This window comes from Sinohyriopsis cumingii, chromosome 5 (genome assembly GCF_028554795.1).
Source record: "Sinohyriopsis cumingii isolate HCF-2022 chromosome 5, ASM2855479v2, whole genome shotgun sequence".
NCBI classification, from domain to species: Eukaryota; Metazoa; Mollusca; class Bivalvia; order Unionida; family Unionidae; genus Sinohyriopsis; species Sinohyriopsis cumingii.
The window spans coordinates 15,609,027-15,753,205 of NC_142965.1; the positions used below are offsets into that span (position 1 = coordinate 15,609,027).

Sequence of the window (144,179 nt, forward strand, 5' to 3'; positions counted from 1 at the left end):
ATTACTGATACAGTATCGCGTGGAATATTTTGCAATAGAGAAAATATTATTATTGATGGAACGAAACTAGGTACCGTGATTAGTTATCTCGATGGAGAGTCAGCGCAGTATACTCATCTAAGATCATCGATGCTCGCTTATGTGAGTATTAATTTATTGTCGATGATAAATAAATTTGCCGATATCGCGGTAAGAGTTGCAACGGACTCGTTTTATATCGATAAGAAATATCAGTGCAGATTAGAAAATTTAATCGCTAATGGGTCTTGGGGAACCTGGAGAATAAAAAATGAAGATATTCTAGATTATTGTGAAGACGCTGATGTAGAAGATTGCGATAAGTTTCACAAAGACCAATGCGATGAAGTATCAGCAGCATCATCTGCGTTTGATCCGATTTCACGAAACAAATTCGTTTATCTGAATGGTCCTGGCGGTAGTGGTAAAACCACACGAGCGATAAACTTATTTTCAAACTCTGATATGATAGTGTTAACTCCAACTCACAGGTTAGCAAGAGAAATAAAGCAGCGTGGCGTTAGTTCTTGCACGTATCACAGTTATTTCAAGTACAGTGGTAGATTATGGGATCCGGCTCGAATGGGAAACAAATATATCAACAAGATTATAGTATTTGATGAAATTTGCACAGTAAATTTAGTTATACTAAAATCATTCCTAAGTTGGTTAGAAGAAAAAAACACCGCAGTAATAATGTGCGGCGATCACGGCCAACCTGATCCTATTGATGGTGAATCTCCTCATAGATGGCTTAGAAATTTTGTGGATTATTATGAAGAGATTGATGCTGATTATAGATCTAATGATATTTTACTGACCGAGTTTAAAAAAATGATTCGGTTGCAACCTAATAAATTTCAATGTGATGTGATGAGAAAAATAATTGATGAGACTCCGATGGATAATTTTCTAACTTTGTGGCGTCCAGATCATTTGATTGTTGCTAGTAGGAAAATTATTCGCGATGCTATTCAGGAAATACTATTCAAACTTCACTGCGAGAAATTTCCAACGTTGCAGGTTCCGTTGTGCTATAGGCCTGCTGATACCAGAAAACAAAATATTAATGTTACTTTGCCATACGGAGAAGAAAAAATATTAGTTTTGAATGATATTATTTTCGTTGATATTAATCTTGTCAATGATGCGATAAATGCTGAAAGATCTCCATGGAAACTTGGATATGCAGCAACGATACACTCATCGCAGGGATTAACAGTAGATGGCCAAGTTTGGATTGTTGATGATAGAATTTCCTGGTCAAATTTAGTTTATCTAGCCGTGTCTCGAGTAAGAAAATTATCTCAGTTAGGTAGAATTAGATTTCACATTAACGAAGATGGCGGTAATTGAGTATCCTTTGGAATTACTTGTAGTTCCTCTTTGGTAAATCCTCGTTGTGGTGCTAGTGAATCTAGAAAATAAATTGCTGGCCTTCCTGATGATCTTGTTACGGCCGATATTTTATGCGTTGTAACACTCCAGTTTGGATCGGTTGCTCTTTTTCTGCCACCCTCGGCTTCTCCTTCTTTATACAAATATCTAACCGTGACACTACCTAACACCGGCGAAATTATTGAACTTCGCTTTAGTGGTATATTTGGTTTTGTAATTGCAATTGCGGGTTTCATTGATATTGTTCGTGTTACTTCGTTATTTAGTGCGTTAATCACGTGAGGTAATCTTGTTACCCAATCGTGAGATCGTTTATCTTGGATAAATTCGCGCGCGTACTGATATCCGAATAATCGTTCTGCAAGAGTTTTATTGAATCTCTCAACGATAGCTTGATTGTGATGAACACCTACAATACCGCGACGGATTTTAACATTATTCTTTTTCATCAATGAAGTAACCGCGCCAAGAAATTCTCGACCTGGATCAACCTGGAGAAGCTTCGGCCATGTTAATGGAGATCGTGAATAAATTTCGCTAAACGCCTTAGCAATATCTGTTGCTGTTTTATTCGATAACGGTTCCGCTTCTTTGTACCTACTTGCAATATCAACAACCGTCAGAACATATTTGTATATAACTCCGTCAACGGTATCGTAAGGAAGAAACATTAAGTCGGCCTGATGAACTTCGTTAGGTACACTGACAGAGAAACTCGCATATGGTATTTTCTTAGGCGGAGGAAGATAAATTTGCCAAACAGCTTGCTTTGATAACCATGATGCAGCGGTGGAGTGTTTTACTTTTGCGGCCTTGGCAAGTTTGGCAATTGCTGATTTTCCTTTCCAAAATCCTCGCGGAGAATAATATATCTGCTCCATTATAATTTACCAGCACCGAGAACTAATTTACCTTTCATTGCTCCTTTTATCAACCAAGTTGCCAATTTTTCTTTGAATTTTTTATTAGGTACTGCGTCTATTGCGTGAATTAGCTTCACATCAGCGAGATGTCGTTGTTCTAAATCTCCACTGCGATATGCGAGATCGTGATAGTAGCATGCGTTATCAATAGCATTTACTGGTTCTTCACCAGGATTTGGTTGATTATTATTATTAAGTCTTATATCTAGCCTTGTACCAGGTCCGCAATAGTTGTATCCTGGCAAATGTTTCTCTCCTGGATATTTCGCCCAAGGCAATCCTGGCAGATTTTTCATGGAGGCGGTAATGTCTCCTCCGGTTCTTCTATCTTTTTTTTTACGAATCTAAATTTGCTTGTTCCACAAACCGCACATTCGCCTTTGATTGCATTCCTGTTGTTGCGCGTAACGACTTCGATTGGATTTAGCGTAGCAGTTCGAGTGCGACACTTAACACAATATGAATCCATAATATTCTAATAACATGAATGTAATTGATTTTTCAGCCACGAAAAAACGCGAGCAAGTAAAACACACCGAGGCATTACCAAATTCGATAAGAATGATAATCATTGGACCGTCGGGATCTGGAAAAACGCAGTTATTGCTAAATTTGATAATGAGATGGCTAAAATGGGATAAATTGTATTTAGTTGCGCCATCCGTAGATGATCAGCGATGTTATCAAGTACTAAAGGAATTTAGCGATAATACTGAGGATGGCACAATAGAATTTATAACGGATATCAATGAAACTCCATCAGTGGAAAATTTAGACGGTGATGCTAATAATCTTGTTGTTTTTGATGATGTGATGCTGGATAAGCAAACTAATCCGGCTAGGATATTCTCGCGTGGCCGACACAAGAACACCGATGTGATTTACGTGACGCAGCGATATACGCAAATTCCGAAGGTAATTAGAGATAATTGTAATATTTTATCGGTTTTCAATGGCGTTGATACTCACACGCTGAGGAATATCCATCAAACTTGGTGCAATGGCGACATGGATATAAATAAGTTTAAAAGTTTCTTTAGTCACGCTCAGGCAACTCCGCACGGATTTGTCACGATTAATCTTCATGATCCTCGTAGTAGATATCGAGTCGGTCTTGATCAAATTTACTCATAAAATTGCAACCCAAATTCAATTACGGCAAATAAATTTTACAATACCCCCCCCCCAAAAAAGCTGCCATTTTTTTTATGACCGAAAATGCAAATTGGGGGGGAATTTTTCGGATTATTTCGCGTAGGAGGCTTTATTTTTGAATTCTGAGGCTTCTACGGAAATTATTTGTCTGAAAGGCTTAATTTCGTCTGTGCCAGGGGGTCTGTAGAACTTCCCTGCTGCTAGAGGTAGCCTTAAGGGACTCTTGTCTTTATATAGAAGTGCATATTTGGGGCATGTGTCTGCTATATACAGATGGCCTTTATGGGCTGGTGTATGTTTCTACAGGGATATCCTTTATGGAAATGTGGATATATATAGATGTGCCCCTTACGAACGTATGTCTGTGATTTATGTCGTTTGTATAGATCTTTCCTTTATGGACTCATGTCTTTATATATAGAAACGTCATTTATGGGGATGTAACAGTTTTATAGAGATGTCTTTAAGGACCGGTATCTGTTTTATAGATCTGGCCTTTAAAGACATTTTATATAGAAGTGTCTTTTATGAGCATATATCTATTATATAGATATGTCCTTTTAAAGAAATATGTCCTTTATATGGATATCTCTGTTAAGGATATGTGTATGATGTAGAGACATGTTCATTATGGGTATGTGTCTTTTATGTGGATATGTCCTTTATGAACATATGTCTTTTATATAACAATGACCTTTAACGACATGTCTCTGTTTTATGGAGATGTCTGTTATATAGGTGTGTACTTTATGGGCAAATGTCTGTTATATATGTATATGTCCTTTATGGACATGTGTCTGTCTTATGGAGATGTTCTTTAAAGACATATGTCTGTTATGGAGAGAAGTTCATTATGAGTATGTGTCTGTTATCTAGAGATGTCCATTATGGACATATGTCTTGTACAGAGATGGTCTTTATGGGCATGCATCTGTTTTATAGATAAGTCCATTATGGACAGGTGTCATTTTAATTGAGACGTCTTTTAAGGTCTGTTTAGAAGTTTACATCATCATTTCAAACCAGTGTTTATTTTTGAACATGCAGTTTTACTTTGCTGATATTTATGTTAACAGCCATCACTGTTCCTTTGTGCCTTTGTGCTTATGCATACAAAATTGTCATCTGATAAAAAGATAAAATGCAATTCAGTTCATCTGATCACATTTCAATGATGGAATGTTCCTGTGTTTAGATACAATACCAATAAGATTGATGGAGAACAAATGGCTACTTTAACTTTAATATTGAATAATTTGATATAATGAATAACTCTCCTCCACACTACCAGGAGAGCTGTTTGCAGCTCTCCCGCACTTTACGAAACACAAGTCCTGACTAATGCACATTGTCTTGTTATATATATATATATAAATATATATATATATATACTAATACACATTTTCTAGTTGTATATATCCACTAATACACATTGGCTAGTTGTAGATATAGAATAATTCGCATTGTCTAGTTGTACATATACACTAATACACATTTTACTAGCTGTACATATCCACTAATACATATTATCTTTTTGTATAGAGCCACTAATACACATTATCTAGTTGTACATGTACACTAAATTAAACACATTGTCTAGTTGTACATATACAATAATTCACATTGTCTAATTGTACATATACACTAATACACAGTCTAGTTGTACATATACACTAATAGACATTTTCTAGTTGTACATATCCACTAATACACATTATCTAGTTGTACATGTACAGTAAAATAAAGACATTGTCTAGTTGTACATATATAATAATTCACATTGTCTGATTGTACATATACACTAATACACATTGTCTAGTTGTACATATACACTAATAGACATTGTCTAGTTGTACATATCCACTAATACACATTATCTTGTTGTATAGATCCACTAATACACATTGTCTAGTTGACTTTACATATATACTAATAGTAATACATTATCTAGTTGTACATATCCACTAATACACATTGTCTAGTTGTACATATATAATAATTCACATTGTCTAATTGTACATATCCACTAACACACATTGTCTGGTTGTACATGTATGATAATTCACATTGTCTAATTGTACATATCCACTAATACACATGGTCTAGTTGTACATATACACTAATACACATTGTCTTGTTGTACATATACACTAATACACATTGTCTAGTTAAACATACACTAATACACAATGTCTAGTTGTACATATACACTAATACACATTGTCTATTTATACAATTACACTAATACACATTGTCTGGTTGTACTTATTATACACTAATACACATTATCTTGTTGTATAGATCCACTAATACAAATTGTCTAGTTGTACATATACACTAATACACATTGTCTATTTATACAAATACACTAATACACGTTGTCTAGTTGTACTTATTATACACTAATACACATTGTCTATTTATACAAATACACTAATACACATTGTCTATTTATACAAATACACTAATATACATTATCTTGTTGTATAGATCCACTAATACAAATTGTCTAGTTGTACATATACACTAATACACATTGTCTATTTATACAAATACACTAATACACATTATCTTGTTGTATAGATCCACTAATACAAATTGTCTAGTTGTACATATACACTAATACAAATTGTCTATTTATACAAATACACTAATACACATTGTCTAATTGTACATATCCACTAATACACATGGTCTAGTTGTACATATACACTAATACACATTGTCTTGTTGTACATATACACTAATACACATTGTCTAGTTAAACATACACTAATACACAATGTCTAGTTGTACATATACACTAATACACATTGTCTATTTATACAAATACACTAATACACATTGTCTAGTTCTACTTATTATACACTAATACACATTATCTTGTTGTATAGGTCCACTAATACACATTGTCTAGTTGACTTTACATATATACTAATAGTAATACATTATCTAGTTGTACATATCCACTAATACACATTGTCTAGTTGTACATATATAATAATTCACATTGTCTAATTGTACATATCCACTAACACACATTGTCTGGTTGTACATATATAATAATTCACATTGTCTAATTGTACATATCCACTAATACACATTATCTAGTTGTACATATACACTAATACACAGTCTTGTTGTACATATACACTAATACACATTGTCTAGTGGTACATATACACTAATACACATTGTCTATTTATACAAATACACTAATACACATTGTCTAGTTGTACTTATTATACACTAATACACATTATCTTGTTGTGTAGATCCACTAATACACATTGTCTAGTTGTATATATACACTAATACACATTGTCTATTTATACAAATACACTAATACACATTGTCTAGTTGTACTTATTATACACTAATACACATTATCTTGTTGTATAGATCCACTAATACACATTGTCTAGTTGTACATATACACTAGTACACATTGTCTAGTTGCACATGTATAATAATTCACATTTTCTAATTGTACATATCCACTAATACACATCGTCTAGTTATATAACAATTCACACTGTCTAGTTGTACACATACACTAATAAACATTGTTGTCTAGTTGTATACTTTTTCTTAGTTATTCTTTTACATATGGAAATAATTATACATAAAAATTTATTTTCTTAGTTACTTTAGATCTTCAGAATTTTAAAAGAAGACTTTTTTACTTCTGAAATCATAGAGGATACAAATAATATACAGTTTTGGTGAATTGAAAGTAGTACAAAGATAAGAGTATATGAAGAATTACTGACAATGCAGTATTTGTATGACTCAATTTGCCCTGCATGTATTTCAATTGTATAAAAAAAACCAGCCATTTTGGGGAGGTGGTTTTGTTTTGAAAGTAAATAATTGGATAATATAATTTGTAAAGTTTACAGAAACAACAACTTAAATATTCCCTCATTATATCACTGCATATGAGTCATACAGTATTCTACCTTACAATGAGACTTTGAATAAAGTGCAGATGATACATAACACTGTTTGCATTATAGTGTATAATTATGTGCTTTATGAAGTTCAAACATTGTCTCAAGTGCATAATAATAATGTACTTTGTGAAGTTCATGCATTGTCTCGAGTGCTCTATATGTGCTATGTGAAGTTCATACATTGGATTGCTGTATATGTGCTTTGTGAAGTTCATACTTTGGAGTGCTGTATATGTGCTATGTAAAGTTCATACATTGGAGTGCTGTATATGTGCTATGTGAAGTCCATACATTGGAGTGCTGTATATGTGCTATGTGAAGTTCATACATTGGAGTGCTCTATATGTGCTATGTGAAGTTCATACATTGTCTGGAGTGCTGTATATGTGCTATGTGAAGTTCATACATTGGAGTGCTGTATATGTGCTATGTGAAGTCCATACATTGGAGTGCTGTATATATGCTATGTGAAGTTCATACATTGGAGTGCTGTATATGTACTATGTGAAGTCCATACATTGGATTGCTGTATATGTGCTATGTAAAGTTCATACATTGGAGTGCTCTATATGTGCTATGTGAAGTTCATACATTGGAGTGCTGTATATATGCTATGTGAAGTTCATACATTGGAGTGCTGTATATGTGCTATGTGAAGTTCATACATTGGAGTGCTCTATATGTGCTATGTGAAGTTCATACATTGTCTGGAGTGCTGCATGTGTGCTATGTGAAGTCTATACAATGGATTGCTGTATATGTGCTATGTAAAGTTCATATATTGGAGTGCTGTATATGTGCTATGTGAAGTCCATACATTGGAGTGCTGTATATGTGCTATGTGAAGTCCATACATTGGAGTGCTGTATATGGGCTATGTAAAGTTCATACATTGGAGTGCTGTATATGTACTATGTGAAGTTCATACATTGGAGTGCTCTATATGTGCTATGTGAAGTTCATACATTGGAGTGCTCTATATGTGCTATGTGAAGTTCATACACTGGAGTGCTGTATATGTACTATGTGAAGTTCATACATTGGAGTGCTCTATATGTGCTATGTGAAGTTCATACATTGGAGTGCTGTATATGTGCTATGTGAAGTTCATACATTGTCTGGAGTGCTGCATGTGTGCTATGTGAAGTCTATACAATGGATTGCTGTATATGTGCTATGTAAAGTTCATATATTGGAGTGCTGTATATGTGCTATGTGAAGTCCATACATTGGAGTGCTGTATATGTGCTATGTGAAGTCCATACATTGGAGTGCTGTATATGGGCTATGTAAAGTTCATACATTGGAGTGCTGTATATGTACTATGTGAAGTCCATACATTGGAGTGCTGTATATGTGCTATATGAAGTCCATACATTTGAGTGCTGTATATGTGCTATGTGAAGTTCATGCATTGTCTGGAGTGCTGTATATGTGCTATGTAAAGTTCATACATTGGAGTGCTCTATATGTGCTATGTGAAGTTCATACATTGTCTGGAGTGCTGTATATGTGCTATGTAAAGTTCATACATTGGAGTGCTCTATATGTGCTATGTGAAGTTCATACATTGGAGTGCTGTATATATGCTATGTGAAGTTCATACATTGGAGTACTGTATATGTGCTATGTGAAGTTCATACATTGGAGTGCTGTATATGTGCTATGTAAAGTTCATACATTGGAGTGCTGTATATGTGCTATGTGAAGTTCATACATTGGAGTGCTGTATATGTGCTATGTGAAGTTCATACATTGGAGTGCTGTATATGTGCTATGTAAAGTTCATACATTGGAGTGCTGTATATGTGCTATGTGAAGTTCATACATTGGAGTGCTATATATATGCTATGTGAAGTTCATACATTGGAGTGCTGTATATGTGCTATGTGAAGTTCATACATTGGAGTGCTGTATATGTGCTATGTGAAGTTCATACATTGGAGTGCTGTATATGTGCTATGTGAAGTTCATACATTGGAGTGCTATATATATGCTATGTGAAGTTCATACATTGGAGTGCTGTATATGTGCTATGTGAAGTTCATACATTGTCTGGAGTGCTGTATATGTGCTATGTGAAGTTCATACATTGGAGTGCTGTATATGTGCTATGTGAAGTTCATACATTGGAGTGCTATATATATGCTATGTGAAGTTCATACATTGTCTGGAGTGCTGCATGTGTGCTATGTGAAGTCTATACAATGGATTGCTGTATATGTGCTATGTAAAGTTCATATATTGGAGTGCTGTATATGTGCTATGTGAAGTCCATACATTGGAGTGCTGTATATGTGCTATGTGAAGTCCATACATTGGAGTGCTGTATATGGGCTATGTAAAGTTCATACATTGGAGTGCTGTATATGTACTATGTGAAGTCCATACATTGGAGTGCTGTATATGTGCTATATGAAGTCCATACATTGGAGTGCTGTATATGTGCTATGTGAAGTTCATGCATTGTCTGGAGTGCTGTATATGTGCTATGTAAAGTTCATACATTGGAGTGCTCTATATGTGCTATGTGAAGTTCATACATTGTCTGGAGTGCTGTATATGTGCTATGTAAAGTTCATACATTGGAGTGCTCTATATGTGCTATGTGAAGTTCATACATTGGAGTGCTGTATATGTGCTATGTGAAGTTCATACATTGGAGTGCTCTCTATGTGCTATGTGAAGTTCATACATTGGAGTGCTGTATGTGTGCTATGTGAAGTTCATACATTGTCTGGAGTGCTGCATGTGTGCTATGTGAAGTCTATACAATGGATTGCTGTATATGTGCTATGTAAAGTTCATATATTGGAGTGCTGTATATGTGCTATGTGAAGTCCATACATTGGAGTGCTGTATATGTGCTATGTGAAGTCCATACATTGGAGTGCTGTATATGGGCTATGTGAAGTTCATACATTGGAGTGCTCTATATGTGCTATGTGAAGTTCATACATTGTCTGGAGTGCTGTATATGTGCTATGTGAAGTCCATACATTGGAGTGCTGTATATGTGCTATGTGAAGTCCATACATTGGAGTGCTGTATATGTGCTATGTGAAGTCCATACATTGGAGTGCTCTATATGTGCTATGTGAAGTTCATACATTGTCTGGAGTGCTGTATATGTGCTATGTAAAGTTCATACATTGGAGTGCTCTTTATGTGCTATGTGAAGTTCATACATTGGAGTGCTGTATGTGTGCTATGTGAAGTTCATACATTGGAGTGCTATATATATGCTATGTGAAGTTCATACATTGTCTGGAGTGCTGCATGTGTGCTATGTGAAGTCTATACAATGGATTGCTGTATATGTGCTATGTAAAGTTCATATATTGGAGTGCTGTATATGTGCTATGTGAAGTCCATACATTGGAGTGCTGTATATGTGCTATGTGAAGTCCATACATTGGAGTGCTGTATATGGGCTATGTGAAGTCCATACATTGGAGTGCTGTATATGTGCTATGTGAAGTCCATACATTGGAGTGCTGTATATGTGCTATGTGAAGTTCATGCATTGTCTGGAGTGCTGTATATGTGCTATGTAAAGTTCATACATTGGAGTGCTCTATATGTGCTATGTGAAGTTCATACATTGTCTGGAGTGCTGTATATGTGCTATGTAAAGTTCATACATTGGAGTGCTCTATATGTGCTATGTGAAGTTCATACATTGGAGTGCTGTATATGTGCTATGTGAAGTTCATACATTGGAGTGCTGTATGTGTGCTATGTGAAGTTCATACATTGGAGTGCTATATATATGCTATGTGAAGTTCATACATTGTCTGGAGTGCTGCATGTGTGCTATGTGAAGTCTATACAATGGATTGCTGTATATGTGCTATGTAAAGTTCATATATTGGAGTGCTGTGTATGTGCTATGTGAAGTCCATACATTGGAGTGCTGTATATGTGCTATGTGAAGTCCATACATTGGAGTGCTGTATATGGGCTATGTAAAGTTCATACATTGGAGTGCTGTATATGTGCTATGTGAAGTCCATACATTGGAGTGCTGTATATGTGCTATGTGAAGTCCATACATTGGAGTGCTGTATATGTGCTATGTGAAGTTCATGCATTGTCTGGAGTGCTGTATATGTGCTATGTGAAGTTCATACATTGTCTCGAGTGCTGTATATGTGCTATGTGAAGTTCATATATTGGAGTGCTGTATATGGGCTATGTAAAGTTCATACATTGGAGTGCTGTATATGTGCTATGTAAAGTTCATATATTGGAGTGCTGTATATGTGCTATGTGAAGTTCATACATTGGAGTGCTCTATATGTGCTATGTGAAGTTCATACATTGTCTGGAGTGCTGCATGTGTGCTATGTGAAGTCCATACAATGGATTGCTGTATATGTGCTATGTAAAGTTCATATATTGGAGTGCTGTATATGTGCTATGTGAAGTCCATACATTGGACTGCTGTATATGTGCTACGTAAAGTTCATACATTGGAGTGCTGTATATGTGCTATGTGAAGTTCATGCATTGTCTGGAGTGCTGTATATGTGATATGTGAAGTCCATACATTGGAGTGCTGTATATGTGCTATATGAAGTCCATACATTGGAGTGCTGTATATGTGCTATGTGAAGTTCATGCATTGTCTGGAGTGCTGTATATGTGCTATGTGAAGTCCATACATTGGACTGCTGTATATGTGCTACGTAAAGTTCATACATTGGAGTGCTGTATATGTGCTATGTGAAGTTCATATATTGGAGTGCTGTATATGGGCTATGTAAAGTTCATACATTGGAGTGCTGTATATGTGCTATGTAAAGTTCATATATTGGAGTGCTGTATATGTGCTATGTGGAGTTCATACATTGTCTGGAGTGCTGTATATGTGCTATGTGAAGTTCATACATTGTCTGGAGTGCTGTATATGTGCTATGTAAAGTTCATACATTGGAGTGCTCTATATGTGCTATGTGAAGTTCATACATTGTCTGGAGTGCTGTATGTGTGCTATGTGAAGTCCATACATTGGAGTGCTGTATATGTGCTATGTGAAATTCATACATTGTCTGGAGTGCTGTATGTGTGCTATGTGAAGTCCGTACATTGGAGTGCTGTATATGTGCTATGTAAAGTTCATACATTGGAGTGCTGTATGTGTGCTATGTAAAGTCCATACATTGGAGTGCTATATATGTGCTATGTAAAGTTTATATATTGGAGTGCTGTATGTGTGCTATGTGAAGTCCATACAATAGATTGCGGTATATGTGCTATTTGAAGTCCATACATTGGAGTGCTGTATATGTGCTATGTAAAGTCCATACATTGGAGTGCTGTATATGTGCTATGTGAAGTTCATACATTGTCTGGATTGCTGTATATGTGCTATGTAAAGTTCATACATTGGAGTGCTCTATATGTGCTATGTGAAGGTCATACATTGTCTGAAGTGCTGTATATGTGCTATGTAAAGTTCATACATTGGAGTGCTGTATATGTGCTATGTGAAGTTCATGCATTGTCTGGAGTGCTGTATATGTGCTATGTGAAGTTCATACATTGTCTGGAGTGCTGTAAGTGTGCTATGTAAAGTTCATACATTGGAGTGCTCTATATGTGCTATGTGAAGTTCATACATTGTCTGGAGTGCTGTATGTGTGCTATGTGAAGTCCATACATTGGAGTGCGGTATATGTGCTATGTGAAGTTCATACATTGTCTGGAGTGCTGTATATGTGCTATGTGAAGTTCATACATTGTCTGGAGTGCTGTATATATCATTAAATATACACCATCCTATACATGTATAAGTATAATTTGGCATGCTAGGACCCTTCACTAAATATACACCATCCTATACATGTATAAGTATAGTTTGGCATGCTAGGACCCTTCATTAAATATACACTTTCCTATACATGTATAAGTATAGTTTGGATTGCTTGGGCCGGACTCATGTCTAATACACACTATCCTGTAAGTATAGTTTGGATTGATTGTACCCTGTACTGTGTAAAATATAAATTTGTAGAAAATATAAATACTTGAACATTTCACAAGAGATCATTATTCAGTTTTAGCTAATCCATCATTCAGCTTTAGCTAATCCATCATTCAGCTTTAGCTAATCCATAATTGTAGCTTATTAGCTACATAAAAGTTTAGCAAATTACTAATTGTTGTAAACATTTTGGCAGTACATTGTAGTCTGTCGATAAAGGGCAGTGAAGGGACAAGGAAAATGTGTTGTTTACAGACAGGCTGTGACAAAATTCTTTGCACTTAATATATAAAGATTTAATGGTATAAATACATATTTAATAAAATCAGTTGGGTCTCAGAACTAATTGGATCAGTAATATGATTAGGTACACAATGAATGATCTATATTTTGTAGTTGATAGGTTTTATTTTAAATTATTTTCCCTTATATGCAGTGAAAATAAGAAAATTTATAAACCATGTGTTCTTTGTGCACATTAGACAAATGATTGTCTTATACAGGGCACCTATGTAAATATATTTGCAAGGGTTGCAGAAAGTTCCTTTTATGGTGTCTTTTGTGAATAGATTCCTTTCTGTGTCAGTTATAGACAGTGTATATCAAATTGCTTTTTAGTATCGTTTATGGTCAATTACATGGAAATGCCTTTTATGGACTTGTGTCTTATGTACAGACATTTTAATGGACATGTATTCATTATATAGAAATGTCCATTATGGACGTGTGTTTATTTTATAGATATGTCCATTATGAATATCTATCAGTTGTATAGAGCAGTTCTTTACGGACATGTCTGTTACATAGGAATGCCCTTAATGGACTGTTGTCATTGTTTAGAAGTAGCCTTAAGGGACTCTTGTCTTTATATAGAAGTGCATATTTGGGGCATGTGTCTGCTATATATAGATGGCCTTTATGGGCTGGTGTATGTTTCTACAGGGATATCCTTTATGGAAATGTGGATATATATAGATGTGCCCCTTACGAACGTATGTCTGTTATATAGCAATGTTCTTTATGGATTTATGTCATTTGTATAGATCTTTCCTTTATGGACTCATGTCTTTATATATAGAAACGTCATTTATGGGGATGTAACAGTTTTATAGAGATGTCTTTAAGGACCGGTATCTGTTTTATAGATCTGGCCTTTAAAGACATTTTATATAGAAGTGTCTTTTATGAACATATATCTATTACATAGATATGTCCTTTTAAAGAAATATGTCCTTTATATGGATATCTCTGTTAAGGATATGTGTATGATTTAGAGACATGTTCATTATGGGTATGTGTCTTTTATGTGGATATGTCCTTTATGAACATATGTCTTTTATATAACAATGACCTTTAACGACATGTCTCTGTTTTATGGAGATGTCTGTTATATAGGTGTGTACTTTATGGGCAAATGTCTGTTATATATGTATATGTCCTTTATGGACATGTGTCTGTCTTATGGAGATGTTCTTTAAAGACATATGTCTGTTATGGAGAGAAGTTCATTATGAGTATGTGTCTATTATCTAGAGATGTCCATTATGGACATATGTCTTGTACAGAGGTGGTCTTTATAGGCATGCATTTGTTTTATAGATAAGTCCATTATGGACAGGTGTCATTTTAATTGAGATGTCTTTTAAGGTCTGTTTAGAAGTTTACATCATCATATCAAACCAGTGTTTATTTTTGAACATGCAGTTTTACTTTGCTGATATTTATGTTAACAGCCATCACTGTTCCTTTGTGCCTTTGTGCTTATGCATACAAAATTGTCATCTGATAAAAAGATAAAATGCAATTCAGTTCATCTGATCACATTTCAATGATGGAATGTTCCTGTGTTTAGATACAATACCGATAAGATTGATGGAGAAGAAATGGCTACTTTAACTTTAATATTGAATAATTTGATATAATGAATAACTCTCCTCCACACTACCAGGAGAGCTGTTTGCAGCTCTCCTGCACTTTACGAAACACAAGTCCTGACTAATGCACATTGTCCTGTTATATATATATATATATATATATATATATATATATATATATATATATATATATATATATATATATACACATTTTCTAGTTGTATATATCCACTAATACACATTGTCTAGTTGTAGATATATAATAATTCCCATTGTCTAGTTGTACATATACACTAATACACATTTTACTAGCTGTACATATCCACTAATACATATTATCTTTTTGTATTGATCCACTAATACACATTATCTAGTTGTACATGTACACTAAATTAAACACATTGTCTAGTTGTACATATATAATAATTCACATTGTCTAATTGTACATATACACTAATACACAGTCTAGTTGTACATATACACTAATAGACATTTTCTAGTTGTACATATCCACTAATACACATTATCTTGTTGTATAGATCCACTAATACACATTGTCTAGTTGACTTTACATGTATACTAATAGTAATACATTATCTAGTTGTACATATCCACTAATACACATTGTCTAGTTGTACATATATAATAATTCACATTGTCTAATTGTACATATCCACTAACACACATTGTCTGGTTGTACATGTATAATAATTCACATTGTCTAATTGTACATATCCACTAATACACATGGTCTAGTTGTACATATACACTAATACACATTTTCTAGTGGTACATATACACTAATACACATTGTCTAGTTAAACATACACTAATACACAATGTCTAGTTGTACATATACACTAATACACATTGTCTATTTATACAAATACACTGATACACATTGTCTAGTTGTACTTATTATACACTAATACACATTATCTTGTTGTATAGATCCACTAATACACATTGTCTAGTTGACTTTACATATATAATAATAGTAATACATTTGTACATATACACTAATACACATTGTCTATTTATACAAATACACTAATACACATTGTCTAGTTGTACTTATTATACACTAATACACATTATCTAGTTGTACATATCCACTAACACACATTGTCTAGTTGTACATATATAATAATTCACATTGTCTAATTGTACATATCCACTAACACACGTTGTCTGGTTGTACATGTATAATAATTCACATTGTCTAATTGTACATATCCACTAATACACATGGTCTAGTTGTACATATTGTTGTTGTTTTTGTGGGATTTAACGCCATTTTTCAGCACAAGATAGGCTATGCATGGCGGCCAGTATTAATGGTGGAGGAAGAACCCGGAAAAACCCCGAGAAGAACCACCGACCCACGAGAAGCTACTGGCAAGCTTTCTCACATATCCACATCGGCTGAATCCTGGACTCGAACCGACGCAGACAGAGGTGAGATGGCAGTGATCCGTAACGGAGAGCGCTTTAGACCACTCAGCGACTCGGGGCCCTAGTTGTACATATACACTAATACACATTGTCTTGTTGTCTAGTTAAACATACACTAATACACAATGTCTAGTTGTACATATACACTAATACACATTGTCTGTTTATACAAATACACTAATACACATTTTCTAGTTGTACTTATTATACACTAATACACATTATCTTGTTGTGTAGATCCACTAATACACATTGTCTAGTTGTACATATACACTAATACACATTGTCTAGTTGTACATGTATAATAATTCACAGTCTAGTTGTACATGTATAATAATTCACATTGTCTAGTGGTACATATACACTAATACACATTGTTGTCTAGTTGTATACTTTTTCTTAGTTATTCTTTTACATATGGAAATAATTATACATAAAAAATTATTTTCTTAGTTACTTTAAATCTTCAGAATTTTAAAAGAAGACTTTTTTCCTTCTGAAATCATAGAGGATACAAATAATATACAGTTTTGGTGAATTGAAAGTAGTACAAAGATAGGAGTATATGAAGAATTATTGACAATGCAGTATTTGTATGACTCAATTTGCCCTGCATGTATTTCAATTGTAAAAAAAAGAACCAGCCATTTTGGGGAGGTGGTTTTGTTTTGAAAGTAAATAATTGGATAATATAATTTGTAAAGTTTACAGAAACAACAACTTAAATATTCCCTCATTATATCACTGCATATGAGTCATACAGTATTCTACCTTACAATGAGACTTTGAATAAAGTGCAGATGATACATAACACTGTTTGTATTATAGTGTATAATTATGTGCTTTGTGAAGTTCTAACATTGTCTCAAGTGCTGTATAATAATGTACTTTGTGAAGTTCATGCATTGTCTGGAGTGCTGTATATGTGCTATGTGAAGTTCATTTTTTGGAGTGCTGTATATGTGCTATGTGAAGTCCATACATTGGAGTGCTGTATATGTGCTATGTGAAGTTCATACATTGGAGTGCTCTATATGTGTTATGTGAAGTTCATACATTGTCTGGAGTGCTGTATATGTGCTATGTGAAGTCCATACATTGGAGTGCTGTATATGTGCTACGTGAAGTTCATATATTGGAGTGCTGTATATGTGCTATGTGAACTCCATACATTGGAGTGCTGTATATGTGCTATGTGAAGTCCATACATTGGAGTGCTGTACATGTGCTATGTGAAGTTCATTTTTTGGAGTGCTGTATGTGTGCTATGTGAAGTTCATACATTGGAGTGCTGTATGTGTGCTATGTGAAGTCCATACATTTGAGTGCTGTATATGTGCTATGTGAAGTCCATACATTTGAGTGCTGTACATGTGCTATGTGAAGTTCATTTTTTGGAGTGCTGTATGTGTGCTATGTGAAGTTCATACATTGGAGTGCTGTATGTGTGCTATGTGAAGTCCATACATTTGAGTGCTGTATATGTGCTATTTGAAGTCCATACATTGGAGTGCTGTATATGTGCTATGTGAAGTTCATACATTGGAGTGCTCTATATGTGTTATGTGAAGTTCATACCTTGTCTGGAGTGCTGTATATGTGCTATGTGAAGTCCATACATTTGAGTGCTGTATATGTGCTATTTGAAGTCCATACATTTGAGTGCTGTATATGTGCTATGTGAAGTTCATATATTGGAGTGCTGTATGTGTGCTATGTGAAGTTCATACATTGGAGTGCTCTATATGTGTTATGTGAAGTTCATACATTGTCTGGAGTGCTGTATATGTGCTATGTGAAGTCCATACATTTGAGTGCTGTATATGTGCTATTTGAAGTCCATACATTGGAGTGCTGTATATGTGCTAGTGCTGTATGTGTGCTATGTGAAGTTCATACATTGGAGTGCTGTATATGTGCTATGTGAAGTCCATACATTTGAGTGCTGTATATGGGCTATTTGAAGTCCATACATTGGAGTGCTGTATGTGTGCTATGTGAAGTTCATACATTGGAGTGCTCTATATGTGTTATGTGAAGTTCATACATTGTCTGGAGTGCTGTATATGTGCTATGTAAAGTTCATACATTGGAGTGCTGTATATATGCTATGTGAAGTTCATACATTGGAGTGCTGTACATGTGCTATGTGAAGTCCATATATTGGAGTGCTGTATGTGTGCTATGTGAAGTTCATACATTGGAGTGCTATATATATGCTATGTGAAGTCCATACATTGGAGTGCTGTATATGTGCTATGTGAAGTTCATACATTGGAGTGCTGTATATATGCTATGTGAAGTTCATACATTGGAGTGCTATATATATGCTATGTGAAGTCCATACATTGGAGTGCTGTATATGTGCTATGTGAAGTTCATACATTGGAGTGCTCTATATGTGTTATGTGAAGTTCATACATTGTCTGGAGTGCTGTATATGTGCTATGTAAAGTTCATTTTTTGGAGTGCTGTATATGTGCTATGTGAAGTTCATACATTGGAGTGCTGTATGTGTGCTATGTGAAGTTCATACATTGTTTGGAGTGCTGTACATGTGCTATGTGAAGTTCATTTTTTGGAGTGCTGTATATGTGCTATGTGAAGTCCATACATTGGAGTGCTGTATATGTGCTATGTGAAGTCCATACATTGGAGTGCTGTATATGTGCTATGTGAAGTTCATACAATGGATTGCTGTATATGTGCTATGTGAAGTTCATATATTGGAGTGCTGTATATGTGCTATGTGAAGTCCATACATTGGAGTGCTGTATATGTGCTATGTGAAGTCCATACATTGGAGTGCTGTATATGTGCTATGTGAAGTTCATACATTTGAGTGCTGTATATGTGCTATGTGAAGTTCATACATTTGAGTGCTGTACATGTGCTATGTGAAGTTCATTTTTTGGAGTGCTGTATATGTGCTATGTGAAGTTCATACATTTGAGTGCTGTATATGTGCTATGTGAAGTTCATACATTTGAGTGCTGTATATGTGCTATGTGAAGTTCATACATTTGAGTGCTGTACATGTGCTATGTGAAGTTCATTTTTTGGAGTGCTGTATATGTGCTATGTGAAGTTCATACATTGGAGTGCTGTACATGTGCTATGTGAAGTTCATTTTTTGGAGTGCTGTATATATGCTATGTGAAGTTCATACATTTGAGTGCTGTACATGTGCTATGTGAAGTTCATACATTGGAGTGCTGTATATATGCTATGTGAAGTCCATACATTGGAGTGCTGTATATGTGCTATGTGAAGTTCATACATTGGAGTGCTGTATATATGCTATGTGAAGTTCCTATATTGGAGTGCTGTATATGTGCTATGTGAAGTCCATACATTGGAGTGCTGTATATGTGCTATGTGAAGTTCATACATTGGAGTGCTGTATATGTGCTATGTGAAGTTCCTATATTGGAGTGCTGTATATGTGCTATGTGAAGTTCATACATTGTCTGGAGTGCTGTATATATGCTATGTGAAGTTCATACATTGGAGTGCTGTATATATGCTATGTGAAGTTCATACATTGGAGTGCTGTACATGTGCTATGTGAAGTCCATACATTGGAGTGCTGTATATGTGCTATGTGAAGTTCATACATTGGAGTGCTGTATATATGCTATGTGAAGTTCATACATTGGAGTGCTGTATATATGCTATGTGAAGTCCATACATTGGAGTGCTGTATATGTGCTATGTGAAGTTCATACATTGGAGTGCTGTATATGTGCTATGTGAAGTTCATACATTGGAGTGCTGTACATGTGCTATGTGAAGTCCATACATTGGAGTGCTGTATATGTGCTATGTGAAGTTCATACATTGGAGTGCTGTATATATGCTATGTGAAGTTCATACATTGGAGTGCTATATATCTGCTATGTGAAGTCCATACATTGGAGTGCTGTATATGTGCTATGTGAAGTTCATACATTGGAGTGCTCTATATGTGTTATGTGAAGTTCATACATTGTCTGGAGTGCTGTATATGTGCTATGTAAAGTTCATACATTGGAGTGCTGTATGTGTGCTATGTGAAGTCCATACATTGGAGTGCTGTATATATGCTATGTGAAGTTCATACATTTGAGTGCTGTACATGTGCTATGTGAAGTCCATACATTGGAGTGCTGTATATGTGCTATGTGAAGTTCATACATTGGAGTGCTCTATATGTGTTATGTGAAGTTCATACATTGTCTGGAGTGCTGTATATGTGCTATGTAAAGTTCATACATTGGAGCACTGTATGTGTGCTATTTGAAGTCCATACATTGGAGTGCTGTATATGTGCTATGTGAAGTCCATACATTGGAGTGCTGTATATGTGCTATGTAAAGTTCATACATTGGAGTGCTGTATATGTGCTATGTAAAGTTCATACAATGGATTGCTAAATATGTGCTATGTGAAGTTCATACATTGGATTGCTGTTACAATGCTGTATATGTGCTTTGTGAAGTACATGCATTATCTGGAGTGCTCTATATGTGCTGTTTAAAGTTTATACATTTGAGTGCTGTATAATTATGTGCTTTGTGAAGTTTGTTCATTGGAGTACTGTATAATTATGTGCTATGTGAAGTTCATGCATTGTCTGGAGTGCTGTATATGTGCTTTACATTAGAGTGATGTATATTTGCTTTTTGATGTTCATACATTGGCTGGAGTGCTTTGGAAAGAACTTGAACTAAGATACAAACAAAATCCTTCCTGTCCTTTGTTGCCTGAATTTTCTTTTGGGTTAAAAATTCTTTCCTAAGTAAGGGGAAATTCATTATCAGATATCAATGTGTGATTGATTTTGTTGAATTGAGTGGTAACAGAATTAATCATATATGGGTTTATGATGATGGGGTGCAAACATTGAACTTTACAAATTGTATAATCTCTGTATTTTAATATTTTGATTTAGTTTGCCACATGATTTATAAAAAATTTCTCCATCAGATTATACCAGATTATGAGGAGCAGGAATGGAGTGATAAAAGCAAGTATGCCGGGATATTTCACTTCAAATTTTGGCGCTGTGGAACTTGGATAGATGTTGTCATTGATGACTGTCTGCCTACCAGAAATGGCCGTCTGATTTACATGCATTCCAAAACCAGGAATGAATTCTGGTCAGCACTTCTGGAAAAGGCCTATGCTAAGTAAGACTTCCAGTAGAGATTTGTTCTAGTGGAAAACTAAGAGTCATCCTTTCAAAGTAGTTAATTGCTACATGATTTCTGGCAGATATTTATTATAGTAGTAAAGCGAAAGACAGCCTTTCATAGCAGTTGGTCACTGCAAGACTTACAGTCAATATTTGTTCTAGTAGAAGAGTGAGATGCAGCCTGTTGTTATTCATTGCGAACTCAGAAGTCATGCTTTTAATGTCATGCCATGGCACTTTTCTTTTATTCTTGAGCATTGTGGTGATGAAATAGGTACCATTTATGTGTGTGTGTGTGAGAGAGAGAGAGAGAGAGAGAGCTTGCTTGGAATGGACTAGTAAACACTTGCTTATACACGCCTGCCTTAGTGTCCTAGAACTTCAGTTGAGTCTAAATCACAGTAAAAATAATATGCTGACCAATCAAAAGGCAGTATTTGTTGACCAATCAAAAGGCAGTATTTGTTGACCAATCAAAAGGCAGTATTTGTTCTATTGAAGTAAGATTTTTTAAGTGTGCAGTATATGTATATAACTAATTACGTTTAGTAAACTTTCTATGAAGATTGTTTCATGCCTCATTAGATATTAGTATACAGTGATTCTCATGCCTCGTTAGATATTAGTATACAATGATTCTCATGCCTCATTAGATATTAGTATACAGTGATTCTCATGCCTCATTAGATATTAGCATACAGTGATTCTCATGCCTCATTAGATATTAGTATACAGTGATTCTCATGCCTCATTAGATATTAGTATACAGTGATTTTCATCCTCATTAGATATTAGTATACAGTGATTCTCATGTCTCATTAGATATTAGTATACAGTGATTCTCATGCCTCATTAGATATTAGCATACAGTGATTCTCATGCCTCATTAGATATTAGTATACAGTGATTCTCATGCCTCATTAGATATTAGTATACAGTGATTCTCATGCCTCATTAGATATTAGCATACAGTGATTCTCATGCCTCATTAGATATTAGTATACAGTGATTCTCATGCCTCATTAGATATTAGTATACAGTGATTCTCATCCTCATTAGATATTAGTATACAATGATTCTCATCCTCATTAGATATTAGCATACAGTGATTCTCATCCTCATTAGATATTAGTATACAATGATTCTCATCCTCATTAGATATTAGCATACAGTGATTCTCATCCTCATTAGATATTAGCATACAGTGATTCTCATCCTCATTAGATATTAGTATACAATGATTCTCATGCCTCATTAGATATTAGTATACAATGATTCTCATGCCTCATTAGATATTAGTATACAATGATTCTCATGCCTCATTAGATATAATATACAATGATTCTCATGCCTCATTAGATATTAGTATACAATGATTCTCATGCCTCATTAGATATTAGTATACAGTGATTCTCATGCCTCGTTAGATATTAGTATACAGTGATTCTCATATCTCATTAGATATTAGTATACAATGATTCTCTTATCTCATTAGATTATTAGTATACAATGATTCTCATGCCTCATTAGATATTAGTATACAGTGATTCTTGTGCCTCATTAGATATTAATATACAATGATTCTCATGCCTCATTGGATATTAGTATACAATGATTCTCATGCCTCATTAGATATTAGTATACAATGATTCTCATGCCTCATTAGATATTAGTATACAGAAGAAAGACTTTAACCTTAAACAATTCTCCCACCAGATATTTAATCCAGTGGAAAGGAAAGAATGAATGATGCACAGTTTTCTTAATTCCTTCTTCAAATTGATGAATTAATTCTCAGAAGATAAAGATATCCAAAGATAGAACCTTTATATGCTAATGTCTTAAACTAGACTGGTTGTTTTGAATAGAACTTTTAACACATAATTGGCCCTATGATGCCAAGGAAAGGGGACACTCAGTGCCTTTGCCAAGAAAGCACTGCATCAGCCAGACTGGGTTGGTGCAGTTGGGTATCGAGTGATATTGAGTCTGTTACCATTAGACTGTGTCTGAAGATATACTCCCAACTAAGTGTTACTCAGAATACCATAAAAAACAAGTTGATTTTCAGCTGCAGCTCAAGCATGCATATTTGCAAGTATTTAAAAGTGCAAATTTGTGTCTGCTTAATTGTGTAGATTGCCCTCACTTTTTCCACAGACAATAAATAGTATGCAAATGAAAGTAGGTTTTGTAGTAAATGCTATTAAGTAGTATTAACATTTTCAGTGGGTCTTTTACTTTTTCAGATTATTTGGAGATTATGAGTCCCTTACTGCAGGAAATGCCAAGGATGCCCTGGTGGACATGACAGGAGGGGTGGGGGAGAGAGTGTCAATGGATGAGTGGAAGACAGAAGAACAGCGTACAGACCTGTTCAGAATACTGAAACATTCTTCAGAAAATAGGTCACTCATCAGTGCTTCTATAGCAGTGAGTTGCACTTACATTTTTTAAGGTCTCTCATCATTGCCTCAATAGCAGTGAGTTGCACTTAAATTTTTTTAAGGTCTCTCATCATTGCCTCAAATAGCAGTGAGTTGCACTTAAATTTTTTAAGGTCTCTCATCATTGCCTCAAATAGCAGTGAGTTGCACTTACATTTTTTTAGAGGTCTCTCATCAGTGCCTCAATAGCAGTGAGTTGCACTTAAATTTTTAAAAGGTCTCTCATCAGTGCCTCAATAGCAGTGAGTTGCACTTACATGTTTTTGAAGGTCTCTCATCAGTGCCTCAATAGCAGTGAGTTAGTTGCACTTACATTTTTTTAAAGGACTCTCATCAGTGTCTCTATAGCAGTAAGTTGCACTTAAGGTCTCTCATCAGTGCCTCAATAACAGTGAGTTGCACTTACCTTTTTGTATAGGTCTCTCATCAGTGTTTCTATAGCAGTGAGTTGCACTTACATTATTTTTATAGGTCTCTCATCAGTGCCTCAATAGCAGTGAGTTGCACTTACCTTTTTGTATAGGCCTCTCATCAGTGCCTCAATAGCAGTGAGTTGCACTTACCTTTTTGTATAGGTCTCTCATCAGTGCCTTTATAGCAGTGAGTTGTACTTATATTTTTTAAGGTCTCTCATCAGTGCCTTTATAGCAGTGAGTTGCACTTACATTTTTTATAGGTCTCTCATCAGTGCCTCCATAGCAGTGAGTTACAGTTTTATAGATTTAAATTTTTATATTTTACTTTATTTTTAACTCGCCTGGCCATAAGAATAAGTACGTTTATGGTTTGGCCATGCACCTGGCATGTTTTATTTGTCATCCATCAATATTGCCAATTTAAACTTATTCTAAAATACTGCTGGAATAATTCCTGGTGGGAATGTTCCTTAGGACATACTCTACGAAAATTGTTACCTAGTTATGGTATAGCAGCTAAATGGAAAACATATTTTAAACTTCCTCCCCAATATGACTCAAAGAGTTTTATCCAACTTGGTAGGAATATTTGATGGTACATGTTCTTTGAAAATTGTGTCCAGGGTGACTCCTGAGCAGAGGTCTGATTCTTCAGCCACCAGAATGAGTAAATTTTTAACAGGTTTGATTAGGAGTGTTTGTTAGGAAATGCTCTATCAGTTGTTTGTTAAGGTTAGGTTCCCAAGCAATGATGTGTCAATTGTTTGTCCTCTATCAGTTGTTTGTTAAGGTTAGGTCCCCAAGCAATGATGTGTCAATTGTTTGTCTAGGGTAGGTCCCTAAGCAATGGTGTGTCAATGGTTTGTCCTGGGTAGGTCCCCAAGCAATGGTGTATCATTTATTTGTCTATTGTAGGTCCCCAAGCAATGGTGTGTCAATTGTTTGTATAGGGTAGGTCCCCAAGGAATGGTGTGTCAGTTGTTTGTCTAGGGTAGGTCTGCAAGCAATGGTGTGTCATTTGTTTGTCTAGGGTAGGTCCCCAAGCAATGGTGTGTTAGTTGTTTGTCTAGGGTAGGTCCCCAAGCAATGGTGTGTCAGTTGTTTGTCTAGGGTGGGTCCCCAAGCAAGGGTGTGTCGATTGTTTGTCTAGGGTAGGTCCCCAAGTAATTGTGTGTCAGTTGTTTGTCTAGGGTAGGTCCCCAAGCAATGGTGTGTCTTTCTTATCAGCTTGATGGAAAAGCTATTTTTTTTTTTTACTTCTTGTTTAGAATGGAGGAGTCAGTTTTGATCAAACTTGGTAGGAATGTTTGTTGGGACATGTTCTCCCAAAATGTTATCCAGATTATCTCCTTTAGCATGGTTTGGCATCCTTACCTGTAAAAGACATTGAAGCTGTGGAACAAGAAGTCCGACTGCTCATCATCATTGCTTTACATGCCAACCTCTTCTCAATACCTTCTTTTAGTATGTTAAGAGAAGCCTCTTGAACATAGCTGCCTTTTGTTATGTATATTTGATTTAATTTAATTTTGTTTACTTTTAATTTTTTTTTTTTTTTTTTTAAATTTCATTACATGTCAAAATAATGTAATTTTGTTTTCTAGGAATTTGATACTTTCCAGAAAATTCAGTTTGACCTGACTCTAATTGTAAAAACCAAACTTTGTATCTTATGCTGACCTACTTCCTGACCATAATTCAGAAATCACTGACACAAGTAAACAACGTTTTATTTTTTTCGTATTCTTAGAGTAAAATGATTCGTTTTTGTCAAGGTCATGCTGGGACTGCATGTTTATTGTCGTAAATACTTCTCGAAAATTCTGGAGAGTTGACCCTCATCCGGGAATCTGTTTTGTGTTTCAAGTTACTGTATAATCTTTGTTTATAGAGATATTTCTCAGTTGGGGCTTTTTCTTTACACTGGAAAGTGTGTGTTTGTGACCAGTTTGGGAATAACATTTAAATTTTTATTTGAATTATTTGGTATTCAAAACGATTAATTCTTTTTCCTGGAAATATTTGAGTGCTCATACAGAATTGTTGGACAAAGACATTTATTTAAATTTTATTCTGAAATTCAAACACCAGAATATTATTGACTGTGGAATAAAAAATAACTGTAGATGATACAACATCATACTGACTACAGTATACGTCATCGCCTTCCATTTTGGATTCTTCATCTGGACTCAAACTTGAATTCGTTAGAACATTTCATTATTAGGACTTCTAAAATTTTATTCATGGATTATTCTTGGATTATTTTTGGATGTGATTCTTAAAACCATAAGATCTTATTTTTCCATTTTTACAGTGTTTTTCCAGGGAAATAAATTATTTGTTAAAGTTTTCAGAGCTTGTTGTTTTCTCTTTTTCTTTTGTTACTGTTTCTTCGAGCCTAAATATGTTACATAAGACCTTCAACACATGCTGGAAGCTGGCCAAGATAACTCGGCATGAACTTTTTCACATCCACAGTGACATTGGTTTGGACTTGTCAAAGGTACTACTCAGTCATAGTAAAGACCACCTTAGTGCTGCTTTACTTGAAGCTGAGAGTCTGTTTGGAGGCTTCATTCCTACTCTGACATCACAAGACTTGTTGGATCATCAACATAGATCCTTCACATCCACTCCAGGCCCATCATAGTTGACCAAGAAGCATGTCAGTGTGAATCACCATCAAGGGCCCTCTGCCAAGTTCTTCAAATAGACTCAGTCTCAGTCCAATATGCAACCTCAAGATGGACCTCCTTCTCCATCTTGGTCAAGCATCACAGATGATGGCTTGGTCCTTTCAATAGGAAACAAGGGGTACCAACTCCAGTTTTGCAAAATACCTCCTCTTTCAAGGACCTCCATCTTTCTTCACCAGTCCAATCTGGTGAAACTGGGGGAGGAAAGGAGCAGTCGAGAGGTTCCTGAACAATCATTCACCTACCTTCTATTCCCATATCTTCCTGGTCACCAAGAAAAGTGGAAAGTTTCACATTATAATCAACCTCTCCCATTAAACTGGTTACTTCTGGAAGAACCTTTCAAGATGGAGACCAATTCCTCAATCCAGTTGGGCAGTCTCCATGAACCTTTAGGATGCCCAGCTACACATCCCCATTTTCCTTCCTCACCGCAAATATCTCTGGTTTTGTTTAGACCAGGAAGTTTTTCAGTTCTGGGTCCTACCTTTCGGAATTTCTTCTGCACCCAGAGTTTTCACCCAAGTTATGGGAATAGTAGCAGGATACCTCCGGTTATGGGGAATGCCAATTCTCTAGTATGTGAACGATTCCTCCTACTTGCAATGTGGAAACCTTACAAAGATTCTCTATCAACCCTAACCATTCTAGGACCAGCATTTCATCACCATTTGCAGTGGTGGATGAATTGAGACAGATTCATGATCAGAGTCTCCATACATGCACCTGATCTCTTCCTTTCACTGACAAATCAGATTCTGATTGGGATGCTCATTTAGAACCGAAGGGCATAATTCTACAGGGCCTTTGGACCCTGTCCGAATTTTCCTTCCATATTAATAACCTAGAAATGAAGGCTGTATACCTAGAATTGCAAGGGTGCATCAACAGAATAAGGGGTCAGTGTGTAATGGTTTCCTCTGACAATACATACCTTATCTGAGAGGTGAAAGAGGCACACATGCCCCTTCTCTTCGTGTGGAAGTCTGGAACCTCCTGCTCTGGGCTACCTCAGAGAACATAAAACTCAGAGTTTGGCATATTCCGGACCAGAAGAATGTTTTGGTGGAGAGTCTTTCCAGAACTGGAAGAGCCACACTTACATAATGGACTCTGTTACAGAGTCCCTTTTCTCATTGTGGGGAAGTCCCCTAGTGGATCTGTTTGTAATTAGGCTCCATTTTACGTTTCTCCTGTCCTGGATCAAGGGGCATGGGCAGTGGATGATTTCAGTCTCCAGTGGGATCAGCTGATTCCTTACACCTTCCCACCCTTCCAGCTGATTCCTCAGTTCTGCAAAAAGTCAGAACTTTCACTGCTCAGATCATTCTGATAGCCCCTCAGTGGTCTCAGCGCTCATGGTTCAATGATCTTCTAGACCTGTTGATTGCTCAACCTGAGTCTCTTCCTCATAGGATGGATCTTCTGTCGCAACACCAGGGAACCCTCCTCCACAACAGCCCACACATTCTCCACCTTGATGCTTGGCTCACCTCAAGTGATCACTCTGCCAGAGCAAATTTTTGGGCAGAGATGCCAGTTCCATACATGCCAAGAAAGCTAAACAATAGCTATGGGTAAGTATTACATAATTAAAACTAGTTTTAGCCCCCCCAAAAAGTACATTTCTGCCACTTGGTGGAAAACCTATTTTGACTTTTTCTGTAGAACATAAATTAGAATTTGAGTCTATCAGTTACATCAAACCAAGTCTTATCAGTGAAACCATATCATGGGTGAAATGGGATAAATCCAGGCAGAAACATGCAAATAATCAAAGTGTTTCCAGATAATGTTTTAACCATTATGAAGGATGGAAATGCTAGTAGAGGAGTTATCAATACAAATGGTGGAAATGCTAGAGGAGGCATTAAAGGAATGATGGAAATGCAAGGAGACTTGAATAGGAATGATGGAAATGTTAGAGGAGGTGATGTATTTACATAAAACTCCATGGCTGATAAAAAAACTTAGCATGTTACAGACTGCAAATTGCAGAATCTTGTGGCTGAAAAAATTAAGTATTTTCACTCCTGACTTTGCCACTCATGAACGTACTGAATTTTCACTCACTTGATGAAATATATCCATTATTCACTCACTTCAAGCAAATATTTTCTGTGTACTCAGGATTCTTTCACATGTCCAATATAAATAATAAGGACTTGTGCATAGGATTATTTTACATGTCCTATAGAAATAATAAGGACTTGTGCATAGGATTATTGTACATGTCCTATAGAAATAACAAGGACTTGTGCATAGGATTATTGTACATGTCCTATAGAAATAATAAGGACTTGTGCATAGGATTATTTTACATGTCCTATAGAAATAACAAGGACTTGTGCATAGGATTATTGTACATGTCCTATAGAAATAACAAGGACTTGTGCATAGGATTATTTTACATGTCCTATAGAAATAATAAGGACTTGTGCATAGGATTCCTTTACATGTCCTACAGAATAATGGATGACTTGAATAAACTTGACAGGTCATTACAAATGTCACTGAACTGTAACAGAAGTAAATATATCATTCTGGCAGTGAATTTTAACTGATCTGATATTGACTTCTTGCACTGTATTTTATCTGATGTTCCAGTGTATTTTACCTGATGTTGATTTCTAGCATTCTACTTTAACTACCCCCGATATAGACTGCAAAATCATAACAGTAATCCTAACAGTAGGACTGGACAGGGCAGTTCTGACAAGACCTAAGTAACCTCATAGTTTATCACAGGCCATCGCAAATGCACAATGAACCATCAATATACAGTAACATCATTGACCTAGTTTTGGTAAAAGATCCATCCATGGTAAAGGCATAAGTTAGTATTGCTGGTTCCAATGGCAATGCATTGGTTATGACAAAGTAGACAGTAAGGATCGTTATGTGTAAAAATGATATGAAAATGCTAGATCTATTCCAAAGCAGACTGGGACCAGATTGATTCATATTCAAAGCAGATAACCTACAAGAGATATTTTTTCATTCAAAACAGGTGTGAACCAGTGCATTCTCTTTGCAACATACCTAGAACATCAGTCAAGAAAATCACAGCTACAACATTCCCTTTAAATTTTTAAACTAAGAACTCTTTTGATTCAATTCCAAGGTAAGAGAAATGATGAGACATAAATAAGATTGATTTAATCGGACACATAAATCTCCTCAGTGGAATAAGTAAAGACATAGCTGGAACAAGTGCAAGTTTGAATTTAAGAGCACAGAGATAGATTAGAAATTAATAATTTGTTAACTTAAGAACCTTATATAAAAATCTCAGACACAATAAAATGACCTGGACTTGAGTAATTTCTAAGGTAAATTTCCATTCAACTCTTAAAGTAGGTCAGGTCTGTTTGCTTAAATTTAACCAACATACTGACAAAAATCAGGTACACCATAGAATTTCCAAGGGAAAAGCCAATGTCCTGAACTCAAATCCAAGGAGACATCGTATTTATAAATGATCATTATTTTTAAGTATAATCTACAGTCATGGACAAAAGTTAGTAGTGTAATATGTTGTGTACGAATTCTTGGACAAAATTTAAACACAATATAGATATAAATAATGCCTGTACATATAACTGTATTATTGCAATTGCATTTAGAGTTGAAAGTTTTGAAAGTTTTAAGGGTATCTCAGGACAGGATGACTTAATCTATACAACAATGCACTTTTATGACTTCCCTGTACAGTGTTATCATGGTGAGAGATTTTAAAGGTTCATTCCTTTTAGCTCAGTTGACCATAAGGCCGTGTAAGGCCAGGTAGGTAGATGGGATAACCCCATTTCCATCATGTGTTGTCTGTTTTGTGTCCTTTAAAAACTGCTGGTTCAAATTCTTAGAGATCAGTGAACCAGTTTCAGCCTAACTTTGCAGACAGCATCCTGGCATCAAGGATTTTCCCGTTTTTGCAGACAAAACCAGTGGACCCACAGATATTTCTACCATTACTAAAAATATAAACTTTAAATTACAAATTCTCGAAAACCACTCACCAGAATTTGATCAAATTTGACAGAAAGTGCCATAACACAGAGGGCTTAAAATGTATTCAGATGATGCTGATCTGCTATCAAGCATGGCCACTATTACTAAAAGTAGAAAAACTGATCTGCCATCAAGTATGGCCACCATTACTAAAAATAGAAAAACTGATCTGCCATCAAGCATGGCTGCCATTACTAAAATAGAAAAACTTTCAAGTGACTTAGTATTCTTCTCAAAAACTACACAATAGCATTTGAACAAATTTGACAGAAAACGCCATGGCATAGCAGTCTTTTGTATTGATACAAATGATGCTGAATCACAATCAAATATGACTACCATTACTAAAAATAGAACAACCTTTAAACTGTTTCTTCTTAAAAACCACTCTTCAGAATTTCACCAGCTTTAATATAAGTATCCAGGCATATAGACTTTATTTCTTTTTATAAATCATACTAAATTGAGAGTTAGCCACTATTACAAAAAATAGGAAAACCTTTTAATGATTTCTTTGAAAGAAACTAGTGGAAAATTACCAAATTTGACAAGATATTTTCAAGTTTGAAGGCCCCTAAAATTTATACAAATGAGGACAATTCACTATCAGATGCAGTGACCATAACTAACAGTAGAAAACTGTAACAACATCTTTTATCTATATAATTTTTTTTACAGAATTTGATCAACTTTTCAACAAAAATTCTGGCATTGAGTCCTTTCAGTTTTGGGCAAATAATGCCATCAGATATAGATAAAGATACCAAAATTAGAGAAACCTTTAAACAGTTGTTTTCATGACATATATAGTCAACAGTATTGGAAGAAAGTTCTGCAGAAAGCATCCAAATGACCCAAATTTCTTAGTGAACTTCATTGCGTTTGGCAGATGTCAGGCAGGTGGGCAATCTGAAGTCCACTTTGGCCTCTTGTGTGAAAGCTATCAAGTTCTACTTACTTTCTTGAGAAGCACATGTATATTAAAATTTAAATTTGTATGGATTATTTAATTTAATCCTCAACGGAAATTTACAGGTTGAACTGCTGATCATTGGTTACTATTTCCAGGCAACAGCTAATGACCTTGAGGATGTGTTACCTTGTGGCTTGGTCAAAGGTCATGCTTACAGTGTGACAGCTGTCAAGAAGATCAAGCTAGGGACGGGATTATTTTCGCTGTTCAACAGGGAATCACTTCGTATGATGCGCTGTAGAAACCCCTGGGGAGGAACAGAATGGAATGGTGCCTGGAGTGATGGGTAAAGGAGCTTTTCAACTTGCCACATTAAACATTAATTTCTATATTTCTTGGGGTGGGAGATGTGTTTTTTTTTTCTTCTTCTCCCATAGAATGTTACAGCATGTGAATATAGTTATAAGTGCCATTACAAGTGTTTTAATTTGTCTTAGGATTTGTTCCAGTGTCTTGATAGTTTTTTTGTTCTGCTTCCTTTTATAGCTCACCCCATTATAACACACTTTGCTATAATGCAGTTCTAGTTATAATGTGGTAATACTATAGAACCTATGGCCAAAATTATGAACATCTTTTTACAATAACTACAGTCGTCAGAAGTGTGTGTTTGTGTGTGTGAATTTGGATTTTTAACGTAGCTTTAACAATGATTCAGCTATATCACTACGATGTCTGCAGTGTGGCAGTTTATAGTGATGTCTAACACTGGGGCATCATGCCACAGACATGTAGCATCATGTCCCACCCAGTCACATTGTCCTGACACCAGGCTGACCAGTCCTTACACTAACCTTAATGCTGAGCAGGGCAGCTGCTAGTACCATTTTATAAATCTTTGGTATGACACGACCAGGGTTCAAACCTGCAACCTTCCACATCCAAGGTGGATACTCTAACCATTTAGGCCACTGGAGCAGTTTTACAGTCTCGAACTGAACTCTGATTAGCCACTACTGTATCAGACGTTGTCAGATATTGTATTCCTAACATGAAATGGCACAATAAAGTAATGATGTCTCTAATAAGAGGTTTGTAATGGGTCTGTGTGATCTATTGTTTTTGGTAACAGGACATATAAATTTTGTTTAGCACAAAATCCACTCCAGCTCATCAAGTACATAATCTCTGTAAACACGATTTGCTGACCAGTCTGTTGTATATTATTGTTTATTGATAATTGGTCAGCAGCAGGTCACTAAATGGATGAGCAGCGGTATGTCATGTACATGGTACTGCTTTCTTTGGTCTAGTGCTGTCCGAGTGTCAGTAAGCAATGACCTTCAGTAACCTGATCTTTGGTACCTGTCTGGCAAAACTAGTGATATGAGTGCTGCTGTGCAGTCCATAGTGCATTATTCCAAGAAAAGATAAACATATTCTTTGAAAGATAAGCTGGATGTTTCAAAGTGGAGAGGATAAAGAAAAAGACCTGCCATCACGCCATGTGTTGCTATGATGGAAAATAGCTCTGCACACCATGCTATCTCACGGAATTGCAGCCATGGATCATCAAGAATATGTGGTGGTGTTGATAAAGTAGGCATATTTGTACTTTGCAAAGTTGCTGAACAAAATCAAATTAATTTGTAAAAACATTTAAGGCCTTTTCAATTTCTACACATGAAGCTGATTCTCCATCAGATATGGATGCCACTTACTAAGTAAGGAAAAAGCTTAAAAACTTCTAAGAAAAACCAGTTGACCAGAATTTGACATATTGGACAGAAAGCAACAAAGCATCAAGACCTAAAAGATTGTACAGATAATTTTGGTCTGCCATGAAATATGGCTGCTATTTCCAAAATAGAAACACAATGAAACTCCTTATCCTCAAAAACTGCAGAACATAATTCAACTGAATATGACAGATCATCCCATGGTAATGAGTCTTTCAAGTTCATTTAATTGATGCTGAACTTCCATAAAATATGTCTGGTGTTACTAAAAACACAAAATACTTTGAATAACTTTCTGAACCAAAAGTTGAGAAAATGCTTAGGAAACACCAAAACCCAAAACACAAATCTTTAAAGAATTCATTTATCAAAAAACCTGTGAACAAAGGGGTAGGTACTGTAATGGGTAGGTAATGTAAGGGGTAGGTACTGTAATGGGTAGGTAATGTAAGGGGTAGGTACTGTAATGGGTAGGTAATGTAAGGGGTAGGTACTGTAATGGGTAGGTACTGTAAAGGGTAGGTACTGTAATGGGTAGGTACTGTAATGGGTAGGTAATGTAAGGGGTAGGTACTGTAATGGGTAGGTACTGTAATGGGTAGGTACTGTAAAGGGTAGGTACTGTAAAGGGTAGGTACTGTAATGGGTAGGTACTGTATGGGGTAGGTACTGTAATGGGTAGGTAATGTAAGGGGTAGGTACTGTAATGGGTAGGTACTGTATGGGGTAGGTACTGTAATGGGTAGGTAATGTAAGGGGTAGGTACTATAATGGGTAGGTACTGTAATGGGTAGGTAATGTAATGGGTAGGTAATGTAATGGGTAGGTACTGTAATGGGTAGGTACTGTAATGGGTAGGTAATGTAAGGGGTAGGTACTGTAATGGGTAGGTAATGTAATGGATAGGTAATGTAATGGGTAGGTAATGTAATGGGTAGGTACTGTAATGGGTAGGTAATGTAATGGGTAGGTACTGTAATGGGTAGGTAATGTAAGGGGTAGGTACTGTAATGGGTAGGTAATGTAAGGGGTAGGTACTGTAATGGGTAGGTAATGTAATGGGTAGGTAATGTAATGGGTAGGTAATGTAATGGGTAGGTACTGTAATGGGTAGGTAATGTAAGGGGTAGGTACTGTAATGGGTAGGTACTGTAATGGGTAGGTACTGTAATGGGTAGGTGCTGTAATGGGTAGGTAATGTAAGGGGTAGGTACTATAATGGGTAGGTACTGTAATGGGTAGGTACTGTAATGGGTAGGTAATGTAATGGGTAGGTAATGTAATGGGTAGGTACTGTAATGGGTAGGTAATGTAATGGGTAGGTAATGTAATGGGTAGGTAATGTAAGGGGTAGGTACTGTAATGGGTAGGTAATGTAAGGGGTAGGTACTGTAATGGGTAGGTGCTGTAATGGGTAGGTAATGTAAGGGGTAGGTACTATAATGGGTAGGTACTGTAATGGGTAGGTACTGTAATGGGTAGGTAATGTAATGGGTAGGTACTGTAATGGGTAGGTAATGTAATGGGTAGGTAATGTAAGGGGTAGGTACTGTAATGGGTAGGTACTGTAATGGGTAGGTACTGTAATGGGTAGGTAATGTAATGGGTAGGTACTGTAATGGGTAGGTAATGTAATGGGTAGGTAATGTAATGGGTAGGTAATGTAAGGGGTAGGTACTGTAATGGGTAGGTAATGTAATGGGTAGGTACTGTAATGGGTAGGTAATGTAATGGGTAGGTAATGTAATGGGTAGGTAATGTAAGGGGTAGGTACTGTAATGGGTAGGTAATGTAATGGGTAGGTAATGTAAGGGGTAGGTACTATAATGGGTAGGTAATGTAAGGGGTAGGTACTGTAATGGGTAGGTACTGTAATGGGTAGGTAATGTAAGGGGTAGGTACTGTAATGGGTAGGTAATGTAAGGGGTAGGTACTATAATGGGTAGGTAATGTAAGGGGTAGGTACTGTAATGGGTAGGTAATGTAAGGGGTAGGTACTGTAATGGGTAGGTACTGTATGGGGTAGGTACTGTAATGGGTAGGTACTGTAATGGGTAGGTAATGTAAGGGGTAGGTACTATAATAGGTAGGTACTGTAATGGGTAGGTACTGTAATGGGTAGGTAATGTAATGGGTAGGTAATGTAAGGGGTAGATACTGTAATGGGTAGGTAATGTAAGGGGTAGGTACTATAATGGGTAGGTACTGTAATATGTAGGAAATGTAATGGGTAGGTAATGTAATGGGTAGGTACTATAATGGGTAGGTAATGTAATGGGTAGGTACTGTAATGGGTAGGTACTGTAATGGGTAGGTGCTGTAATGGGTAGGTAATGTAAGGGGTAGGTACTGTAATGGGTAGGTACTGTAATGGGTAGGTAATGTAAGGGGTAGGTACTGTAATGGGTAGGTAATGTAATGGGTAGGTAATGTAATGGGTAGGTACTGTAAGGGGTAGGTACTGTAAGGGGTAGGTACTGTAAAGGGTAGGTAATGTAATGGGTAGGTACTGTAAGGGGTAGGTACTGTAATGGGTAGGTAATGTAATGGGTAGGTACTGTAATGGGTAGGTAATGTAATGGGTAGGTACTGTAATGGGTAGGTAGTGTAAGGGATAGGTACTGTAAGGGGTAGGTACTGTAATGGGTAGGTACTATAATGGGTAGGTACTGTAATGGGTAGGTAATGTAATGGGTAGGTAATGTAAGGGGTAGGTACTGTAAGGGGTAGGTAATGTAAGGGGTAGGTACTGTAATGGGTAGGTAATGTAAGGGGTAGGTACTGTAATGGGTAGGTAATGTAAGGGGTAGGTACTGTAATGGGTAGGTACTGTAAAGGGTAGGTACTGTAATGGGTAGGTAATGTAAGGGGTAGGTACTGTAATGGGTAGGTACTGTAATGGGTAGGTACTGTAATGGGTAGGTAATGTAATGGGTAGGTACTGTAATGGGTAGGTAATGTAATGGGTAGGTACTGTAATGGGTAGGTAGTGTAAGGGGTAGGTACTGTAATGGGTAGGTAATGTAATGGGTAGGTAATGTAATGGGTAGGTACTGTAATGGGTAGGTAATGTAATGGGTAGGTAATGTAATGGGTAGGTAATGTAAGGGGTAGGTACTGTAATGGGTAGGTACTGTAATGGGTAGGTATTGTAATGGGTAGGTAATGTAAGGGGTAGGTACTGTAATGGGTAGGTACTGTAATGGGTAGGTAATGTAAGGGGTAGGTACTGTAATGGGTAGGTAATGTAATGGGTAGGTACTGTAATGGGTAGGTAATGTAAGGGGTAGGTACTGTAATGGGTAGGTACTGTAATGGGTAGGTACTATAATGGGTAGGTAATGTAAGGGGTAGGTACTGTAATGGGTAGGTAATGTAAAGGGTAGGTACTGTAAGATTCAGTTTCTGCCCATAATCAGGTCAAGATGAAACTTAAAATGTGCCCCTCTCCCTTCCTTAATAATGTATTTAATTTTTATCTAGGGCTGCTAGAGATAAAAAGCTATTGTTATAATACTTTGTACTTTTGTGGCGCATAAAGTGAGGGACATAAAGGGTGAGTTAAGAATACAGTTTGTCATTAGTTTTCTTTTTGTTAAGGATGAGCACAAATGAGAATATGTTTGAAGTTTCCATATGTGTTAGATGGTTTTAAAAAAGTGTCTTGTGTAAAAAAATAAAACATGTTCTCAATTGTGCTGGTAGTTTTTGAGGTCTTTGAAGATGCAGCAATTTTTTTAAAATTTGTGGGTTTTGACAAACTTATGCCCATTTACTTAGGAACAAAATAAAATGTTTATTTCACAGTGTTTCTCTATATCATACTTTTCCATATTACAGTGGACATGTAGTCAAAAAATGTTATGCACTCATTGTTGCAGAAATTTCAGTTAGATATAGTTAATACTTGACAGTTATAGAGATGCTGATTGACTTAAATTTTCTAATTTTTCTAATTATTCATGCATACCTTTTTATTGAGTAAAAATATGAATTTGATTGTTGCATGTAGGCCACCTTACGTTTTTAAAAATATCTCGAATTTTAGCACAAAATGGCCATCTTATACCAATTGCAATGTTATGAGCACATTCCTATCACATAATACCAGACAATTTAAATAAATCAATTGCAGTTTTAAGGTTTTCAGTGTTGATTTCAGATCAACTACTTTTTTGAAAATTTTTAATTCTTGGGCCAAAAAAGCCATATATTACTTTCCCTTTCTATGAGAGCCTCTTTTTGTGAGGACCTTTGAAGTTACAAATAATGCTGTTCATTGATCAGATATGGTTGCTGTTACTAAAATTAATATTGGCATGCATGATAATAACCCAGATTTCTTTGCCAGCTGCCCTTGCATTTGGCATTGAGGGATATATCTTTCATGTAATTGATATCAGGCATATATGGGCTTGCATTTGGCATTGAGGTAGACATCGTTCATATATTAATTGATATCAGGCCTACATGGGCCCTTTCATTTGACATTGAGGTAGATGTCATTCAGGTAATTGATATCAGGCCTACATGAGCCCTTGCATTTGACATTGAGGTAGATGTCAGTCATGTAATTGATATTAGGCCTGCATGGGCCCTTGCATTTGACCTTGAGATAGATGTCATTCAGGTAATTGATATTAGGCCTACATGGGCCCTTGCATTTGACACTGAGGTAGATGTCAGTCATGTAATTGATATTAGGCCTACATGGGCCCTTGCATTTGACATTAAGGTAGATGTCATTCAGGTAATTGATATTAGGCTTGCATGGGCCCTTGCATTTGACATTGAGGTAGATGTCATTCAGGTAATTGATATCAGGCCTACATGAGCCCTTGCATTTGACATTGAGGTAGATGTCAGTCATGTAATTGATATTAGGCATGTATGGGCCCTTGCATTTGACATTGAGATAGATGTCATTCAGGTAATTGATATCAAGCCTACATGGGCCCTTGCATTTGACACTGAGGTAGATGTCAGTCATGTAATTGATATTAGGCCTGCATGGGCCCTTGCATTTGACATTGATGTAGATGTCATTCAGGTAATTGATATCAGGCCTGCATGGGCCCTTGCATTTGACATTGAGATAGATGTCATTCAGGTAATTGATATCAAGCCTACATGGGCCCTTGCATTTGACACTGAGGTAGATGTCAGTCATGTAATTGATATTAGGCCTGCATGGGCCCTTGCATTTGACATTGATGTAGATGTCATTCAGGTAATTGATATCAAGCCTGCATGGGCCCTTGCATTTGACATTGAGATAGATGTCAGCCATGTAATTGATATTAGGCTTGCATGGGCCCTTGCATTTAACACTGAGGTAGACGTCAGTCATGTAATTGATATCAGGCCTACATGGGCCATTGCATTTGACATTAAGGTAGATGTCAGTCATGTAATTAATATTAAGCTTACATGGGCCCTTGCATTTGACATTGAGGTAGATGTCAGTCATGTAATTGATATTAGGCCTGCATGGGCCCTTGCATTTGACATTGAAGTAGATGTCATTCAGGTAATTGATATCAGGCCTGCATGGGCCCTTGCATTTGACATTGAGGTAGATGTCATTCATGTAATTGATATTAGGCCTGCATGGGCCCTTGCATTTGACATTGAGGTAGATGTCATTCAGGTAATTGTTATCAGGCCTGCATGGATGCTTGTATTTGACTTTGAGGTAGATGTCATTCAGGTAATTGATATCAGGCCTGCATGGGCCCTTGCATTTGACATTGAGGTAGATGTCATTCAGGTAATGATATCAGGCCTGCATGGGCCTTTGAATTTGACATTGAGGTAGATGTCATTCAGGTAATTGATATCAGGCCTGCATGGGCCCTTGCATTTAGCATTGAGGTAGATGTCAATCATGTGATGATATCAGGCCTGCATGGGCCCTTGCATTTAGCATTGATGTAGATGTCATTCATATGATTGATTTCAGATCAACATGGACCTCATGTTTTAACTATTATTATATGCTAATTGTTTTCTCCATTAACTTTACATTGTCAGAATCATGCAGTATTACCTGATACTGAACTCATGCACAAATACACAAGTCATATTGCATTCATGTGCCTAAAGGAACTACTTTCTATTGTAAACAAACAATGGACACAGGTGCCAACACTTTTGATTTGTAAACAAATCATGTACACTCGCGTAGTTGCGTTTTACGTTGTGGTTGTTTAAATTTGTTTCTGAATGAAGTTAAGCAGATGTTTCATGGACTGACACATGCCACGTTAACTTTTTTGATAGAATGTTTTGGATTTAGGCTAGCTATACTACAGATGCAAGAAAGGGTCCTTACAAATAACATACTAGTGACAAGGCATATACTGTCTTCTTTAGCTGGTGATAAGAATGACAAAATAAATATATTTACAGTTGTACATCCTGAATTTCCTCAAAATGTACTTTCTTAGTTCTGCAAATTTGAATTACATGAGCCATGTCATAGGTTCTCAATCTTGATTACACATTTCAAAATTGTACTGTAATCTTGAATATAAGTGCAGTTACATCCACCTTGCTGCACTCAAAATGAAATAAGCATTAAATTCTATAGCGTCTTTTTGATAATTGCAATTGAAAGACTTCATATTATTCCCACATTATAATTTCAAACATTCAGTGACAGAAACATAAACACATTTGCAGATGTCAACGCGCTTCTCCCTCGCTTCTTCAATCCGATATATTTAATGTGGAATTGTCACATATAAATCCAGTCCATAATCACGAAAGTTCGTAGAATCGGAAAAAATATCAAAATCGTTTCATTCCAGATCAGATGGAAAAGTTGTTGCAATGCACATTCATTCATAATATGACTCCAAATTTCAATTTTAACTAGACACGCCATTTTCTTTCGAGAGTTATGTTGAGCGCGTGTTTAAGTTCAGATTTATCTGGGCGGAGTTACGTGTGCCGTAATAATGTTGATGCGTAATGATGAATCTGCGCTGGTATATTTAGTTTGGAATACAGAATACATTCAGTTACTTTGTTTCTCGTAGTGTATTTTGTTAATATAATTAAGCATTAGGTAAAGTAAAAAATGAGCATATAATAAAAAGGTTACTGCATTTGTATGGAAAAATATGACCTCGTTTTTTCGGACGGATATACTGCACTCCCAAGGTCATGCAGTGTTTCCATTTGAAAAACTCATTCATATTTTCCCATACAAATGCAGTAACCTATAATTCTGGTGCAGTGATATTGCACAATAATGTCAGAATTATCAGTTGTTGTATTGTTATGATAATTTTGTAATTTATTAACTGCATGGTTGTGTGAATGTGATGTAAATGGGTATAAATGTGGTTTTTGGTCTTTGTTTTTAATGAGGATTTTTTGCCACTGTTTCTGATTATATATCTATACATCTGATTATGAAAGAAGCAAAACTTAAAGTCAGGATATTTCAAAGAAACTCCACACACACGATACCAGGTATGTCTGTAGGGAAATTGTGAAATCCTGACAATACATCAGTAAAAAAAGGTAGGATGAAGTTATCAATGATGCTACAGTAACATACTTCAGCATACAGTCCTTATCACATTTATAAAATCAACAGTAGGCAAATAAATAAATAATTTCAGTCAGTTGTTATGCCTTTATATAATTGTGTTTGTATTTGTATTTCTAACTGTAGGTCTCCAGAATGGAAGAAAGTTAGTGAGAGTCAGAAGAAAGAGATGGGTCTTACCTTTGATGACAATGGAGAATTTTGGTAGGTATAGAGCTTCTGTTTGTGATTTAATTCATGCAGACCATACTATAAGACAGTATACTATTCATGTTATGATAACAATGATCCCTGTTATAATTATAATATTCATGTAACCATAACAATGATCCCTGTTATAAGTATGCTATTCATGTAACCATAACAATGATCCCTATTATAAATATACTATTCATGTAAACCATAACAGTGACCCTGGTTATAAGTATACTATTCATGTAAACCATAACAGTGATCCCTGTTATAAGTATACTATTCATGTAGCCATAACAATGACCCTGGTTATAAGTATGCTATTCATGTAAATCATAACAATGATCCCTGTTGAAAGTATACTATTCATGTAAACCATAACAATGATCCCTGTTGAAAGTATACTATTCATGTAAACCATGACAATGATCCCTGTTGAAAGTATACTATTCATGTAACCATAACAATGATCCCTGTTATAAGTATACTATTCATGTAGCCATAACAATGACCCTGGTTATAAGTATACTATTCATGTAAACCATGACAATGATCCCTGTTGAAAGTATACTATTCATGTAACCATAACAATGATCCCTGTTATAAGTATACTATTCATGTAGCCATAACAATGACCCTGGTTATAAGTATACTATTCATGTAAACCATGACAATGATCCCTGTTTTAAGTATACTATTCATGTAAACCATGACAATGATCCCTGTTATAAGTATACTATTCATGTAGCCATAACAATGATCCCTGTTATAAATATACTATTCATGTAAACCATGACAATGATCCCTGTTGAAAGTATACTATTCATGTAACCATAACAATGATCCCTGTTATAAGTATACTATTCATGTAGCCATAACAATGACCCTGGTTATAAGTATACTATTCATGTAAACCATAACAATGATCCCTGTTTTAAGTATACTACTAATGTAACCATAACAGTGATTCCTGTTATAAGTATACTATTCATGTAAACCATAACAATGATCCCTGTTATAAGTATACTATTCATGTTAACCATAACAGTGATTCCTGTTATAAGTATACTATTCATGTAACCATAACAATGAGCCCTACTGAAAGTATACTATTCATGTAAACCATAACAATGATCCCTGTTAGAAGTATACCATTCATGTAAACCATAACAATGATCCCTGTTATAAGTATACTATTCATGTAAACCATAACAGTGATCCCTGTTATAAGTATACTATTAATGTAAACCATAACAGTGATTCCTGTTATAAGTATACTATTCATGTAAACCATAACAATGATCCCTGTTATAAGTATACTATTCATGTTAACCATAACAGTGATTCCTGTTATAAGTATACTATTCATGTAACCATAACAATGAGCCCTACTGAAAGTATACTATTCATGTAAACCATAACAATGATCCCTGTTAGAAGTATACCATTCATGTAAACCATAACAATGATCCCTGTTATAAGTATACTATTCATGTAAACCATAACAGTGATCCCTGTTATAAGTATACTATTCATGTAAACCATAACAGTGATCCCTGTTATAAGTATACTATTCATGTAAACCATAACAATGATCCCTGTTATAAGTATACTATTCATGTTAACCATAACAGTGATTCCTGTTATAAGTATACTATTCATGTAACCATAGCAATGAGCCCTACTGAAAGTATACTATTCATGTAAACCATAACAATGATCCCTGTTAGAAGTATACCATTCATGTAAACCATAACAATGATCCCTGTTATAAGTATACTATTCATGTAAACCATAACAGTGATCCCTGTTATAAGTATACTATTAATGTAAACCATAACAGTGATCCCTGTTATAAGTATACTATTCATGTAAACCATAACAATGATCCCTGTTATAAGTATACTATTCATGTAACCATAACAATGAGCCCTACTGAAAGTATACTATTCATGTAAACCATGACAATGATCCCTGTTAGAAGTATACCATTCATGTAAACCATAACAATGATCCCTGTTATAAGTATACTATTCATGTAAACCATAACAGTGATCCCTGTTATAAGTATACTATTAATGTAAACCATAACAGTGATCCCTGTTATAAGTATACTATTCATGTAAACCATAACAATGATCCCTGTTATAAGTATACTATTCATGTAACCATAACAGTGAGCCCTACTGAAAGTATACTATTCATGTAAACCATGACAATGATCCCTGTTAGAAGTATACCATTCATGTAAACCATAACAATGATCCCTGTTATAAGTATACTATTCATGTAAACCATAACAGTGATCCCTGTTATAAGTATACTATTAATGTAAACCATAACAGTGATCCCTGTTATAAGTATACTATTCATGTAAACCATAACAATGATCCCTGTTATAAATATACTATTCATGTAACCATAACAATGAGCCCTACTGAAAGTATACTATTCATGTAAACCATGACAATGATCCCTGTTATAAGTATACTATTCATGTAAACCATAGCAATGATCCCTGTTATAAGTATGCTATTCATGTAAACCATAACAATGATCCCTGTTATAAGTATACTATTCATGTAAGTCATAACAATGATCCCTGTTAAAGGTAAATTATTCATGTAAGTCATAACAGTGATCCCTTTTACAAGTATTATTCATGTGAAGCATAACAGTGATCCCTGTTATAAGTATACTATTCATGTAAACCACAGCAATGACCCCATTTATAATTATAATATGCAATTCATCAGTCAAACAGTGACCTCTGTTATAAATGTATTATTCATGTAAATCCTAACAGTGACCTCATTTATAAGTGTATTATTCAGGTAAGTCCTAATAGTAACCTCTGTTATAAATGTATTACTCACATAAGACATAACAGTGACCTCTGTTATAAGTGTATTGTTCACGTAAGCCATAACAGTGACCTCTGTTATAAGTGTATTATTCACGTAAGCCATAACAGTGACCTCTGTTATAAGTGTATTATTCACGTAAGCCATAACAGTGACCTCTGTTGTAAGTGTATTGTTCACGTAAGCCATAACAGTGACCTCTGTTATAAGTGTATTGTTCACGTAAGCCATAACAGTGACCTCTGTTATAAGTGTATTATTCACGTAAGTCATAACAGTGACCTCTGTTATAAGTGTATTATTCACGTAAGCCATAACAGTGACCTCTGTTATAAGTGTATTATTCACGTAAGCCATAACAGTGACCTCTGTTATAAGTGTATTATTCACATAAGCCATAACAGTGACCTCTGTTATAAGTGTATTATTCACGTAAGCCATAACAGTGACCTCTGTTATAAGTGTATTGTTCACGTAAGCCATAACAGTGACCTCTGTTATAAGTGTATTATTAATGTAAGCCATAACAGTAACCTCTATTCTAAGTGTATTATTCACGTAAGTCATAACAGTGACCTCTGTTATAAGTGTATTGTTCACGTAAGCCATAACAGTGACCTCTGTTATAAGTGTATTATTCACATAAGCCATAACAGTGACCTCTGTATTATTCACGTAAGCCATAACAGTGACCTCTGTTATAAGTGTATTATTCACGTAAGTCATAACAGTGACCTCTGTTATAAGTGTATTATTCACATAAGCCATAACAGTGACCTCTGTTGTAAATGTATTATTCACATAAGCCATAACAGTGACCTCTGTTATAAGTGTATTATTCACGTAAGCCATAACAGTGACCTCTGTTATAAGTGTATTGTTCACGTAAGCCATAACAGTGACCTCTGTTATAAGTGTATTATTAATGTAAGCCATAACAGTGACCTCTATTCTAAGTGTATTATTCACGTAAGTCATAACAGTGACCTCTGTTATAAGTGTATTATTCACGTAAGCCATAACAGTGACCTCTGTTATAAGTGTATTGTTCACGTAAGCCATAACAGTGACCTCTGTTATAAGTGTATTATTAATGTAAGCCATAACAGTAACCTCTATTCTAAGTGTATTATTCACGTAAGTCATAACAGTGACCTCTGTTATAAGTGTATTATTCACGTAAGCCATAACAGTGACCTCTGTTATAAGTGTATTATTCACGTAAGCCATAACAGTGACCTCTGTTATAAGTGTATTATTCACGTAAGTCATAACAGTGACCTCTGTTATAAGTGTATTGTTCACGTAAGCCATAACAGTGACCTCTGTTATAAGTGTATTATTAATGTAAGCCATAACAGTGACCTCTGTTATAAGTGTATTGTTCATGTAAGCCATAACAGTGACCTCTGTTGTAAGTGTATTATTCACGTAAGCCATAACAGTGACCTCTGTTATAAGTGTATTATTCATGTAAGCCATAACAGTGACCTCTGTTATAAGTGTATTGTTCATGTAAGCCATAACAGTGGCCTCTGTTATAAGTGTATTATTAATGTAAGCCATAACAGTGACCTCTGTTATAAGTGTATTGTTCATGTAAGCCATAACAGTGACCTCTGTTATAAGTGTATTATTAATGTAAGCCATAACAGTAACCTCTATTCTAAGTGTATTTTTCACGTAAGCCATAACAGTGACCTCTGTTATAAGTGTACTATTCACGTAAGCCATAACAGTGACTTCTGTTATAAGTGTATTGTTCACGTAAGCCATAACAGTAACCTCTATTCTAAGTGTATTATTCACGTAAGCCATAACAGTGACCTCTGTTATAAGTGTATTATTAACGTAAGCCATAACAGTGACATCTGTTATAAATATACTAAGGTGTGTTCAAACAAGTCTGTTATAATGCATAACAAAACAACAGTACATTATTTATGCATGAAACAGTATTATAACAATAATACAACAGTAATGTTTTTATGATATGAAACCAAGTTGCAAATGCTTTTTGCTCAGCCAGAACTAAAATTGGGCCAAGCAAACAATGTATCCACAATAAAGTAAAATGTTGCCATTTTGATTTAATTGATGACCATACCTGCAGTGGTATACTGATGGGCTTTATAGTAAGGCAGACCTGCCGACCCTTATGATTTTGCCATAAATCTTACAGAAATGGCCCTTGAAATACTGACTTAAAGGAGACTAGAAATCAAAATTTTCCTTTTGCGTATGTAATTCTCTACAGATTTTAATTCAACTGCAATGTTTATAAATTAAATATTGTAAGCGGGTAGTGATTATATTGCGTGGAAGATACCACGATTCCGTAAATTGCCGAGTTTTTCCGAGTTTTGATGAGACAACAGATCACGTGGTACTGTGACGCTATACTAGCCAGTCCTTGAATACAATCATAAACATTGGCGAGCGAGGTAGACAGGAGACCACATTTAGGTTGCACATTCAAAAGTTAAATCTACAGTCTGATATAATAGTTTATGTACTGTACTGGTAAGTGCTAAAAGAAATTTGTAAGGCACAGGCCGTGGGCAGGTGGCTTAAATAAACTAAATTCTTGAATGAAATTCCACAAGCCCAGACAGTTCATACCTGTCAACTCTCAATCCGGGAGAAAAACCTCCCTATTTTGGGGGTATTTCCTCATCTATCTCCAGATCTCGTAATATCTCTCAATTTTGCGCAGCGAAGTCCCGATTATTACATTATGTCTGTCAATTTTCATTTGTCAGAAGATAAAAACCCAACCCCAAACCATTTTTAAATATAACGTATGCAATCCACAGTCTAAACTGCCACACTGCAGACATCGTAGCGATATGACTGAAAAATTGTTAAAGCTACGTTAAAAATTCAAATCACACACACGTCTAAACCCGGCACTGGACGAAATAATTAATATCATACAACAGTTTTTTTTTCTTTTTTTCTTCTTCAGTAAATAGAACGTGAAGATTAAACATTATTCAAGTAAATTTCAGATTTTTTAAACAACTACAACAGTACTATAGTATTAAAAAAAATTAAAAGAATAAAATTGTCACCAATTAACTTAAATGAATGATCACTTTGAAATTTTCTCTGCAAGCAAAATCGCATCTCCATTTCCGCCAAAGAAACTCGGCCAGTTAACACCTGACATTCCTCTACCGTATATGAAAAGTTTAATTACCATGATTAAATTACAAGGAGTAAAACAAAATATACCATGCAGTATATGTGACCCTAAAGAACTAATTCTGAATAAATATTTTATTCAGCAAACAGTGTTACATGCATTAAGACTTAAACATTAGGAAATAAGGTGGGGCATAAAACTTGAGAAAAACAGTTGCCACATGTACAGTAACTTGTGACTACAGATTTGAACTGTTAAAATGAAGTCCATGGCATCGTAAGTAACAACAAAATAGGCATGGTTTATTTGGTAATCAATTGCTGGTGCTTACACATACACACACTGTCGAACATGGTTTCTTTGGAAGTATGTCCGAAGGGCAGTCCTTTTCACAAGATCAATGCAAGGATAAGGATTATGTTCATTAGTCACACTGGCTTTATTGTTTGCGTACTTAAATCAAAACTTGAGCTATTTTGCAATTTAGCCAGAACTGACCAGAATATGCAAAAGGGGCTTGTCATGGGGTGATAATAAGGCGTATCACAGGGAGAAAAGGCACGTTAAATGGGCGGTCGCACATTGGGGCAAGGGGGGGGGGGTCAATAGTACCCCCCCCGTTCTATTGTCAGACAGTTAATGTGAAACTTTGACCTCTTATTTTTTAATCGCTGCTTTTTAAACTGCCCAAGGAATAGTTTTATATCAGTTCCAATTATTACAGATTACTGTTTATGCATACTACATGTATATAATGCATTTTTTTAAAATTTTTAATTGTTATAAGAGTACTGAAAATTGTGTTTTCTCGAAACACGACAGGTTTAGAATCTTATTTTTAGCAAAGCTTCCATTTGATTAAAATCAAATCTAAATTTCACCTAGGACAATGGTGATTTGATTTAGATTGTCCCGTGTTAAGGCATGTATGTCAACATCTTGAAAATACATTTACTCATTTCACCAGCGCGATCAAAGTTTCCTCAGGCAAACAATTTTTGTTTCGACAAGCCTGACGGGCACCTCACTTTGAATACAGGATGGGCCGGTACTAAAACCAGAAGGGGCCCAGGGTGTCGGGCTATCAGATTTGTTTTTAGCACTGCTGTTTTAGATAAAAGATATGTGGATTGATTGTTGCATTTTGTGGTCACTTACTCGTCCTTCTGCCTATTTTCGTATCTCACACATTTCCCAGGATTTAAAATGTACAAAGGTATGTCTGGAACAGCGCCAACTTTTAGTCTAGGCCTAGCATTTGCGTATCTTTGAGCTGCTATTTTTTCATGATCCCTCTTGTAACATTTCTTTGAGAAATGTAACGAGCACATAGTGCTGTATGGTGTTGCTTTGAAATCGACTTGTTTGTAATAATGCACCCATTCTTTCATTATGCCTTTGTCTTTCGGAAAAGAAAAAAAAAAATATGTCCACAGGCTTTTCTTAATGTTCTAATACACCCGTAAGCAACGCAAAATGGTCTTGTCTTTTACTCTGGCAACTTCCACTTGGGCTGCTGGAGTCGCTACTATGACGTCACATCCCGAAAGTAACCGAATAGGCGCGGAAATTTTGCATATGAGGTCACGGAAATTCAGCTCCTAGAAGATAAGCCAATATTTAAATATTGGCATTACGGTCGCAGATGATACTTCAGAATAAGGTTTTCTGCTATAGTACTTTTATTATTATTCTATATTTCCATTGGTTTCTGGTCTCCTTTAAGGAATAAAAGCACAAATTGTGGAAATACAATTGTTTGTAGTAAAATCCAGATCCTGGCTTGTCTGTGTGTGATTCAGATCAGGGTTTCTAATAAGATTCAGTAGAGTTGGTCAGGCAACCAAACTGTATGGGAGTACCTCAGATGCTTTAAACTACACATATTATGTGATACACAGTGCCTTCATGATCTTGCTGTTGCTTATTTTTTAATAATGGCGTCCAACAAGCGATACAGTTTTAGGATGAAAGGGATAATAATAATCCTAAAAAGTTGTAATAGTCTGTACAGAAGAATAGAAAGGAATATTCAGATTCTTGGGGAAAAAGCATGAAGGGCAATAATTGTGTTTAGTGGACATCATGTGTGTTTTTAAGCATGTCTTGTGGCAAAAAGGATGATCACTGTCATGATTTTTGTTTGTTTGTTTAAGAATTATGTCAAGATGAGAGATAGCAAGAAGTTGCTGAGCTCCGTTGGGACTGCAGTTTATGAAATAGTACTGGAAATAATTAGGATCCAAGTATACTTTACAAACAGTTTAGTTTTAGTTGCACACAATGTTTACTGGTGCTGTATCAGTCTTGAATCATGCTTTTGAACTTTGAGATGCATCTTTTCCAGCTTGACAAATGCAGTACATCACATTTTGTCCTATCTTACTGAAAACTAGTCTAACTTACCGAGAAAAAAAATTACTCTCTTCTTAAGAAGGCCTTGCCAGGGTTGACAGGTCTGGTAAGGGACAAATGTGTAGTTTACCATGGATTTTTTTTTACTCTTTGTTGGTCAGTTTACCATGGATTATCATGACTGTTGGGTCAGTTTGTATGTAGTGCTAGTTGGAAATCAACAATTCTCATTAGTGTTAGTATGGCTTTTGAAAGGAAGTACTGGTACTTTAATTCAGACTTTAGATTAGAGTTACCATGATACAGCAGGTACCTAGTACAATATCCAGTCACCTTGATACAGCAGGTACCTAGTACAATATCCACTCACCTTGATACAGCAGGTACCTAGTACAATATCCAGTCACCTTGATACAGCAGGTACCCAGTACAATATCCAGTCACCTTGACACAGCAGGTGCCTAGTGCAATATCCAGTCACCTTGTTACAGCAGGTACCTAGTACAATATCTAGTCACCTTGATACAGCAGGTGCCTAGTACAATATCCAGTCACCGTGATACAGCAGGTACCTAGTACAATATCCAGTCACCTTGACACAGCAGGTACCTTGTACAATATCCAGTCACCTTGACACAGCAGGTACCTAGTACAATATCCAGTCACCTTGACACAGCAGGTACCTAGTACAGTATCCAGTCACCTTGACACAGCAGGTGCCTAGTGCAATATCCAGTCACCTTGTTACAGCAGGTATCTAGTACAATATCTAGTCACCTTGATACAGCAGGTGCCTAGTACAATATCCAGTCACCATGATACAGCAGGTACCTAGTACAATATCCAGTCACCTTGACACAGCAGGTACCTTGTACAATATCCAGTCACCTTGACACAGCAGGTACCTAGTACAATATCCAGTCACCTTGACACAGCAGGTACCTAGTACAGTATCCAGTCACCTTCATACAGCAGGTACTTAGTACAATATCCATCCAGATTCTAGAGAATATTCTTTGTATGTGCCTGTCATATAGGATAGATGGCACATAGGTTATGGAGGAGCCATATTGATATCAGTTTCAAAAGGTCAAGTTTACTAGGACTGAAAGAAGAAAAATGAATTATGTACAAAAAGTTTCAGTTATTGACAGAGAAGATTATTAAACATGGATTGGACAATTAATGTGCTCTTTTTATTTTTGGGACTATTGTGTCACACATTATTTGTTATTTTACCTTGACTATGGCGCTGTTGTAGTGTCAATCCATGCTTAAAAAGTTGCAATACATTGTATCTTGTAAACACCTGCTCATAATTACCTTTGGACATTAAAAGATGACATGGTCTCAAAGCAACAATAAGTTTGGAGGCAGGCAGTTCAGGAACTGCCTGCCTCAGAGTCTCCAGCTTGCTGAACAACCTGTTCCAGCTTTTCAGAACAATCTGTCACAGTCACAAAAGATGATTATAGGTGGAATACGGGCAAGGGATCACTACTTGGTTAGATCTCTGTTCAATACCAGAAGACAACAGTCTCATCAGACAAAGAGGCCAAATTACCATGGAGGAATTCAAAGAAAACAAGTTTATTCGCATTCAAACCTCCTAGCGACAGATGTTGACATGTTAACTCCACTGCCCATAGCCAGCTTAACATTGGGCGACCATTTCCAACATTTTAACTCTCACTGGATCACCCTTTTCCCTGAAACCCCCTGTACCATCAGACCGGGTGAAATATACCTTTTTATGAAATGAGATATGGTCACTCATCTCCAAACAGTCAGTGAAGATATTTCTGTGGGTTTATTCAAGGCTTTTTCTCATGCACAAGGTGCACAAGTTGAGACCAATCATCCATCTGAGTTGCCTCAACCAGTACATTCTACTGCCAAAATTCAGGATGGAGACAGCAAGATCAATTAGTCTTGGTCTGATGGACCCATATTTTCATGTCCCTATCCACCCATCTCCACGAACATTCCTTCGGTTTGCTTACCATGGCATGGTTTATCGGTTGAAAGTTCTGTCAGCCATTGGGCCTTTACCACGATAATGAAATAGATTTTCTCACTATTTCATTTGGCATCTTCCACAACAATGGGAGCATACTTGGATGACATCCTCCAAAAACATATGGTAAGTTCAATTTTACTCCAAGGCAGGAATGATTTTTTCACTTTTACATTGCCTAGGATTTCTTGTGAACTGGGACAAATCCGTTCTTCATTAATCTTAGTGTTATGGCCATTTGAGTATGGCATTTCTCACCAGCCTCAGTCAGGTACAACTTTCCCACAATCGTGTAACCTGGATAGTAGAACTGGTTGAGTCTGTTTCCAACAAAAGTCGGATTTCGGTGAGAGAGTTGTTGTAACTTCTCAGATTATTCATTATGCATTTGATTCTGCTAGGCTGTCTTTTTATGTGCCTCTTACAGATGACATTGCAAGCTCGATGGTGCCCATTCTCCAGTCCCCTTGATCAACAAGTCAGAGTCATGCCCAATGTACAATTTGTTCCTATGTTACTAAAGAACCAGGATTGGTTTATGTCAGGGGCCCTTATGGAGAAGCCCCAAGCAGAAATGACAGCATGTACTGATGCAGTACATACAGTTATGGTACTCATCTGTTGCCAGGTCTCACTACAGTGATTGGCATGTGGGATCCAAGAGATATATTTGAAAGAGAAAGCAAATGTTGAAGTAAATTATGTTTCTTTGAGAATGTTTATCTGATGACATTACTTCAAAACCTCTGAACCACCCCACCCCACCCCACCATGCGAGCATCTGTGTGCACATATTGCTCAGCTTAAAAACTGGTGAAACCTGCTGGTGGCAAAGGGAGTTAATGGGCAGGATTTACTGTCTTTTGTCTGTACGAAATAGACACAAAAGATGATTTTTCATCTTTTTGGTAGCGAATCGAGTAGATTGTTCGATTATATCGTAATGTTAATGAGAGTAATTAAGTAAGTTGGGTAAGTATTCTCAGAGAAATAATTTACATAAAAACTTCGCTTTTATGTGTCCTATGCTTATATTTGCATATAAATACTGTTTAAACCATCTGTCTTAGGAAGGCATAAATATACACAAAATATCTGTCTTTAATATCCGTTAACATGCAAAATTTGAATTGACTGAGCATCTACTTTCCATGATTTAGTCATTAATTACTCCTAATTGCCAACATATGTTGGACTGCAGAACACTATTAACTTGCCGATGCAAACTTTGCCATCCTCATTAGTTCATTGGAGGTTTTGAAGGTGATAAAAGTCTTGTTAATATGAAGTTTTGCACTCATTAGAGATTTTGTTCAAACTCTATTGAATGACCAGAGAAAATGATGTTTATGTATCTGAACATGCATTGTGCATGCAATGACCATGATAATATTGTGGCTCATGGTAGATGACAGCTGCATTTCAACATTTTGCCAAATAACCATGCTTTTGGTTTTTCATGATTTTTTTCATGATTTCATGTGTGAATACATACCATTCCAAATAACCATGCTTTTGTTTCTTCATGATTTCATGTGTCAGTACTATACCATTCCAAATATCCATGCTTTTGGTTTTGTTATGATTTCATGTGTGAGTACATTAACATTCCAAATAAACACGCTTTTGGTTTTTCATGATTTCATGTGAGTGTATTACCATTTCATGATTTCATGTGTGAGTACATAATTTACTAACAATTCCAGATAACCATGCCTTTGTTTTTGCATGATTTCATGTGTGAGTACATTATCATTTCATGATCTCATGTGTGAGTACATTATCATTTCATGATCTCATGTGTGAGTACATTATCATCTCATGATCTCATGTGTGAGTACATTATCATCTCATGATCTCATGTGTGAGTACAAATCTAAGTTTAAAGACACTTTACAGCAGATTATAAAGTTAAAAACATCTTTAACAAAGACGATGTCACCAGTCTCATGCAAGGCAACCTAATGTAATAGCAATTGTTTTTTTTAAGATGCTTCTCTCGCTTGCCTTGCAATAAATTGGGTTATTCCTCATCATGCAACTTACCTATTCGGATTAAGCTAATGGCTTTCACCATAACAATCTTCAATTCCCTGGCAACTCAAATCATTGGGGACATTGATTATCATTTCAGTAACCTGTGGAGCGGTAAATGTTTATTTCCCACAATCTTTACCTTTTAGTCACCAATATAACAAATGCATATACTGAACAGGAAATTACACCTGTATTCTGTTTTCACAGGCTAGAGGTAATGTGAATATCTATCTGGCAGCGTTAAAAAAGGTCTACTGAACTGTTTGCCTATATCTTGGCCTCTTTTTTTAAAACACTAAATTTATTGGATATAAGTAGAGTCATGTTGGTGGGTTTGGGAATAGAAAATCATGATTTTCATAGGAAACAACATGGCAGGTATTCAGCTACTACCACTAGTACTACTACTACTTTATGTTATAGATACACCTGTTTTCTTTCTTTCATTCATTTTTTTCTTTCTATTTATCTTTCCTATGCATTCATATTGTAATGAAAAATGAAATTTAAACTTTCCAATCTGATTTAATTTCCAGGATGTCATTTGAGGATTTCTGTAAATACTTTACCAGTATGGATATTTGTCATATTATCAACCTGTCCTTCTTCTCCCTGAAAAAGACATGGCGGGAAGGAAAGGTCAAGGGCACTTGGAAACGACCAGACAGGTGTGGTGGCTGTGGAAACCATAACTCATTTTTCAATAATCCCCAGGTAAAGGAATAAACTGGTGTAATGGCATGGAAATATGTTCTAAGAATGTTTAATGGTTTTAATTTTGTAAAAGCCAGTACTCAGCTTTCACAAACAAATCTGATCATTTGAAAATACCTATATTATTTTTTATACAAGTTTTTAATACATTGATGATTTATGCATTGTTTGATTTCATGACAGACACTTTTTGGAAATTTGATAGTCTTTTCTTGGTTCAAAAACAGGAATCATGGCAGATCAGTGAGGTAAGTAAAGCACGTTTTTTTTTTTTTTCAGGACACAGGAAAAAGAAGTTTCTTCTTTTCTATGTAACCTTATTTCCATTTATAGCATTATGGACACAGTATTCAGTTTGACATCTTCGCACCATTGTTATTTGTAGCACTTTCACTGCTTTTCACAGTGTGAGGGATGCAGTCAGTTAATGTCAGCCAAGTCATTTATGCAGAATGCTAAAAGATGTGAACAGAGATTTACCAGAGTATTGCAAAATTCTGTGCCTTCTTTGGGTTAGGAATTTGAAGTTAATATTATTGGCTGTTTTATTATAATTTTGCCTTTGGTAGCCATAATTTTGATTACCCATTTATTTAACCCATTTATTTATTGCCTATTGGTATCATGTGGTTAGAAATAATTGGGAAATTTTCTGTAAGCTAAATTGGACATAACACTTTTAACAGTCAACAAAAATTGGTCTTTTGTTTTCTTTCTAAAGATAGAAATAAATGTGTGTGTGTGATTTAGATTTTTTTAAACATATCTTTAACAATTTTTCAATCATATTGCTATGATGTCTGCAGTGTGACAGTTTATAGTGATGTCTAGCACTGGGGCATCATGCTGCAGACATGTAGCATGATGTCCCACCCAGTCACATTATCCTGACACCAGGCCGACCAGTCCTAACACTAACCTCCTAATGCTGAGTGCCAAGCGAGGCAGCTGTTAGTACCATTTTTGTAAGTCTTTGTTATGACTCTGCCGGGGTTCGAACCCGTGACCTCCCACATCTGAGGCAGATTCTCTTACCACTAGACCACCAGAGCGGCAGAAGAAATAAATAACTCTGTCCTTTATAAAGACAGAAATAAATGAACCAGTCATTTATAATGACAGAAATAAATGACTCAGTCATTTATAAAAAGAGAAATAAATGACTAAGTCATTTATAAAGACAGAAATAAATGACTCAGTCATTTATAAAGACAGAAATAAATGACTGAGTCATTTATAAAGACAGAAATAAATGACTTGGTAATTTATAAAGACTTAAGTAAATGTCTCATTAATTTATGAAGACAGAAATAAATGACTCTCATCTATAAAGACAGAAATAAATGACTCTCATCTATAAAGACAGAAATAAATGACTTAGTCATTTATCAAGACAAATAAATATATCAATCATTTTTAAAGACAGAAATAAATGTCTCAGTCATTTGTAAAGATAAATAACTGTCCTATGCAGGCATATACTTTTAAATTCATTTCAAATTTGTTTACAGTCAATCTTGGTATATTTGCAAGATATACGGAAATCTGAAAAAACATTGAGCAGTTATATAAATGAAACCTTCCTGGAAAAACAGAGCAATATTTTTCCACAATGATTCTTTTAAAAGATAACAATTCCTATTTTTGTCGTTTGTTCTTTTCTGTTTCTTTGTCAGTAATATTTGATTATTTGCTTTTATCCATATCATAAAGATTTTCCTTTAAAAATCATAACTTTCACATTTTTCCAGTATATATTTGATATTGAGGATGATGAAGATGAGATTATGGTGTCCCTGGAGCAATCGGACAAGAGAGTGGACAGGGATAAAGGTGCAGAGAATTACATCATAGGTTTCACTATTCTCAAGGTAAATGATTCACAGAGAATTACGTCATAGGCTTCACCATTCTCAAGGTAAATGATTCACAGAGAATTACATCATTGGCTTCACTATTCTCAAGGTAAATGATTCACAGAGAATTACATCATTGGCTTCACTGTTCTCAAGATAAATGATTCACAGAAAATTACATCATAGGCTTCACCATTCTCGAGGTAAATGAGTCACAGAGAATTACGTCATAGGCTTCACCATTCTCAAGGTAAATGATTCACAGAGAATTACGTCATTGGCTTCACCATTCTCAAGGTAAATGATTCACAGAATTACATGATAGGCTTCACCATTCTGAAGGTAAATGAGTCACGTAGAATTATATCATTTGCTTCACCATTCTCAAGGTAAATGATTCACAGAGAGTTACATCATTGGCTTCACCATTCTCAAGGTAAATGATTCACAGAATTACATCACTGGCTTCACCATTCTGAAGGTAAATGAGTCACATAGAATTACATCATTTGCTTCACCATTCTCAAGGTAAATGATTCACAGAGAATTAACATCGTCGGCTTCACCATTCTCAAGGTAAATGATTCACAGAGAATTACATCATAGGTTTCACTATTCTCAAGGTAAATGATTCACAGAAAATTACATCATTGGCTTCACCATTCTCAAGGTAAATGATTCACAGAATTACATCATTGGCTTCACCATTCTGAAAGTAAATGAGTCACATAGAATTACATCATTTGCTTCACCATTCTCAAGGTAAATGATTCACAGAGAATTAACATCGTCGGCTTCACCATTCTCAAGGTAAATGTGTCACAGAGAATTACATTATAGGCTTCATTGTTCTCAAGGTAAATGAGTCACTGAGAATTACAACATTGGCTTCACCATTCTCGAGGTAAATGAGTCACAGAGAATTACATCATTGGCTTAACTGTTCTCAGGGTAAATGAGTCACAGAGAATTACATCATCGGCTTCACCATTCTCAAGGTAAATGTGTCACAGAGAATTACATTATATGCTTAACTGTTCTCGAGGTAAATGAGTCACAGAGAATTACATCATAGGCTTCACCATTCTCAAGGTAAATGAATCACAGAGAATTATATCATTGGCTTCACCGTTCTCAAGGTAAATTATTCACAGAGAATTACATCATTTGCTTCACTATTCTCAAGGTAAGTGATTCACAGAGAATTACATCATTTGCTTCACCATTCTCAAGGTAAATTAGTCACAGAGAATTACATCATTGGCTTAACTGTTCTCAAGGTAAATGAGTCACAGAGAATTACATCATTGGCTTCACCATTCTCAAGGTAAATGAATGACAGAGAATTACATCATTGGCTTCACCGTTCTCAAGGTAAATGATTCACAGAGAATTACATCATTTGCTTCTCTATTCTCAAGGTAAATGATTCACAGAGGCAGCTATTTGGTTGCAGCCATGTATAATTGTAGTGGATTTTAAGGAGATGCCACTCTTCTGTAGACATGACAACTTGAAAACATGCTTACATCAGTGACACGACAATGATATGACAACTTGAAGTTATGCTTACATCATTGACATCACAATGATATGACAAACTCAGACAGGCGATATACCTGTGATGTCACAAAGCAAATCACACCAGGCTTGGTGACATTCTCATACCTGTATAATAGCGTGCTCTAAATGTTATTAATCATTCTTCATTGAGACGTTTGTGAGTTTTATATTTCTTCAGAATATAAATCTTGAATGAATATTGTGCAGCTGTCTAGTGTAATATTCATTTAGAATCTCCCTCACCACCAGACTTGTTGTAAAACCATACTATCTGGCCCAATACATTTTATTAGACCCCATTATGGATCAGCATATAGTGTTATTTTGTCCTGTCTTATCACGTCTACTTATTTCTTGCTTGTCATTAATTTTGTCCTGTCTTGCACATCAAATCATTTCTTTTTGTCATGAATTTTGTCCTCTCTTGACATTTCAAATCATATCTTGCTTGTCTTGAATTTTGTCCTGTCTTGTCACATCAAATCATATCTTGCTTGTCATGAAGTTTGTCCTGTCTTGTCACATCAAATCATACCTTGCTCATCTTCAATTTTGTCCTGTTTTGTCACATCAGATCATTTCTTTCTGTCATGAATTTTGTCCTGTCTTGTCACATCAAATCATACCTTGCTCATCTTCAATTTTGTCCTGTTTTGTCACATCAAATCATTTCTTTCTGTCATGAACTTTGTCCTGTCTTGTCACATCAAATCATACCTTGCTCGTCTTCAATTTGGTTCTGTCTTGACACATCAAATCATATCTTGCTTGTCATGAATTTTGTCCTGTCTTGTCACATCAAATCATACCTTGCTCATCTTCAATTTTGTCCTGTTTTGTCACATCAAATCATTTCTTTCTGTCATGAATTTTGTCCTGTCTTGTCACATCAAATCATACCTTGCTCGTCTTCAATTTGGTTCTGTCTTGACACATCAAATCATATCTTGCTTGTCATGAATTTTGTCCTGTCTTGTCACATCAAATCATACCTTACTCATCTTCAGTTTTATCCTGTCTTGACACATCAAATCATATCTTGCTTGTCATGAATTTTGTCCTGTCTTTTCACATCAAATCATACCTTACTCATCTTCAGTTTTATCCTGTCTTGACACATCAAATCATATCTTGCTTGTCATGAATGTTGTCCTGTCTTGTCACATCAAATCATATCTTGCTTGTCATGAATTTTGTCCTGTCTTGTCACATCAAATCATACCTTACTCATCTTCAGTTTTATCCTGTCTTGTCACATCAAATCATATCTTGCTTGTCATGAATGTTGTCCTGTCTTGTCACATCAAATCATACCTTGCTCATCTTCAGTTTTGTCCTGTTTTGTCACGTCAAATCATATCTTACTTGTCATGAATTTTGTCCTGTCTTGTCACATCAAATCATATCTTACTTGTCATGAATTTTGTCCTGTCTTGTCACATCAAATCATATCTTGTCATGAATTTTGTCCTGTCTTGACACATCAAATCATACCTTGCTCATCTTCAATTTTGTCCTGTTTTGTCACATTAAATCATATCTTACTTGTCATGAATTTTGTCCTGTCTTGTCACATCAAATCATACCTTGCTCATCTTCAGTTTTGTCCTGTTTTGTCACATCAAATCATATCTTACTTGTCATGAGCTTTGTCCTCTCATTGTCACATCAAATCATACCTTGCTCATCTTCAGTTTTGTCCTGTTTTGTCACATCAAATCATATCTTACTTGTCATGAGCTTTGTCCTGTCTTGTCACATCAAATCATACCTTGCTCATCTTCAGTTTTGTCCTGTTTTGTCACATCAAATCATATCTTACTTGTCATGAGCTTTGTTCTGTCTTGTCACATCAAATTGTATCTTGTTTATTATGAATTTTGTTCTAGTTGATAATGCTAAGTACTGCATGGGTTCAATCCAAGTTTAGCATGATGCTTAGAAACTTTGGTCAAGTTCAGTTTGCAACTGTTACGAAATTGTACAAAGTTATGATCCTAGTTGACTTAGAACTTTGCCTCTCAGTTACTGGCTGAGGATTAATGTCATAGAGACATATTTCTAGTTTAACTTAGAATGAGAAAGACAAAAATTGTTGTAAAAAATCAATAAAACATGCCTCCTCATGAACCATGTCTTAAAACCACACAACTAATGTCTTTTCACCCAGACTGTTATGAATAACATTTGTTGTAATGGTCCTTTCTAACATCCACCCACCCCAAATTTTTGTTTAGGTTACAGGATACCTCATTCTGGCAGATCTTTTTATACTCACAAAATCACAAACAGATGCAAATGTATGGACAACAGTCACAGAACAACAGAAAATGGTCTATTAAACTTTAAACTGAAGTTACAGAAGCATGAAACTTAGGTTGTAGTTTACTAAAATTAGAACACAAGTAAAGTGGGGGAAAAAAGTATAAACAAATGGAAAGGCTGACATTCTGTCATTCATCCAAGTTCATGGGATGGCATACAAATAAGATCAATGGTTTCTGTAGCAGGTTTATTTCCCCTAAACAATGGAACCTTTTGAATGTGACTGTATAGAGATCAGACCTTATTGGCACTTTACGCCTCTCCCTTGATAACTTATGCACAACTGGGTCCACAAACATAGACCGCACTATAAGGGAGGGCACGGATACTGAGGGACCTCCAGAAATTGAAGAAAAAAATTCGTTTTGACATCAAGAAAACTGGGAAGGGGGGTGTGGCGTTAGGAAAATGGGCTTCTTTAATGACTGAATCCTCATTTTACAATCACATTGATAATAATTTTTAATAATGTGCTTTTTCTAAAGAAGTTGTTCATTATTCTGTTTAAATAAAATTTATTTTCAAAATGTCTAACATGTGAAAGATCATTCCAACTGATGTCAATAAACATCAAGCGCACACGAAAAATCTGTGTATTACATCATTGCTTTTTGTTTTCTTGATGAGTCTGGTTCCCATATTGATATTTAATAGTATCCTACCAAATTGGGAGCCCACAGAGCAGGGAACTAGACTAACTGTTGATACACCACCAAACAAGAATCTTTCTTTCAAAAACATGTAACATTTATTTCGTGAGACAATCGTCTACATCGAAACTCAATTTTTGTATTTTTCAATTAGTACAACATTGATATCATGATTTCACTGGAAGTAATAATGAAACTTCTTATCATCCTTGAGGATATCTCTAAGTACCAGTTCAAGAATTCTCTGAAACTTGCTTGCCCACAATGGAACATATCTGTGAAATCAAGCTCTTTATTTACTAAGAATTCATTTTACTTGGCTGCCTTGTTATCTTTGATCACAGTTATGAAAGTGTTGATTAATTTAAAGTAGTATATGTTACATACACAATAACATTTATAGCAATGTTCGATTGATCAAATGAAGTGAGCTCACCCTACATACGACTGGAGCTGCTAGAACTTAAGTTCGTAGGAGTTTTGTGCCTTTAACATTTCTTTTTTTTTCACCTCCTTTATTTGATTCAAAAGACTGATAATACAAAGAAGGCCAGCTTTTAATTCAGTGCAACAATAGAACTAATACTTCCACAAGTCAGTTATCAAAACATGGTCAGCACTTGTTTAGGTTTTCTGAGAAACACTCGTAGACACAGCTGTGACGCATTTTACGTTTAATTACAACAGGACACATTGCATTTATGACGATTACACTTAAAAAGAACTAAAAGATAGAACTAGAACACAAATTTCAATTGATAAAATATTATTTAATTTGTATTTATTTATTAAAGTACTGCCTCCACTCAGCATTAAGTGACATTTTCATTGATCGAAATCTCCTTACATATTGTTAATTGCAGTGTACTAGGAATGTTGTTTGGAAAGAAAATGTAAAATATTGTATGACCTATTTTTAAATTTGATATTTCGTAATGTTGATTAAAATTTCCAGGTCCTATCTACCTTTTTCGATGATAAAACAAGCGATATATCATAGTTTCTGTTGCCTGTTTTGATAGCGATTTTCTTCATGTTCAACAAATAGGGATCAAGTTTTGGGTATTTTCTGGTTTAAAAAATGGGATCCATGCCTGACCTCGCATTATAAACGGGTTTTCGAGTTATCAGTGCATGAGTTATCGAGGGAGTGGTGTATATGCCTCTGCGTAATCATAAAAAGAAAGTTGTCACTTTTCTGGTTCATCATGACTAAGTTAAAATTTTGTGTTAAGTTTTAAAAGACACGTATTGTATATATCACTTAATATATTCAAGTCAGACTCTTTGATCATATCACACTTGGTCTAAAAGATATGTTGTGATATGCTAAGAGTTTCTCTCTTTGATGATATCACACTAGGTCAAAATGATATGCTGTGATATGCTAGGAATTCCCCTTTTGCTTATCCCACCTGATTAAGCATCATGGTAAACAATGTTTTAGTTTTGCATTACTGCTTTTGAAAGTGACATACCTTGTACATCAGTGGTTGCATTCAGCTGAAACTGTAAGGCCATTATTACTATGGGAGAAAAGTTTATAATTTGATATACTTGGATTTTTTCTCTTTGATGATGTCACACTAGGTCTAAATTTATACACTGAAATGCTTGGAGTTTTTCTCTTTGATGCTGTCACACTAGGTCTAAATTTATACACTGAAATGCTTGGAGTTTTTCTGTTTGATCATATCACACTAGGTCTAAGTTTATACACTGAAATGCTTGGAGTTTTTCTCTTTGATGCTGTCACACTAGGTCTAAATTTATACACTGATATGCTTGGAGATTTTTTTTTTAATGATATCACACTAGGTCTAAGTTTATACACTGATATGGTTGGAGTTTTTCTCTTTGATGATATCACACTAGGTCTAAGTTTATACACTGATATGCTTGGAGATTTTTTCTTTGATGATATCACACTAAGTCTAAGTTTATACACTGATATGGTTGGAGTTTTTCTCTTTGATCATATCACACTAGGTCTAAGTTTATACACTGATATGCTTGAAGTTTCTGTCTTGTCTCATCTGCTTAAGCTTGGTTCATCATTGTCAACTAGTTGTGTTAAATTTTTTAAAGTGACATATCTTCTGCATTTATTGCTCATTCAGCTGACACCTTTGTTTAGTTGGTCTAAACAGTGTAAAATGATATGTGAAGACTTCTTTCTCTGTCTCATGGGCTAAACAGTGTAAAATGATATGTGAAGACTTCTTTCTCTGTCTCATGGGCTAAAGCAGAAAGCATATTTCATCACTGTAAACAATGTTAAACTTTGCATAAAAATGTTAGAAAGCTGCATATCATAAACATCAGTTGGTGTATTCAACTGAAAATATCGAAGAAAGTTACAATAGGTCTAAAGTTTATATGCTGATATGTGAAGTGTTCCATTCACGCCTGACAACTGTTCAAGAAAAGTTTATGAATCCATGGGTTATACTAACAGACAGATGCAGGTGGGTTTCATGGAACAGGTATTTACTGTACATAGCTATTTCATTTGTCATCAGGCGGACATGAACAGGAAGTACAGAATGCATGACAGACTTGAGCGAATAGCATCTGGACCATTTGTCAACTCCCGCAGCATCTTCAATCGTGTCAAACTAAAGAAGGGGAGATATCTTATTATACCCTCAACCTTTGACCCTGGGAATGCTGGAGATTTCATACTCAGGATGTATGCAAGCAGTAATCCCAACCTTTTGTAAGTACAGCATATCAAAGGTCTCTGTCAACAAAACAGATTATCATATTCCTGCTTTTAGTATGTACATCCAGAATCATTTTTATTGCACAGAAAGACCAAAAAAACCAAACATATGGACTTTGAACCTCTTTGAACCTTGAAATTGTAAGATTTTATCATGGTCATGATTGGGTGACATGATTAAATTTGCACATTATTATATACATTTTTCAGACTTTTGCAGTTTTTTTTAACTCTGAATATTTTGGAAAACAGTCTTGTACAATTAATTAAAAGCACTTGAGGTAAAGAAATGATATTTGATAGACATGTGTATTCGTGTGTGGATGATTTAGTTTGATTTTCAGGTCATTGCAGAAAGCAGCAATTTTTCAGCTTGTTGAAACATTTTAATACTTTTGGGTCTCGGTGTTCTTTACAAAAAAAACTTTCTTTGCAGTTACAAAATGACCTTGTGAGATAAATGAAATTTGATGGGTATATGTGTATTCATTTTTAGATGACCTGCAATGATTATCAGGACATTACAACAGATTTTATATTTTTTCACATTTTTTAACCTTTTTGTTAGCATGAACTTTTTTATCATAGTTATTGAAAAATCATGTGAGATAGACATCTGAATTTGCATTTTTATGGGAAAATATGAGTATTTTCTGAGTAATACTGCACAATCTTGGGAGTGCAGTTATAATCCGAGAAAACAAGCTTATATTTTCCCATACAAATGCAGTAACCTTTTCATTATATACTCATGTCATTTTCCTTCCTCTTATTTTTTTTACAATTTACCTCTGAAGATCAGGAAATGAAAATGACCAAGTGGAGCTAGCACTTTTTTGAAAGGTGCACATCTGGAGTAAGGCCAAGCTGTATACTCTATAACCCATATTACACCCATCAGCCATTCACCAAAATAAAGGGAATTAAAGGTTCTTTGAACAATACCTAAGATATACAAGGTCTTTTTTAAATAGCCAGTATAACCAGTGAGGAAACCTGGGGAAATTCTTTTTCTTAAAAGTTCTAACCCTATGCAAAATATGAAACAGTTACTGTAGAGCACCACCTAAGGAAAAATATATGGTACAGTTGGAGTAATCAATCAGATATTGTCGAGGATGTAGATCACAGGTGAATTTGTGTGTCAAAGTATATAATAGGAATAGAAACACATACGTTTAAAATGTATTATGTCATGATACTTCTCAGGTGTATGGACATTAGGTTAAAATAATCCACATGATCTAGTTTGTTTGAAATTTGCTTGATACTCAGATTTATTATAACATGTTAATACACGGTCTTAAATTATTATAACATGTTAATACACAATCTTAAATTATTATAACATGTTAATACATGGTCTTATATTATTATAACATGCTAATACATGGTCTTATATTATTATAACATGTTAATACATGGTCTTAAATTATATGTTGACACACTAGCACTCAAACCAGAAAAGGTGAATGCATATAACAACTGTCTTCTGCTGCAACTTGAATCATCCAGCCCTTCCTTATCACAACCCCAGAGGTTTTTGTCGTTTTCGCCTGAAATTCGAGTAGGAAACACATTTTGAAAGCTATTTTGAATGCATCCAAAAACACAAAATCCCAGGTGATCTTTTAATAACATACTGCCTAGTTGTGTTAGAAACATCATTTTTCATTGGCTTTTTGTATCATGGCCGGTTTGCCTTAGATCTGAGACCAAAAAGTCTAAAATCCAGACACAAAATCAGATTCGAACCCAATGGCCAATTTTGGGTAGAAAAAATCAGGTCCAAAAATTGAGGTTTTTATCTCTGTATTTTGTAGTGCAACTAGAAATTCCAGATTATTTGGTATCATTGTAGAGCTACATTTATCTACCTTTCTATAATACCACCCACTTTAGTGTATCATGCATGACCATGATGCTATAGAACTTGGCAGTAGGCTACTACCTCCTGCAACGTTAACTCGTTGCCAGGGGTTAATGTGTTAAGACTAGGTCAATGACTAATATGGTTATGAATCATCCAGCCCTGCCTTAAGACTAGTTAAACGACTGGTGGGATATGAGGCTAAATTTATATGTAGTAGTGTTGCTTCCTTTTTAAAGTTCAAAATCGTGTCACAAGAATAGAAAGTTATAACAAACTTAACTAGGTCCTGATATAATAACTTGTCACTTGGTGTTTTAGTGAGTTAGTCCATGATGAGCCCCAGCCAGGAAAATGCTGTGCTCGAATCTATGGCAGGAGAAAAGTAGCTGTCACACAGATTACCATAGCAAAAGCTGAGGGTCTAGAAGCACAGGACAAAGGAAAATGTAAGTAAAATTTACATAAAGTGTCAATCTGACTTTTATCCATTTAAATGTTATTTATATATAATGACAGGAGTGTTGTGTTGAACAGAGGTTTACAAGGGCAGGGCACATTGTGTCTCCCTGTCCTTCAATTTTCGGGACACAATTTCAGAGGTGCAAAGAAAATTAATGTGATATGCGCTAGGAGTGGGGAAAAAGACTTTGAGATAATGAACATGCTTTGACAGCTTTGCCATCTTAATTTTGTTGTCTGCATTGCACTTGACCTATCACCTGTTCCTTAGACACTTATAAAGTGCTCAGGTAACCCATAAAGACACTTTTATATGTCTAACTGTCTGGTTTACCTGAAAAGAGCTGTACTCCGGAATTTTCTCTTCTGATTTTTCTCTCATCTACTGTTAGTGTTCAGTCTTTATCTGCCTGTTTATCATAATACTGTAATGGGCAGGAAATCGTGCTTCTATATTTTTTAAACAGTTTCAAGTTAAGTTCATTAATTGTAAAGCTTTCAATGGTAAAGCAGCATGAGTAGTAGTAGTAGTAGTAGTACTACTAGAGCCTCTATTTCGTAGAGGGGACATCGTAGCTAGATGGTGAGTGTTTTCAACATCGAAAGTCAATATTAATTTATTTATTAATACCTACTGTTATGCAATACCAAGCGATGATTGGTATGATTCCAATGCATATTTCATATTCCCATATAAACTGATAATAAATTATCATTTAAACTCTTAAATTATGATTGGTATGATTCCCAGACATATTTCATATTCTCATATAAACTGATCATAAATTATCATTTAAACTCTTAAATTATGATTGTTATGATTCCCAGGCATATTTCTTATTCCCATATAAACTGATCATAAATTATCATTTAAATTTCATGATGTTATTATGCCAGAAATGCATGTGTAACTATCCATGGCATTTGTCTTGTTTCTAAATTTAGAACACTCCTGTCATTATCTCGCTTAATGGTTAGCACATGCTTACGACATGACTCCTTTTAAAGCTAAACGTTTATTTGTATTACAAATTTTGACCATTGAGAAATAAATTTGTTGTATGCACACTTAGCAAACACTCTGGGTTATATATAGGATTTTAATTTCAATTGGTAATTAATGGGCATTTTTGTTGCTATCGGTAGCAAAGTATGGTTGTTCCTGCAAACATGTGCTGGCAGAATATTTCCCTGCAGTTGCTATCCAGCAAAAGGCAGAATTTTCACTGTCAAGCGCCGAATTCTTCAGAAATCCGCAGGAGGTATAAAAGGCCTGTCAGCATCTCTGCTGGGACCTGTTCAGGTTTCAGAAGTTCTTCTTAAGAGCTCCATAGGTTTAGACAGAGCGTGGTAATTTTTTTAACTACAAATACCATATAAAGAAGTGTGCAAAGAAAAGGTATTATTATTTTCCGTGAATCATAATTCCTAGTTATTTCATGATATTTACATCAATAAATGCAAAGAAAATATTGTTTCTTTTATAGCAAATTTTGGACAGGTCTAAAACTAAGTTTTCAAATATACATCTGTGTACTAAAACCTTTCTTATTATTTATTCATTCATTGCCATGTTTTAAATCAGCAACTTCAGCTTAAATATCTGCTTGATCAGTTAAATAGTATTCAGGCAGTATTTTCATGATCCTGTGAGGTTATATCCAGTGTTTTTTGCAGACTTTGTTCAAATAATAATGTTTGTTACAATTCAATAGAAATAGGAGGAATAATAATAATAATAACAATAATAAGTGCAGGTTTGAATATAGAGCAAATGAGTGTTTCTCAAAGCTCTTTCCAATAGTCATTTGTTATATTGTAAAGCTGTTGATTGTTTCTCAAGGCTTTGTACATATGCTGTTATTATTGTTACAGCCATTGAGTGATTTCACGAGGCTCTGTTTGAAATTAACCTATATGAATTTAATGAAAAGTTAGCCAATGTTTCAAAGTATATCACTAATATTTCAAAGTATATCACTAAACAATAATTTTAATATAACATCTGAACATTAAACTTGGACATTTATAAGTGTTAATATCAACTTCTATCATAAAAACTGGTTTTTCACTGCCATCATAAAGTTTTATTGCCTGTTGCAACTTTGACTGTGGGTGCAGCCAACATAGACATGGATGGGTCTGTACTAAAGAAAAATAGTGAATTTCTTGATATTTGCCAGACAGGAGGGCATGCATAGGAAAGTACAGGGGATATTTACAATCCTCCACATAATGTACAACACTGAGTGTTATTCAGCAAATGTTATAGTCATACATATATTACCCATAATTCCTTTTAAGCATGATCTCTTGTGAAGTGTTGGAGTATTGAACAAATGAAAATTAATGTGTTTATATTGCTAGGGTACAGACAATAAAAAATCACTCAAATTGTGTAGACTGGTCTAAATTTCTTGTGCAATTCATGAAATATTTCAAATAATGGTGCATTATCAATCAGAAAGAAAATCATAATTTCCCTCTAATGGCACATAATGTGCAGCAAATCAGGGTGTACCTTGTTTGATTAAAATCCTAGAAAGATCTTAGGAATAAAGTATGGTAACAAATCTACCATATTTACTTGCTTACATGTCAATTCCAAAAAACATACTCTTATCTGCCATCACATAATGTGCCAGTAGATTAGGGTGTACTTTCTTTGTTCTACTAATTACTCCTTACAAACTGAATAGACCCATATCTAACAGCACATATAACAATGGTAGGTCTCTGTTCATTTTGCAGTGGGGCTATACTTACATTTACATGTCAATTCCAACTACCATATGTACTTGCTTACATGCAGTTCCAAACAAGATAGACTCTTATCTGCTATCACATAATGTGCCAGTAGATTAGGGTCTACTTTCTTTGTTCTACTAATTAATCCTTACAAACTGAATAGACCCATATCTAACAGCACATATAACAATGGCAGGTCTCTGTTCATTTTGCAGTGGGGCTATACTTATAAATGAGTATGTATGGTAATTAATTGATCAGATGTTAGAGTTTATGGCAGAACCATGTCTGTGAGCAAAAATCAATCAATATTCACAGATCACTAAACAAATTCATACGTTTTTGAAAAAACCTGTACAAGTTTATGTAAATTTCTTGTACATTTTTACCTTTGATTACCAAATTTATCACCATATAGTTCTCAGGTAAGGTCATACAAAATTTAAGAGTGTGTAGTTTACAAGTTATCAATTTGTGTAATTCAGCTGCTGACCCCTACTGTGTAATCAAGTGGGAGGGTAAGACTCTGAGGACACCACACAAAGTAAACACTCTAAATCCTGACTGGAATGAGAGGGTCACACTTTACCGATCCAGTCCCAACACAGACATTATAATAGAGGTAAGAATCTACATCCAGTCAGTAATTAAAATCAATATACAGGGATGCAATGATGCAGGCTGAGTGATTATGGCTGTCACACTGTATGACATCATAAATATGATGTTTGGATGGTGTGATATCTTTCACACTGTATGACATCATAAATATGAGGTTTGGATGGTGTGATAGCTTTCACACTGTATGACATCATAAATATGAGGTTTGGATGGTGTGATAGCTTTCACACTGTATGACATCACAAATATGAGGTTTGGATGGTGTGATAGCTTTCACACTGTATGGCATCACAAATATGAGGTTTTGATGGTGTGATAGCTTTCACACTGTATGACATCACAAATATGAGGTTTGGATGGTGTGATAGCTTTCACACTGTATGACATCACAAATATGAAGTTTGGACGGTGTGATAGCTTTCACACTGTATGACATCACAAATATGAGGTTTGCATGGTGTGATAGCTTTCACACTGTATGACATCATAAATATGAGGTTTGGATGGTGTGATAGCTTTCACACTGTATGACATCATAAATATGAGGTTTGGATGGTGTGATAGCTTTCACACTGTATGACATCACAAATATGAAGTTTGGATGGTGTGATAGCTTTCACACTGTATGACATCACAAATATGAGGTTTGGATGGTGTGATAGCTTTCACACTGTATGACATCATAAATATGAGGTTCGGATGGTGTGATAGCTTTCACACTGTATGACATCATAAATATGAGGTTTGGATGGTGTGATAGCTTTCCCGCTGTATGGCATCACAAATATGAGGTTTATGCACAACAAAACAATACTGAATTTTACAAGAAATGATTTAATACATGCATTGTAAGAAATATAGGATACATGAGTATATGCATTTGTCTCTCTCACTCACTCTCTCCCTAATATCTCTCAAACGTGCCACTATTCATTATTACCAATATTCTACAACATCAGATTCATAAATAAAATAACATCAATACCTAATTTCATTATTTTAAAAATATTTGGCTCTCTCTGTTGGGGTTACTCATGGGCTAGAATCTGAATGTGAAAGACTGATTCCCAATCAGTGCTAGGGTGATCCCAGCATTACAGTGTATTCTGGGCTGATCCAGCTCAAGTACAATTGGTGTTAGGCTGATCCCAGCTCAATGTAAAAGACTGATTTCCAATCAGTGCTAGGCTGATCCCAGCATTACAAGGTACTCTGGGTTGATCCTAGCATAAGTAGATTATGTGCTAGGCTGATCCCAGCATGCTAATGTATTCTAGGCTGATCCCATCTTAACTAAATCTATGCTAGGCTGATCCCCGCATAAGAGTGTATTCTGGGTTGATCCCAGATTCGTGGGATAGAGCTAGGCTGATCCCAGCATGAAGAAAATATTCTTATATTTTTCCTATTTAAAACTGTGAAAGTAATGTATTTAATGGTCATGACCATTTCGTTATAAGTATAGCTTATTAGTATGCGATTGGGGAAAAGTGTGGCTGACAGAATATAAAAGACTGATTCCCAATCAGTGCTAGGCTGATCCCAGCATTACAGTGTATTCTGGGCTGAGGGCTGATACCAGCTCAAATAGAATTGGTGCTAGGCTGATCCGAGCTCAATGTAAAAGACTGATTCCAAATAGGTGCTAGGCTGATCCCAGCATTACAGTGTATTCTGGGCTGAGGGCTAATGCCAGTTCAAATAGAATTGGTGCTAGGCTGATCCCAGCATTTGAGTATATTCAGGGCTGATCCCATCTTCAAGTAAATCTATGCTAGGCTGATCCCAGCATTACTGTGTATTACAGGCCAATCCCAGCTCAAGGATAATTGGTGCTAGGCTGATCCCAGCATTAAAGTGTAATCTGGGCTGATTCCAGCTTCTGTGGACTGTACTAGACTGATTCCAGCTCAAGTAAAATCTGTGCTAGGCTTATCTCAGCATTCAAGTGTATTCTGGGCTGATCCTAACTTAAGTAGACTATGTGCTAGGCTGATCCCAGCATGCAAATGTATTCTGGGTTGATCCCAGATTTGTAGAATAGAGCTAGGCTGATCCCAGCATGAAGAAAATATTCTTATATTGTTCCTATTTAAAACTGTAAAAGAAGTGTATTTAACGGGCATGACCTTTACGTTATTAGTATAGCTTATGAGTATCTGATTGGGTGAAAAAATATCCTATCCCATGGTAGCCCCATGCACATGAACAACATAAGGGCACAACCTACGATGTAGTCATTAATGGGTGGTGACTGGGGTGGTGGTGGGCCAGCACAGATCCATAAAAAAAGTTTGATGTGGAGACTCAAAATCCATTTTCTGTACCTTTGAAAAGCCAGAGAAGTGAAACTCTACATTCATTGTCACATGTACATTTGAAAAATCAGAGAATTGACTGATCACATGGTACTCTATATGATCATGCTATGTTACGTAAGATTATTTAATTTGGCTGGCTCTTTGAATTCTGCTGCCAATGCCAACCAATAGGAATAGCTCTGCTCATGCCCCCCCCTCCAACAAACCCCATGAAGACAGCAAGTAAGAGGTTAATAACAGTCTCTTGCATAATTCCCTGTCTGCTTCTCAATTTTAAGGTACATGTACAACACCCCTATCCAAGTGTTGGCCACTGACTAAGCCTTATCATGTGGCATTACATCATCTTACCACACAACCAATTCCTCCCTCAATGGTCATTAATAGACATCACAAATAGAAGGTTTGGATGGTGTGATAGTTTCACGCTGAATGACATCACAAATACAAGGTTTGGATGGTGTGATAGCTTTCACACTGTATGACATCACAAATATGAGGTTTGGATGGTGTGATAGCTTTCACACTGTATGACATCACAAATACAAGGTTCGGATGGTGTGATAGCTTTCACACTGTATGACATCACAAATACGAGGTTTGGATGGTGTGATAGCTTTCACACTGTATGACATCACAAATATGAGGCTTGGATGGTGTGATAGCTTTCACACTGTATGACATCACAAATACAAGGTTCGGATGGTGTGATAGCTTTCACACTGTATGACATCACAAATACGAGGTTTGGATGGTGTGATAGCTTTCACACTGTATGACATCACAAATATGAGGTTTGGATGGTGTGATAGCTTTCACACTGTATGACATCACAAATACGAGGTTTGGATGATGTGATAGCTTTCACGCTGAATGGTTTGGATGGTGTGATAGCTTTCACACTGTATGACATCACAAATACAAGGTTTGGATGGTGTGATAGTTTCACACTGAATGACATCACAAATACAAGGTTTGGATGGTGTGATAGCTTTCACGCTGAATGACATCACAAATGTGAGGTTTGGATGGTGTGATAGCTTTCACACTGTATGACATCACAAATATGAGGTTCGGATGGTGTGATAGCTTTCACACTGTATGATATCACAAATACGAGGTTTGGATGGTGTGATAGCTTTCACACTGTATGACATCATAAATATGAGGTTCGGATGGTGTGATAGCTTTCACACTGTATGACATCACAAATACAAGGTTTGGATGGTGTGATAATGTTAGTGGTCATGGCTTAGATTTTGAGTTCTGGTATATGCAGATTTGTATGTGTGCAGTAGAAATTTTTACCCTATTGTAGAAGGCCTCAAGGATTTGACATGCAGGTCCAGGCCATTGTGTGACACTTGCCCAAAACTCATGCAATTCCACAGGACCAGTTTGAACTGATTACACTACTGGTCCTGACCACAACCAACTGGTCCCACATTTCATTAGGCAAGAAGACAAAACGTAGTTACCGACTCACTTGTAAATGCAGATAGACATTAATATCCGCCCTTATAATGAAACCTGCAAATATAAAGAAGTACACATAATAATATTTTTATATTTTATGTCAGATTATTAAATTTGATTAAATTCAGCATAATGCAGACATTACTTACTGTGGAGGACAATGATGACTACTGTCCACTGCTTACTGTGAAGGACAATGATAACTACTGTCCACTGCTTAATGTGAAGGACAGTGATGATTACTATCCACTGCTTACTGTGAAGGGCAATGCTGATTACTGTCCACTGCTTACTGTGAAGGACAATGATGACTACTGTCCACTGGTTACTGTGAAGGACAGTGATGACTACTGTACACTGCTTAATGTGAAGGACAATGATGATTACTATCCACTGTTTACTGTGAAGGGCAATGCTGATTACTGTCCACTGCTTACTGTGAAGGACAATAATGACTACTGTCCACTGCTTACTGTGAAGGAAAATGACTACTGTTCACTGCTTACTGTGAAGGACAACGATGATTGCTGTCCTCTGCTTACTGTGAAGGGCAATGCTGGTTACTGTCTTAATGCAGACACTGCTTACTGTGAAGGACAGTGATGACTACTGTCCACAGCTTACTGTGGAGGTCAATGATGATTACTGTCCACTGCTTACTGTGCAGGGCAATGATGATTACTGTCCTAATGCAGTCATTGCTTACTGTGAAGGACAATGCTGACTACTGTCCACTGCTCACTGTGCAGGACAATGATGATTACTGTCCACCTGATCCAGGTCATCTAGAAGCCAGGCATCCAAATCTGTTACTGCCATTGATGACCAGTCTGAATCATGGTCACAGAATAATCAGGATTTTCATCCATTGATTTGTGATAAATTACAACAAAAAGATGAGACTTTGGTACAGCTGCCCATGAAAATTAGCTTGGTTTGCATAAAGATCTGTTCCAACGGTCAATTTCTAGAACTGGATAAAATGCATCCACTTCAGCACAATGCAGATGGACAATTAACAACATTGTCATGGTCTTAGCATGCATTCCTGTTTTTGTATTGCAACTGAATTCAATAACCAAATATTTTTAAAACACTGTTTTTATATTGCAAGTGAATTCCATAACCAAATATTTTTAAAACACTGTTTCTGTATTGCAAGTGAATTCCATAACCAAATATTTTTAGAACACTGTTTTTATATTGCAAGTGAATTCCATAACCAAATATTTTTAAAACACTGTTTTTATATTCCAAGTGAATTCCATAACCCAAATATTTTTAAAAGACTCTTTTTAAATTGCAGGTGAATTCCATAGCCAAATATTTTTAAAACATTGTTTTTGTTCCATAGTGTCATATTCCATTTGAAAAGTACTTTTTTCTTTGGCTTTCTGGGTTTTTAGCCTCTGGTGTCTCTGAGGCACCAGAATATTTCCTCTTCTTGAAATTGGGACTGTAACAAGCTGTGCAGCCAAAGTTTTTAACCGGTATTATAAGCATCATGTGAATGTAGACTACACCCGAGTTATTTATCTTTTTGTTGCATTCAGATTTGCAAGACTTAGTGATCATAAGAAGCAATTCATTGTTTATTGTTCAAATGTATTATTTCTTTTAATATCGTGAAATATCCAATTTGTAGGTTAAATTTGCTTGATATTCCTAAAAATCCAAGTGGTCAGATGAACTGGATACACCTATTTTGCCCAAGTCCACAATGACATTAGTGGTATCAAACCAGCAGGAAGGTGGAAATTTTACACACTTACCTTGGCCTTATTGATTTAGATATTGATGTTCAAAGCTATAACATAAATAAACTGAAATATAATAAGCATACATGCCAGACATTACGCTTTTGGCATAATCATTATGCTTTTGGCATAATCATTACGCTTTTATTCACTAAATTATGCCTTATGCGTAAATGTATTTAGATTATGCGTTTTCAGTATATACCCCTCGCAGAAAAATTAATAATTTGTTTTCTCATTATTATTAACATCCCAATAATCTTTCAGACCGTAGTTTAGAAAAGACAGTTTCTATGTAACAACGACGTAACAGTACGCTTGTCCGTAGACTTGCATGTACTTTCCTAACTGTACAGTATTATGTTAAATTTATAGCAGCTGCCCTATTTCCAAGAAACATACTGGTTTCTACTTTCAAACTTTTGATCTCGGTTTCTATTTATAGCAGCTGTATGGCTTAGTTAGGAGAGAACAGACTGGTTTTCTAATTTTTAATCTTCACTTTCAGATTCTTTGTTCTAATTTATCTCTGGTGAAGATCCAGTCTGTAGGTATTTGGCATTAAAATTCGTCAAATTTATTCTAGTCAATGCGTGTGTTAGAGAAAAAATGTTTTTCAGATAATTTCACAGATGGATTAGAAAAAGCTGAAAAACTGATGCAAAGATGAATACATGAATTACACAATACAGCATTCCATTCTAGGGCAGCTTCACGCCCATTGCAGGCTGTGTGGAAAGGATTTTAATATTTGTCATGGTGGTAAAACAAGGAAACGTTGAATTAGCTCATTTTACTAACTCCAATACTAAGATGACTTCTTTTTTACAGCAGAACTAAATGTGGACACAAATTTTATAAATGCAGAGGTATTATTTACCGAGTTCTTAATAGAACACGGACTACCCCTAGCAGTAGAAGACTATGTTGGTCCTTTGTTCAAACAAATATTTCCTGATTCCAAAATTGCAGAAAATATACATGTGCAAGAACAGAATCATCTTATATTGTTAGTTGTTTAGCTGAAGATAATTCGCTTAAAATTGCAGAAGCCATGAAAATTGGACTGTTTAGTATTGCAACAGACAGGAGCAGTGATTATGATGACAAAAAGTTGTACCCAGTCTGTGTAAGAGACTTTGACAACAAAAAGGGCAAAGTCAGAGTGCTCTTCTTTCATTACTAGAATTAACAGTAGATTCCACTGAAGAAAACAATTTTGATCTGCTTGATAATGCTTTGAATGAACATAAGTTGGCAGAACTCTATGGGATTTTCAGCTGATAATGCATCAGTCATGACTGGAATTCATAAAGGAGTTGCATTCTATACTAAAATGCCAAAAACAGGAAATTGTGACTCTTTCATTGAGTAGACTTTTGAATTGAACAAAGCTTTATTCATTCTGGAGGAAGAGAGTAAAATATAAGATTTGAAACGAATCTGATCTCATTAGAACCCTGTTACTACTAACATTCATGCATAGCAAACCTCATTATGAATCAAAAAAATATGTCCATACCGCACATTTAGTGTATTGAAGCAAAAAGCTTACTAAATCCAGTTTTTTGTAAAGACCCATAAACATTTGTAATGTAAAGAGTTATTTTGCTTGTAATTTAATTTTACTAAATTGGCAATCAGTTAGTCACTTGCAAAAGTACAACATCAGCAAAGATGTGCTAAAAGTCTTAAAAGTAATAAATTAGTGTCCAATGGACAGTACCTCAGATATAAAACATTGCAAAAATGCCACACTATTAGAGGACTGAATCAGGACTAACATGTTTTTCATTTTTGTATTTTAGTTTATTTTTTCTCTGTTTAGGTGTGGAACCAGAATATCATCAAGGACCAATTTATGGGTTTTGCCACCATTCCCATGGAAAGGAAACAAGAATATACATCACGGATCACGCTGAGAAAGTACAACCTGTTTGAAAACAGGGGTAAAAAGGAGGGAGTTGTACAGAAACCAGGAGGACTCTGGTTAAAGGTTATCCATACAGATGACATGTCTAGCGTATAAATATGATAGGAGAAAATGAAGGGAAGAAAAATGACCTTTTAGCTCCAGTGATCAGAAGAAATTATTGGATGATCTGTTGTCCATTCTCCATCCATTAGCACAAGTTTTTTATCACTGCTCCACTTAAACTACTTGTAAGATTGACATAAGACTTTAAACACATATTTATTTCATGGTCTAGTTGGTCCTATATGAAAACGATGTCAATTGGACATCCATTATTGCCATTATGACAGACATAATGAAATCTTGTCACTACTCCTCCTGATTGTAAAGACATTTTGATATGGGGTTATCACCAGAAAACTTCTTATGATGTCTAATTGGTCCTGAATAAAAATGGAATTGGTTTAACGTCAAATATGGCTGCCATAGAGGCCAGCTTTTCCTGCTCAACGGATGGTCATAATGACATGGAAGTTGATCCTAAATGAAAATGGTGCCGATCTAATGTCTCATTTGGCCACCTCAGTGGCCATCTTGAAAAATCTTGTTATCACCACTCCTCCAGAATACATGGTCATATCAGTATTGGCTTTTCACTAAAAGATGTCTTATAATGTCATGATGGTTCAAAACAAAAATGGCACTGATCTGAAGTTCAATATAGCCATCACAGCAGCCATATTAAAAATCTTGTTATCGCTACTCTATAATAGACAGTCATATTGACATGGGGTTTTCACCAGAATAATTGTTATGATGTCTGGTTGGTCCTAAATGAAAATGATACACACTGACCCTCATTATGGCTACGACAGTGACCATCTTGAAAAGGTTGTTATCTTTACTCCTTCCAGAAGGATGGATATGTCAACACGGGGTTTTCACCAAAAGTCTTCTCATGAGACCTAGTTGGTCCTGAATAAAAGTGGTACCAATCAGATATCTGACATATCCACCACAGCAATTTATTTGAAAATCTTGTTATCACAGAAGCATATCAGAGATGGTTTCAACACTCAGCCATTAGAAAGGAATAAATGTCTCATAATGAATTGCTGAAATTTTTTTTAGCCATTTGAGCATCTTTCCACTTAATGATTTTTGTTATGTATGTGGATTTTGAAGGCACTTTTAACCTGATATTGGCTATCATGCCAGAGAAATGGGAGTTAAGTGCCTTTGTCAAGGGTACATTTACGTAGCCATTCCATGCTGGGTATTGAACCCAGGACCCTGAACTAAGAGTCTGATGCTCTACCAGCTGAACTACTGCAACTCCAAATCTAAATATGCCCAAGTTAGACGTGACATTTTGTAGATGCTGCAGCAGTATTTCTCTTAGGGTTATAAGATTGATAGTAAATGTTCCCTTGGTGTCAGAACTGGGGGTCAGATTGAGTGAACAAACATACATTGGTGTTCAGAACTGGGGTCAGATAAAACAGTTTGGGGTCTCTGATGCACAAATGAGAGTAAAGGGAAACACTGGAAACCTATATAGTTGTTATATTTGCTTTTTATGCCATGATATGTAACACATAAGGATACATAGCAGTTCCTGTTTCAGTCTGTATGTCTTTCCCTAAACATTTTTGTTTCTGGAGCATAACTGAAACCATCTGAGGTATAATTTACCTGGTATCTAGCTAATATGTAATACAAATGGACTACTGTATATACTCGCGTATAAGCCCATTCGTGTATAAGCCAACCCCCCATACTGAACAGGTATATACGGGAAACATATCCATGAATTTTTTCAGTGCAAATATTCTTGTTCAGGAGTGTAACCTGGAAACTGTTCAAGATAATACATGGTTTATAAATTAGGCTAGTGGAGGATGTATGCCTTATATTTATGGGGCAAAACTTCAAAACCTTTGAAGATGTGTCTTTGATATTTTGTACATGTATTATAGCAGTGGTGTTGATATGTCTTTTGCTGTTCATAATTCTTCATGTGTAGTATTTGTAATTCTTTGGTTCATTCTTTGAGCCATTCAGTTGCCATACTTTCACTTCCAAATCAGAACTCCCAAACTGTTAAAAACATCTCTCTGAACCCTGGTACATGTATTGGATTTGTGACCATTTGCTATTCACACTTTCAGTTTTATTATTTGTTATGATATTGTCCACTTCTGTTTCTGTCCATCATCTTCACGATCATTTGTTTGGCAAAACTACCAAACTAGCTACAAATAAAATATCTATGAAACTTCGTTTCTTTATTACACTAATGCTGTGGAACTTTGGTGCATTTATTAGACTGGTGGTGTGAATATGCTTTGTACTATTCACAATCCTTCTGTTTAAATATTTTGTATGCTTTTGCCTATTTTCCATCCATAAGTAATGCTTTCATTGTAATGTAAAAATACCCAGACTCATTCAGGATATCTCACTTAAGCTTTATACAGGCTAGTGGTCAATATATGCCATGAGCTACTGGGAATTCTTCAGGTTGAATAGTTTTTGTTATTGTCCAGCAGAAACTCCATCCATCTCTCTGTTGTTTACACTTTTTGTTCATTGATCAATACTTTAAAAGCAGTCAGTATATCCCTTTATCACTTTGTGTGTGTGTATGTATCTATAAATATATATATATATATATATATATATATATATATATATATATATATATATATATATATATATATATATATATACACACACATATATATATATATCACTAGTAATCTAGATATACCTTTTGCTCTTGGTCATTTGTATACATTCTTGTCATATTAGTGGGTCAGACAAAGTAGATAACTAACTTCTTTTTTCGCTTATAAGTACATGACAATATCAACACATATAAGTACATGACAATATCAACACTTATAAGTACATGACAATATCAACACATATAAGTACATGACAATATCAACACTTATAAGTATATGACAATATCAACACATATAAGTACATGACAATATCAACACTTATAAGTACATGACAATATCAACACTTATAAGTATATGACAGTATCAACACTTATAAGTATATGACAATCTCAACACTTATAAGTACATGTCAATATCAACACTTATAAGTACATGACAGTGTCAACACTTATAAGTACATGACAATGTCAACACTTATAAGTACATGACAATATCAACACTTACAAGTATATGACAGTATCAACACTTATAAGTACATGACAATATCAACACTTATAAGTACATGACAATATCATGATTCACGTGGCTGCATCATAGTATGATAGAAATGACAGGTTGTAAAGACAATATTAGCAAGTTTCATTTAAACATTTGTCATTGTCAGCTAAGTTGAAGTCTTGTATGAACAATATGCCAGGGTAAGGTTGAATGGGTTTTGTTAACTTCATTTTGGATGGAGTTATAGCCTTTGTTAATTAACTTAATAATAACTTCACGTGGGATCTTGCTTATAACTGGCACAGCTCAAGAAACATTCAGTCGATTCTGATGTGGTTTGATAAGAACATTGTATCATAGATTGGCATATGCTTTTATGGGTTTAGATTTTGTAATTTTAACTGTGCGTAATGCATACATGTTAAAGAATAAGAGTTTGGTGTTTTAAACATGTATCCTTTACATTCTCTCCAATTTAAATGATTAGTGCAAATTGATTTTTTTTCATTTAGAAATAAATATCAAATTACATTTTGAAATTTGTAATTTCTAATTCCTGATGTTGCTGTTTTTACAATTTATAATTCTTGATGTCGCTGTTTGTGAAATTTGTAATTTATGATGTCTTTACAGTCAAGGAAAATTTACATTTATTAGTTATACACAGATAGTCTTTTTGAGTTATCATACTGTATATGAAATGATGTTTTCATTTTATGTGTATATTGTATGTAGTATTTGTCATATTTAAGTAGAATGTTGTTCAAGATTTATACATGTTACTTTAATTTTGAACTGTGCAAGTAAATAGTAGGAGTTCATCTTTTGAGTGGATAACTTAATTCATTTTATTTATTTTTGCATTAATGCAGTTATCGGTAACCTTTGTGTTTGAAGAAACATATTCATTGAACTAGTCTACATGTACTTTTAAATACAGAATTTCATTGGAAAGTTGTGATATAAGTAGCTATCATCATAAAGCACTTAAAATGGTACGTTTTGGAGTCTTTTGACTCTCATCTGTATCAGAAATTTCTAGTTTTTTAAATTTTACTTTTCAATTAACTACTGAAAATTACTGTGCTGTCTCATTTTTGACTTCATGGATTTGTTAATGTCTGTGATAAATGCATGTCATTGTAAACATTTCATACAGTCAGTCCAGTAGCCCTGAGTAATTGGTTTACCCAATAAAATTTGTCCAGTAGCCTTGAGTAGTTGGTTTACCCATTACAATCTGTCCATTAGCCCAGAGTAATTGCTATACCCAATACACTGTTCATTAGCCCAGAGTAATTGTTATCCTATTACAATCTGTCTGGTACCCCTGAGTAATTGTTCAACCCATTAAATAAAGAAAGAATGCTTAAATTGCACATGTTGAAAACAGAATTCTTGGAAAAAAAATGAACATAAGCCATGATATATTTTGATCACGAAATGATTGTTGCATTCCTAATTAAATAATTATTAATTTTTTTATCTGATCTTTCATGCTTTAAATTTGAATATTCCATTGTTTAATCTTTCATTTTTGTCTTTACCAACGTTGCTTAATATGCCTTTAAATATTGCTCATTAATTTAAAAATCAAGACTTCACAAATACTTAAAGCATACCACTGTAAATAAGCGAATATAAAAAATAAATAGAAACAACTTTGACTCATTGCAAAAATAAGTATATTCAATTGTCCAGATGTTACAGAATGGTTATTTTACAAGTATATGTATATGCAGTTAATCCAGATGTTATAGAGTTGTTATATTATAAGCAAATGATGGTTGGCATTCAAGGATGTAGCACTAATGTCAGCAAGCACTAAAGCGTCTTATTCAGCTATTCAGAAACTTACAAAAGTAGCACCTGGCAATATATATATATATATATATATATATATATATATATATATATATATATATATATATATATATATATATATACATTATTTTAACAAAACCTATATAGATCTCAAATATACCTGATACCACGTGTCTAGAATACTTATTGAAAATCCTTTGATAGGTAAACAGTGTTTGTTACTTGAATGGTTGGCCATAGAAAAAGAACAGGATAGAATGGGGGCACTCTGTGGACAGACTATTTAATTTTAGGACACTTAACATTAATTAAAAGTGAGAAGCATGAGGTTGCAGATGTAACATGATTTCAAAATAAATGCATGCAAGTATTATGTATTTATACATAAAAAGCACCAAACAGAACATTACGAAGAAATATCAGGTTACTTAATTATGTCTAGAAAGTTTTCAGGTACAGTGGGTTTGATTTGTTGAACGCAGCTCATTTGTACAGAATCATCACTTATAATTTCATATTTACAGTTACTATCATTTTGTATAAAAATGATATGGACCTACTTATGATGATGGGGACTATTTCATTATAATTTAGTTGCTGAATGGAATCTATACTTTGCTTTAAACATTTGTACACTCTGAATCCAAATTTAATTCTCAGTGAAGGTTACTGTTGTGTGTCATTTCACATGATTGGAAAGACTGACAAGTGATGGTTTGGATGAACATAAATAAGGTCAGTGTCTTGTAGTAATTTCAGTGAAATGTACATTTTTTGAAAAAAAGTTACTTGTCTTCATGAGAAATTCTCAATAAATAAGCACGAAAATATTGTTCTAAAAGTAGGTATAAAATATTTTTAGTAAAATTATCTTCTGTTTTTCTTTTTTTAATTTACAATAGTCACATATATGTTTTAGTTCGTAAACATGTCAGTCTTTTGATTTTAGACTTCATTTGCATGAAACTTTAGAATTTTTCAGTAATAAAACAAACTTATCTGTACAGAAAAAATACGTTGTGCAAACATGGGGATTTTTTTGGATTGACTACAAAAAAAATTAAAAGATGACATAGATTAAACTATCAATTATTAATTACATATCTGTATATAATTATTATCCAGATTTAACATCATTTTTATAATGTTAACTTGTTGATCTGCAGATATTGTGATCAGTATCTTCTCTTGGTATATTGGATTTTGTTTTCAAATACATGGATTTGGGTTTTTCAAAATAAAGTCAACATAGTTTCACATCCAGAAATTTTCTTCTTTATGTAAATGTTATTCCTTGACACACAGGATAGCATAGACCTATTTTACTGTTTTGAAGGTGAAATAATTTGTTGTGGTTCTTTAGCATTGGAGTATTTGCAGAAGTTTTCGTTGCTAATTTTTTTACTATTAGTGAATCTTTCCACTTCTTGTTCTTGGATTATATAAAAGTATTCCATAATTGTATATGTTTTCCCTACATATAAAAATGCAAGTGTGATAAAAATAAGTACATGTGTTTCTTTGTTTCCCCTGATGATTTTTTACATGTAATTGGGACCTGTTCAGAGTGTTGATATTATATTTGTCATGAAAGGAACCACTTATACTTCTATTAAACTGTGAGAATGATTATATGCAGGGTTAGCTTTTTCTTACTTTAGATGCTGATATAAGTGTTATATTAATGCATGCCCATGTATGAGTTGTTTTACAATTCAGTTAATCACATATTGAAATTGCAACACATGACATGTATATTCTGGAAAAAATGTGTCTCCTAAGATGTCCTTATACACTGTATACCCTCATGAACATGTCATTTTACCCAGATATCTTTATACAATGTATGACCTACAAGATCATGCCATGTTACCCAGATATCTTTATACAATGTATGACCTTCAAGATCATGTCATATTACCCAGATATCTTTATACAATGTATGACCTTCAAGATCATGTCATATTACCCAGATATCTTTATACAAAGTATGACCTTTAAGATCATGCCATATTACCCAGATATCTTTCTACAATGTATGACCTTCAAGATCATGCCATTATACAATGTATGACCTTCAAGATCATGTCATATTACCCAGATGTCTTTATACAATGTATGACCTTCAAGATCATGCCATATTACCCAGATATCTTTATACAATGTATGACCTTCAAGATCATGTCATATTACCCAGATATCTTTATACAATATATGACCTTCAAGATCATGCCATATTACCCAGCATTTCCAAGTATTTGAACTTCGTGTACCTTTTTTCTCAAAAAGTTATAGTTCTGCTTTAAATAATTCTAAAAGATGTTTCACCACTCAGAAATATAAAATCACACTTTTTTATTTAATCAGTGAATTTCAGATTTCTATAGTATATTTATAAAAAATTACTACCATTGTTTTGTTGTTAAGTGAACTGTCAACCCATGGCATATGTCATATTTTCCTTGTTGGTTGCAACATAACTTGTGCCATGGTTGGCCAGTTCTTCGTATGACCTCAAAACATATGTAATAATTATATGGTACAAATTCTTTGGTACATGCAGCATATAAACATAATTGTCATGACATTTGTTTCTAGAATGACAATGCTATTTTAATTTCACTTTAATCTAACTAACTGGAATGCTTGTTTCTAGGATGCTTATTGTAATGTTTCTTTAATCTAACTGTATCTGGAATGCTTGTTTATAGGATGCTTATTTCAATGTGATTTCACTTTAACTGTAACTGGAATGCTTGTTTATAGGATGCTTATTTCAATGTGATTTCACTTTAACTGTAACTGGAATGCTTGTTTCTAGGATGCTTATTTCATTGTAATTTTACACTAATCTGACTGTAACTGTGATCATTTTTTACATAAATTTGTTTTTTTAAAATCTTTTAAGACATTCAGATGTTTTTATCATCATTTCTAAATAAGATGTAAATGCCTTGTAGTCATTTGTTCAGTGCTTTAAACTCTGTGTTTGTAAATTGAAACTCTATGAGGGAAAGAAATAAGAATTTCATTATGATATCATACGTATAAATAGTGCCTTAGATAATGTTGATATAATCTACTGTATTTACCATATATGTTGGGACACCATCTTTGTTGGGACACCATACATTAATTTTAAAAGTAATTTTTGTGTGCACTCTATTTTCTGGGACACATCATGTTTTTAGAGTTGTAAGTTGTGGGACACCTTTTAAATCATTCGAAAATTACATGTTGGAAAATGCACTCAAACTGAAATTTTATTTTTAAAAAAAATAAAACTGTGTACTTGAGATAATCTTTAATCTACTGCAGAAGCACCTCATCAACACAACCCTTCTCCTGCACACGTACGATCCATTCTTTCGGTACATGATTATTTTTTTTAGCTTTCTCAGACTGTGAAAAATTGTTAGAGGCAACACAGCACCTGAAGCGGAAACTGCAAGGACAAAAGTCAGATTATTTTTCAAATCTGCACTAGTCTTGCTAATTCTCACAATTTTGACCCATCTTATTGTCAGTCCATCCAAGAATGCGAACAAAGTACACTAGAGTTTCATCCATGTTAATGATTATATTGTCGATGAAATGATCTGTTTCTCTTCTGGCCTTCACGAATTCATCACATGATTTTATTTTCTCCAGATCTTCTGGGCAACACTGGGTCATCGATGTTCAGACATGAAGCACTATATTGTGTAATTTTAAAAACTGTTCCATTGTTTCAATTTATTTTCAAAATTTCTGTTAATTCCGGTGAAAAGGAACCAAAGTTAGTTCCCATATCTCGGCTGTCTTTGTATATTCAAAAATAAAGAATAAAAAATCAGCACACTTAAAAGAATCTATAGTCGGCTTCCAAGGTCAGCTTGTTTTGCAATAAAATAACCTTTGTATTGATATCCTTTAAAAAAAAATACCAGCTTCAGAGTCCAAAGTAGGTTCCAAGGTCAGCTTGCTTTGTAATAAAAATAACCTTTGTCTTTGATGTCCTGTTGGTAAGTTCAAAGAAGTTTACTGCTGGCTGCCAGTTGTGTTTATTCACCACCTGGGTTTCTGTATGCCTGGCATCTGTAGTTATACTTAATACAAAGAAGCATTGATGTTTGTGGGAAAATGGTAATGATACTTTTGTAACCCATGCTGGCAAAAGATTGTTACTTGCACTCAAGTGAATTGTTTTCAAATAATGATTTTTATTTGTAAGATATTGTCATACAGTATACCTGGATATAATTCAATCTTGGTTATTTTGTACTTAACACTGTGTTGTGCATGAATGGCAGTTGTCTTCATTATATAGGTTGATTATTTCCCTCTCATTTGTGAAATCATTTGTTTCTCTTCTGGCCTTCACGAATTCATCACAATTTTATTTCTCCAAATATTCTGGTCAGTGCTGGGTCATTGACATCCATGCATGAATCACTATATTGTGTCACTTTAAAATTTGTTCCACTGTTTCAATTTATTTTCAAAATTCCCATGAATACCAGTGAAAAGGAACCAAAGTTTGCTTCCATATCTCAGTCGTCTTTGTATATTAAAAAAAACAATTTGCTCACTTCAAAGAATCCATAGTTGGCTTCTGATGTTGGCTTGCTTTGCATAAAATAGCCTTTGTATTGATATCCTTTACAAACAAAGAAGTAACCAAAGTCGGCTTCTGAGATCGGCTTGCTTTGTAATAAAAATAACTTTGTCTTTGATGTCCTGTCGGTAGGTTCAAAGAAGGAGTTAACTGCTCGCTGCCAGTCATGTTTATTCATCACCAGGGCCTCTTTGTGCTTGGCATCTGTAGTTACAATTAATACAAAGAAGCATTGATGTCTGCAGGTAAATAATAAGAATACTTTTGTAACCCGAGCTGGTGAAAAGATTGTCACTTACACTCAAGTGAATGTGTTTTCAAATGATGATTTTTATTTGTGAGATACTGTCATGCAGTAGACCTGGATATAATTCAGTCTTGATTATTTTGCACCTAACACTGTGTCATGCCTGAATGGCGTCTTCAAGATATCGGTTGATTATTTCCTTCATTTGCGATTTTGTTGGATCAGGTTTCAGTCGGATAACATGTTCAGACCTTTCAGCACAAACACACATAATTTATTTCTCAATGTTGACATCAATGAACAATGTGGCATATGTTATCAGACGTAATTGATACATGCCACAGTATGGAAGCCTACGCTACTTATACAGATTTCGTGGACATATTTTCTTTAATGCTGATGTTGAAGAAAGGAATAAATGATAACAACACATGGTTAGTTTCTTTCTTTTTATTATCAAGTAAGCATTTTATTTATTTTATTGCAACATGCAGTGGGGTGGGGGACGAGCACAAATGCAATACAAATTTATTTCGTTTCTTAAGTCTTGGGACCAAAGTGAAAAAATGTTTCACCATAAGTTCTGGGACATGAAAAAAATTCTTTATCATTTCCCAACATATATGGTAAATAAGTATTATGCATGTAAATAGTGCCTTGGATACTGTTAATAGGTTCTACCAAACAAGTATTCACTTTTGCTGTCTAATTACACTGTTCTATTAAAGAAGCAAGTAGTATATAGGAATCGCTTTGTTTTGTCTGTCCATCCTTCCATGTGGATTAATTTTCCATTGATGAAACTTGCAGTGTGGCTTCATTTGGGATGAATTTGTTTTGGACACAAGTCTGTTGTTTGGACTTACTTTTCAGCCACTTTGTCACACATTGACTCAGGTTGCAATTCTTTATTACCCGTTTCTTCCAGACTTGCACTCAGGTTGCAGGTTGGGATGAGAATATCTTGCTTGTCAAAACTGGGATGTTTTGATGTACTTTCCAGGATCAATTTAATATTTCTAAAAAGTTTCATTGTTATGGACTGTGACTTTTATATCAGAACATTTACTGTTGTTATTCTAATAGAAGTCCATCTTCTAATAAATGGACCCCTCCCTTTTTTCCACACAAGAATTAGAAATTCCTACCTTATTAAGGCTTATAGATCTGTATATATCCAGTATGTTATTTCCGAATAATTAAAACAGTACATGAATATTCCAACAACAGTTATGAAATTGAAAACAACTTCATTTATAAATGTTTTCAGCAAAACAGTGATGTACGGTATTCAGCGCCCACCCTGTGAAAATTGCACTGCCCCTGGGAATTTATATGACTAATTATCTTATTTAACTTTGATGGTAAATGTATGTTTGGATTAAGGGGCATTGCATACCAAAACTATTCTGATGTATTCTTGACCAATTGGAAAAGAACTTTTCTAAGTCATGCTCCCGTTTTTTATTTTATTTGAATGTTCTATGGTTTTGTCATATTTCAGACAAGGGATATGACTCTGGATTACATGCTTGTTACATTGTGCATCCTATTGTGATGTGGTGCCATGGAGATTTAGCTAAAATCTTCAATTGTATTTATTTTCTGTTAAAGTTATATATTCCATATTAGTTTTCTCATTCATCTCTTTTGATAAATAAAAATAATTATGGGCATTCATAGCTTCAGAATATTCTTACATTTATATACTGATAGAATATAAAGTTTATTACATAGTCATTGAAATTGATGGATTGCCGAATCTGCCCAAAAGTCAGTCAGATGTTGATAGAATGCAACCAACAAATTGCTACTAACAGTGGCTCACAGATCAATGCTATTATTGGTTAGATGTGAATGTGTGGTAATATACATCCTGGCTTAAGGATAATTGCAGTGGACTGCACAGTTTTAATTGTCACTATACATACACAAATTCAAATAATGATAACTTTTGAAATTTTTCATCCAATGTTATGTACTTGCTATGTACTGATATTTGTGGGCTCTGGTGAAATTGTTCATCCAGTTGTTAAGCAATTTTCAATGTATACTGAACATTTAAGTTTTTGCCAGTTATAACAATTTCTAAGCTAAAGAGCAGGCAGATCCATTTATGTTTTTGTCTGAAGGCACACAAGAAAGTGTATGCTTTTTTCACCCAGAGAAGACATGAGTACATGGTTAAAAATTGCAACCTTTTGTCTGAAGGCACACAAGAGAGTGTATGCTTTGTTCTCCTAGAGAAGACTTGTGGACATGGATGAAAAGTACATAATTTTTTTCTGGTGCACAATAGAGAGTTTATGCCTTTTAACATAGAGAAGGCTAGTAGAGTGATAATTTATGTTTTAGAGTTTCAGTATTGATTAATACCTTCTGTGCCCCATGACTTTGTTGTCAGTCTCACTAAATGAAACATATATGCATGCAGATATGTGGATTGTGATCCATGAAAGTTACTAACAGGCGCCATTGTAAGAGGGTAGTAATGTAGAGATAAAAACTGACCTAGTTCAGTAACCTACAGTATAGCACTACTCATATACATGATTGTTTATTATGGCTATGATCTGTATCAGTGCTTGAATGGTGAACAAACTGACCACTATTGTATTACACACAACCAAAGTTTTCAGTTAGGCTTGTATTATCGATCAACAGTACACTGTGTGTATTGTCTGTGGCAGAGATAGTCTGCAATTAGTTTAAACTGTTTGAGGATATTTTATTCTGGCAGAGAACATTTCATATAACTACAGATGAGAATATTTTTATATTAAACAATTACCATGGTATATAAAAATGGTACAAAATTAGTAGATTGGTGCTTATTGTATTTTGAAAGAATATGTGGATATATCCAATTCTGAGATTAATCTACCAGATCAGTGGAGTGTGCATAATCTTACATTAAATATTAAATCTCTATGCAGTGGAATAATCTTGGAACAGAAAAGCCATTATTTGATATTGTGCTGGAAAAAATAAAGCCACTGACATTGACTTGACAACTTTGTACAGATAATCAAATGAATGAATACTAAATTGATTATGATGATGACATCGAAACATCAAATATTGTGGCTTAAGTATTGATGATCACCATGGATATATTAATTTGATATAGTATTAATACACTGTATATAAAAACACAACATATGCCAAAAAATGGATTTATTTATGATGATAATGAATGTTGGGAAATGGCAGCATTTTTGTGTATGGTTATTTGGATGTGAAGATACAGAATCCAGAGTCAGTACTTGATGATAACACAAGAAACATAGTGGGTTAAAAGTTTAAAACCAGGACAATAATACATTTGAAATTCGTGGAAGTGAGTGCACGTGATTTCACCAGATACCAATGTATAGAAATTATTCCTCACTTTAAATGGTAAAATATCTTGAGAGACACTAAATTGCCTTATAAGATTACCATTTATGGTATAGAAACATTCATAATTAATGACATATAACAACTACCATCCAATAAAGACTAATGTGAAAGAAATTTGGTATCAGTTAGACACAAATTTAGAGGATAATAAACAGTATTTCCTTTTAAAGCATGTAATTCTTATATAAAAGGTTCATTGGCGTTGGGACACAGTGCAATGGTGTGTGCCTTTGTAAGCATGAACTATACAACAGTGAATATCATTATGAATATTTAAAATCACATTTACTATTGTTAAGTGTTGGTATACGATGTCTGTCTTAAGTGCAGCATTGTAGTCAAATCATGTAATCGGCTTTGATGACCATGTGGATCTGTTTGTGACTAGCGTGTGTGTGTGCCAGCAATGATTTGCCAATGCAACTTTTCTATAAATACCCGACAGCACTGAAAAAACACTTGACAACATTGTTGGAAAAGATATTAAAGTTGTTGAAATAATAACCAGGATTGAAATTATTGCAGTTTCTAATCCTGATAGGGGTTTTAAAAGCTATCAAAAATATATTGTCGGAATTTACAATTGGAGAAAGATTTTCCATTATATATTAGTATGCTGACTGTGGTTCAACTAAGGCAACTAGCATATGAGCTTGGGATACGAATGCTAAACCATATGGGAAAAGTTGACATACTTGCATTATTAGGACCACAACTGGTTGTCCCAGACCAACTACAGCCAGTTGTAAATGCAACGACAACAGTAAAACAACTGAAACATTTAAAGCATGTGTATAATATACGTATGGAAGAAAAGCTGACTTACTCGCATTATTGGGTATTATAGATGAACCATTGTCTGATTGAGACAGCTTTTTGAAGCTGCAGCACAATTAAATATCTAAATTCGCCAACTTACAAGAGACTGATTTATAAAATTACATGGTAGTGATCACATTCCAGGGAGAGATGCTCGACAAATTCAATCAAAGATGACTCCTGGAATTATATCTGTGTTACAATGCTCTAGTACCTCGGGAATCAAAGCAAATATTGTTCTCAATGTGCATTTGACTATGCCAATTAATCGTAAGTCATCAGACAATTATGGGCTTAAGATGACAACACTTTGGTTTCATGGGGGTCCGTTTACAATTTTAGACCACAAAGACACCAAGGCTATCAATATAAAATCAATAAAGATACTGAACAAATTGTTAACCCATTGGAAAATTACACCAATACAGGATTGGGATGGACTTATAAATGATGTATGCAATATGAAGTGCATATTTCCAGATGAACAAGGTTTTCACTGATTATTTTATACCAACAGCAGATTATGTTCCGCTGTGGTAAGTGATAAATGTTGAAAACAATGACAATCAATGTTGTGAGTGAGCAATCTAATGTGCTCTACATTCAGTGACAACGCAGACCAGCGGCAGAGATACTCGTTATACTTGGCTGAACTCTGCTTTTAGTGGTATAGACTTTCAGATGCAGGTTACTAAGGCCACACTCAAACATTTTGTAACACTTAACCCAGGTAAGGTTAATGTGTTCGCTTGGAACCAAGAAAGCTTTTATCAGGTTGAACTTTCCCCACATGTACAATGAAAGATTAACATGTTAGACAAAGACTGATATGATGTTGCTGAGTGATATGAATGGTTCTGAGTTCCTATCTAATTATGGATGGATAAAGAATTTTACCTGGTTGCTTACTGATACAGCAAGCACACCAGTGAAAAATTTCCATACATACGTAGCGTGCGTATATTTAACAAACAGTAGTTGCTTGATGACCTTTACAGTGGTGCAATTAGGTGAAAAGCCACTGCGTACGATTATGCCAGAATCTGGTAATAGCATTCGACAGTTTACCGCAGTGCAACGTAAAAAGAAAGTACGGTATGTCATCTTTGCGGGCTTTTAATGCTTAAAGGTTTCAGTGGAAGATTTCAGCAACTTGTATCGTCCATTTTGCAGAATATGTCACTGTATTTCTTACACTGTAAAAGGTTGACAATTAAATGTTAAATAGTTCCGAGCCCCAGCCAGCAAGACCGACGGTCTAAGTGTATAAAAGACTCGAGGTATAAGGTATAAAAATGAATAAAATAACGCATTCAACTATTTCATCGACAATTTCTCGTCGACAATTTTTTCGACAAATACAAACTTGACCTATTCACAACTGCCAATTACTAATCCTCATATGAAATTACAGTCTTAAGAGAGAGTGGGTCCCTTCGGTGTTGATTCTGTTACTCATCTGTCTGTCTCTCGTGCCGCTCCTATGGTACTTCAGGTACCCTCGACTCCTTGCACTTCCGGAGCTCTCTTCCACGCTTCTTTCCGGCACTAGGCCTCCACTCAAACTGCTTCCGTCATAATAGACCTCCCAAGTGTTCACAACGTGTCTCCCTTCTCTCCGATCCTGGGTGTCTTTTCTCACTCACACCCGGAAAGCTTCCTCAAGAAGCCTTAGTTCACAATCCAAACTTGGAATTCCCCATAAAGTCCTTCGCACCGTTTAACGAGCGCAAACTCGGTATACCGTCTAATGCCTTCGACTTCTCACATTCTATCTCTACCGACGTTCAGACAATTACTAATTGGAAAAAATGGACTTAGTCCGAACAAATTACTTATTGAGACTCCGCTCTAGATTTGAATCTATCAGTTCAGATTGGTTATGGCCCGGTCTCTTTGAAAACTGCCATGAGGTAATGTATCACTCACCTGTTGCTCTCGGATTTCCGATCGTGACATCAATGACAAAACGAAACAAAGGACGTAGAATTCCCTTTGAATTTAACCGCGAACGGGTCCATGTGTAATGGTTACAGAACAGATAGGCAGTTTATTTGTCCAGAGTCGAGTCTACAGTCGAAATCTTGCATAATACGTATTGACCTTATCCAGGTGTTCTTAGCAACGAATTAACGATAGGAAAATATGTGTATACATGAAGCATCAGCAAACTTTCCCCACAACATGACAATGTCCCATGCAGATTTTATTACACTGTTCTCAGATGCGATGTGTGTGTGTGTGTGTGTGTGTGTGTGTGTGTGATTTGTATTTTTAATGTAGCTTTAACAAAATTTCAGTCATACCACTACGATGTCTGCAGTGTAGCAGTTTATAGTGATGTATTGCACTGGGGCATCATGCCGCAGACATGTAGCATCATGTCCCACCCAGTCACATTATCCTGACACCAGGCTGATGAGCAACCTGAGCCATCAATGTTATATCATAGCAAGTACTCATTTGGAGTGTTTCTTAAATCGCTCCAGGCTATAGTGAAATATATATGACAACAGGGCTTTTCGACTGCAGACATGGCCATGATCAGTGATGATATTAACAAGTTTTCTGAGGCCACTTATTGCTGGATATACGATGGCGACTTTAGCTCCACTGATTTCAGACATCACGATCACTGTCACATCTCTGGCGCGTATAGAGAAGCTGCTCACAACGCATGTAATTTGCGGCTTCAAATAAAATAAAATAAAATAAAAATTCTTGCAGTTCTGTACAGCTGATGTGGGTATGATAGCAATTAATAATGCAAACAGTAGCCACAGCATCAAAGAGACTAATACGCATCATTTCAAACAACATGAAAAAAAAGTGATATGTAGGCTGGGACTACTGCAATTTATTGACTTGCTGCAGTTTCTCAATTCCAGCCTGGATGAACTAACTAATCAGTAACCTTGCAGCAGATGGCAGTGATCGTTTAAGAATCATTAGTCGATGTTGTTGTACCGCTGATGATGAAATATTTGGTTTACTCACTGCAAAAGAGTGTATCCCTATCAGTATATGAGCGACTGGGAACAATGTTCCGAAACTCATTTACCATCCATAAGCGCCTTTTACTCATGACTGAGCTTATTTCAGAGAAAGATTATAAACATGCGAAAAATGTATGGTCCGCATTCTGTTGTAAAAACATGGGTGACTATCACGATTTGTATTTAAGAAAAGATTTGCTTTTGCTCAGTGATGGTTCCATGACACAACTGTGCATATGAACATGTAGGACTCCGCGCACTATTTTAGGTCACTGTAAATGGCATGAAATGCGCTGCTGTTAAAAACCAAAGTGGAGACAGAATTACTTGCCGATATTGATTAACATTTGTTTGTGGAGCATGCAATCGGGAGATGTATGTGTTCGCGAACTACGTGACACACATCAAATATGATTTGGTCGAACAAAAGACCACCTGGGTTATGACAAAGCACGGAGATAAATTTGTCACCACTTGTTGCCAAATGATAGATAATTCCTGATGTAATTACCACTGATGCGTACGGGCACCACGCAATTGACATTGGTGCACCGGTGTTACGAAACACCCAAATCCACTCAAATCCATACCAAATCGCATTGTGTCTGCCATCTCATCTCTAAATTGCAATGCTCCCCTCCCCTCCCCCGATTTGTATATTTTTAATTTTATACTTCAAATGTATAATTTTAGCTTCGAAATATGTGGCACCATCGCAAAAAAGGCAAGGGTAGAAGCACATAGCAAGGATGTGAAGATTGGTCAAGTCGCAAGCGATAATGAGCAAAAACTAACAACTCTTTTAGTTCGCGTTTATCCACAGTTGTATTGGGTTAGATCGATTTAGACTGATGAGAAACCTATAAATTGATATCAGATTTGTTGTGTAAGATTGTTATGACTTATTTGCTTATATGGAAAACATTCATAAAGGCAGGCATTAGGCGCACGGACTGACACAAATGAAGACGTACTTAATAAGATACATACATATATTATATACCGGTGTATAGTTTTAATTCTATGCTTTAATTCTTCACTGTTATATTTCTATACAAACTCAGAGCCAGATGTTTAACAAAATCTCTATTCAGCCAAATTAAATTTTACGTGATGAGTATCAGTTCCGACATTGTACTAATCAGAAACCAATAAAACCCTAATGTGATATAATGAACAGAATAGTAGATTCCTTTGATAACTAAACAAGATTTGTAGCAGCAATTAATTAAATCAGTTGTCATCACATTCAAACTGTTACATAATTGTATTCGGATTAAGGTCACGCTCGACCGTTTAACAACACTGATTGATATAATCTATGTATCTTCAACGGCTATAGGTAGAGTAATCTGGTGAAAAAACATTGGATATAAAAATTTCGAAAACTTTGTGTGTATGTGTGTGTGTGTGTCTGTGTGTGTGTGAGAGAGAGAGAGAGAGAGAAACCCTTGTGTATGACAACAAAATATTTGCAACATTTGTTTTTGGTCATTTATATATTTTATAGGTCATTTATGTAGAATCCTGTTAGGGCCAATTGTTCCATCTCTCCATCGTGTAGTATTTGGCCGAGCGATGAAGTGATGCGATGGAGCGATTTGTCATTTATAAGTCGAAAGATATAATACTAGTAAATTGCATTTGTATTTATTATTGATCAACCCGACACAAGAACGCGAAGTTTAAAAAAAAAAAAAAATCGGGGGAGGGGAGAGCGTTGTCATTTATAGGTGAGACCGTAGACACAATGCGATTTGGTGTGGATTTCGGTGGATTTGCCTGGATTTGGGTGGATTTTAGTGGATTTGGGTGGATTTTAGTGGATTTGGGTGTTTAGTAACACCCTTGGTGCACTAGCGCATTAAGATAGATCTTGGTATTAGTTCTGTATTTCCAGGAACGACTTGCAATTCTTCTTGCACAAATACCCTGGTTTGTGGTTGGGCCTCATAGCGGTCTCATGATTGTTATCTACATGCGCCAAATGATAGCGTTAGCAATCTGTGAAAATTAATTCAGCCTGAATACATTAATATACCATTGGGATCGGTAGCGCGATGTTGCCTACCTTCAAGATCCCCCTTTGGATATAAATACCAAACGAAATTGTGCGTTCCGGAAAGATATGCATGCAGCAAAATTGCACATTTTAATAAACAGGTGACATTAGTCCGACATATCGTTTATCAGTATCAACATGGGGGGTGGGGGTGATTTATCGGACTAGAAGATATAGTGCATAAAATAAGACTTGAATGAGAATCATAACGTACATGCACAATATATCAACGATCTACGGGCCTACCTTTGAGAATTCCAAATTTCGTTTGTAAAGATTTTGATTTAATCTTTTAAAATACATATTCATGTTCGATTAAATGCCTATGTTTTTATTCGTCTGCCGAATCAAATCAAACGTGTTTAACGAGTAACACATGTCAATTATAAAGTAACAAGTTATAAAAGAGATGCTAGTATATAAATTAGTATAATGGCTAAAAGTACAAATATGCAAGTATGTTACTTTCTACAATTTGTCATTATAATACTTTTAGTTCTGTCTGCTGCTGGCCGTTTCCGATGGCTCGGCTTTTTTCCAACATTTCAAGCAGCCTTTGGACCGAGAACAAGCTTTTGTTACAATAGATCATAATTTTATTCTATCAGTCTAAAAAAATTGTTTTGAATTTTTTAAATTGGATAAGAGTTCTATTTAAAAATATTTATTCAATATTAATAATTAATGGCAAACAAAACAAAAGAATCAACGTGGAACGATCTGTTAGACAAGGTGGCCGTTGTCTATGCTATTCTATGTAATAGCAATCAAAACTCTGTACTTATCAACAAAACAAAATGAAAAAAGTATGGGAATTAAAATACACAATTTACAAGAAGAACATAATCTACTCCAATATGCAGATGATAGTACATCCATATTAAAGAATGAACATTTAATAGAAGCCTTTGGAAAATATGGAAAGTAACTGGAGCAAAATGTCGTTTGGATCACCTTGTTTATGATTTGCCATAACCACACTTTACTTTGTTCATATAAGTTACAACTGAAATAATTAATTTAATGCCAGAAAAGAGATTTTTTAAGAGTTGTCGGAGGTGTGTATATATAGTTAATGTTAGCTGAGAAAAAAATGTCGCTCAACCCGAAATGACCCTTAAATATTGGTTCTAATTGCAACATAGAGCAAACTGTATTGTACCTAATGTGGATTCCTACCTGGAACTTCGGATATACCCTTAGATTGATTCATAATGGAGAGCAGCTCGCCATTCCACAATTAGTATGGCATGGATGCCACAAATGGACGAAGACAGACATATACGCAAAATTATGCTGGTAAAACCACCACCAATAACAAAATCCACATTTATCAGTGCCAAAGGCTATTGAAAATTTTGGATAAAAGCCAGGTCAAAGGAAACGTCATATTATTGTATCTTTAATTTTATATTTGTCATTAAAGATATTTAAGTTTTCTATATTGACTTTCTTATCCAAAATGGACGCTTGGTTATGAATATTAGTTTTGTCATATTTAATATGGATCAGTCTTCATAATTCATAATTGTATCATAACATTTAATATTACGTTTAATTTCAAGAATGTTATACATGAGCACGCAAACTTTCAATGTTTATACACGCAACGTTGCAAAGTTGAAGAATGTGCTAATAACAAGGACACCTTACTCAGAAACTATTTTAATGCAGATCATGAAATTTTATTAATGCTGAACTAGAGAAAACCATTCTAATCAATGTATTGTCGATTTGAGTGGATTTGGATGAAGCTGAGTGGATTTGGGTGTCCGTGTCTTGATCCAATCATGTTGTTGCTGTTGTTGTTGTAAGGTTTAACGCCATATTTCAGCACATGATAGGCTATGCATGGCGGCCAGTATTAATGGTGGAGGAAGAACCTGGCAAAACCCCCCGGAAAGAACCACCGACCCACGAGAAGCTACTGGCAAGCCTTCTCACATACCCACTTTGGCTGAATCCGAGACTAGAACCCACGCAGACAGAGGTGAGATGGCAGTGATCCATAACGGAGAGCGCTTTAGACCAGTCGGCCACTCGAGGCCCCGATCCAGTCATGTATGATTTCATTATTTAGTGCTTGCATGACTTATGGAAGTCGTGCTACCTATTCATTCGAGCACTCTGGGTCCGAGACCTCATCTATAATTCTTGCTCATATTGACATCTGAATAATCATTCTGCAAGTGTACGGTTAAATCGTTTCACAGTAGCTTTGTCGCGATGTATATATCATTATGTCCAACACGAACCCGTATACATTGTTTTGTTAACAGCGCAGTAACAGATCTGAGAAAATCTTGACCTGAATTGACTTGTAATAATCGTGGCTGTGGTAACGTTTAGCATGCATAAATATGTTTAACTACATTTGCTACATTTGCGGAATCTTTTGACTTCGACTCAACATCCTTTTATTTACTGGCAACATTTGCAATGGTAAACTCATACTTGTATGTGCGTGCTTGCACACAAATATTTGCAAGAAATGAAAGATCAGCTTGGTGAACCTCGTTAGGTGTTTGGTCCTCAAACCAACCATTGGAAATCTTTCTCGGTACAGGTATGTAAATTTGCCACAGCGCTTTTGTTTGGCCAACCATGCTCGAGCAACCTATGGGTGACCTTTGACCCGCTTGCTAGGTTTTCAAGAGCAGCTTCACCTTTACAATAACAACGAGGATTGTACTTATTTTGTATAAAGTCTGCTCAGAAACGATAATATCAACATATTTTACATCCAGTGAATGCACCTTTTCCGTCTCATAAAACAATCTTGGACTTCATTTCTCCGTTGTTTATCTATCAATTGATTCATTCTCCTAGTGTAGGAATAAATGAGTTGGTTGTTAGAATCAATTCGTATATAAAAGCCGTTTATCCAGCCTACAGCAATTGCATCCTAAGATGTGCCTCCATGGTGCTCTTGTGGCTTTACTAACTCGGTAATACATCGCTGATGACTTTTTATTCTGGAAAACGTGAAATTTTTAGCTGCACATCGATAAAAGTTGTGTGTTTGAACTCAGGATGGATTTGTGGTACTGGTTTTCATGCAGCATCGCATGATGCAACAATTATGTTGCTGTTTAAAATGGCAACACGAAAAAGGAAATGATCCGGAGATGATTGACTTTGTAATTGATGCCATTGACCTTTCCGTCCAGGTTAAATCCATACCACTCAAGCAGGGTGACATGTTTCCAAATTCAGTTTGTGCGTCAATTATTGGTCAGGTTGGATAAGGAACAACTCAACAGTTGCTGCATACGATTGAGAGATGGTTAAACGTGGCATCTGGTGTACTTGATTGCGCCGTCAGCAGACAATCAAGCGTGTTATGACGAAGATCCTGCGATCGCTCTTGAAGGATAATAAAAAAGCAGATTGCGGTATTTTCACGAGATCGACACAAAAAGGATGTGGTCTGTTTGACCAGATAGGCACACGTGCTTAAAGTAAATGCAACATTTTTCAATGCTATTTCATGGTATTGATGCACATGGTCTCGCAAACGTCATTGGACATGGTGTGGCGCAGACATTTCCTGGGATGAGTTTCGGAATATGTTTGTTGACGACGCTAAGAAGCTGTATAGTTTTCTCACAATTGACCAGACTGTTAGACAATGCAAGTATCGGCAGGATTATATTAAACTATTTAACAATCACTATATATTTGTGAAAATGTCTTCGAATTAATTCACAATGATCCCAAAATAGTGATTGAGACAAAAATATCAAAGCACTTTGTAATTCCAAGAATAATTTTTAAATAAATGATTCCTCTCAAGACATATCGGAACACAACAGTATATAAATACAGAGACTGAACTTAAACTTGGAATGAAATAATATTTATCAGAACCCTTATATAAACAAAAAAATGACATGGCTTCGGGTTAAAAGTTCGTTTCCAGAACATGCTAAAGCAATAGACATTGAACTCAAATATCAGTAAACGACTTATTTATATAAATATGTAAAAAAAAAATAGCTAGACAATAGAATTTCCCAGGGAAAAACCATGGCCCTGAATTGAAATCCAAATATATTTTAAAAAAATTACATTAATCAGATAGGTCCAAACTCATACCATCAATTACGTAGAAAGCTTAAGCATACAATTAAAATAAATATACATTACACAAAGATACATCCGATAATGCAGATTATAGAATATATACTACTGGAAACTTCAACAGCTCGACAGGAAATGCTGAAACGCCCGCTTAAATTAGTGTTAACAACAGTTTTAACATTGCATGTCTACAGCGTGGACTTGAAAATATTGACTCATTGAAGTTTTCATGTGCGATTCCTCTGTTTGGGTTTTGCAGTGATGTTTGCTAGGTTATATTTGGAATCAAACATGCAGTCAGATTATTCCGCGAGAAAAATGCCAAGGATGCAGCTTGGAATGATGGAGGTTCCGCTGCAGGCAAAGTTGAGTTGTCAACATTGACTTTGTGTGGATTCCTGCGCTGACCCGTTCGCTAACCACGGAAGAGCGTTTGTTGTTAATGCGGTCTGGAACCGCGTCAACTTTGTCGTTTCACATGCATGCCATAGACTCGAACCCTAAAGTGATATCGTGGGAGAGTTTACATGGCAAAAGTACTGAAACATGAGCTTACTGCATGAGAACACGTGTTCATAGCATTTCAAAATGTAATTCGAGATTATGACCAAACCTGTAGCAAGATTATATTTAACCACTCACAAGTGACTGCAGTTTCTCTGCGTTTAAACGGTTATCGGGAATCTTCTGAAGAATGTTTGCATAACTTCACATGCAATCAAATCACACGTGCATATAACATATCACAATTGAAACTGTTTGAAAATTTCCCAGCACGACTTTTGTACCCGATTTATTACTTTTAATTCTAATACCTAGGGTTTTTCAGACAGTCCTTGGTTGACATGTGCTTTTTCATGCAAGTGTAGGTGCGGCTCCAGCCGGCCGTTGCATATGGTATGTTCTGATCCTCTTGTTTCGGTGCTTGTGGAACATTGATTGAGCAATTCGACCAGTTGTGTTTTCAGATAATATTGTTCTATCACGATGTTATGGTTGGCCTTTGAGAAAACCAGCTTAGGACTTGAGAAAACCAGCTCGAGACTTTCTTCTACCAAGATAACTGGAATTGTCCCAGTATGGTTGACCAAAACACAAGCTAATCAGCGTAATGCGGCCAAACTAAGAAAAACCACCTCGATGACATTACAGTTATTCGGACAGAGATGGTAGACTATCCGGTACAACGTTCAGGAGGCCTCTCTACTTACCAGGTTTGATTTACTTGCTATGGTAAAGTCAGACAAACATTTCCGAAGTGACTATATGCGGGGTGAATTTGAATCAATGCCATTGGAAACCGGCATCATTAACCTGGATTTGACAACAGGACGTGGAACGCATTGGGTTACATACATGAGAACTTCTCAACATTTCATGTATTTTGTCTGGTACGTGCTGGCACCGCCACTTAAAGTTGTTGGTTATTAAACCTTGGAGGAAAAAGTTGTCTAACACTGTTATATTCAAGTCTGCAGTTACAAATCCGATTAGAGTGGCCAACATACATTCATCGTATAATTGAAGCGATACGTGTACATGTTGGAAGCACAACAACACAAGCGCTTGTATATATTTAATTAAAGAACGCTTAACATTTATGACTCTGCTCAACTAGATGCGGCGCTGATGTGGATTTGAGCAGGTTTGGCACCAAAGCGGATTTTGTGTGAGTTTACCAGCTGGGTTATTGCTGACGTTAACTCGGTCGAGCTTGTGATTTTTTTGTGCTCAAGCTGGAAATCTTGAAACGTCTAATGCGGGCATTTAAGTTATTATTACAAAGCTGTGAGACACAGTATCAAAGAATCTGGCTGAAATCACTGAAAAGGGGGCTGTCAAACACGCCGGCGTGTCGCTGACGTTCATCAACTACTACTCGAAACTGCCAATTACGGGATGAAACAATAAGCGGATAAACATATCACAAATGTGCCTCCACCACCACGCGAAGAAATTTCATGGAACCATATTCAACGAACATTAATCAAAGGAGTAAAGGCAGAATTGCCGAGGCGATCTTAAAAAATGTTCGACTTGGTTTCAGTCCTCTTGAAAGTGGTTTTGATAGACCTGAACGTTACAATTTGAAGGTGCTCGGATCCGGATCATATTTAATTACCATAACCAGAAGGAAGGGTATGTGTGGTCAAATTTAAACGTTCATAAATGATAAGGATCTTCTTCATATTTTAATCTTTTTTCACGAATTAAGAAAAAGGACACTTGCAAATTTTACGCATATATACTGTCAACAACATGGTTATGGGAGATAAAACTCAATTCGAAGGATTCGACATTTATCATGACGCGTTCATAACAACCTTTGATGTTTGTTTTTAAAATTAGATTTATCATCATCTAAAAGTAATGGATTCTGACCGCGATGATGAGGTTGCGGAATTTGCTGCGGTGGTGTTGGACCGTCTGACCAGTGACGGTAGCATTGATATAAATTTTGTTCCACTTATCTATAAATATCTATTTCAGAATTGCGTTAACAGACCCTCATATACACTCAAATTAAATTGTGGTAAAATAGAATTAAAGCGTTGGGACTAACCTGGTGTACAATTACCAACTCGAAGAGATCTTGGAATCATTGCATTAGCACGTGAAAACTCTCAACCACCAGACATTTAAATACTCAGGGTATGTTTCTACAACGGTGAAGTTCAATTCAGCGCTGAATTGACCCCGATTTCATTCACCGTTGATTATGTCACACTAAAATTAACTCAACCGTGAAGAGTAGATCTCGACTGTTATTCAACTTAGACGCACTTGTCTGTGTTACAGTTATTGGGCAAAGACGAGAACGATAGTTTTCAGACACTATTCAATGGAATAATCTATGTGGTTAAAGAACGCACAATCGACAGAGACTCAAATATTTCTCAAACAGAGATTTCCTTTGATTATATGTCAGTTTTACCAGCAATAGCGATTATTTGGTCAGAAGCGCGGGTGCATGTTGCACCTGATCTAGGTTGATCTAAATTTTTATTAAATTGTATACTCCCTATGTATACATTGTGGTCTTCTTACACCACAAACAAGGAAAGGACTGCAGATGTGTCGTGAAAAGTATTTCAAATTCATTCAAATAGTTCTCAGTAGCCCAAGCATGTGATTTATGTGATCACTGCAAAATTTATGTACGTACTGTACAATACACTTGTATCAGGTGCATACTATATTTAATCTGGACCAAATTAGGTAAATGTGGAGCAGTGTCATAAATTGACATTAAATTGTATCCTGCCAGGATACCATTCATATTAATCAGTCAGCTTAATTGAACTTTCCTATATGCTTTCTTACAATCATTCCAATTTGTCTTCATCCTTCTGTAAAACAAGTCCCAAGTGATCTAGAACTTTCTCATATGACATCTGCATAACAGCATATGAAATAGTACATGACCAAGAAATCTGGGTTAATAAGATGCATTTTATGAAAATATTTTCAAAGTGAGGTAAGTTGTTTGAATAATTATGTATTGGAGCTTAAATGGTGTAAGACAAAGCTCCAAAAGTTAAACAGATTCTCTCATCTGAAATCAGAATTGACTCAAACTTTGTACAGTCAGTTTGATAAATTTTAAATCACTACTAATCACATTTAAAATGTTGGAGCTGAGTCTGAGAATTTCTTGTGATCTTTCTGGACCTGGAAAACTTATGCAATGGTCATACTTTTGTTTTATGCAACGGAATGAAGCCAGGTGAGGGTACATCTGGCGGAAAAGCTCAGCTAGAAAACACGAATGATCTAGCGTGGTATTATGTTACACAGGCCTGACTTTTTCAAACGTTTGAGTAAATTCCTAAATATTCGGTATATACAATGATTTCAATATATAGAAAGATTGCGAAAATGAATAAAGTTTTAAAGGCTCGGATGCGTCTACAGCTGAAGATTGCTTCCGTAAAGCGGACAGCTTCCTGACAATGATGGTCTACATAAACATAGCGCTATAAGTACTACTGACTTGATCAAATCCATGGCAACGTGTTACTAAATTCAAAGAATACTAATAATGATATTAATAAGAAGACGAAGAAGAATGAATGCTAGACGGAAGCGCGGAATTGAACCATTTATTCTGAATATATGCATCGGTGTGTATACGTGTTGCTTACTGAATCAAATAGTCCAATGCCATTAGGTAATCCCAGACAAGAAATCGATTGTTTTGATTCAGCTATAAAAGTTCCATATCTTCAGGTATTCGGATACGAACAATATTAAAGTCAAGTATATCTTACGTGCGGAGCCGAATCTTTTGTCTCGATACACATAATTCCTCAATGATCTTTTATCTTATTTATCATCTCTCATTACAAATAAAACTGCACAAGGAAGAGTGTGTTATCCTTTGACTCAAGCCAACAGTTACATATCCATTTGTGTTCTGATACTAAACACATGAAGTAGCAAGTAACATGTGTTTGACCACTTCCTGTGTATTCTTCTTCCACGGTACAAGTGCGTTTTTGTCCAATATTAAAACCGCATATGAAATTTTAGTGCAGTATTGATAGAAATCTAAACTAAAGCTTCTTGCACGTGTTAGATTAAGCATAGACAAGATTTAGGCTAAAATTAAGTACAATGTAGGGAAATTTCCTTCCCTTGTATTGAAACATTTACTGCCATGCTCATGAAAATTTCAAAACTCGCAGTTCAGTGAGGCATATTTAAGACAAATATTTTCTGTCAATTCAAATTCGTTTTGAAATTTTAGTGATAATTTATTTCGGCATATTTGCTAGTCCCATTTTTAGGAGCAAGAGCGTGAAGAGACATATGAAGTGATATATTGCCTTTTTGTAATTCTCTCCCTCCACACACACACACACACACACACACACTTGATTGCGAAGATATGCACATGCTTTTAACGTTATTTTAAAACTAATGATGGTGCTCTATCTGCCTCTTTCACTCTTCACACACACATGGATGGCATGCACAAGATGAAAAGGCTCACATTCATATAATCTTCTTTTTATGTCTGCCTGCACCGCTCTCGTCACATGCACACACGCTCACACACACGTAAAACCACATACTGACTTCATGTAAATATTTTAGGTCAACAAATGACAACTCACTTATTCGCGAAATGATTCAGTCAGCTGGAAAAAGAAAAGTTTTAGAGGGAGTTTTCGGAAGGGAAAATAGACAAAAAAACGTGAGACTGCTAAGTTTTCTAGTGATTAAAATAATTTAAAGATTGAGATCAGTTATCAAAATCGTACACCACTCAGCAAAAAAGGACTGGAGAGCTTTGCAAGAGATACGATTCCAGAAATCAATAACTATGCGGTTATAGGATCGTCCGCCGAGAATAATTACTTTGAGGAGCTCGCTGCACATAACCTGGTCAGCAAAGTCAACCAACTGTATGGACCATTGATTCAAAAACGCCAGGACGAGACCGACAAAAATCAACTGGAAAGGCTGCTAATGGGGTCAAAGGTGTTTGACATGTTTCTGGGAAATTAGATCAAAGTCAGAGAACAAGTCTACCACTCCGGGGCTTAACCCATGTTTCCTATGGCGGATCCAGCTTTTACAGAAACATCAGCAGGGTTAGAGACTGCTCGGTTGAAATAGCCGACGGATCCAGAGGCGGATAAAAAAGCAACTGCTTCAGAGATTTTTCAATCCTCACTTAGAAAAACGGGAGAAACTATAAAGAGGAAATTTGCCGAAGAAGCTGAGAGAATCAACAGTCCTTATGTGCTGGCAGGAGAACGTCGTCAAGAGCTGATGAAAAAAAAAAAAAAAACAAGGAGAGGAGGAAAAGACAACAACTGGACAAGGCATTCGCGGTGGAAGTATTCGCAACTTTCACAATCCAGCCGAGATCGTCTCGCTGTTAAAGCAGCTGATCGCGTCCAAACAAGCGGGGAATGTTGGAGTGGAAATCTATAACGAATCAACTCCTGCATAATGGTCTGGTGACGCCACATCAATATAAAATTCTGTACGAGAACATGATTTAACAGCAACCAGTTACATAGACATGGCTCTAGATGATATCACGTTTCTGCTCGATTCACTATCGATCACTTCCACTGTGTGGTATGATCCCCTGTTGGAATTAGGCCATCATCGTCGTACGAGATCGCGTTGATCTTCGCCGAAGCGGGAGTCACCAAAGCAGCCTCTGTTGCTACAACAGCGTAGCAAAATCATGCCACCTCCGTTTCCTGCAACTCCTATGTCAGCCATACAGATAGCTGCACAGGAAACTCAGCCGTGGAAAAAAATCAATGGCTACTTATCCTGAGCTAGCACGATACTGAATTGGTCATGTTCAGCGATGACTACATGCGATTGTGTGCCACCAACATGTGGTGGTTAGTGACACAGAGACTGGAGCAGCGGGGAGTAACGAGTTCCCCACCAACGAGGATCTGCTTCATGTAGCAGGCGTGGGGGATGCTGCTAATGCGACTGGGGACAATTTCAGAGCCATTTTCGCCTTTGCACGTACCGTTACCTAAAACGTCGGATTCACTGACAGACGCGCTCTCACCGATACCAGTCACGAGATATGCATGCTGCTTCCTCTCACCAGTATCTTCCGTGTGTGTCGAGATATCAGAACGGTGTTCAGGGGAGTCAAACACACGTTGGTGCTGGAAGGAGATTCTCCAGCTCATACATGCACAGCTCAGCAAGACAATGCTTGAACTGGAATCGACGCTGGCCAGATTCACCAAGAAACTGTACTTCGAACAACGCCGCATTTACATGCAACAATTTACACGAGCTCAGCAGACCACATCGTGGTGAGTCGCCACCAATCCTTGAAGCGAACTTCCACGACACGTCTTCGTTTTGTCTCAGCAGGCTGTACGACGAGAAAAGCAAACTGGAAGCAAACACATGTTTGACCATCTCAGTCTGTCTCGCATTCACGTCCGTATCAACTCTAGGAAATATCCAGAACGAGAGCTCGAATGCAGCTTCGCTGTATGCACACAAAATTATTCTCGTGCGTACATGATATTGATGTTGTTGGAAGCCACGCAGCAGTACATGAACACAGGCACGCAGATCTCGCTGGTCGATGTCGCTAACTAGTATCCCATCTTCCACTTCTATGTCTCCAAACATTCCTAACGTTTCAAAGATTCCCCTGCCGACATCAAAATCCGATCTACTTCTGGTGAACCAGGTGCAGATTACTTCTGTCATGCGCTTGTGACATCAGCTAGATTCATGATATTGGACGTGCTCAATGGAAAAATAAATATCCTCGTATAGACAATGCCCCAAAAAAGTCACCTAAGTGCAGGGCACGTGAGAGAGGATCCATTGCCAATGCGATCGTTTCGTTCGTCAAAACCATGTTTCCCAAGCTGTTCACGTCAGTTCTTTCACCGTTAGGTCTTGTCGCAGCGACAGAAGCCATTACCGGAGCTACACAAAAGGCAGTAATGTGCAGCGAAATTCGTCAGAAACGCGCCATCATGACATCTTCCGTTGGTTATGTCAGCCGGGGTTTCAAAAGAAACAAAAGCAACAAAAAGTAATAGAATTTCAGATAACATCATGTCGTCGTACATTCCAGTCGATGTCATGCTGTCGCAACAGCAAAAGAAAAGTATTGCTGTGGAGCCACGCGCAAAAAGACCTTCATCCATCTTGTCGACATGAGAGATTACAGCGTGTGCAACATCATTTCCACTATCTAATGACGGTCATCGATGTGTTCAGCAAATATGCATGGGTAGTTCCTCTCAAAAGTAAAAAGGTTCTATCGTTGAAGCGTTGATAGCATTGTAGGGGCACGAAAGCCCAATAAATTACGGGCAGATCATGTTAGTGAATTTTATAACAAAACCGTGTCAGAGTGGCTTCAAAAAATAATATTGTCTTGCACAACACACAAAGCCTCATCAAAGAGGCTGTCGTCGAGTGGTTTAACAGAACTCTCAAAAATCGCATGTGGGACAGATTCACCAGCAATGACATCAACCGATACTTAGATTTTATTATCAGACTTCGTTGACCAATACAATCACAAGTGGTTTCAAAAAACCAAAAGCAACAGGTCACAGATACCTTATTGTTTAGATCTAAATTCAAAGCAATGACCACGGCAGAATTAGTAGACAAAAAAAAATCACTTCCGAAAAAGGATACACACCCAACCGGACCGAAGACGTTTTCGTCGTCGACACCGTTAAGTAAACTATCCCAGTCACCTACACACTCAGCGATTCATCGGGAGAACCCAGGTTCTTTTTAAGAACAGGAATTACACAAGACCAGCCAGGACGTCTTCAGAGTCGAAAAAGTCTTCAAATCCCAACATAAAAAGTCGCTCGTTAAATGGTGTGGCTATCCTGAGCGATTCAACTCGTTGATTCCAGCGTAGAAGACAATGCATCCGAAATAATCTTATCATACGCCTCACCTATGCTCTTTTCAGAGACCGACTTATGTTTTAAGGCATGCTTGTAAAGACCCATCTTCTCAAATATGCGCTTGAATAATACTCAGATTTTATCAATTTCGCGCAACCCACCAACTGAACTCGGGTCACCCTATTCAGCCAATAATAAAACTAATTTCGCTGCGACTCCGACAGATGAAAAGAATTCAGCTTCTTTTTTTTAATATAGTATATAATTAAGCTGTTTGTACCGCTGCTCCAGACGCTGATGGCTATAACTTCACCTCACCCACTCCTAATTCTCGTACTTTTCTTCACTCTCGTCACAGTAATTCATCTCAGGCACGTAACTCAAATCCTTATTTGCATACGCTATAAACTCCTTTGCAAGCTTAGGCCACTCTTTTGACTCGTCCTCACTTAATATCATTACAGGACTACTAACCTCATCATTTGAACCCAGTCAATGGACACTCCAGGGATAACACACATTTAATGCACAGTAGATACTTTTATCAGGTCCACAACACAGATCCTTGGGACACTTTTATCAAAAGTGTTCCAGAAACCCCATCCATCACCACGGTGATACGCAGTAGCCATGGGAGCTTTCTCCTGACCACTTTTTTATCATGCTGTGATAAAAGTGGTCCAGAACCCCCGTTTCCTGATAAAGGGGTCCATGGGACATTTTTCAAAAAAGTGGTTCTGTAATACAATGTCATGGATCTGCATAAATCATGTTCCACTGTAGACACTGAGAGCTTAATAAGTGATACAAGTGATCCAGAACCCCTATTTTTATACTACTTATACAGTAACCTCCATGACCAGATCTATACAGAAGCAGATAACCTACCCATACATATTTTAAAATTTCATAACAAGTTTGAAGCAGGGGATTCTCTCTGAAACATATTTAAAACGTCAGCCCTAAAGACCATGGCTAAAAGATTCCTTCTACCATTTTAATACTAAGAACTCTGTTTTATGAGTCAATTTCAAGACAACGGTAATGAGGAGACAAAAAAAAATTATTTAGTTACACATTGACATCTCCTTAGTGGAATGATTATAGACTTCACCCAGAGAATTGCAAGTTTCAGTTTAAAAGGAAAGAGATAGATTACGGCAACAATGTTATTCAGGAGAAACTAGACTTTATCATTTTTAAAGTTATGTTAAATCCGACCTCCCATAATGATACCATTAAAATTCCAACGTTGACGAAAATGATTGGTTAATGAGAGCACGGACGTCCTGAACATTTGAACTTAACAATTTAAATAAGTTTTAACGAAACCACCTCCATGCCACCGATGAACGACAATTTAAAAAAAACCAAAAAACATTTTCTTCTCTGGTTATCACTGAGTTTGGAGCTAAAACACTACTTTTTAAATTAAACATCTTCTTGAAAATTGGACCAGACAAAATGTAAAATTTAACGTGTAAAAAGTGCTCTCAATAATTAAGTGCCGTTTGTATAATATTTAACAAAATCAATGGATTCTGGATAACTCTTCACAGACTAGCTGAATACTAATTTTACTCCGAGATTTAGAAACAAGGTGATGCTCCTTTGTTTGAAAACGACATAATATTGTTTCTGACAGATATTACCTGCCAAAAATAGAAAATCTCTTTTGTAAACACAAACGCAATTACTTAGAAGAAAAAAACAACAGGTAGTTAGCCTGCTGAATCATGTGAAACACAACTCCGCACCACTGTAAACGACATTTCTAGTTACAACGAATTTGGATTAGCCACTGACGTTTTAATCTTAGACTTTTCAAAGGCATTTGATGAGGAGTATCACAAGGAGAACATAGAACAAAAATATCCATGAACAAAATCACACATGCTGGTCTTCATGTCTCATCAGTCATCACATGGCTCATAAATAAAGGAGAATTTTCGTCAGGGATGGAAGTCTAGCCGCAGTGCTAACAAATTAATTGCGCCTCAGATGTACACCGAATATGATATCCAAATATGAAAATTTCTTGACATATCTATGTGTAAGATGACGATCTTGCATTAATAAAAACATATTTCTTGTAAAAACCATGTCCAAGCTTATATATGTCTGCAGAGAGTTGTTTGTAAAAACTTTACCATGTTCTCAATTCTTGAATAATTGGTTTGATTTTTTTAAAAACAAAAGTAGACAATTGTATGTATTGCCTTAATAAAATACCTAAAATATTTGTAAATTATTTCATTAGACGTAATGTGCATTAATTTAAAACATTTCATATGTTTATTGATATTACTAACTGACACGCCATAATGTTGCATGTTTAGATTTTAGTATACAAAGCCATGATTTCTCATGAAAATCTTTCAAATCTGATTACTAACTACCAATACCACCATTCTTTGAAAGAAGGTAAATCTTTAAGCAACTTCTTCTTAGAAGACACTCAGCAGATTTTCTCCAGGTTTAACAGAAGCATGCTGTCAGCGGTTTTACAAATGCTACTTCATCCACCATCAGATATGGCCACCATTATCATAAAATGTTAACGTTTTGATGTTTTCTTCTTATAAAATGACCAGTTTGTCAGACAACATCCTGGCATGAAGGCTTTTTAAATTTGAAAATGATGTCAATCTAACTTTAATATTGGCTATTTTTGCAAACTGTTTTTGAAACAAAAATATTATTCTTTGAAATGATTATCGTAATTGAAAAAACAATTGGCAGTAAGTTTCAAAGGATGAAAGCCTTTAAAATTTAACCAAATAAGGCCAAATCTCTACCAAATATAGTCAGCGCCTATGGGAAACATTTTGTTCTCAGATCACAGACTGTGGCAAATGATATTTGCTCTGACGTTCTTTTATTTCAACTTAAGTGTAAGTCACTTAAACCTACTTTCTTTAGATGTGTTTTGTGCCCAGCAAAACATACACAAGGGTGCAGAAGTGTGGTCAACAGTCACAGAGCACCAGAAAAATGGCATATTAAACTTTGGTCATTCATGTTACTCAAGCATGACATTTAGTATGCATTTGACTAAACTCATGATATAAGTAAGGTGAAAAAAAAAACAAAAACAAATGGAAAGGATGACATTCTATGTTTCATTCAAGTTTTTGTTAGGACAAATGAGTTCTTTAAACAGGTTCATTGCTCCTAAACATGGCGATTTCGAACATTTAGAATGTGATTGTAAAGGTCTTTTGTGTCTCACTTGCATGATCATGATGAGACATTTGTAATTTTTCTAGTTCAGCATCACCAACTGATACTAAAGTTTTTTTTAAGTCGTATGTTGTCACTTTCATTTGCTTCATTCAAGTATATATGACTTGGTTTGATTTTCGGGTCATTGTATCAAGCAGCAATGTTTCAAATTATTTAGGCAATTTATACTGTTTTGAAATGTTCTTTGACAAACACCTTCGATGGACAATAAAGCAATGACTACTAGCGATCAATGAAATTGGTTTTACGAAAACACGATTAGATTTTCACGCCATTCCATAAATTTGTATATTTATTTACAACACATTCCTGAAAACAATCTTTGCTAGTACAGTTAATAAAACTCATGAGGTTTTTGGTTTGGTGCTTTATGATGCAGCAATACAAGTATGCTATTTAGTGCAGTAAAGTGCCATACCCAAACACACAGACTGGTCCGATGGTAGAATTCGAACCCGCATCCTTTCGGCCGTGTGTCCAGCACGCAAACCACTGAGCCATCGCGTCTCTTTATCTGCAGTAGACAAAAGAAAATTGATTTGCATGTTTATATCTATAAACAGATGAATACGTTGTTTCTGCTTGATTGATTTATTGTAGTCTTACGGAGCACCCGCAATGTAAGGCTATTTCGCGCCATAGAAGAGGTCATATGTAAGATTATATAAAGCCAATAAAAGGTTTATTATTGTCCAGCAATAATAAAATCAAACAGTTAAAATATAACGATGAGATAATGAGGGAAATACGTGTCTGCAACATAATTGTGTGAGAATAGGCCTTTTAGATTGTTTTGTAGATTTTGGTGTACTAAGCTTTCTATAACCCATGATCTTAATGTTTTTTTGCCCGATCGTCCCACGTAAATGTATGCGCTATGGAACAATATTAATATAATTATAATGCTTACCTGAAAGAATTTGCATAGTAAAATCGGCTAGCGTAAAACTATGTAGTAGTTGAATAAGTTTTGGGAAACACAATTATTAGCTTTTGGGAAATACAATTACTAGACTCTTTTCGCAAACCAAAATCAGTCTGTAAATCAATTACTTGTCTTTTGTCGCTAACTCATCGATTCCGTATAAGTGCGCAGAGTCTCCGGTGGTTGTCCATTTCCAACAGAACAATTTCAAACACGGCCATGCTAATTATTTTACCCTTAATAGCTTACGAGTAGAGTTTATTATCATTATTCGTACCGAGACTGCTTTGTGCTGCCATATGAAGTTCTGTATAAACACATATTAGCGAATGTAGCTGTAACTAAATTGTTTTACCAGTACCGCCAACACCACCAGACACTATCGATATAGCCCCGACAACAATTCCGATAGGTGTTCTTGTAATAGTTGCAATATATCTGTAACTTAGTGGATCGTGGCAACATGTGGAAAAGTAGCAAGTGCATGAAAGTTCATGACAACTGTTTAACCAGGTTCAACGAAAAGTTATAAATCTTATAAACTGCTTTTGTTGGAGGATGTGGTGTTCCAATGATGGAAAACTAGTAAAGTTTTTCTCGAGCTATTAATATAACCCATAACGTATTAAAACAATAAAGTGATTGTTGCCTTACTTCATCCACTGGTTCATCAAACTTACAAATGTGGTTTACCCTAGGTAGTGTCTGGTCATTAATCATCACCTGGTCACCACTTGTTTCAAATACTGCTATATTAGCAATGCTAATTGGCTTTTATCACCAGTGGTGATAAACTTTCTTTTGATAAAACTAAATCTAACATAAATAAATCGGATATAATTCAGTGAAGTCTGCATGTCTTTATCAACGTTTTGAACCCAGTCGATAAACGGTAAGAGTTTGTGATACGCACTGTAACATAACTGTCATCTCCGTCATGCACAGTTTATTTCCGTTTCTTCCTGATGGCCATTCAACTGCAGAGAAACTTCAGTCACTCCTAAACTGTGGACAACCATTTACACAAGGCGTAGTATGAAATGCCACAAACAAGTGTCTTTGTACCCAGAACCTTTGTTGATTAGTTACTTGCCATGCAAAATGCTGAATGCTGGCTTCTATCGAGTCTATAGTGAACGATTGAAATGACAGCAATGATGTACCACCAGTACTAATAAACTGCAACAAACGTATTTCTGAAACTATTGAAGAGATTAACACCGGCATCTCTAATGTTAATTTCGACTACACATTTGCCATCTTCGACACAATCAGCACTCCAAACGGCATCATTGCTTTTAACCTTTCGGTATAATGTTATGTGTGTTTGGCAACAACAACAAATAACCTTACAAACATCTGTACAAACCTCAAAATACGACTGAGAGGAATTGCAAACAAAAATGGTTAAACATTTTTTTGGAAGTTACCCTTCACGCCTCGCGAATCCAATGTCGTAATTTAGATTTTTACTTGGCGCAGTGGCATTGTTGGCACCAGGCCTATCATCAAAACCAGAGGGTTGAGGGTTCAAAAATGAAGCATGCGTAACATGATATCGTCAATACTCGACATGAGTAGCATTTGCAGTTGCGTCCTTGTGAAACATCACTGACAGAGCAGCAGACCTTGCATTACCATCTTGGTATCTAGCGAGTCCAAGAATCGTTGGGCAATATCAACATTGCTAAAACATTCTTCAATTTTCTTTCCATCAATGTAATAACGTGCACTGCTGAACGACATCCTGATATTGTTAGCAAATCCAGTCTTAAGTCCAATTTTATCCGCTATCGGCGACAACATTTTGCAAACTTTATCCAGCAATTTCTACGAAGGCCTCATACGGGAGAAAATACCGAAACCTATCATGCACTTGTAATTCTGTTCGGTCGTTTTGATCAGGGATCACAGACGGGTACGAATAATATAGAAAATTATTTTCGCTTCGATTTTCATTCAAAGGCACTTCCATATCAAACGCGGTATTAGATACTATTTAAATTTATACATTGTTTACACGTTAACGGTTTCATCTAATACAATTTTATAAGACGTTTTTGCAGTACAGTCTTTGCCTATCACGTCCTCGTCCCGGTCTATTCCATCATTTTAATTAATTTCTCATTACCACAATTGCAAGGACTGAATCGTTAGACCTTGTTGAGCAGCTTCATTGGCCACTGCTAGCATTATTGCTGTCGACTGGAATCGCAACTGTTTGAGGTTCAACAACGTTTGATTGTACAAGAGTCACTAATTGTCGTGGTCGATCTCCAATCTACTGAATTGGTAACGATCCCAGATTTTTCAACCGTTCAGTTACAACTTATTTTGATGCTATCAACGAAGACATGGTTGCGATTGCCTTTTGGTGCACCTTTTAACAATCCCTGGACGTCATCACCAAAACCGTATTATACCGCGTAAACTAGTTGTCCCGCGTGAACAACACGCGCTAATATCACAGGTCCGAAGAATATACACAGGTACCGCGGTAATATTTCATATCAAATCACCCGCTACAGCAGTTTCGGAAACCCCAGACAATATATATTCCTGTTACGTAACGTTTGCAAAGGTTCACTTTCATAACTACACTGATGGCGTCAAAGGATATATTAATTTGAATCGTTAAGGTAATCCTGAAAAGGTCAGGCGTGATATGGTATACCATGAGCGAAAATCAGTTGTCCACTGGACTATCTTTAGGCCAACCTAAAATTGTTGTTGTTTACGACAGTGTGATGTCAACCGCGAAGGCGCATTTTCTATTAAATGATATAGCTGAATATTGACCCATGATCACGCATACAAAGTTTAAAGTCATTGCCTGTCACCAATGTGATTCTCCGTCGGATCTATTAATTGATCAGTTTTGTCATTGGCGCCAGCGAGAAGTTAAACGCAAATGAGTTATTTACACTAAGACCACTAAACGGTCGTGATCGAATATTAATCCAACTGTAATACACCTGCGACAATTAGTATAAAGAAAGCCACGAGAAATTGTGGTTTTATTAATGAGATTGTAATCACTGAGTTGACAATCCCAGCTGATATACAAAGACACGTTTCATCGGAAAAATAATTCGTGTACAACACGAAGTGTTTCAACGGAAATTACTTCAGAACTCATCATCGGTGTCTTGTCCATCACTGATGTCTTCAGTGAGTTTGTTAATCAACAAGCGAAATGTCTCCAAGTCCATGATATCATTGGTGAACAACCGCTGACAAATCGATGCGGCCGAGTTGATGGCTTCTGTGCATTGTTGCCCGCGCAAAATGACCACTCTGTTATTTCCAACCTATCCACAAGTTCATTGTTCTCTGGTTGGTTCGCAATGGTCCACTAGGACTACCTTTTACATATAGCTCCTACTTACGGATACTTTAATGTTTATATTTGTATGAACCAGTGCCACATTTCCCTCTGCTTGTGCTATAAATATTGGAGATAAACCGGTTCATCGTCATCTGGACGCATGATTGTTTCTCAACAATAATCTCCTCAAATATCCACTTACACCATACTTTGCTCAGATTGCTATTTGCGCTTGGTATTTTCAGCACGATCTCGTCCGAGCTGACTGATCTATAATAAATGACGTTTATAGGATCTTCAAAACCCCGGTGACGAATTTCTTTGATAATTGCTGGGGTGATTCTTCAATGAGTTGTGCTCGAGTGGTGGTCTCTTTGGAATATTCACAGGTAATGTTCTAATGTCCTTTAATAACTTGATACATTTTACAGTTATACCAACGCTCTCTCCAATGATTCATATGTCCTTTTTGGTTTTATTTAATTCTTCTTGTACTTTCTCTATCTGCCCCGGCAACAATCCAGTTCTCTCAGCTGCCGATAACGCGGCTTTCTTTGGTGCGTTTGGCTACGTTACAAAAGGGTCTGGTTCTTGTTATCTTTACGTTAGCGAAGCCTCTTGTTCCATGGTTAGTCTTATGGCCTTATTATCCTCAACACATTCCGAAAATTCTGCGGTCTTCAATGCAGTTTCTTTTGCTGATTTTATCAGTCATGCACGTGCTTGTTCAAAGCTCATTTTGATGTCTTCCGAAGTGCATTGTCGAGACTGGAACACATCTTTGACACCTTTGCTTGAATTCGAGTATAAGTCACATTTGATCGCACGCAGCTTTACATCACTGGCAGGTTTTGTTATTTTTTAATGATTGTTTTGATTGTTAAATTATTGAATCAGACGCATGAATGAGAAACGTTCGTGTGAGACGAATATGAGTGAGAAACGATTGTGTCCAGACTCTACCGATATTTTTCCACTCGACGGGAAGTTCTTGTCAAATCAACAGAAGGCTGTACGGGTCGTAAGTGAACTAAGCAAAACATATTACGAAACTCATCCGTCAAGTAATCGGTGACACGTCAAGTCCAAATACATGTTTGCCAAATCGCAACTCTGTTGTATTCGGAGACTGAAGAATGTCGATATATATATATATATATATATATATATATATATATATATATATATATATATATATATATATATATATATATATATATATATATATATATGTAAAGCGTAGTCTTTAATTGCTTTGATATCTTAATTTTTCTTAATGCTGCTAAAAATGCTGGTTTTTATCGCTCTAGTGAGTAAAACATTTTATTTAGATCCCATCTATGTTCGGAAAATTTATTATAATCATCTCTTACCAAGATAAGATATTTTAAAAATACTCTTCACATATTTCACCGTTTTGCTTCTTACATAGTTAAAGAAAATTAATCTTTATTTTGACACTTTTCCAAAAATCTGTATACACTAAAAGCAGGTTTCTGATTGATTTTACCTCTGCGATCTTCGCTACTTCGACTAGTATATTACCATGTTGTTTCAACATAATCATTATCATAATTGCTGTATTCCTTCACTTGTTATCTGTATCACGTGATTAAGTCGACGTCAGCGACATAATTTTTCTTGTACAATATCATAAAATGTCTCTTCAAGGGTTTGTCCTGATAATATTGGCCAAGTCAATATCGTTGCAGTTCCAAAATAATACCAAAGGAAATTCATTTATAAATAGTTTCTGCCTATGTGCTTGAAAAATAATACAACATCTTTTGGGCCTCTTTGACAAATCTGCATAATGCATTGAATCTTTTCTGTAACATTACACACACTCCACTGCTCTGGTACTTTACTCTGAGTATGATATATACTCATAAATTCTTTCAAAATACCATACACATACATCTATGAATTTTTCGTCATTTATGTATCCCAAGGTAATTGTTTAATTTGAAAATAATTGCAACAATCAATAACATAGGCCAGACTGAGTTTGTGTTGAGAAAATCGTTCACATGATCAGATGATGTAGAAAATGTTTTCCCCCCAAAATAATTAAGAGCTACATAGTACCCTTGCCGGTCTTACCGCGTAAAATACTTCATGCTATCGTTATAATTATATCTCTGTTGTCACATAGTGCATACATTCGCTGATGACGATTGGGGAAAAATAAGAAAATCATGTGGCATAGAAAACTTAGCACCTCCAGATTTAAACAATCTTAATCGCCTATACTCACACTACTCAATGTCTGTAATGTAAGAAATCAATAAACCATTTTGGTTTGATTAACATTATTGCAATACTGTTTTTAAGATCATGTCAAAATAATGTATTCATGTACATAAATTATTTCTGGACGTAAATATTATATTAATATTAATTAATTGATATTGAATTTGGTTTATAGTAGATTGTATAGGTAGTAATATTAATTCAGTTGTATTGACTTAAACATTAACACTTGCTTTGTTAAGAAAACTTTGTGCTGCATGATTGTAAAGTCTAATCATTATGCTCGTTGTCCAATGTTATATAGCTTTCTATGAAATCTTTGGATTTTGTTGTCATGCAGTTTTGTTAAAGATGTTTACTCGGCAATATGATCTATCTGAAATACATTTTATGGAGATGTTTCTATTATTGTTTAACAGAGTAGATAGTAGAAGCAAATATAAGAAAACGGTATAAATGAAACCACTTTTACAGAAATTAAAATTGAGGTAAATTATGTAAGAATATAATCAAAACAGCATTGCCACAATAATATTAATACTGCAACATAAAGAATACATTACCCATAATTACTGTGTATAGAGTTCTATATTCGTAAATATTCTACAAGTTACATGTCATTGCTTTGGTCAACTTAGATGATCGTTATAAACAACAAAATTAGTTTCTTACCTACTTTTTAAAATTCAGTGATGATATCACAATACAAATTTTTATTGACGTCGAAATGTTTCTGAACCAAGATTATTAATTTTTCTGATTTACATAAGCAGACAATATTTATATTCATCTACACAGTAAAATATACATGTAAATGGAGAAACTCTTGAGTTAGTATTAATTGTCTATTAGCAAGGGAAACGTGTAACAAATCATTCAGATAATGTCAGAGGAAACAGAATACCAGATACGATTGTGTGTCAAAATATGTGCAGATGGTATTATAAACACAGGTTTGTAAAGTGTATAAGCTGATTAAGCATAACATAAATGTAGACATTAGGTAAAATAAGCCACATTGTTTAGTTTGCTTTGATATTGGGTCATGACTCAAATTTTAATTAAAACATGCTAAAGCATGTTTCAAATGCATATGTTGATAAACCAGCAATCAAATAGCAAGCATTTTTATCTGCAACTTTAATTAAACGGATCGGCCATAAAATTGGGTTAATGACTGATTGGATTATGATGCAAAAATAACAATATAGCAGGGTTGCTTCTTTTCTAAAATTCAAACTTATGTCACAGGAGTAGAAAGTTATAATAGACGTAAATTAGGCGTGGATATAATAATTTCCATGTCATCATTTGTCAGTGAGCTAGTTTATGATGAGCCCCAGCCAGGAAATTGCTGTGCTCAAATCTTCAGCAGGAATGAAGTAGCTGCAACACAGATTACTATAGCCAACGACGAGGGTCTAGAAGCACAGGACAGAGAAGAATGTAAGCAGAAGGCATCTACATTTTTGTATGGCAATATAACCAACAAGGTACATATAGGTTCGTCTGAATTTATTGTTTTGCTTAGGTTCCCAAGGGCAGAGGACATTGTGTACAAGACACCAATTAAAACAGTTACATCTCTGAATATCTGAAAGAACTTAAGAATGGAATTTTCTGTTTTCACCTTGCATCATTTAACTTAAGTGTTCCTGCTTTATCTACTTGCATTTATCATAATTAGTTCTTATCATTTAAACTAATAATTCATGAATAAAATGTATTCCGGCAAAGCTTTTGACCGCAGTAATTTAATCTCTTTTCTCTTTAATTCAACCTTGAAAGTATATTAAACCAGCAGCCATCCGTGACTTTTCATTGCAAACGTGGGAGACTACTAAAAGCCCTGAATATTTATTATTAACAAATATGTTGCTTATAAATGGATTTCGACTTCCATCATAGTTTTCATTACCTGTAGTTACTGTGGCGATAGCCAACAAAGACATGAACAGACGTGAACTAGAGAAAAAAATCAGGGATTTGAAACTTTTTTCCCAGATAAGGAGTCATGCCCAGGAGTGCTAACATGAGTCAATGCTCAGGGGATATTAGTAATCTTGCGATTAGGCGTAATAGTGAGTGGACGCTGTTATTCAGTAAATGTTTATTAGTATATATATATATATATATATATATATATATATATATATATATATATATATATATATATATATATATATATATATTCCGTGGTAAGGGACAATGAAGAGAAGGGTGTGAGAAAAGTATCATGTCTCTAATTGTCTAGAAAATAATAGCTGAATTAACATTTAAAAGATCTTCAAATTTACACGCAATTATTGAGATAACATTGCGTTTAGACAAGGGAAGCCTGGTTAGATACCTTACACCAGGTCGTATATTTCAAACGATTTCCGAAGGTCTTCATACATTTCATTAACTTTATAATTTGGTTTCACAAGACTGTTATTGTGATTACTAAACTTGATTTAAATTTTATCGTTTTCGTTACTTAAAGTGAAGTCGCAACCATGTCATTTTATGTCCAGTGTGTTCCAGAGGACGTTACATGATTAATAAACATCAGTTTCACAAAGGTGGACTGCATCAGCACAATTTTTGGGCATGATTTAAATCGGATTAGTGAGAACATAGGTTATATAAGTTGCCTAAAGTAACGTTTGGGTAATTACTGACTTGAAACAAAGTTTACATGAAAATAAACATACACAGATGGTTCTTCTGGGATTTTAATATAAATATATGTGATTTTATAACAAACACAAGTGCACACATGTGTGAGGAAGAAAAGCAAACTCTAAGCCTTAAACATTAGTCTCTGATGCTATTTATTCATAATTATAATATTAACACCATTATTCTATTTAATACCTTGGTCTGGTTCTATTTTCAAACTTTTTGTCCTGTTCATAATCGACCATATTTAGATATAATGATACGAACAAAGATTGAAATGTTTGAAATAACTGTTTTAAAAACATTTCCGATCTAAATAAGTGCAAGTAAACAATGAGTACGTCCTACCTTCACTAACAACAGTATATTATTATCCAGTTTTAGAGTATTTTCTAGATTGCTTTAACACATGTCATGCTTCTGTTGCAACATCTGAATTTACCAACAATACAATTTGCGTATCAGTAATCCTGGTTCTAGTGTCCAGTCCAAGGTAAATTTTCTTTCTTTCAGTTAGCAATTGGATGCCTTACAACAGCAGCAACATGATCCCAGTTTGATGCCTTAGTTATTTCCTTTATATCCAAAATATCATCCTTCTTTTCTTGTTTTCGTGTGGTTTTGACATGTTCCATTATTTACAGTGTCTTTCGGCATATTTGTTATCAATCATATATATTGTTGTGCCGTATTTGACAGTTTCTCACCGGATTTTGTATAATGGTCACTTATTTGTTTCCATATATGTTCATAAAGGACTTTCACATTGTGCTTATGGCTGCCTTGCGTCTTTCAAATGAAGCGAGAATTTGTGAGCTTTCCCTTGAAAGAGTAAACTTATCAACTAGAGAAAAACGGAAGACATATCGGTCATGAACATCAGTTACTACTCACACTAATGTGGGTTACGTTTTGTTGTATTGAGAGATAAAGTGTTTAAATATGTATGCAGGTTAACTGTGGCTTCCCTTTTCAAATAAACGAAGTTTACGTTTATTTCCGATATTATGGTCCACGTACATGACATGGGAGTTTCAAAAGTTCTTGTTGCTTTAATTTTATTAAGTGGCACATATTCCCTTTTTAACATCATTTTAGGAGTAGTCGGTACATCTTCGTAGCGATAATTGGAATTTAAATAATGGTATTTCATAGCTAAGTTCCCCATCCAATCTCGGTGACTTGGCTCCGTTAGTATATATGGCAATTCTCGGTACATTTTGACGTTTTGTGTCAAGTTAACTTCAAGCCTTTATTAAGGAACGTATGGATTAGCTTTCAATTTCAGATGTAAGATAATATAGGTGCATATTAAACTGATGATACATTCTTTTGTTAAAAAACAATCTTAATGTTATGAGACAATATCGATGTTCGACTCGGCTTGTTTTTCATAATGGAGAAAGTAAGATAAAGGCGGCCTTTCTAAATGGGCATCAGATAGAGCATAATTATTACGTTCAATGTATGAAAGACATAACTAATTCGTAATTTGTTAAAATCTTTTATGTATAGAGACAGGCATGCTATGGAATCAATGCTGTAAATCGTATCTTGGCACCCCGTCGTAAGCGCACAGATCAAAAGCGCGCCGACAAATGCACTCCGACAAAAGCGCGCAGCGAAATATACCCGTCAAATGCGCGCCGTCAAAAGCGCTCAGCATAAACTATAAGCCTAAACTATAAGCCTGTAAACTCATTGTAACTTTGATTGATAAATCTCTCATTTCGAATGAAATAAACTAATAGTTTGAATTTATAAATGTCTCATTTCGAATGAAATAAAGTAATAGTTTGAATCACTATTTCCAGTGAATAGACATCAAGGTGCGTATTTATGCAGTATAAGCCTAGAAAACTGTAAATAACAGATTCATGTTGTAAAAAATTTAAAAATCATATCTAACCATGGAAAAGACTGAATGAGAAAGAGCATATCATAACTGATGGATATCGATATAGAAAAGACCGAGTAAATGCCGACGGCAGTACATATCGTGGAGATGCTGTAAACGTGATTGTAAAGGGCGAATTAAGGTGATCGCAGTGGGCACAAGCCAATATTTGCTTATTTATTTGACATAATAACGTTTACAATTTATGCCTTGGGCGCTTTTGTCTGTACCCGCTTTTGTCGGCGCGCTTTTGACCTGCGCGCTAACGACGGGATACCATTCTGAAGTGGGACCAACTGTATGTCACTACCCTGGACCCTCACTTTCAGAATAATCAGTCATGTTATTCACATATTCGGGACTTTTATATTGTGCTTATCCTAATAGACGACCCCCATTCCCAGGGAGCTAATTCTGAGTAGGGATCAACTGTTAAAGCATAGATTCTCTGCAAAGAAGAATCTGTGTATTATCCACCTTTACATCTGGTTCCTATCAAATGATCTATATACCAAGATCAGGTTTTAATAGGTTTGCCTCTGGCTTCAGAGATCAGTTTATAACATTTTAATGACTGTGTGGAAATTTTATGTCTTCTTTGTTTTTATCTAAATCAACTTGTAAAGCCTTGAATGAAGCTTCCTGCAAGAACCTTACCCATAGGACAGTGATCCTTCCTTTCATATCATCTGCAAGAAAAAGGGTGAAATTCACGCCCTATCAGTCAAAAAGAACTTTTTACAATTTAGTAGTAACAAATATTTAGATTATCTTCTATGTCAAACAGGTTTCTGACCAAGAATCAGTTACCTTTTGTAGCCCTTGATGCAGTTGAAATCCCGGGTCTAAGTTACATCTATTTTTGGGTTGATCAATATAAATTACTTTTCCTACTCAGGGCCTCACATTTCTATTTGGATAAATCACATTAGTAAATTAATAGTTGAAAGTACCCGTGACAGCGCGACATGCGCCACCTCGAGAATGATTAATCCCAATATAGCAGTCTCTGTCAGGTTCGGGTTATTGCTGCAAATTATTCCTTTCTAAACCTGTCATCTCTGGAGGATGACAAGAAGCCAGCTTTAGAGGTCTCATTATGCCTTCTCTTCGTTCTGATTGCATTCAGTGTTGTAACTCAGCAAAGACACGTATACCTTAGACCCAATTGTATCATCACAAGATGTTATCATGCCCTCTACAGTCTGCAATATAGCACCCTACTGGCAGCAAATAGCAAGTTCAATCACACAGCTTTTTTTTGCGGCTATCAGCCCCCAACAGGTCAAGTAAAGTCAGCAATACAATAATTGCAGCTAATGTACTGCTCTAATAAAATGTATTTTCGGGAGAGCATAACTGATTTTAATTAATATGTAATTCTATGGCTGTTATTATTGCCCAATTTCCTTCTCTACCTTGTCTGATTTCATTTCAGTCTTGTTCAATGTCAAAGAAGGACAGTATTCCAAATAATTGAAAATAACTAAGGCATCAAGCTAATGTAAAAAAATAAATGTACCCCACTTCCAAACACCATCTTTCCGGTCGACCTTCCTGACCTTTTTGCAAATTTCTTATGTGACAAAATCAAGCCATTAGAGATAAGTTTGACAACAATTTAAATTGACTCATTGTCACCAAACAGTTGTAATATAGAATATGCACGGCAACCTTTAACGCATTTAAAAATGGTTCTATGGATTTTGATTTTTTGACATTAGCTTGTTCGCCATCTCGAGAAGCTCTTTGCAGCTGGAGCTTTCAGTGATCTTACTACTGAAGTAGGCTGATTTTGCTGCATGGACTATGTAACATTCATCTTAGCAGCCTCATAAATATGCTTTCGAATAGTGATGCTGGTGGAAAGCTAAATCCGCTCAGCCTTACTGTGTTCTCTTCGAGCAGTTCGATGCTGGTCCCCAACACAACTATACTAGGGAGAACAGTTATGCGCACTGGCGAATCGACCAAGAACGTCACCGACACGGATTGGACCACACCTTCGATTCCATTCTTGAGCTGGAACGCAAAGAAAACAATCATTTCAGCAAGTGTAACAACGAAATGTTATGAGATTGTTTTTGCTGATGATTCTAGGTAGTTCAACGTGGATCGCATTGACAGTCATCTAGGTCATCAATGCGACAACATCGTTCTCACGTGCATTGAGTTAAATCGTGGTCGAGGCGCTGCTTCATTGGCTAATCAGCCCGTGTTAATACCCACGCTGGTAGTAATTGCGTGTGCCCGGGTATCATCTATAATTTCTCACGGACAAAACTACAGTGGGGTCTCATTACTAGATAACATATCGCCGGTGCGTTGGTGCGACGGGTCACGTATGAAATACGTTGCGTGGTCTAACTGCAAACGAGATCGGTAATTTTCCTTATTCTATCTTCTAGTTCTCCAGGAGCACACAAATATCTCATGACGACGACGTCAGGGCGCGCCATTATATATTGATGTAGACTTATCAAGCGCCCGACCACCCCCCCGTACAGGTGTTACTAATGTTTTTGGATTCCCTCCGTGGGTTTCAACAAGATCACTCGCCAAACTTGATTGTCCAACGACACGAAGAAGTCTAACGACATTTTGCACTCTTGTGTTGCATTAGCATTTCACTCGCGCATTGAAGTCCAAATAATTGTTCTTCGAGTGAAGGATTAAATTGTTCAACGATCGCTTGATGGCGTTGAATGCTGACATACCAGCTGAAAATCTTTAGTCTGCTGCGTTCCGTCAACGCGTATACTGGTCCGAAAGATTCTCGGCCCAGATCAACCTGCAGAATCCGTGGCCATGTTAGGGATCCTTGTGAGTAAATTTTCTTGAATGAGTCTACTACCTCGGCGGCCGTTTTTGTTGTCAGCGGCTCAGCTTCTTTGTAACTGCTCGATATATCGACGATGGTCAGCGCATACTTGTATATGCATGGTTGCATGCCGCGTTCGCCATCTACGATATCGATGGGGATGTAAACAACCTTGTCATGTACGACGATGTCATGCTGGACGATCAGAAAAAAAAAACGCACGAACATTGTCACGCAGACGTCACATAAACACAGACGTCATTTATGTTACGTAGCGATACATGCAGATCCCAAAAGGGATTCGCTGCAACGATAACGTGTTGATGCTGTTCAACGGGACCGACGCGCAAAGGTTAAGAAACATCCATACAACACGCTATTGCAGCGATATGGATCACAATCGATTCAGAAACTTCTTCGCGTACACACAGTCGACCCCGAACGGATATGCCACGATAAATCTCGCTGCCCCACGTAAGCTTTATCGGATCGGTCTTCACCAGATATATTAAAGTCGTTGTGTGAACGGGCTTGTGGTAATAAAAATAGAATGGCACGATCGCGCGCACGTCAGACTCAACTATTGGCCCGACAACTATGATGCTCGCCATCGATACCACCGATAACGCTAGTAACCGTCCATACAATCGTGAGAGTCAATGCGCATCATCGACCAGGCCCGCTGATCATCGACACCAACGCGAGTATAATCTGGATTTGCAACACGCGGATCACAAACTAACCCCGAAGATGATTTGTCATGCGTGCTTCCCCTTTCGCATATCTTAGGTTTCTGCAGGAGTGTAAGAAAATTTCTTTTGGTGCTTAGCATGTAGTTGTGCTGACAGTACGCGCAATGACGACTAAGCAATTTTGTACGCTGAAGGTGAAAATGGAGTCACGACCGCAGCGTGTACGTTGCACGGGCAGGTTAAGATGGCTAAGATGTCGCTGAGAATGCCAACGGTGACATATCGCTCAACAATTACAGTCGTTCATATAGTCGGAGGTTCAAACTACGTTGTCGTGGCTCACTCTGGCGACCAACATAATGCAGAGCACGGCGGCGGGTCTGCTAACGAGTCAAATCAGTGCCAAGCATAGGATTACAGCACCACCAGTGTATGAGTAGCGTTTCAAGACACACGACTGCTGAATTGTCAGACGATCAAGTTTGACTACATTGTCATGTCTGAAGTATCACTAAGACCTAGAGGTCATTAATAATCATCTGAAGTTCTGACACAGTCTGTTGCCGTTCATGAAGAGCGATCAGAACGTCGACATAGGACTCCAGATATCTCAGAAAGATTTCTCGACACTGTATCCCATTTATTACTTTTCTCTCGAGCATATATATTTATTTATAAAATCAGTCGTGGATATGCATTTCCGAGTCAGCCTGGGTGCATTGACCGCAGGTGTTATCATGTAAAGATGTCTCGCCCTGATCTTGTCAGACCGAACATAACTCCTCCAGGGGGTGGGTGACGAATGCATTTAGTTGACGAGTCCGTGGAAAACATGTAACTGGACCCACTAGCGGGCCAATCACTAGTGTCCCGTCGCCGCGATCAAACAAAGACGCAGGTGATTTATAACAAACATGGCATACACGAACGTGAGTGTCACCCTGTCCAAAATCAGCTTGAGCGCACGGACGTGTCCTTAAAAGTGTCAAAGGCACATATTGGGTGGTATACGCTGTCGTTTATTATTCATACGGGCTAGCACCACCGCGTGAATTTATGTTCGCGGGCTAATAGTTTCCGGCTTGCTAGCACTCGACTGTGGTACTCGGAGTTTCTGACACAAACACGCACTGGTCCACCCCTATCCTGGTAAAAAAAAAACATCGGTCAGCGCGACATGATCGCGTGCCAGTGGACCTGGTTAAACAACCTTGTGAAGGTCCTGCACGAATATATCTTGTCGAGATTATAAAGTTAACTGCATCATTGATCAATAAAACATGCCCGTCGATTTCTATGGATACGCAATAGGGAGAGAAAATCAATGTTGCTGCAAAGTTATCCGGCATAGACGTTGATGTGTCACGCTACGACATGGGCGCGATTACTGACCGATTGTCTACTCGGAAGACCGAGTCATTTCGGTGCTTGCGTGGAGTTCACAAAACTGACGCCAAGGACCGAAGCGATGCGGAAAGATACCAATGAACTGAAAACCAAGTGTGCCACACTCAACCACCAGTACATGTACTTGTTACTATTTTGCCCAGCAATGTAGGGGGAGTCGATTTTGGAAGGATTAACACTCGCAATAATTCTGCTACAACATATCTTGTTTAAGGAAAGGAAATACGTTTTGATTTATGACTATTTACAACCCTCAGCGCCTCGGTGTTTCACCTGGTTAATGTAGCTGATCAGAGAAGACCCCATGGATTTTGTCGGCGATCCGAGACGTTAACGGTTGCTGATACCCGTGTCGGGATTGTTGTTGTTAGGGCAGCCGGTAAGATATTGTCGAAGCGATTTCATATACGCATGCTAAAAAAAAAACAAAAAAAAAAAACACGACCGCGACCGAGAATAGTCTGTCAATGAGCAAAATCTTTGATTCATATGAGCTTGGCGAAATGGACATTACCGCGGATAAATTAAGTGTCAATTTCACCGAGATCGACAACTTTAGCTCAATCAAGAACCATATCAAAGTAACTGATACGTCATCACGATCACCGAAGTAAGCGACGCCTCATCGAAAAACAGTACCAACAAATAAACCTATAATCTTTAGAATATGCGCAAGTGTGCAAATCAGGTACACATTATTTTCGTCGTCGTCATCGCCGTCACATCCGCTTTTGAGGTCGATGAAAGAAGATTTTGGCCAGATAAGCACTAGCGCGTTTTTCATGGTCGCGTTTCATATCGAGTGTAGTATGGAACAATTACGTCTCGACGAATTTTCTCAACTGCTAGGGTCGTTGTCGTTTGTTATTCGGCTCTTCGTACTTGCGTGACAGTGTTGCGATAACAAGTTCGACCACGAGTACTAGTAGCTGCAACGCTCTCACGTTCAAGCTGCATTCGATTATGTATTTCCGCAGTTCTTTGATGAATCTATATTTAGACAGCAAGGTGTAACAACCGTCGTCACGTCGAAGTTGAATTTTATCTAACTTTCACTCACGTCATTAACGTTCAGTTGTGCGTAAAGTTTATAACCATTGATTTGCAAATCTTTGCTTACATGAATCAAATCGATACTGAACACGTTCATGTTTTATGTTTTACTAATCTTTAAAATGACTTAAAATTAATCACTTCGATATTTTCACGCAAAAGGAAACAGTCTTGATCAGGGTTTCCTGAAAACATTATTTCTTTGAAAATAGACTCACTGCTGTTCAAAGCTGTTGTATATATTTTATTATGGTCAACAGACGTGTGTTCAGTGTTAACTACAGCGGTGTTGACTGAAATTCTCTTGAACTGCTAGGGTGCCAAACGACAATTTAGAAGGCCCAGAGAGATCTCTGCATACCTCTCAAAGGGTATGTGTTGACAGGTAGGTAATTAACGTTGATGGTCGTAACGTCAGTTTGACTTTCTTATTGTGTTCCATCCTGAACTCGACCGTAAAGACATTTTCACCGCCACTGTGATTCGTATATGAAATATCTGGATAAACATTGTAGCGAAGCTCTCTAGACAATTAAACCAGGGACCACCAATACATATATAAAAGAAGTCGTATATAAAGTTAACCGCGCTAGCTTACGACCACGTAATATATCCTCACTCCATTTTCCAACATATACAGAACTATATGGTATCGATTGGCTCGCTCACTTTTGGTAATATAGTTTTATTTTTATGTTAGCGGTATTAAGTCTGACTATAGTCGCGAACACCTCAATTTAACAAATGCTATCCCCTCTTTGAGATTTAAAAATGCACAAGGAGGTTTGTGCCATTCAACAAGTGCCTAACTAATGTAGTTTTCTTCTGATTGGTTTAGCACAGTACAGAGATCAATAGCAAGAGACTCTCAATGGTCATAGCTAGTCTTTAACGTTGTAGATATTATTGGGTACGTGGCTACCTTTTAACAGCTGCTTTTTATTTATAGCACCGATATCCATTATTTTTCTGTCGTCATAATCATCGACATAATCGTCGGTTTCGTGAACATGTTTTATCATCCGATCTCTGATTCCACAAGGAACACCATTCAGCACCGTAAAAGTTCATAAATACATTTTTGAGAACGATCGTTTATATCAAATCATTTTTGTTCACGTAACTAACCAGATACTTCTTTTAGTATTTCTATCATTAGGGGTTTGATTTTTTTTGTTGATTTTTTTGTTTTTGTGGGGGGGGGGGGATATTTTCTCTCAGAATTTTCAACGTTTATCATATAGAATTTTATTATATCGGTTAATATTTAATTGTTATGCTTTTGAACAAACTTTTTCCAAACACACATATAACTGAACACCCGGTTTGCACGAGGGACGTGATAGGTTTTTGCAGAAATGGACTCTGTGCGAGCTTATAAATATTGCTATGATACCGGCACATTCGAGCCAACACGAGTGTATCAAAATTGTTACTATGGCAAGCCAGCAACTACACACAATAACGCGCAACTACAATACTACCGCTTCAGGGTAGGGTGGTACAATGGTTTCTGCTTGTAACGATGTCATTTGATGTATATTTTGTCGATGCAGAACACGAACAATATCAGTTCATGAACATTGTATGTTATGTTGTAAGGAACACCTACAACATCAGTTCATGAACATTGTATGTTATGTTGCAAGGAACACCTAAAACATCAGTTCATGAACATCTCATATTATATTTTAACAGAACACCTGACAATGTCCGTTTATGAATATCATAGAATATATCGTAACAGAAACCATAATACCAGTTTGGAAATAAATTGTACAAACCTTCGATTTGAGCATAGTCCAGTATGGTGACTGCAGTAAGAAATCGTATCCAAAATTATAAAAATTCCAGACTGTGAAATTAATTACTAGATTGTATGAAACTTTTCCATGGATTCCAGCTCAAAATGATAACCATTTCAGACAGTAATTCCTAATTACGTGGGTGTCCCAGTAGTTTAACAGACTAAGAAAACGTCTTAGCACACGACGTACAACTGAAATACCATTTTCGTTTCAAACAGGAATGTGATTTGGCATCTTTTCACTCTTAGATTATTGAAAAAGATAGTATTCCCCAACCAAGCGTAGCATTTTTAAGTCATTAGTTTGGAAACAGATTGTTGCATTTGGTCCAACCATTTAGCTCATATACATAACTATTGAGGAAAATGTCGATTTCGAACCTTTTTTTTACCACCAACAAAAATCCCCAAGACACATATGACTTTAAGGATAATAGAGGATAATAGAAGGCTAGTGACGTCCTATATTGATATAAAAACCTTAAAAAAATTAACTTAAAATGAATAGTGTTGTAAGATTCTCTAGTTGTAATAAATGACATTACTTTTAAAAGGATCACCCACTAACATAAAAGTGATGATCTTATCTTGAGGTCTTTGAATATTTAAAACGTAAGTAAGAAACAGTTAACCAGTAACAGTCTCTATACATTAAAGTTAATGCACATATGAGGTATGTAGGCAGTACTAGCAAAAGGTCCAGTATCCAAGAAATATTCTGTCCAATCGCCATCTACCTTCTATAATTGTAGGCAATAAACTCGATGAACAACATATCAAGGGCAATATAAAAGCAGTGGTTAGAGTTTTTAGATTACATTTTAGCATATACAATACTAATGAAGTGAATTAAGTGAACCAGTTTCTTATTTCTTAAGTTTTTTTTTCTTCTTCTAAACTCAGTTAGATTTTAACCCACATTTCCATGCCTTTACAAAATCAGAGAGCTTTGTTACTTTTCTGTGAAAATCATTAAAAGAGGCATTGCTTTACAAGCATAGGCATATGAAGAGTCTGATATATGGTAATCAAATATTGTCAGACAACGTTTGTTCATTTAAAGAAATGGACATGCAATCAGGCGAAGGAATCTATTCTCCCTTAAAGGATTTTGACTCGCTAATTTATATCAGTTTATTACTGTTTTCCCCTTAAGTTAAAGGCAAACAACACAAAGTTTAAAACAATTCCTGGGCCGTTTTGTCTATTGAAGAAGTGTTAAAATGAGTTCCCAGACTCTCAGGAACAAGACATTTTATGAGTTCCTAAAGCAAAAGAAAACAAGACATTTTGATTCCTGGAGAGAGTGATTGGACGTTCCAAATGACAAAACTGCTAGAAGAGAATCATGATTGGAATTAAAGTTTAGGAAAAGATTTGATCCATCAAGCATGCGCCATGAGAATGAATAGTTACTGAACTGCAGCTGGCTATAATGGATAATGCACCATTATACAATGATTGTGAACAGAATGGTACGAAAGTTATAGTTCATGCTTCAGTATTAATATGTATCTTGGATTAAACTGAAATTACGTTGTATAGAACTTGCTCTAAGGTATGTAAAATTTATAATTCATTATACTCTCTTTTTTATGACAGGCATGATTTTATACCCGCATCCCCTTCCACTCTATATGCCAATGGGACGGACATTATTTTAATCATCAATGTTTCCAAACAAGCCCGTTACAAGAACGGCCGACCGGTAACAATCACAAATAAATGAAAATTCTTCTGGCAAATACAATTGTTCTGTCTGGTTAGAAATGTAGAATACGCTCAGACAAACGATTCAATACAAATTACGCATAATTATGTAGCTCTTAAACTATATGAGGCCACATTCTTAGCCAGTCTGACTGGTCCATATCCTTTAGTCAAGTGGTGAAGTGTGACTGACTGCCTACACAGAAGACGAGTGTTTAAATCTTAGTGGCAGCTACCAGGGATGCAGAGTGTTTTGGTGACTCCTGTTAGACATATTTGTCATTGGCTAAATGAGCCTTGTTATTAAAAACATTCACGTATAACAAAATATATATATATATATATATATATATATATATATATATATATATATATATATATATATATATATATATATATATATATATATATATATATAGTTTATTGAAGCGAAAATCTGATCTGATGCGACTTTTCATAAAGACCCTATAACGACATTAATGGAAAGAGGGTTATTTTGCAGGTAATTTAGTTCTGCTAAATTTGTAAACAGTTATCTGCATAGTTATCTGCAAAGCGAAATGTCTGCAAAACATTGCTGAAAGTTATAAACTGATATAATAGTGGCTGGTGTACAGTACCTTAAAACCGAAACACTACGAATATGACAGGATCAGAAGCAGACGATTGTGGCACTGCAAATATTGACCACTATACAGTTTTATAAGAGTGGACTCAATCAATACCAGTATTAATTTATTGTACAATAGTTCATTTCTTTACTTTTAGGTCTGGAATACGAAGCTGCTCAAATACAAGTTTATGGACAATGCCACCATTGACATGGATAATATATCACAGAGTACACGGAAAAAGTATGCTCTATTTGAGAACAGGGGAAGAAAAAAGGAAATATTTTAGAAACCAGGATATCTTTAGTTAGAGGTTATCCATACACTACCAATGTGTAGAGTATAAATTATTAATGCCATGAAGGGAAAATTAGCTGATCGTTTAGCTCTACTGACCAAAAGAGTTTATGGAATGGTCTTCTCGCAATTATTTTGCACCAACATTTATCCCTGCTAAGACTTCACCACTTTTAGGATTGACACGAAATATCATATACACAATTATCCCATGATCTAGTTGGTTCTAAATTAATATGGTGCCGCTCAAGACATCCAATTTCTTGAAAAGAGTGTTATTGCTACTCATCCCGAAATGATGCTCATATCAATATTGGGTATTCACTGAAAAAAACGTTTTACGGCGTCCTTCTGATCTTTGTACCAATCTGATGTCCAATATGGCTGCCATAATAGCCATCTTGAGAATCTTATCGCTTCTCCATCTCAACAGAAAATCATATTCATCAACGATTACCACCAGAGCACTGGTTGGTTCTACATAAAAATGGCTACCGGCTGATGTCTAAGTAACCGTCTTGAAATTATTTGTTATTGCTACTTCACCTAAATTAACTTATGCAAACTGACTTGCAATAAAGCCACCAAAATATTGTTATCTCTACCCCACCCAAAGGAACCAAAATATTTAATGATAATGATACTTTGTCGATCCTAAATGAAAACAGTGCCACCCCAACATTCAATATGTCAACCACAACAGCTAATTTGACTATCTTGTTATCGCTGCAGAATGTTAGTGATAGTTTAAAACTCAGCAGTTGAAGGAATAAATGGACTTATTTTGAATTCCTGAAAATTCGTTTCGATTCTTTTTTGTGTATATATTTTAGAATCACTTTTGACAAGTTATTTTCAAAGAACTTTGCCCTACAGATTTAGCTACCATTGCACCAAATATAAATATTGCAAAGCTAAGTGTAGCCTGTCGTAGAATCCTATAACAGTGTTAGGCATTGCTGTTTGTATGCAGTGGTATGAAACATATTAAGATATATAGCAGGTACTATTTCAGTCTAAATGTCTGTTAATAAAGGTTTTTCTTTCTTGAGCTAACCAAACCCGTTTGAGTTAGTTTTGCCTCTATACTCTTCTCGTATGTGATGCAATATGATAAAGGTATCTCTATATCTTTCTCTCAGTCTTTAAACTTTTTTATTCAGGAACATAAGTCTGATCTTGCCACACATTTGTTTCCAGAACATAACCCCAAAAGTAGTGTAGTGGGGCACTATAGCGACAATTGGATTTCTGTGTTAAAATGGGGGGTGGGGGTGTACCCTGGCGACAAGGGGAATTTAACATGGGTAAATTTAACATGGGTGGGCCTATAGAGCGACAAAAAATACTGGGCCAGTACAGCGACAAGGGTATGGGTCTGTTTAGCGACAATTAGAATTGACGTCATGGTACTGGCCACTAGTAACAAGGGGATGACCTTAATCGGACCAAACAGCGGGAAAAAAACTAGAACGCTTGGCAGGACTGACATAGAACTGGATAGACATAGACATATACATAAGGACGTAACAAATTTTTAGGCAAGAGAGCAAATTTTTGCGAGGCAATGTAGTGGCCCTGAAAAGAACCTTTGGGTTACTTTTTCTTCTAATTTCTTCCTTGTCTTTTGATTTGCAACAGCACCTTATCTTCCCTATCACATTCTTCTTTTTCTTCTACTATTTTATCCTCCTCCTCCTCTTCTTCCTTTTCCACTATCTCTTCATTTTTCTTTTTTCATTTTCCTCTTCTTTTTCAATCTTAGCATTCCATACTCTCACATGTTCTTTCTCCTCTATATCTTCCTTTTCCTCCTTTTCCTTTTTAATCAGCTCCTTTACTATATCTTTGCCTTTCTTGAAATTATTTAACTCCATCTTCACACGATGTACGCTATAGAACCCATAATAATCCTTCACCATCATTTCCTCCAACATCCCAAGCGTATCTAGTACCTCCTCCAATTTCATCATCTTCTCCATGTTGATGGCCATCTTCGTTTTATTCCGTGTAGAATGGCGCGAATGATGACGTAAAGGAAAACATCCCTTACACTCACTTCACATATTACCTACTATTCACACATAAGGGAAGGGGAAAAAACCACAACATCTACAATCCACACAAATGTACGCGAACGCATACAAACACACTCTAATATCCACACACACGGGAAGGAGAAAGAGCAAACGCCAAATATGCTATCCACACAAGGGAAGGAGAAAAAAAAACAACAAACCAAATAAACTATCAACACACATGAAGGAGCAAAAATGAAACCCATTATCTAATATCCACACACGGGAAGAGGAGAAAAAAACCACTATCTACTATCCACACACGGGAAGGAGCAAAAAAACAAACCCCAAATCTACTATCCACACACGGAAAGAGAACAAAACCACAATACCTACCATCCACACAAACGTAAGCGAACGCATACAAACACACAGTCTACTATCCACACATGGGAAGAGGAAAAAAAAACCTCAAATATACTATCCACACAGGGGAAGGAGAAAAAACAAACCCAAAATATACTATCCACACAAAGTACGCACACGCATAAAAACACACATACACACAAACGTACACGCACGCACACAAACACACAAACACAGACATACACATGTCAGGAAAGGAGTCTGTGTTTATAATCACACTGCTCCACATTCACACTAACTGGCAACTTGAATAGTTTCTTTTTCTAGAGATCTGGGTAGCCCTGAGAAGGACTGGTTTTTTGTCGAACTCGAAATGAACCTCTCTTAATGGTGGCAACTCCCTGGTCTGGCGCCACAGACACGTCGCCGGCTCCAGCCCTGCTTTCAACTGATGCGTGTGGTTGGGAGCGCAGAGGGAGGTTGATTGGTTCCACTACCCCACTCCTTCGTTTGAGGGATAGTGAACATTTTGTTGTTGTTGTTCCCTCTGTCTTCTGTGCCAAACTCGGGGATAAACTGGAATCCTTGTCTCCTGTGGACGCTGTCCTGGTTGTTGTGGCTGTGGCTGCGGTTGATGTTACTGTGGTGGTGCTGCTAATGGTTGTGGAGACGTCCTCACATCAGGCTTGACCTCACACAAAGGTTTCAGCATGAGGTAAGGAAGGATCCCTATCTTCTTTTCCTCTTATTCTTTCTTTATCCTGTCCTCCTCCTCTTCCTCAACTCTAGCTTCTTCGGCTGTGGCCTCCATAGCCAGCTCATCTTAAAGACGCCTGGCATATTCCAGGTGCATCTGGAGTTCCTTAAGCTTGGTGAGTCTGCTCATGTTGTTGCAGTTGACGGATCAACGATTGCTAGCCAGACTGACGATCGCTTTCGCTTTCGCTTTATATTTGTGAAGCGGGGACGTGAAGAAAAACATCCACTGTCACCAAAACGTACAAGACCCACATTACTATCCATCAAATGGAACGCGCGGACCTAAAATAAACACGCAATCACTTTTTACCTACAATCACTAGCTACAAATAAAAGCACACAGACTGTTTGACAAGTTAAGGAAACGAAGTGTTGATAGACACACTTCCACTTCTATTTTTTATTACATAAAACAAAGAAACAAAGTGCTTATATACACACTATATTTTTTTAACGTACAGACAAACACAAATGCACAAATTTTGCCAATTGGACTAGTATCTCTTTTCTAGAGTATTGGGATAGCTCTGAAAAGGGATGTTTTGTGGACGGGAAGTTATAGCAATCTTTTATCGTCTAAGATTGCGTCCCCGTCTGGTGGCAGGTTTTCCCACAGGATAAGGTCTGATTCTTCGGAAAGAGCAGGAGAACTCTTTCGTGTCTACACGGCAGTCGACTAAAACAACTGTCTGGTTCCTGCTGTTGTTGCTGCTGCTCTCTCTGCTCGCTTTGCTTCTGAAGTCTTTACTTCTCGGTCAATTCTTTTTTCTCCTTCTTGATTTCCTCTCTGAAGACCTCTTCTATCAGGTCTTTGGCCACTTTCAGCATCCTGACATTCTCTCTATCTCTTCAGACTTGGGTATCAGGCTTTGCCTGTGACGATGCAAATGCAAGTAGGCTTCATTTAGTTTAGCTAAATTAGAAGGCATCTTCATAGGTTGACGAGTCAACAGTGGATGGTCAGACTGCAGACTGTTTCGTTTTGTATTGTTCAAGCGCGGACGCGACAGAAAACATCGCTAAGATTTTTGTTGGGTAGGAACACTATAGAGTTTATCTTAGGGTGAGGGATAGATTAGAAGTCAAAGATCATGTATAATGATAAAAATTGAAAACAAACGACAGACACATTTTTTCAAAACAACATTTTTATTCAAATAACTAACAACCAACAATCAACAATAAAACAAACAAAATATTGTTGACAAGGTTGACAAGGTTGTGAAGTGAAGTTAGATTTCTATTGATGGAAGTCATTGGACCATTGATGTACGCTACGTTTCCTAGCTAAAGACAAAATATAGCCATAATGGTCCAAAACCATCGATCTACTTTGTCATCGTTTCTAGAAGAGTTATGATCAAAATAAGTCACTAAATTTTCAAAGGGATATCCAAGACTGCGTTGATAAAGAAAATACAAACAATATTGTCCACATACCATGGAATCTGTGCCTTGTAATTTCGCATTATTGAATCGTGTCGTCTGGACATTTCTTCTCACAAAGTCGATGATGTCGTCTTCCAAAGGTGGCAATGCATACGAATCAAAATACTCCATACAACCCTCTTCATGGAAGTAGACGGCTACGCAATGGGTTCCTGGGAGATGACTGTCGTCCGTATTGAGGCATGAACTTGATGGTCTTGAGGTTTGCGATTTCATCTTTAGCAAACACGATATAATTCCAAGACGCAGTGTACCAACTATGCTTCAAAAGGTAATAAAGTTCCCAGGTATCCATTTTTTGTTTTCTTGTTTTTTTTTTGATAGATAATGATAAGTCACCAATTCAATCCTGACTTTTTGCTTGAAAATCTCTGACAAGTAACCTTTCCTTTTCCTTGTCTCCCCACTCTGAGGAAAGAGAGCTTCTATGTGATGGATCTCTAGAGCCATCAATGGAGGAGAGGAATGATCATGCAGGTGATGCAACACTGCCGAGATAAGACCACAAGAGTCCTCCAGATACTCGTCCAATGTTTCGTTTTGACTCATCATCATACATTTGTCGTGTTGAAGTTGACTATCCCGATCGTTTTGACATCCATAGAAATCTTTCTTGATCAACTGCGTAATTTGTTCTACCACGTGTTTAGCAAAACAGGAGACTAAATGGTTTTGTTCTGGCCATCTGGACCTCATCACTTTGTCCTCCACGGGTCTTTTGTCGTCCACGACTTTCACGATATCCTTCCATTCCCTTTACAAAGAGTCTCGATCATTCAAAGATGGATACGTGTCTTCCATAGCTTCTAATAGTCTAGAATGACTTCTCTAAACTGTTGATTTCTATCGTATTGTCAAATTCGGCATACAAGACGACGTTCTCCGTGTGGGGTAGACCTTCTGCAGACTGATGTTCCACACGTATCTGACCGGATTTTATAGGGTGGAAATGTCCCTCGTCACTGCCTTGGTCTGGAGTGAAATCAAATGCCCACTATGTGTAACTCCTGCATAATCGTCGCACGAAATGCTGTGATTGCTGTTGGTCCCTAACTGTCCCATGGCTTCGTACATGGACAAGTACGACCTCAGGTAATTTTTCTGGGCAAAGTTAGGCTCGAAGGGTCTGGTACACAAAGTCTTGCCATCGCGACTGACTTCGATTTAGGACACTCTGTAGTGCTTAAATTGGAAAGGCTTTTGATCGTGGGCTCCGTTGAGTGCTGCATTGCTAACGATGCCCACGATTAAACGTTTGGGTAACTGTCCTTGGAACAGATGATTTTCCGACTTGGAAGAAGCACAAGACTCTCTGTGCATCATTTTTCTGTCTGTGGTTTTTAATAATCAAAAACGTGTAAGTCTCGGTGGGTTCTTCTTTTCTTGGTCTTTCTAGCTCTGATGGTATGAAGTGCTCTTGAGGGGTGTATTCGTCGTCTCTTTCTGCCTCGTCTTTGCTGTGACGTCAGGGAAGCTAGGAATGCCTGACTCAGCAGCGTCCAGGGCATTTATCGGAGTTTCTCGTCGGCCTAAAATGTCCTTACCCGTTTGAAGCAAAACATTTTTGCCTGCTCTCATGAAAGTTTCTTTGGGGTTTTGTTTGTCGAAGAAATTCTTTGCGGTGCGTCAGCGCGACATCTTTCAAGGCATGCAATGTTCGTGTCACCATCGGTTTCAAAACGGGGGCCACAGAACGAAACGCCGATTTCAACATATCTCCCAAACCATGTCCTCGCTGTCGAACGACTACTTGGTACACAGGATACATGACTTACGAGTCGTTAGAGAACCGTTTTCGAAAATGGAGTATCACTGTGACTTTCCCTTTGGTGAAAGTAATACTTTATTCCAGATCTCCTTTTATAGCAATGTTGACAGTGTAAAAATCCGACTTCCTGACGGGTAAATACTTAAGATGTACACCTTCGAGGTGAACGTGATAGGTGTTTCCACCTTCCTCGTCAGTGGTCGTGCCAGAATCAACTTTGAAAGGAATGACACGCAGTAACGGTACGGAGGTGTGACCCACCATTTTGTACTCCACCACATCAAAGTACACACAAATCAAATTGAGAACTTTATTCAGTTCTACAGGGAATCGAAAATACTTCGCGAAATCTAAGTTGTTGGCGATGAATGGTACAGACTCACCTAGCTTAATCATTTTGACATTCCTACCAAAAATGTCAAACAATTCGGGACAAAATTGAATGGCCAACGTTTTTTTATCTGGAAATTTCATAAGTAGGCGACGAGCTACTCTATGGCACTCCAGGGTGACACTGCATTAATCTGTCAGCAATCGTGTCCACCAAATTTTTACCGCTAAAATAATGGACTGCCGAAATTTTCACAGTATGGATGTACCGTGGAGTAGTGGGGGCTACTTGTAGTTTCTTAGAGTCATCTACAGTTGGATTTTTATCCAAGTACTCTTGCAAATGGGCATCTAGAACTTCAACCTCAAAAGTGTTTTGCTTTTCAGTGATGTTTTTGATTTGTGTAGGGTGAATCACTTCCCAATGGGCTTCGTGATCTAATTGGATAGCCTGAGGTAATTTGGCCGTGAAACAGCACAAGGTAATGCGGAGAAACACCTCCATGGAACTGTCACGGGATAGCGTCAAGTAAAATTGGTTGTTGTTCATAATTCCAGAGTTCTGCTGTCCGAGGGTTCACACGAAGTCAGAGGAGTGTCTTAAAGAGGATTGTTATTGTTGGAGTGGCGACTGTTGGAAGGGTGACTGACAATGGACGCAAGGCTCCCATTGTTCCCGTTAGACGAGTATTTCAGGGAAGGATTGGGAAGAAGGTAACCGATGAAACTGCTAAGTAAAATGGTTCACAATTGCTCCAAACTCAAATTGGCAATGTCAGCACAGAAGACACAATACACCACAAAGATTCGGCAAAAAAGACGATTTGCGTTTTAGGCACAAGTTTTCTACACCACACTCACAAAAGGGTTGCTTTTGTAGATCTTGCAGAGAAGAACTGGGTGAAGGAGAGGTCACGGTTGTAGTGGCAGCTGAGGCTGTGTTGAAGGGCTTGATGGTCACTTCTTTTTATAGTCAATGACTTGCGAAGCGTCGATCGAAGAATCAAAACTGGGAGGATATAATTTCCAACGTACTTTGACTTCTTTGACACGTCGTTTTCCAACTTTACGGGTTCTTCGTTCGAGAATGTTTTCGATGTCGTACGCTTCGTTTTCTTTTTCGGTTACACCTTGTAACTCGGGCAAGTAAAACGTTACTTTTAACACTCCCCCGTTCTTGATGTCTTCCAATTTATAGACGTCAGGATGATGGTCACACACTCGTCCAGTGACGCGAAACAATTTAGTGGTCCAGTTGGGAAAGTAACCTTTGTCGAAAGTGCGTTTAGTTTTGCCACTGCGCACCCAATCTCCTGTTGCTAATACTCCACCTTTCTTGGGGACTTCCATCATCGGGGACGTACCAAAACAGGCGCTCAAAAACAGTCACTTTGTTGTCGGTATTCACTTCTTGGGGCGCAGATCCGATGTTCCAATGATAAGATTGGTTGTACGCTTGGATCAGATGAGGTAAGACGTCGATTTATTTAGAGAGTGTGTTGATGCGTAAAATATTTCTACATGCGTTCTTTCAAGGTGCGTTGAAAACGTTCCAAGATGCTGGCTTTGGTTTCGGGATTCCCGGTGGTGAAAAAATGAATGTCACGTTTCGTTAATTCTTTTTGGAAAGCTTGGTTCAGAAATTCGGTGCCTTTGTCGGTTGATATCAAAGAGGGTGACGACCACTTTGTTAAACACCAGTTGGAGGGCTCGCACTAGCTCACTGCTCGATTTGGAAGTCAATGGCACGACCAAAGCAAATTTAGAAAAGACGTCGATGACACAAAACAAATATTTGTAACCACGATTGTAAGTGGCCAAATGAGAGACATCGGCTAAATCGGCTTGCCATTGATGATCGATGCCCTCCACTCGGGTGCGACTTCTGAGAAATGTTCGTCAAATGGGCTTGTGTATGGTGTCCGTGGTTTGTTCTTGTTCCCTGGAGACTTTTAAGTCGAGTTTTGACAGCCTGATACAATTTCTGAACTCTTCCGTAACCTGCAGGATGGGATGGTTCGTAATAAATGTTGGTTAACACCTTCTCCGGTTTTTGTTAATAAGTCATCCACACTTCACTGATGCTACTCTTTTTTCGTGTGGTATTTTCTTGGATTGTAATGCTTTGCGTGTCCGGTGAGCAATAGGTATCGGATAGGAGGATGTCTGAACAGGGGTAATTGGTTCTTGTTTCACTTATGTCTTTACCTTCCTTTTCTCTTCTGTGGAAGAAGGGGTGGCCATCATCTTTTTAATCCATCGAATTCTGGATGTAGGTGGTGTTGTTAATATACGTACGTTCTCTGGTGGTGTAGTTAACTTGCGTACTTTTTTGGTGGAGTTTGAAACTCTTCTTCTCATGTTTCTGTCGGGGTCACTGGGGGTAGTGGTGATTGACTTTTCATCAGGGTCTTAAAATCTTTCAGAGTCGGCTGAGATGTTTCGTCTACAGCTTTCTGGTGAAAGAGTTGCAGTCGTTGCAACACTTGACCGTATCGTTGCGATTTTTCCGTTTCTGACAAATTGCTTTGATCCATCAACGATTGCAGTTCATGTTGTAACTGGGAGATCACGGTCAAATGAGGATTTCGAGGTAAGTGAGGGGTATTCTTCTTGCCAACGATGGAATTCCATCCTTCATATGTAAGGCACTAAATTCAGGTCACGCCCTTGAATCAGATTCTAAAGGTTAAAGCTGAGATCTTTTGACCCCTAAGACCTCCTATTATCTTCTTGAGCGTTTTAATCTTTGATTCATCCCTAGTGAATTAGCAGCTTCAACAAGTCCTGTAATCAGGATGCCTATGGGACTTTGAGTATGGGGGCTAACGACAAGTTGTATTAAAATCTTTTTCTTTTTATTGATGAGTACTTTCTTTTGGACCATCTGGCGAAGATCGTGTCGATGCTTGCCTAATCATTCTTTTTGATGGGGAGACAAATGTATCGTGCCTTTCAAGACATTAAGACAACATTCGCACACGGTATCGACGACATCTTTGGAGACTGTTTGAATGATTTTGTTTTCGCATGGGTGAAGGGGCTTTGGACAGTACGGATATCACGTCCCAATGTTTTGCTAAATGGGGAGAAGTCTTTTCCTTCTCTTTCCTTTGGGGGTAGAAGAAGGATGGCTCCTGGGGGGGTGTCATCTTTGTTAGTTCCGGAGCACACAAAAAACGCACTTACGTCAATGACTTGGTACAAGTCCTTTTATTTTGTTTGTTTTGTTTTTTGTTATTTATTTGTGTTTTTCGTTTTTTTTTTGGGGGGGGGGGCGGGGGGGGCTTATTTTTGGAGTAGGTCGAATGGTTTGTAACCATTCATTTTTACGATCTCTTTGACAATATCACCAAACAATTCTCTCCTTTTTTAGTTGCTTCTCTTTATCTTTGGAAGATGGGGTCTTTTCTGGGGTAGACATCGATGCTTGGCTAAACGTTTTTCGGATGCGTGGTCCAACGACAAGACTGTCTTTTATGGGGATTTTTTTCGTTTTTGGACAGCAGAACTACGATGGTGGTGGTGGTGTGTACCTCCTGCAGATGACATCTTTTGGTGTTAAGGAGCACAAAAACACTGTTACCTAACGTTTTTCCCAAGTCTTTTATAGTGGAATGCGTCGCCACTGTCTTTACATCGTATCAGCTTGATGACAGGCATCACGCATCGTGGAAGGCTTCGCAACTGACTAAATCGGGACAGTTCTTGATTGGATAAAGTCAGTAAACTCTGTAACATACGCGATCTCTTTTGGACTTTGATTTTGGGTTCAGGTAGCAGCTGCCACTGAGGCTAAAGGAGGGTGTCACCGCTGGAGA

The 144,179-nt window shown here is 36.3% G+C and overlaps 1 protein-coding gene across 1 annotated transcript; it reads left to right on the forward strand.

Moving 5' to 3' along the window:
- The first annotated feature begins 21,740 nt into the window (after positions 1 to 21,740).
- Positions 21,741 to 83,214, forward strand: LOC149798694 (calpain-5-like). Its single transcript, XM_089957534.1, has 10 exons — positions 21,741 to 21,939; positions 24,194 to 24,377; positions 32,586 to 32,776; positions 41,857 to 41,934; positions 54,880 to 55,057; positions 56,809 to 56,928; positions 63,974 to 64,170; positions 66,368 to 66,495; positions 69,742 to 69,878; positions 77,260 to 83,214. The coding sequence occupies exons 1-10, from the start codon at positions 21,881 to 21,883 to the stop codon at positions 77,458 to 77,460; spliced, it is 1,473 nt and encodes a 490-aa protein (XP_089813660.1). The 5' UTR covers positions 21,741 to 21,880; the 3' UTR covers positions 77,461 to 83,214.
- The last annotated feature ends 60,965 nt before the right edge of the window (positions 83,215 to 144,179 follow it).

Coding starts and splice junctions, on each gene's coding strand:
- LOC149798694 (XM_089957534.1), top strand. CDS start 21,881: ATGCATTCCAAAACCAGGAATGAATTCTGGTCAGCACTTCTGGAAAAG. Junction 24,378..32,585: donor TCATCAGTGCTTCTATAGCA/GTGAGTTGCACT, acceptor TACTATTTCCAG/GCAACAGCTAATGACCTTGA. Junction 56,929..63,973: donor TAGGTTTCACTATTCTCAAG/GTAAATGATTCA, acceptor ATTTGTCATCAG/GCGGACATGAACAGGAAGTA.